Below are 144,179 nucleotides of genomic sequence, written 5' to 3' on the forward strand. Positions count from 1 at the left end.
TTAATGAATACTTTGCTTCAGTGTTCGCCAGTGACAGGAACCTTGAGGAGTACAAGGAGATTGTAAAACAGGCTGATATGCTGAAACATTTCAAGGTTAAATAAGATATACTGGAACTATTGAAAACCTTAGGATAAATGAATCCCCAGGGCTGGATAGTTCCAGTTTAGTATGGAAAGCAAGGGAAGAGATTGCAGAGCTTTTGGCGATGATCTTTGCATCCTCTCTGGCCACAGAAGCTGCACCAGGTGATTGGAGAATGGCAAATGTTACTCCTTTGTCTAAGAACACAGAAAATTACAGTATAATAAAGGACCTTTCGTCCTGTGATGTTGTACCGATCTTTCAACCTACTCTAAAATCAATCTAACACTTCCCTCCTACAGAACCCGCCATTTTTCTATCTATGTGTTATCAAAGAGTTTCTTAAATGCCCCTAAAGTATCTGCCTCTACCACTGCCCCATTCCACCCACTCACCTAGTGGTAGGGATAATCCTGGGAATTGTAGACCAGTGAGTCTTACATCAGTGGTGGGCAAACTATTGGAGAGGATTCTTAGAGACAAGATTTCCAAGCATTTGGAGAAGCATAGTCTGATTAGGGATAGTCAGAATGGCTTTGTGAGGGGCTGGTGCCTCAGGAGCCCAAATTATTTCTTTGAGGAAGTGACAAAACAAGCTGATGAAGGTAGAGCAGTAGATTCCGGAAGGTGCTTGACAAGGTTCCCCAAGGTAGGCTCATTCAAAAAGTCAGGAAGCATGAGATTCGGCGAAAGTTGGATGCATGGTTTCAGAACTGGCTTGCCCACAGAAGGCAGAAGGTGGAAGGAGATGGAATGTATTCTGTTCGTTACCAGTGATATTCTACCGTGATCTGCTCTTTGTGACTTGGATAAGGAAATGTAACAGTGGATTAGTAAGTTTGCAGATGAAGATTGGTGTTGTGAATATTACAGAAAGTTGTCATAGGTTACAACGGAACATTTGCAGAAGCAGAGGTGGGCTCAAAAGTAGCAAATGGAGTTCAAACCAGAAAACTATGAAGTGAGACACTTTGGAAGGTCAAACCTGACGGTAGACTACACGGAGTATTATGAGCAGTTTTGGGTCCGCTGTCTAAGAAAGGACGGGCTGGCATTGGAGAGGGTCCAGAGCAGGAGGATCACGAAAATGATTCTGGGAATGAAAGGGTTAACATATAAGGAACGTTTGAGGGCTCTGGGCTTGTACTTGCTGGAGTTTAGAAGAATGGTGGGGGATGGGGGAATCTCATTGAAATCTATTGAATATTGAAAGGCCTAGAAGGAGTAGATGTGGAGAGGATGTTTTCCATGGTGGGAGAGTCTAGGACCAGAGAGCACAGCCTCAGATTAACGGAATGTCCTTTTAGAACAGAGATGAGAAGGAATTTCTTTAGCCAGAGGGTGGTGAATCCGTGGAAGTCATTGTCCTGGACAGCTGTGTAGGCCTAGTCATTGAGTATATTGAAAACGGAGGTTGATAGGTTCTTGATTAGTCAGGGTATCATAGGTTACAGGGAGAAGACAGGATAATGGGGTTGAGAGGGATAATTTATCAGCCATGATGGAATGGCAGGGAGGACTTGATGGACCGAATAACATAATTCTGATCCTATGTCTTATATCAGGATTTTTAGCAGTGTGAAGGAAGAGAGGGAACTTGGGGTCCATGTCCCAAAATCCCTCAAAATACTTTGCAGATGCTGGGGTCAAGCAACATCACAACACGCTGGAGGAACTCAGCAGGTCGGGCAGCATCCGTGGAAAAGATCGGTCGATGTTTCGGGCCGGAACCCTTCCTCAGGACTGTAGAGGGAAGGGACAGAGGCCTATAAAGAAGGTGTGGGGAGGGTGGGAAGGAGAAGGCTGGTAGGCGCCAGGTGAAAAACCAGTAAGGGGAAAGATAAAGGGGTCGGGGAGGGGGAGCAGGGAGGTGACAGGCAGGAAAGGTGAAGAAAGAATAGGGGAAAACACAATGGGTAGTAGAAGGAGGCGGAACCATGAGGGAGGTGATAGGCAGCTGGGGGAGGGGCAGAGTGAAACTGGGATAGGGGAAGGGAGGGGGAGGGAATTACCGGAAGTTGGAGAATTCTATGTTCATACCAAGGGGCTGGAGACTACCTAGACGGTATATGAGGTGTTGCTCCTCCAACCTGAGTTTGGCCTCATCATGGCAGTAGAGGAGGCCATGTATGGACATATCTGAATGGGAATGGGAAGCAGAGTTGAAGTGGGTGGCTACTGGGAGATCCTGTCTGTTTTGGCGGACGGAGCGTTCCAGGACATCTCAAATGTCTTCCTTCTTTAACAATCGTGGTTTCCCTTCTGCTGTTGCCCTCACCCGCATCTCCTCCATTTCCCACACTTTGGTCCTCACCTCATCTTCCCGTCACCACAACAGGGACAGAGTTCCCCTTGTCCTCACCTACCACCCCACTAGCCTCCAGATCCAGCACATTATCCTTCGCAACTTCCGCCACCTTCAACAGGACCCCACCACTAAGCACATCTTTCCCTCTCCACCCCTCTCCACCCCTCTCCGCTTTCCCTCCGCGACTCCCTGGTCCACGCGTCTCTCCCCACGGATCTCCCACCTGGCACTTATCCCTGTAAGCGCAAGTGCCACACCTGTCCCTACATCTCCTCTCTTGCCACCATTCAGGGCCCCAAACAGTCCTTCCAAGTGAGGCAACACTTCACTTGTGAGTCTGTTGGGGTCATCTATAGCATCTGGTGCTCCCGGTGCAGCCTCCTCTACATCGGTGAAACCCGACGCAGATTGGGGGACCGCTTCGTCGAGCACCTCCGCTCCGTCCGCCATAACAGACAGGATCTCCTGGTTGCCACCCACTTCAACTCTGCTTCCCACTCCCATTCAGATATGTCCATACATGGCCTCCTCTACTGCCATGATGAGGCTAAACTCAGGTTGGAGGAGCAACACCTCATATATTGTCTAGGTAGTCTCCAGTCCCTTGGTATAAACGTAGAGTTCTCCAACTTCCAGTAATTCCCTCCCCCTCCCTTCCCCTATCCCTATGTCACTCTGCCCCCTTCCCCAGCTGCCTATCACCTCCCTCTTGGTTCCGCCTCCTTCTACTACCCATTGTGTTTTCCCCTATTCTTTCTTCACCTTTCCTGCCTATCACCTCCCTATTTCCCCTCCCCCACCCCTTTATCTTTCCCCTTACTGGTTTTTCACCTGGAACCTACCAGCCTTCTCCTTCCCACCCTCCCCCCACCTTCTGTATAGGGCCTCTGCCCCTTCTCTCTACAGTCCAGACGAAGGGTTCCGGCCCGAAACATCGACCGATCTTTTCCACGGATGCTGCCCGACCTGCTGAGTTCCTCCAGCGTGTTGTGAGTGTTGAAAATCCCTCAAAGTTGCCCGAAGTTGATCGGGTGGTTAGGAAGTGTTGGTCTTCATTAATTGTGGGATTGAGTTGAAGAGGAATGGAGTAATGTTCTAGCTCTGTAAGGCTCTGGTTTGACCACACTTTGACTTCTTTTTTCAATGCAGCATTGAATTTGATCATACACGGACAATAGAGAGAGAGGGCCCATCTGAGATACCAAAGTGTTGGGATGGACTGCAGTTTTTGATGGACTCTAGGTCACGGTCTCTTTGGGGGCTTTGCTATTGCTTGTATGATAGGGTAGGGGGATTTGGTGCTTTTGCTGGTGCAAGTGGGGAGAGGGGAGGGGAAGGGCCGATGCTTTTGCCGCTGCTTGTGCATGGGAGGAGGGAGGGGGTCTTTGGGGTTCTGACGTTGCTGTCATTCATTCTTTGGGGATTTTTCTATTTTGCAGATGTCTGTGAAGAGTAAGAATTTCAGGTTGTATATGCTATACGTTCTCTGATATTGAATTGAACCAATGAACCATTGAATTGACCTGAGGTGCTGTCGTAGACAGTGAAGGTGGTTATCACGATTTATAGAGGAATATTGATCAGTTGGGTAAGTGGACTGAGGAATGGCCAAGGGTGTTTAATTTGCATAAGTGCTAGGTGTTGGAGTTTGGAAAGGCAAATCAGAGCATGACATTCACTGTCAACAGTAGGGCCTGAGGAGTTTTGTAGAAGAATGGGAGCGAGGGGCATAAGTACATAGGAGGCTTTAGAGAGGGTGCAGAGGGGATTTACCAGGAACAAGCCTTACGTATGCGGAGAGGTTGACTGAACTAGGGCTTTTCTCTTTGGAGCAAAGAAGGATGAGATGTGTATAAGATGATAAGAGGCACAGAACGGACAACTGAGCAACACACATAAAATGCTGGAGGAACTTAGTATCTGCAGATTTTCTCTTGTTTTAGAGCGGGGAGCCAAGGTGGTTATGGTTAATAGAAGGGGGCATGATTTTAAGGTGATTGGAGGAAAGTATAGGGGTGATGTTAGAGACCGGAGTTTTAGAAAGAGTGGTGAGTAAGTGCAACATGCTGCCGGAGTGGATATATTAAGGACATTAGCCACTTGGGCATATGGATGAAAGAAAAATAGAGGGCAATGTGGGAGGAAAGGGTTTAAATTGATCTTAAAGTAGGTTAAAAACATGGTAAACATTGTGGGCCAAAGGCCTGTACTGTGCTTTACTGTTCTATATTCTACACGGTTCCCTGAAATTGGCATCTGGTGTTCAGACAGTGAAGGAGATGTTAACCGCCCAGGGCACTGACTGAGTATAGAGATTGGATTGGTGTGTTGTCTTTGCACAGTTGTGTTCAGATTTGGACACCCTGCTATAGGAAAGCTGCATTAAGTTGTAAAGATTGAAGAGGAGATTTACAAGGATGTTGCCTGGTCTCGAGGGATTGTGTTATGAAGAGTGATTGAGCAGGTTGGATCAGAGGAGAGTGAGAGGTAATCTTTTTCAGGTGCATAAGATCATGAAGAGCACAGATGGGGGTGAATGCACACAGTCTTTTCCCCAGTGTTTGGGAATTCAGATAGCAGTCATAGGTTTAGGGTGAGAGGGTAAAGATTTATCAGGAATCTGAAGGGTAACATCTTCACACAGAGAGTGATCCGTATATGGATGGAGGTGCCAGAAAAAGTGGTTGAGGTAGGTACATTAACAACATTTAACAATGTTGTTTTGACAGGTAAATGGATGGGAAAGGTTGAGGGGGATGTGGGCCAAACACAGGCAAATGGACTGGTTTAGGTGGAGGCTTGGTCAGTATGCACCAGTTGGGCCATAGGACCTGCTTCCCTGTGGTACGGGATAAAACAACTCAATCTCATTCTCATCTACTTGTTCCAGATACTTCTATCCATTCTAGTACTAGTGAAAGCGACAGTCCTTGTGAAGAATAAGTAGAGACTTTACACAGAGGGCATCTTTCTTTGTAATGACAAGAGAAAGACAGGTCAGACCCAACAAATCAGGATGAAGTTCCCTGAGACGCTGAATCTACTAAAGCAAAAGACACATGCAACCAACATAATCTATGACTTCAAAATCCACATCTGTCTCATTTCAAAGTTCAAAGTAACTTTATTACCAAAGTACATTTATGTCTGAGATTCACTTTCTTGTGAGCATACCCAATACACCTACAGAATAATATCAGAACCAGTGAAAGACCACTCAACAGCCACGCAACCAGAGTGCAGAAGACAGTAAACTCTGCAACTACAAAAAGAAAGAAGAAATAATAATAATAAATAAATAAGCAATAAATATTGAGAACATGAGATGAAGAATCCTTGAAAGTAAGTCCATTGGCTGTGGGAATATCTCAACAATGGGGCAAGTGAAGTTGAGTGAGGTTATCCCCTTTGGCGCAAGGACCCGATGGCTAGGGTTAATAACTGTTCCCAAACCTGGTGGTGTGAGTCCTGAGGCTCTGGCAGCAGTGAGAAGAGAGTATGTCCTGACTGGTGGGGGTCCCTGATGACTGATGCTGCTTTCATGGGACAGCATTTCATGAGGATGTGCTCAGTGGTGGGGAGAGCTTTATCCATGCTGGACCATTACAACCAAGCCAGAGGATCGATCCTGGTTCAATGAGGAGAGCAGATGGCAATGCTAGACGCTGTATGATGGATGGCACAGTAGTAAATATAATAGAGCTTTTAATTCCAGCTCCAGGATATCACTGCAGGAGTTCCTCAGGGCAGTATACTTGACCCAGTTACCTTCAGCATCTTCTTTCCATTGTGAAGGAGTTCTTCAATTGTCATGGCACGATGTAAACCTCACTTCCAATATCTTAAGACATGAAGTACCCATGTGTACATGTGGTAAGACTGAGGTAACTTCAGAACAACGATTAGTAAATGGCAATTAATATCCATAGAACAAACATACCCGGCAATGGCCCGCTCCATCAAGAGACTCAAGTCACCTTTCCTAAAAACTGCCATTGCTGAGTTCCCCAAGCTACGCAAACATTGTGGCTACATGATCATTTCTTGGCAAACCAACACCTTTCCACCTGCAAAGTACAAATCTGTGTATGTTTGGATGAGGAAGCTTCTACAACAGTCATCAGTATGAGGTAAAAGTTGCCTGTTTGATCGCCATTCAATTCATCATATTGAACATTTACTGCCTCCAACACCAAAGCAACATGTACTACCCATAAAATACACATCATTTACTCAGCACCTGCCAAAACAGCAATTTCTTTCACTTGTATGCCTCCCTCCAGCTGCACACCCTTGCAACTTGAAAATTAATTTCCTTCTCTTCATTTTCACTTGGGCTTCACCCTGGAACCCTCAGCAGATGGAACACCACTCTTCACAAAAGTACTCTCACCACCATCTTCTCAAAGGTAACTCGGAATAAATTCTGCCTCGCTAGCAACACCCAAGTTCCCAAAACTAAAGAATAACATTAGTGAATCTAGATTTGACTTTGATTTTGTAGAAGTCAGCAAAGGGGCAGACCCTTTGACGCACTGAATTGGTATGACTATTAAGCACCCTGCTGGGTGTTGGTTTAGCAGATGTTGTAAGGGTAGCAGTTTTAACAATGCCTGTTGTGTTGTTCTCCCCACATCCTTCAACTCACATCACATTTCTTTCCCTCACCTACACACCTGGGACAATTTACAGCAGCCAATTAACCTACTAACTTGCACATCTTTGGAACATGGGAGAAAAATGGCGCACCTGGAGGAAATCCACATGGCTACAGTAAATTTATTCAAACTTGACACAGTCAGTAACGGATGTCGGGGTTGAACTGAGTCAGTGCAGTTGCAATGCAGGGGCTCTACCTGCTACATCACTGGGCCACCCTAAAAGGCACAGGAAGAGTGTGAGTCCGTAATATTTTTCAGGGATACGTGGAATGTGACCTTCTCAGAATCAAGTTTAACATCACGGTCATTCATGGTATGAATTGTGTTGCTTTGTGGCAGCAGTTTGGTGCAAAGACATAACATTACCAAATTACCAAATAAATAGAAAGCTCATGGACTGTTCAAAAATCTGATGGCAGAGGGGAAGAATCTGTTCCAGGATCATTGTGTGTGGGCTTTCAGGCTCCTGTACTGTTCGTAACTCCAAAGCATAAAGCTAATTGCAAGAAAAGGACGGGAGCTCAGGAGAGCTGGTCTTAATTTTGTTTTTACTTTAAATGAGTGCTGGCTGACAATGTATGCCATTCTTGTACTATTACATATAACCATAATGAATTATTTCATAAAAAAATTGTTAATCAAACAATGTATTTACAATATTACTCAAATCTAACTGAAATATTAAATACACAATACTCTCTGCTCAGCTATAAACTCCAACTCAATATAGAATGCATCTCAACTTATATACATAAATAATGAATATACGGAATACTATATAACTACAACATGAACATCCACAGTAGAGTAAAGTTTAAATTGTCCCATTCAGGCCTAAAGATTTAATCACTGTAGAAGATTTCTTACTCTTGTAGGATGACATCTTTCCTGACAACGTGGTGGTGGCTGGTGTCACTCTGCTTGGCGGGAGAGACTTGTTGTGGAACGATCTCAGGTTCTGGGGCCTCCTCCGTGATGGTTGTCGGTCCTGGAACTACAGGAGGTGGTTCTGACACATCTGGCCACCTTTATTCTCTAACAATTGATTCTGCTCTCCTCAGCTGATCAATGTGTTGTCTCCAGGTGATATCAGACTCAATCACTGTTCAGAAGACTGGCCCTGTTCTGTCATAATTTTTCCAAGTACTCACTTTTGATCACCTCTGTAATTCCTTGACAGAACTGCTTGTCCAGGAGCGACACATTGAACCTCCTCATTTGAGGAGCCCTCAATTTGGTTCAGCATACTCCTCCTGAGATTGGGTTTGAGGAGATCCAAGCATGAGTGCAGGGACGGCCTAGAAATAGCTTAGTGGTGAGTTGTTGGTTGTGGAGTGTGCTGCATTGCGATATTCAGGGAAGACATTGACGAGCTTCTGATTCAGTGTCAGTGTAGTGTGTTCTGCTGACATTGTTTGCCGTATGTTCTTTAGACTCTGGACAAAACTTGCTGCCAAGCCATTTGTAGCTGGGTGGTACAGTGCAGATATAATATGTCTTATTCCATTCATTTTCAGGAATGATTGAACCTGTTCCACAACAAACTGTGGTCCATTGTCACTGACTAAGTGTGTTGGAACACTGTCCTTCAGAAGAGGCTCCTCAACACATCAACAGTGTGCGAGGCTGTAGTGGTGCCTAACGCATCCACTTCTACCAAGAAATTTGTGCCCATGACAGTCTACATGAATCCTCTGCCATGGCAATGCTGGCCATTCCCAGGGATAGAAAGGTACTGCTCTTGGCATCTTCTGGATGTTTTGACATCCTGAACAATACGTAGCAAGCTGATCGATCTGCTGATCTATCCCAGGCCACTAGACAATGCTTTCACTTTGACCACTGGTGTGTGACCACCTCCAACACTTCAGCTCTCAGCTTGGATGGTGCAACAATTTTCAATCCCGTCAAGGGCAAATTTATCCTGGCGCTGGTAAAAATAGGGGGAACTGGGGTTTCTGCTGCACATTCCATCCATTTTGGGTGGCCATGGAGATCTGTGACTGTGTGGGATATTTTCTGGTATCCCTTTGGATCATCTCTGCCATAATAGAAAGACTTACGATTTGCATTCGGGAAAATATGTTAAGAGGGGTGTCCTCTTTTGTAAATTGTACAGGTATTTCTGTTTCCAATGATAAACGAGACAATCCATCAGCATGGACAGGAGGTTGCAGTTCCCGGATGTGGTGCACACAACCCTACTCCTGGACATTGTACTGTGGTCAACCAAAGACAAAAAAATAATTCTGGTTGAGCTGACTGTGCCATGGGAGGAGGGATGGGAAGGGGCCCACCAGAGAAAGGCCTTGAAGTACCAGCTCTTAGTGCAGGAGTGTAAAGACAAGGGATGGCAGGCATGGTTGTTCCCTGTGGAGATCGGCTGCAAGAGGGTTCCCAGCCAAATCAGCATGGTGGTTGTTGTCAGCTCTGGGCCTGGACGAAAGGAGAGAAAACAAGCAGCTCGTAGGATGGAGGAAGAGGCAGAATGAGCCTCTTGTTGGATTTGGAGTAGGCGAGAGGAGGGGAGCTGGAAGCAGGAACAGATGGGCAGTGATTTGTCCACCACTGCCTGCCCACCAACTGGAGAGTGTCGTGGTTAGGGGTCGAAGCACTCAGTGAAGGTTGGGAACCACCTGATGACATCTGCTCCTGGCTGAAGGCTATGGTTACCTTATAAGGTAACTGGAGAATGCACCCTAACAGGAGCATGTAACAAGTACTTTTGAATTTGATGTTGTATTGTGTCCTCCAAGAAAAACAGGCCACTTCGCATCTGTGCTGCTGTTGTTAGTGGAACACCTTTTTGTGGATTGAAATTGGACACTAGTGGTTGATGATCCGTAATGAGGGTAAACTCTCTCCCATACAAGTATTGGTTGAACCATGTTACACCATAAACCAGTCCTCTCTGTCAATCTGTGTGTACTTCTTCTCTGCAGTGGTAAGGGAATGTGATGTGAAGGGTATGGGGTGTTCACTTCCATCACTCATAACCTGTGACATGACTGCACCTAGACCATAAGGCGAGGTGACAGAGGAAAGCTTCACTGAATGACGTGGATCATAATATGTGAGTAGTGTCTGACATTACCATTTCCTTTACCTTTTTGAAAGCCACCTCACACGGCTTTGTCCATTGCCATTTCTTCCTGATCTATAGTAATAGATTCAAAGGGTGGAGCACAGTATCAAAGTTTGGCAGGAACCTGTTAGAGTAATTGACACATCCTTTGTCTTTGGGCATCCGTCACTGCTTGAATTTTCTCAGCCCACTTGTGTAATCATTGTGCATCGATGGTGTGACCATAGCAGGTGACTTCTAGTTTAAAGAATTCACACTTGTCATGTCATACTCTGAGCCCATAGTCTTCTAATCTTTTTAACATTGTCTTCAGATATTGGAGATGTTCCTTGTCAGAATCAGAATCAGGTTTATTATCACTGGCATGTGACGTGAAATTTGTTAACTTAGCAGCAGCAGTTCAATGCAATACATAATCGAGCAGAAGAGAAAAAGTAATAAACAAGTAAATCAATTAAAGTACATGCATTTGAATAGATTAAAAATGTGCAAAAACATAAATTCTGTATATTAAAAGAAAAGTGAGGTGGTGTCCGAAGATTCAATGTCTATTTAGGAATCGGATGGCAGAGGGGAAGAAGCTGTTCCTGAATCGCTGAGTGTGTGCCTTCAGGCTTCTGTACCTCCTACCTGATGGTAACAGTGAGAAAAGGGCGTGCCCTGGGTGCTGGAGGACCTTAATAATGGACGCTGCCTTTCCGAGACACCACTCCCTGAAGATATCCTGGGTACTTTGTAGGCGAGTACCCAAGATGGAGCTGACTAGATTTACAACCTTCTGCAGCTTCTTTCAGTCCTGTGCAGTAGCCCCTCCATATCAGACAGTAATGTAACCTGTTAGAATGCTCTTCACAGTACAACCATAGAAGTTTCTGATGTATTTGTTGACATGCCAAATCTCTTCAAACTCCTGATAAAGTATAGCCACTGTCTTGCCTTCTTTATAACTACATCGATATGTTGTGGCCAGGTTAGATCCTCAGAGATCTTGGCACCCAGGAACTTGAAACTGCTCACTCTCTTCACTTGTGATCCCTCTATGTGGATCGGTATGTGTTCCTTTGACTTACCCTTCCTGAAGTCCACAATCAGCACTTTTGTCTTACTGATGTTGAGTGCCAGGTTATTGCTGCAGCACCATTCCACTAGTTGGCATATCTCACTCCTGTACGCCCTCTCATCACCACCTGAGATTCTACCAACAATGGTTGTATCGTCGGCAAATTTGTAGATGGTATTTGAGCTATGTTTAGCCACACAGTCATGTGTATATAGACAGTAGAGCAGTGGGCTAAGCACACATCCCTGAGGTACGCCAGTGTTGATCATCGTCCCCACCTTTATCAATAATGTCATCCAGGTAACACCGAGTGCCTGGGCAGCCTTGCAGCACTGGGTCTGTAGTTTTCTGCCAGAGTGCAGGTGCAGATAATACTACAAAAACAAGCCTATTCTGGTGATTGCGCCCTTTGTGAGAAACACTTTGGAAAACAGGTCTTCGTTTCAGTTTTACTTTAAGTGGAGTGTGCATGTATGATGGGGTGGTGTATGACGTATGCCATAAATGCACTATTACACACAACCTGTAGTTAAACAAACAATGAATGATTAAGCAAACGCGAAGAAATCTGCAAATGCTGGAAATTCAAGCAACACACACACAAAATGCTGGTGAACGCAGCAGGCTAGGCAGCATCTATAGGAAGACGTACAGTCGACGTTTCGGGTCGAGACCTTTCGTCAGGACTAACTGAAAGAAGAAATAGTAGGAGATTTGACAGTGGGGGGGGGGAGGGAGATCCAAAATGATAGAAGACAGGAGCGGGAGGGATGGAGCTAAGAGCTGGAAATTTGATTGGCAAAAGGGATACGAAGCTGGAGAAGGGAGAGGATCATGGGACCAGAGGCCTAGGGCAATGTATTTACACTATTACTCAAATATTAAATACACAATGTGTACTTCCTCCCTGATGGTAGAAATGAGAAGAGGGCATATCTCAGATAGCGATGGTCCTTAATAATGGGTGCCACCTACTTGTGGCATCATCTGTTGACGAGGTCTTTGATGGTGGGGAGGGTTGTCCCCATCATGGAGTTGTATGTGTCTGCAACCTTGTGCAGCTTCTTGTCATCCTGTGCATTGAAGAATCCACACCAGGCTGTGATGCAACCAGTCAGAATGCTCTCTGCTGTATATCTATAAAAATTTGTAAGACTTTGGTGGCGTACCAAATCTCATCAAATTCCTAACAAAGTAAAACTACTGGTGTACCTTCTTTGTGATTCCATCAATGTGTTGGGCCCAGGACAGTTACTTGACACCCAGGAACTTAACTCTGTTCACCCTTTCCACCACGGACACCTCAATGAGGACTGGTGCGCGTTCTGACTTCCTTTCCTGAGGTCCATAATTATTGCTGATGTTGAGTGAGGTTGTTGTTGCAATAAAACTTAACCAGCTGATTATCTCACACCTGTGTGCCTCCTTGTTGCCATCTGAAATTTTACCAATATCAGTTCTGTTATTTCTGAACTTACAAATGGCATTTGAGCAGTGTTCAGTCCCAGTCACGATAGTAAGAGTAGATCAGTGGGTTAAGCACATGTTCTTGAGGTGTACCTGTGTTGACTGTCAGTGAGGAGACATCATCACTGATCTATACTGATTGCGGTGTCCTGATGAGGAAGGATCCTGTTGCAGAGGGAGGTACAGAGGCCCAGGCTTTGAAGCTTGTTGACTTGTACTGAGGGGATATGGATTGAATGCTGAATGGTAATCAATAAACAGCAGTGTGATGCACTGTATGTATTGCTGTTTTCTAGGTGCTCCAAAGCTGAGTGGAGAGCCAGTGGGACCTGTCATTGTAGACCTGTTGCCATAGTTGGCGAATTCCAGGTCCTTGCTCATACAGTTGTTAAGTTCTAACTATAACCACCTGTTCAAAGCACTTTGTTATGGTAGATGCGAGTGCTACCGGTTGATAAGAAGTAATAACATTCAAATTCTGTCACAACTGTCATACATCTGATTATGACTATTTCCACAAAGAATTACCTATTCACTCGTGATTGTTTTTCTGTAGGTTGTACCTGAACCTCTTGTTGGATTCTGGATCACTAGTCTTGATTGCCACCGATCTATCCCTCAGCAGACTGCGAATCTCCTGGTTTATCCAGGGCTACTGATTTAGAAAAATTCAGCACACACACTTATCCACGCAGGTCTTGATGAAGTTGGTGATAGTTGTGGCATATTCATTCAGATCCAAAGAGGAAACCATGAACTAGTTCACTGATTCAAAGCAGTTCTCTAAATGCTCCTCTACCTCCCTTCACAGTGTATTCACCATCCTCACCACTAGCACTATTGTCCTCAAGTCTCTGCGAATATGCTGGGGAGTAGAAGTACAGCCAGGTGACTGGACTTGCCAAATTGCGAGCGTGGGATGACACAGTAATCATTCTTGTTGGAGAAAGAGTACGTTGCCTTCTCTGGTTCCACAGCTGGTCACAGATTTCTTCAAGCTGGCCTGGTTGAAGTCCCCACAATTATTGGGAAGGCATCAGGGTGCATTGTCTCATGACCACTGATCACAATACCAGTCTGCCAAGGGTGGAATGTACATCACTACCAGGATGACAGCAGAGAATTATCTCAGCAGGTAGATCAGATGACACTATTCCAGGTAAAGGGAGAGGGACTGAGACAGAACTGCTGTCTGTGCACCATGAGTTAATCACGAAGCAAATGCTGCTGTCTGTCTTTACCTGATGCCGCAATCCAGTACGTGTGATGGATGGTGAAGCCTTTGAGCTATAGTACCATGTCTGAACGTTGGGGGGGGGGGTGAGCCAGGTCTCCAAAGCACAGTACATAACAGTCCCTGATACTGCAGTCTTGTTCTGAGTTTTTCAATTGTATTTCCCAGAGACTGTACACTAGCCAGGATTATTGGGGTAGCCTTAGGGCCCTAAGTTTTACCTGTAGTCCTCCTCAGCAGCCAAAATTCTAAATTCCTCAATTCAAAAGGACAACTGAATACACCTTATTGACTCAAAGCAAATGACCATCACCCAGTGGCGTCATGATCCTTTCCTTAAAATCACCCAGCCATCTGGATATGCTATTAGATTTCTGTGGATACTCCCATACATTTCTGCCTTCTGTTAATCATGGGAATGAAATGGATATGTTGCCTGCTTTGATTTCATTCCGACCTAGGCGCTAAGTCTTGGCAATGCACTCAAAATGTTAATTTTTTTTAGTGGCTACAAAATCACATTAAAACAATTTGATCATTTCCAAGTGATTCAACCAAAGAGAAAATTACCTTGAAAACAAAACCTAGAGATTGCAAGTCTCCTTTTGATTGGAATGGCAAAGTCAAAAACATGGGTCCCTAAACTGGAAGAAATGCTGTGTGGAAATTGGGACAAATCAAGTTTTGATTGCCATAGAGAAAATTAATGACCACAGGATTGGTAATTGATAACAGAGACCCAACTACATTCTCAAGAGATACACAGAATACCTTTAACCGAATTGTTCACTAAACCAGTTGGAATGATACGTGCTTTTCCAACATAGAACAGGGACTGTGTACAGGCAATGCAAGCTTTGATTAGGAACAATATGCAGGCTCTTTTGCTTCAAGAATGTCTGACCCATTTCCATATATATAGCTTGCTCCTTAATTTATGTTTGCTTGACAGATTTTAGTTTATCTTAAATACAGAAATATTGTCTCAGCATCTGTTTCTCATGCGGTATCCACACCTTTTCTCCAACCTGCTGTTGCATGGAAGTGTATACTTATTTGGGCCTGGCTCAGATTAACAGACCACAAAGTCTTAGTTTTAGACTCCTAGACTAGTGGAAATAATGTCTGAATCAGTTCCTCTTTTGATCTACAGATATTTAACTTATCACCTGAATCTCCTACTGGCTGGTTGCAGTGATACAAGGTCAAAGAATGAAAGATTTAAGAGGACAGGACAGTTAATGCAAAAGACTTGTGAAGCAGAGAACATAAGTAATTTTAAATTGGAGACTGAAAAGGGAGCTAAAAGGATTTGGAACCAAGGTCATTCATTACATGGGATTAAGATCACTGCTCATGAAAAGTTTGAGGTTTACCACAAAGTTATAATTTCTGGATGTAGTTAGGAGACACATTAAACAGCAACACAGTATCAGCCGAGGGGTCAAATAAACTATGGAGAGGCCAATGCTGCCTATGCCTAAACATGCAAATTCTCTCAAACTCGAGTGGTTGTATTTGGTAAAAGCAGATAAAAACCCTAAAGAGCCCTGTATAATGGATAATAATGGGATTAATTTGGCAGCTCCAAAGTGCAACCACTTGAACAATTAACTTAAAAAGAAACATCCTGTGTTGTTCAATTGAAATTTCAGATATAATGTGGCAATTTCCAAAGTGCCAACACACTGTATCTAGAGCAGTCCACAGGATTTCTCTTTCTTTGGTTCAGAACAGAGAAAATACATGTTTTCCAGTCTCCACACATGCAGCTGATATGGTAGAGGGCATTTTTGGGTTACTCCATGCATGGCTAACCTTTAGAGAAGGGAGAGGTATTTTGGCAGAAGTTATGTACCAATATGAATCAGCAAGGCCTTGCTCCGTATATCACAGCCAGCACAAATAACTGAATAGAGTAAAATTCAAGATATTGACTATTAAAAGACTTTATTAAGTTTGGTCAGTACAGGTGAGGGATTTCTGGGGATTTCACAGAATACGCATTACAGAGGAAACAACTCTTGCCTAGAAACTGGGTAACAATATACACTATTTTTTTTAAAGCACAGCCATGTCACTGGGGAAAATGCAACACATATGGATGGTGTAAAATGTCACTGTAGTTAACAAACTACACAAGACTTCCCAAACTTGAATATGCCAAGTACAACATCCAAACTTCCTTTGGAAAAGTAACTACTGCATTTGGCAAGCTAACATAATCATCACACATGTTTGTGGTGCAACCTTTTCTTGTTACAGGACTGTATAATGGTTTGGGGTAAAAAGCCAATAACATTCCACTGGACTTCTAGATGAACCAGGCCCAATTTTACACAATGTCTCCCATGTTAAAGTTGTTATAATACATTTTATTCAGATTAAATCATATAAAAAAATAACTTGGGTCTACATGTATCAACATCGTTTCAGCAACAGCCAATGGAATTATGATGCTTTTTTAAAAAAAATCTGAACAGTAGCAACAGTTTTACAAGAAAGCAAAACACAAAAGGCTGAAGTTTTTAACAGAAGTTACACACTACCTTTATCAGTCACTGGACAGCCGTCAGCCAAATAAAATGACAATATATAAAAAAGACTGCAGACAAAGCCCGTTAAACGTTACAAAACTGACCCCTGTGTGCTGACTGAGTCCAACCCATTTTGAACATGGCGGGAACCCATAGTTCTAGTACCTTTCACAAGAAGTGGTTTATCTTCCTGAGGGTCATTGATAGAGTCTGTGTCATTTGAGTGCTGAGTAAGAGAGTTCTCACTACCAGTAGGGGAGTCTACACTCTCATATCCAGGACCTAGCTGATATATGCTACCGCTGCCTGCTCGGTCCAGCTTTTCTTCACTGTGGTTCGAAAGTTTATTCCCACTCCCAGGAGATGATGGGAAATCATCCTCTGTGCTGCTTCCTTCCCTGTAGAGATTAGTCTTGTCTTGATAAGCAGCTGCTGCTCTCCCTTGCGGCGAAGAATCACCATTAGTTGGTCCGTTGACTATTCGGCTGCAGTCTTTACTAATGGTCTCCACTTGGGCAGAAGGCTCAAGGACTGGAGTCCTACAGGTGCCAGAGGGTAGCACCTGGTGATGCTGCTGTTGTCCTTGAAGCTGAGCCAACTGCTGGCGTGCCTCTTTCAACTGCTGCTGCAAAACCATGATCGTACTTTGCATCCCTTCCACCTCCTCATCCAACTGGATAATGAAATCATTCAGCTCTGCACAGAAGAGAAATCCAATTGAGTAAGGAAGACTGAAAATCATTTCAAAATATAAAACATTTTAATCAGACCACCATACCTCCTACAGAAACAGTCTGGAGCTCAGAACAGTATTATGCAGATAATCTCAAACTTGCTATTGAATCTGAACTTAAAAATTCATATCCAGATATTTTTCATGTATGTAACAGTACATGTACAAATCTTCTAAGCTGCCTATTAATATCTTTCTTCAAAAGAATTACATACGTCAGGGTTAGTGGAAGCAGGAATATTTCTACATGTCTCTCTATTAGTCATTAACAGAACAATGCATCATAATACATGACTCTCTGTCCTCTGCCCTAACAGATGTTCATCACAGTATGAAAAGGAAATGTTTAGGTCTCACTGTAAAATGAAAGTTCTCCAGTTGTACTAATGAACAAAGGGTGACATACTGTGTTCAGGCTTCCAGTACTTTACAGGGATGTTAGAAATAGGACTGATCAAACAGGGCTGAAGCAAGTGCCCTCCTAAAAATTAGATCAATAAGGAAAGCCATTTGTGAAAAACCTGAAACACATCTGAGTAATCTGATCTAGATTCTTAGTGCTTTGGGCCTTGTATTTCCCATTGTCTGTTCTTTCCAAGATTCACGAAAACTGCAGGTTTCAATATTGCATGGAAGTGAGGTCATATGTAGTGATATGAAGTCCACCTAATAACTGAGCTTACAGAAACATCATCAAATGAATTTAACACCAGAAACAGGCAATGCCCCTAAATCTGTTAATTAAGGTTCAAATTATTTTTATTGACTTTTTCTTGAATGTTCTTTATTCAAGACTTAATAATTTTTTTCTTGCCTATGTTATTTGTCCCAATTTTCTTCTAAATATCTCCAGAAAAGTTTGAATAAAATTTCAATAAAATAACTAAACATAAATTTGACCATATATGTAGATTGTTTGTGCAGTATCATCTTTTGATGTCTCATTCAATTAATAGAAACAAGAGATTCAAACAGGCCCTAAATTCTGGACTAAACGTGACAAGTACTCAAGTAAAGTTGTGACCAACAGTGGCAAAAAAAAAGTTATTTTCACTAGTGATACAAAGCTATGGAGGAGGTAGCAAAAATTTGATCTGAAATATTGGCAGGAAGTGGTGCTGATAAGATTGGTGACATTTAAAATAGAAAGTCACTTGATCCAAGCTGCTGAGGGAAATAAGGGTCAAAATGGCCTAAACTTTGACAAAAGATATCTGCCTGCAGCTCAGCAATTTTTAAATTTATCTTTATATAAATGAGTTCTGAACCCACCTTAGCTTCCCTATCAGCTACCTTTTGATCACAGGCTCTTCAGTCCACAATGTCTGCACTGAACATGATGCTGAAATAAGCTAAACATTTTCTGCCTGGTTATAATCTGTATCCCTCAATTCACTGCACATTTATGTGTGTATCTAACTGCTTCTTAAACATCACTATGGTAGCTGCTTCCATTACTAGCCCTGGCACCACATTCCAGACACCTCTGTGTAAAAACATTCCTCTACCTTCCTCCTTTCATCTTAAAATACGCATCCTCTAGTATTATACATCTCTGGGGAAAAATAATTTGATCTATTCGTCTCTTTATTCTAAAATTTCTATCAGGTCTCCCCTCAGCTTCCAACACTCCAGAGAAAACAACAACTCTGTCCAGCCTCTCCTTAATGGCATGTATCTTCTAACACAGACAGCATCCTAGTAACCCTCTTCTGCACCCTTCCTAAAGGCTCCACATCCTTCCTGCAAGAGGGTGACCAGAACTGCACACAATACCTTTAGTGCAGCCAAACTAGTTTTATAGAGCTGCAACATGACTTTTTGACTTGTATACTAAATGCTGCAACCAATGAAGGCCAGCACATCATATACGTTCTTTATCACCCTATCTACTTGTATGGTTTCTTTCAGTGAGCCAATGACTTGGACTGCAAGATCCTCCAGTACATCAATGCTGTTAAGGGTCCTGCCATTTCCCCTTACATTAGACCTTCCAAACAGCACTTTCCTTATTAGTGCGGAAACTTATCAAAACGATTCAGCAGGACATTGACCAGTTGCAGATGTACGTAGAGAAGTGAAGTTCAATCCAGACAAGTGTGGGGTGCTACATTTTAAGAAGTCAAATGTAAAAGGGAAGTATACAGCGGGATCTTGGGGTGTGAGTCCATAGGTCCCTGAAAACGACCACACAGTAAACTGGGTAGTAAAAAAGATGTATGGCATACATCTTCAAGACAATCTTCATCAATCAAAACAATGAATATAAAACTCAGGAAGACCTGTTGCACTTATATAGGCCACATTTCGAGTTTTACATACAGTTCTGGCCAATGCATTACAGAAGAGACGTAGTGGCTTTGGACAGGGTGCAGAAGTGTTTCATCAGGACAAGTTGAACAAATGATTGTTTTCTCCAGAGCATCAGAATCTGAGGGGAGACTTGAGAGAAGTATATAAGATAATGAGAAGCAGAGAGGGGTTAATAAGGTCTTCTTTTTTCCCTAGGGTAGAAATATCCATTACTTCAGTTAGATGAACTTTAAGGTGACAAGGCGCAAAGTTTAAAGGAGATGAGGCAGGTTTTCTATACAGAATAGAATGTGCTGTCAGGGGAAGAAATGGAAGCAGATACAAGAGCTATTTTAACATTCAAGAACAGGCATGGAATGGTGCAATGTAAACCACTTTCAGGTAGATGGGATTGGTTAAAATTTGCATGGTGAGCAGAGACATCATGGGCTGAAGGGCCCATTCTTGTGTTGTACTTTCCCATGTTTATGCACCACTTTTTCCTCTAGGACACTCCATTCTGGTTACTCTGGTCAAGTCAGATTTATAGTAATTTTGTACTAAGCCTTGCAACGTAAATCATTAATCAAGTATAATTAACACACTGAATGATTTTTAAAACAGATGATCAAAGAACAGGACATTTATGTAATTCACTCCAGACTTTGAATTCAAGTACATTGTAATGGGAATATCCACATCTTTCCCTCCATCCTCTCGTTTTCTCTACATCTTAAATCTGCTTGCTCTTTGACCATAGATTGAGAGACACATTTATCTCAATAACCTACTCCTGTCCCACTTAGATGTGCAATCAATCAATTTCTTAGAAGGGATCAATGGAAATTAGATTAGAACTGTGGCTGCTGCATGCCTTATTGTACAAACTTCACAGGCCAATGAAGTGTTAAGACCTGATGAAGGGTCTTGACCCAGAATACCGACTGATAATTCCCCTCTGTAGCCTGACCTGCTGAGTTCCTCCAGCATTTTATCACTCAATCACTAGCACACCTTGTCTGGAAAAAGAAACACCCACAAAGAGCATTGTAGGGGCTCAGCAATATTATTTTAACAACCTCAACCACCAAGGATAAGGGTGGCAGGCACGTGAGGACACCACCACCTACAGGCTCCCCCTTATGTCATATACATTTGGAAACGTACTGCAGTTTCATTATTGGTTCTAAATCCTGGAACTTCACTGATTATTCATAATTAGACCACAACTTTAAGCGTCTGTAATTTCATTCTACTTCCGAAGTTGGGATCAAACTGCAAGACTGGGGATGGGGCAGGGTCCCTCGCCTATTAAGACCATATGCAAACAGCAATAAGTCAGCCTGATTGGGTATGTTGATGCATGTGCCATTGGGGGAGTATGGCTTGGCAAGAAATACACTGTTGCAATGTTTTGTTACAGAAGCTTAATGGCAATAATAGGTGCAATAAAAGTTTTTAAAAAATAACCCTAACATGCCTGCTATGCAACATTTTTCTGCTACAGTAAAAGATGATGATCCTTCCTAGTTCTAGAAGAATGCTGTACTTCTTAACAGTTTGTCTGACAACTTACCAAATGAGGAACATAAGCTGCAGAAGACAGATCTAGTGGCTAAATGTGTCAAGCTCTACAAACCGAATAAGGCATTTACAGTTATTAAACAAGATAGTCCTCTCTTTTTTTTTTAAAACAGAGTCACATGATCTTTCCCTGAAATACTAGAAACTTTTTTACTTATGACTCAAGGAGCCACCCTTTGATAATGCATTCAAAACTACACAAAAATGTCACCCTTGAAGATGTGCTCATCCTGAAATCAGCTTGAACTCCAACAGTCTCACCCAGTGGAAAGTGATATTTTAGAAATCTGAGCAAAACTCATGATGGAAAAATCTTTGAATAATATAAAAACTGCAAAAGCACATATACTTAATACTACACAAGCCTGTCAAATTAGTTGATATAAAAAAAAAACACTCATGGAGCAAAAAGGAGTATTTCTGTAAGAACACCCAGCCAGCTGACCACAATAAAAACAGTCACAAACCCAGCACTGAACTCCACTCACCATCCTGGCTGCTCTTGAGCTCTTCACTGTATTTCTTCTGAAGAGCCAACTCAGCTTCCAGTTGTGCAATACGCCCCTGGGATAGCTGCCTTCCCAGTTCCTGGTTTTCCTGAATTAACATCCGACACTTGGCCATCAGCTTTTTCCCCGTTTGGCTGTAAAGAGAGACACTTACCATCACAGAGGGAATCAACAGTTCTTCATAAACTGGAGTTCACAAAACATAATCACATTCTATTAAAGACCAAACATTCTAACCACATTGGTTAGGGTCCCATTTTCAAATCCAGGATCAGAAATAACTGTTTATATGTTTTCCAGATTTATTTTTATAAAAAAAAATGTGGAAGTAAACATCAGCCAGCTCCTGCAGGATATTTGATTGCAATATTGAGACTATTTGGAATTCACATATTTAGAGATCTTATAACAACTTGTATAATGTCATGATTAAGTAACAAAAATCACAAGTTTACTGCATTGAAATCTAACCATGGAAAGAAAACCAAAGCATTAATGTATACAGGTAATTAACAGTAAACTCACACCAGCTGGAATTCAAATCAGGATTTCTCAGCCTTGTTCATGGATTCTGGTGACTTTACTCAGGATGACAGAGGCTATTATAGTGACTGTATTTTGGGAAGTGGGCATGGGATGAAGGCAGAAATTAGCTGGGATTCAAGTCAGATTAGTGATCCTTGGTAAAATGTGTAGGTGTAAACAGCATGTTTGGATTGAATTAATGAGGCCCAGTGGCCTAATCAACATACAACAACAGTTCGGGCTTGAACCTTTAGTGTATGTGGATCTGCACAAGGTCTTCAAAAGGCCTAATGTACATTCTAAAAGTTAAAACAAAAATGCTTCTATAGTGGACTTAATATAAAAAAAGCATTGGAAATACACTCCATCCACCCCAAATTATTAAGTTAATAACAAAGTAATAATCTAAACCAGAGTTCTTCTGTGTTACAAAACAGTGGGGTAACAAACTCTGCACTTTAGACACTTACATTTATTTTGAATGAATGAAATTAATGTTCCTCAAAAGCACCAATATTAATTAGGAGCCAGGAACAACAACCAGAATGACCGGCATTAGTACTACAAGTACAGGAATCAGACTGAAGTCACAGGAACCTGCAGATGGAATTTTAGGAACAAAAAGCACACCTCTACATTTCTGTTCTCTCCTTTCCAACCCCACTCCCTCACACCACCTCCAAGAAAAATAAGCCCCACTCACTAAAGATGATATAGATCAAAGCGTGGGCTTCAGTAGCTTACAACATTAATCCCGTTATAAGATGCCCAGTGCTCGATTCTTACAAAACTCAAAAGTAAGAATCAAACAAGACATTGCAATGGTAAATAGGACCTCTGACAAGATGTGATTCTAATCCTTCAGGTCGCTCACAAGTTTGGTTTTTAAGAAAATGAACATATTGTTGAAGAATATTCATCATCACAAGCTGCCCTTTTGAAATATTTTGATACAAAAGATATTGCATTGTGACCCAAACTTGCTCTCAGGCCATGTATCATGTTGTCTGATGCTGTTTCACTGTAGTATTTAAAATTCACAATCAATACATATTGACAAACAGCCACACATACCTACATGATTATTTTACAAGACACAGCTGGATTGTGACGTAGACGCAATTAATGAAAATAAATTTTACAGATTTATAAATCCCTATTTTGCTGATATACCTTTAAGGCACAGCCATCACTGCAAGACCTGGATGAAATTTTCCACAAAGTCAATTATCATAATAATTTGAGAATGGGGTCAAAAATGGACAAATGTTGTGGTCTTTGGGAACATGTAGGTAAATAGACATGTGATCATAAACTTTTTTTTAAAGCAACAGCATGGCATGTGCAATCAGAAGGAATCTAAAATGAACTAGATTAATAAGTTCATTTCACTATTCTGAATGAATCTTCATCAGCTTGATCTTCTGCTTTACTGGTACAGAGGTTAGCAGCAGTGGTGAACCCTGATGCAATACAAAACATTTTATGAAACATGAAAATTAGTTTTGTAGTTTTAAAAGTACATTCTTTTGTTGAGACAGGCCATCTTGCAGTATTAAAAGAAACTAAACATAATATGGTACAATAACGGAAAAGACCCACATGGAAATGGGAAAATAGGGTTAGACTTTTATCAGCAAATTGTACTCTGACCTTTACAATCAACACTTGGAAAGACAGCAAGATAAAAATCATTTGTGTACTTTGATATATATTTCCTCCCTGCCAGTCAGGTAAATAAAATGGATTAATTACATAGACAGGTGGTAAAGTCCCCCCTCAGTCATATGATATAACAACTGAACTCAAATTTTGAAAATACCTGCCACCCAAAAATTTGTTTCAGAAGCAAATCTGGATTTAGTGCAGCTGAGGCTTTTTTTTTGAACTGATATCCTCCCAATCTGGTTCAGGAGAATCTGCAAGTGATGTGGTGTCCATTTCCCCAAGTGCCACCAACTTGGCACCCTCAACTCAGAGAAATGGAATCAGTGGGATTAGGATGAGGTGCACATGAGATGTGACACTGCAATACTGGATCTGATTTTCATGTGTTACCCAAATAGCTTGCTTAGATCATAGCAGTGAAGTAACCGGAACATTTGGAAATCACCAGTTTGATAAAGCACTGTATAAAGAACCAACAAATCTTGTGTAATACCTCAAATCTGAAATAACACCTAAACCAGTTAGAAACATGTAGCTACAGACAAAGATTTTCTGACATGATTATGAACGATGTCAATTAAGCCGTGTCTCATTGAACTGTAAAAGGGTACATTATCTATTACCTCAAACATTTATATAATTTCCCACCAACGACAAAGTTTTCCCAAAGTGACATTAAATGTCAAGTTTATCTGATTAAACCTTTTAAATGTACAGTAATCACTTGCAATTCCTAGAATATAACTAAATTCATTACACTTGGGCACAATTGTGTTTCCAGACAAGTCACCAAAGGCAACGTTTCAGAAATCAAAATCCCAGTACAAAAATGGCACATGTTTTGTAAAACAACATTCCCTCTAACAGAGCGCCAGTGAAAGGGGTTTGAATCTCACCACTGAGAAAACTAACCATAGATAGATTTCAAGTTATGTGCTTACATTTGTAAGACTGCTCATCGATTGGCACATACGTTTGTTAGTAAATGATGTTAAAGGTACCATATTCACAATAGAGGGAAGGTTGCTGCAGAATGAATCAATACGAAAAGATGGCTTGCAAGTTCAGCTCTACAAGAGTGGTGGCCAGTTCAAAAAATTATTCAAATCTTTGACTGTGCTCTAAAGTCACTTCAATGTTTTTTTCAACTCTTGACAGTTCACCGTGAACAAGCAGGAAGTCTTCAGTCTTACACCAAACTGACTTCCAGTGTCTATTGGTCACTAGCGTAACATTTGGAGTGCAGGGCATTCCACTACTTTAAACGAATTTACACGAACTTAATTCAGGCTCAGTGAGACGAGAAAATCTATGTTCTCTCCTCCAAACTCAGTCTGCAAACATAGCCACCAGAACAGTGTGTAACAAACAGACTTTACACTCCCCTTTTTTTTGCAGAAAAGTGACTTCTTTTCCTCCCTTTATTTTCTTCTATAAAAACCAAATTTCAAGTGTCTAAACTGGGCAACAATTTTTTTTAAGTTGGAGGCAGGCCACCTCTTCGGAACAGTCCGACTCCTTCAGGCCTCTGAAGTAGAAGGGGGGAAAAGCTGAAACAGAATGTTCATCTGATAACGATTTACATTAAGGATAACAAGCTGAGCAGTAAATGAATCGGATTTTTTTTTGCTCATAGGCTGAGGCTGTCTTGCTCTGATAAGAGAGTACTTGGCCATCCCACCATAGCATTCTTGCAGTGGGATTGTCAGGGAAGTCTTGACTGGGGAGTATTTTGTTTGTTTACCTATCAGGTGTAAACTTCCAGGCACTCAGTTCATTTTGGGCTTGTTCCAGTTTGTCTTTAGTCTGTTCCAGTTCAGTCTTCATTTTAAGGAAAAACAAGTTAATGGAAGGATCAACCAAGGTGCTTCGGAGCTGTGCAGCACTGGGCAGTTGGACTTGCTTGAGGTACTGAATCTGGTTCTGTTGGAAACAAAAATCACTGTCAAAGAGGCACCATTTTATGAATACAAGAGAAAGCTAACGTTTAAATGAATAAAGTATTCGGGCGCCTCCTTGAAATTTCCAATACCATCTGTATAAATTACAAGTGTGCCTGCTTAATAGATTTATTGCCCACAGCAATGTCTTCACAATTTATATTGCAAATAAACAAAAATCAATGATTTAAAAAATATATTTGTAGCTGACTCTTTGGTATTACATGTCCCAATCCTTTTAACTTCCTAATCAGCAGAGCAGTGGGAACACCTTCACCAGAACTATAGAGGTTTATGACAGTGGTTCATCCAATACCATCTTAAGAGCAATTGGGAATGCACAATGAATGCTGGCCTTGTCAGTGTTGGCTGTGTACTGTGAATGAAATGGGGGAAGAATTGTAGCCACAAAGCTCTATCAATCTTACAAGCAGACATGTGGTTTCCTTTAAGAAACCTGGGCTATTAATCAATCATGTAACTTTAAGAGCAGCAAAGATTAGCACGAGAGGCACCTGACAGAACAGACAAGCTCAGGACTATCCATAAACAACAGGAATTCTGCAGATGCTGAAAATTCAAGCAACACACATAAAAGTTGCTGGTGAACGCAGCAGGCCAGGCAGCATCTCTAGGAAGAGGTGCAGTCGACGTTTCAGGTTGAGACCCTTCGTCAGGACTCGGCCTGAAACGTCGACTGCACCTCTTCCTAGAGATGCTGCCTGGCCTGCTGCGTTCACCAGCAACTTTTATGTGTGTTACAGGACTATTCATTATGGATTTTTGCCATCAACATCATTTACAGCTTGGAAATGAAAGAAAACCGTTGAATTTTGATCTTTTGATGGTCTTTGGCAAAGTTTCAATTGTACTTGTTGGTAATTATTTTCATAAAATCAGTGAATACAAGGTCTCACATAAAATTTCATTCTCGGTTCACAAATAAGTGAACAGAACAATTACAAGTCCAGTTCAGTTGGTCCATTTCACCAGGGGCATTCAAGTGATGTACCCACTTGCCACCTGCCTAAAATAGATTTACATGTCCATGCACAATTTCTGTAATAGTTGTTTTCCTTAGCTCTATACCAGTAAATATAGAAGATATCCATATTTAGCCTCCAACTCAATGGTCACCTTCCCAAACCATCTTCTTCTAAGAGAATTTCTGTGAACCAAGACCTCCACTTGTGGCTGAAGATAGTTGTACCTGTGTGCTTTCCCCCATATTAATTTGAGACAATTTTTTGCTTTTACTGTGGTCTTGTGGGCTTCATCTGAACTAGTTTAAAGAGAACAATCATTTGGTTGGACACAATTGTGAGTGAAGTTTGGTAGAAACCTCTAGGCCAGACTGGTTCTAAAAATTCAACCAATTCAAAGATCTCATCTTGCAGTAATTCCGGTTGATCTACAGGTACATTGATGGAAAAAGACAATTGCCTCTAAAATAAAAATTCCAGTTACATATAGCAAACCAAATGCTACTACAATCTATTTTTGTTTTTAAAGAATTTTTCTTGGATTATAAATAATCCTGTTGGCAATAGGCAGTTGTATTAGCTTTAAATAATCACCTTCAAAATAGTATGTCAGACTTTGGATTGTGGATCCCTTATAGTACAGTGCCATTGATTCACTAAACAAACTTGTCTTTAGTGATGATTGCTGGATTTTTCAGCAGCAGCTTTCAGAATTCCCTGGAGATTGTCATACACAAGGCTAGCCCAAACGTGTTGAAAGAGGCCCCATGCAACACAGGACACTCTAGTTGCAAACATCTTAGAATGATATCTGAATAACCCCACCCTAAAGAAATGCCTTGAGAGTAAACCCTGCACCCTTTCCCTTCCCCCTCCATCTTAACTGGCTATCTGAACTTTTAAGCAAAGGACATGTTTATAAACACTAACATTTAAATATTCAAAAATATATAAAAAGCAGAAGAAAATTAACATAGAAAACTGAAATACATTCAAGTTACATCAAAAATTGTAAATCTGTTGCAGCTATTCCTCTCCATGGAAATGAAGGGTGTTGCTGAACTTTGAACAGCATTAAACTTGCTCGGGTCCAGAACTTGAAGCCTAAGCAACAGGAAACCTCAAAAAATTCACAGTTCACTACTTTACTCCATGAAGACTGCAACTGAGAAATCAACAGCATACACCTCGTAGGGGTTCAGGATTTCTTCATTCATGCATATTTATGCTGGAGTCACCTACTTCCTGGCAAGTTACTTAATTTCAGGCTAAACTGCCCCCCACTGTGTATTAATTATATCCGAGTCTTAATTTAAAGTCCCAAATATAATCCTTATAATGTGAATACTTCGTAAGAATAAACCTATGTATGGAAACTAAAGTGAACAACATAACTGTTGTAATTAAAAATGAAGATCACAACCCCTATAGCTAACTATCTGTGATGCAAGTCTCACTTCTCAGGGGTTTCCAACCTTTTTTATGCCATGGACCAATACCATTAAGCCAATGGTCAGCAAACTCCAGGTTGGGAACATTTTCTGAAAACTTTCATTGAATCCACATACCGGATTTAAAGAACATTACCGCCCTATCATTAATTCAATGAAACTTAGTGAACAACACTCCAGTTCCTGACCAGGCTTTTCAGGTTAGTGAAAGATCTAGGTTTCTTGCTACTCTCAGTTATAACCTTATCTGTCTCAGTACCATCTCACTGGCATTTAACCTTTGTCTTTCACCCTTTTTTGTACTGCTTCATTCTTTACTAGCCTACACACTCTCTTAACTGCACCCTTATACTTGTTTTGGCAACATTCTCCAGATAAAAGGTCATTGGCCTGAAATGATAGTACTATTTTTCTCCTCAAACATGTTGCCTGGCCTGAGTACTTCCAGCATTTGTTGTTTTTAATCATCCATTGTATTCTGTTTTTAACTTCTGTGCTAATTTTTTGAGGTTTTTATATTGTTTTGAAATACCGAAGATAGTAACAAATATTAGGAAGTAGTCAGACTGAAATGGGCATATACAGCAGTTGATATTAATATAAAACTGTGAAAATATGTATATTGGAAGGAAAGAGATGGAGATTGAGTTTGAGGTATGTAGAAACACACAAATCTTTGAAGATGGTATAACTGCTATTCCACATCAATAAGTACATGGGACTATAATGAGAAAGTGTACAATTCCAAGAGGGCTTTGCTATATGTCTCTAGATCATTCCTCCACTTCAATTGCAGTTTATTAAAACTTCACAGAGCGAGCTCACCAGACTTCAGATATGTGGTGAGAGTAAAGAAAATTGAAACTGTTATTCTTAAGTGTGGAGAAAGGCAAAGTATTCAAAAATTATTCAAAATGTATTGATGACAACTTCCACCAGCAAGACAGTCATAGTAACCAAAAGTGAGAGAGACAGACATAGAAACAGGCTCTTCAGCCCACCAAGTCCCTGTTGACAAGATATTCATTTACATCAATTTATTTTATTAGTCATATAGCAAATCAGCATAGATGGATACAAGTCCATTCTGAGCTAGTCCCAATTTCTTGTATTGAGCCCACACCCTCAAAAACCCTCCCCCCTCTACATATCTATCCAAGTGCCTTTAAGACCAGAAGACCATAAGACAAAGGAGCAGAAGTAGGCCATTTGGCCCATCGAGTCTGCTCCGCCATTTTATCACGAGCTGATCCATTTTCTCCTATTTAGTCCCACTCCCCTGCCTTCTCACCATAACCTTTGATAAGACCATAAGACAAAGGAGCAGAAGTAGGCCAATACTAGTAGGTAAATACTACTACTGCACCTATCTCAACCACCTTCTCTGGTAGCTTGTTCTGCATATTGACCACCATTGGCATGGAAAATTTGCCACTCAGGACCCTTTTTCAAATCTTTCCCCTCTCACTCGAAATCTCTGCCTCCTGGCTTTGAACTCCCTTACCCAGCAGAAAAGACAGTTACCATTCACCTTATTTATGCTTCTCATAATTTCAGACATTTCTATAAGGTCACCCCTCATTCTCCTAGGTTCCAAGGAATCCAGACCTAGCCTGGCCAGCCCCTAGTCCCGGCAACATCCACGTAAATCTTATCTGCATTCTTCCAGTTTAACCACATCTTTCCTACAACAGGACGACCAAAACTGACATTATTCCAAGTGTAGCCTTCCAATGACATATACAGCTGCAACATAATGTCCCAACTCTTATATTCAATGCCCTATTCTCCCCAGATTCTATCATTCACCTACCTACGAAAGGTAAATTACAGTAGCCAGTTACATAAACAAGTACAGCTTTGGGATATAGAAGGAAACCCACACAATATGCAACCTCCATGTGGAAGCTTTGGAGGTGAGCATTGGCCCTGGATCGGTGGAGTTGCAAGGCAACAGTTTTTCTGTCTGAGTTCCTGTGCCACCCTATGGACAGATTTAAGAAAATGGGCAAAAGAGTAAATGACATTGGACTTCTCCCCCCCAACAGATTACGATGTGGAACATACTGCCTGAAAGAGCAGAATTGATTATAACTTTCTAAAGAGAAATGGATATATACAGTCAAAAAAGACAGGTAGGTAGGGTAATGGGGAAACTTTTGGACAATGGGATTAATAAATTTGGCAGTTCAAAGGCAAAAGTAAAAACCACCAGACTGTAGAAACCCACTACTCCAAACATATTTAAAAAATACAAAAACAGTGATGTTATGTATTTGAAAGAGCAGAATAGTTGGAAGGCAGTAATCCCCATTGCCCTTCTATCTCCCACTTTTCACAAAAAGTGTACAATATTGGGGCGCCATGTAGCCTAGTGATGTAATTACAGTTCTGTGCACTAATAGGTTATGTTAATAGGTTCTAGATAATGCTTAATATAGACCATAAGATATAGGAGCAGAATTAGGCCATTTGGTCTATCAAGGTAGCAGTCAAGCTTTATTGCAATCTTTGCCTTCAAATTTATGTGTACATGTTTGTGTTCTATCTTTAAGCACCGAAGAGTATAAAAATAAAATGATCCTTTAAAAATATGTAATAACAAACCTCAATTTTGCAGAGATTATCTCAAGGTGAAATTCATTCACAGAACGTGAATATTGCCTGCATTTAACACCATCCTTAATTGGCTAAGAATAGGACCACTGCAGCTCATTTGATATAAAGGTGCTTCCACAGTTCCATTATTTTTAACTGCTGGAGAAGTAACCATGAGGTTTCCAAGTCAGTAGGTCTGAGACACAGAAGGGGACCTTTCTATGGTGCTACACTGATTATGCTGCTGATCCAAATTATTCCTGGATATTGATCATAGTGATGATATAAAAGGAGGTAAAGGAAAGAAGGATTTTGTTACATTAATGTAGCTGAACAGTGGGCTTTGTGATATTCCATTATTACATCATGTAAAAATTTAGCATGGGGAAAATATCCTGTTAGCTTTTCACTAACTTGTTTTTAGTGGTGGAAGTAAGAAGTTAAAGAAAGAAATTCTGCAGGAATTGAAAAAACCTTGAATACATCCAAGAAGAAAGCATATTTTTTTCGAAGTGCTAAGGAGATCAAGAAATATGGAGATGGGAAGGGGAATGAAGTGGATAGTCACCACGACCATGTTGAATGATAGAGCAGCTCCCAGTGATCCACCTGACTTCACTGTTCTTATTTTCCATACTTCTATTTCACTGGTAAGGCTCCTTGCTGCCATCAATAGATTATGGAAAATAAAGAAAAGCTAACCCCATTACACACTGAAAGTACTCAACTTTATTTTAGTTTTGGAAGAACAAATTTACATATGCAGGCTCAATCTAACTTCTGCAAGACAATCTATGAAAGATACTTATCTATCTTATCCAGCCCCAAATTATCACACAGGGGGCAAATTGTCCTTAACTGCAGTACTCAAGTGGCCTTTCCCCTTCTGTGAATTTAGACAGCAAGTATTTACAGCCTTGAATTGGCAAACCAACACCACTGAAGCAGAATATAACTTGTAGTTGTGAACTTCCCATGATTCAGGACATTTATAAGGTTAGGTGTATAAAAAGGGCCTGTAGGATCATTGGGGTCCCAAGTCATCCCAACCACAATCTATTCCAGCTGCTACCATCCGGGTAGCGGTGTACCGACATAGAACATAGAATAGTACAGCACAGTACAGGCCCTTCAGCCCACAATGTTGTGCCGACCCTCAAACCCTCCTCCCATATAAGCCCCCACCAACAGGCTCTGGGATAGCTTCTTCCACCAGGCCATCACATTGATGAACTCATGCTGATTTGAGTGTACTGAATACTACACTGACTGTTCTATTTACTATAAATTACTATGATTGCACATTACGTCTCTGTCTAAATGTGCAAAGATTTTTTAACTCCTCGTGTATGTGAAGGATGTAAGAAATAAAGTCAACTCCTTGTAGGGGTGGTGGTGAAAGGGGTTTATGCATGGATTACCGAGTAACCATATTTCTCATGTAGTGCCAGAAGACTGCATTACCAATACTGTTATCCAGCTAAAGGGAACAAACTTTATGGAGTCCTTACCATTCTACTGCCCATCAATCTTGAGCTTATTAATTAAAAAGGAATTGGCTAAATAAAGTTAAAATAATCATGACATACAAGAACTGGTGCATGATGCGCTATGTACTTTCAACATGGAAGGAAATAAAAGATTGTTGAACAGCTGGAGTGCTGGGGAAGGGCAAATAAAATTGAAGGGAAGCGTACCTACTGAAAAACTAAGAACCTCTGCTCATAAATATGCTATTTTTAAGCACACTGGGCTAAAGTATTAATAGTGTCCTGAATTAAGGAAAAAATACACATCAAACTGTATCATCTAAGTGTAAACACTTCTTAAAGCCAAACTTGGTTCCGTGTTGATAGGAATAATTATATGGGACATTTCTGCACAATTATCAAAAGGAACCTTTGAAAGCATTAGTCAAGTATTCATTTAGTGACAGATGTATTTGAGTTCAGGTGAGTTTAAATGGACAAATTTTCAAAAAGATCTGAGGGTGTGGCAACAGCTCAAATTTCTCAGGTGAGACAATTAATGCTGGGTTTCAAATATTTCTTCTAACCCACTCCCAAGTGGGCAAAAGAAGCTGAAGAAATATTAAGATGTTATTCTTTACCTAGGTGTTTACATGGTGATTTCATTTCCTTGCAACTGTGAATATATTAGAGCTATACTTGTTGAAATAGAATATTTCAATGTCCAGACATTATAGCAACATATCCGGCTATTTGCATCTTCTGTTGATGCAATTTTTGCATCACTTCTATATTGTGGAAAAAAGGACAAGGACTGCAAGGAACTGTAAATGTAAGGACACGACAAACAATAGAAAAGGGGAGTTTTTAAAGGAGTATCAAAATTTAAAATTTAGATATAGATGCCTTAAAAAAGAAAAATTGTAATTTCCTTTGCATTTGATGTGCTATAAGGAGTGGGAATATGCTATAATGACGGACTGGACAAACTTGGGTTGTTTTCGCTAGAGCAGTAATAGCCGAGGGGAGATCAGATAGAAGATTAGGAGAGACAAATTTAATGTGAGAGAGGATTAAGTTCAAAGTATACGTGCAGGGCAAGTGTTTTTTTTTAAAAACAGAGAAGGTAGAGTGTCTGGAATGCACTGCCATGATGGTAGTGGAGGCAAATATGACCAGGTTTTCAAGAGACTCTTACATAGAGATACGAATATGTAGGAAATGGAAAAATGGAAATTGTGTAGGCAAAAAGGGATTAGATGGACATAGTTGAGTATTCCATTACTAACTTAATTAGTTCAGCACAACACTGTAGGCCGAAAGGCCTGATCCTGTACTGTTCTATGTATATTGCCAGCTCTATTCCATTTTTATTCAAGAACTGGAATCCAGTACAAGAGACACCTAAGTTTAAAATGATTCACATGCAATAGAAAGTACTCACCGTACACTCCTGCATTTCATGCTCCTTGGTGGCTAGCCGCATAAGCAGAATGTTCTCCCTTCGGGCTGACTCATGTTGCTGCTGTTTAAGCTTCTCTTCTGACTCTCTTAATCCACTTACATCATTTGCTGTTGATGGATAGAGTGCACACAAATATACACGATCAAATCTTTGTTCAAAATATTGCTTTAAATATGTTTTCAGGAATACATTTCTTACATTGCTTTTGGTTATAAAATATATCACTGCAAATTCTGAAGCAGGTTTTGTATGTATTAATACAAGTTTTAATACCTTTTACTCTAAAGATTACTGCACACAGCAACATTTCATGCTGGCTTTATGCCAGTGAGATCTCAAGAACTTTAACCTTGTACAGAATTTGCAGGTTAGACAATGTTTAAGATTATTTTCTTTAATAAAGAAAACACATCAACTTTCTGATTGTAGGCAACATACTTCACACAAAACTAACCTTCCATAGTCTCGGGAGCCACTCTTCAACAAAAACAGAGATCAGTGATGAAATCCCCCATCACCTTCTGTCTACCATCATTCCTATCAAGATGATTGAAGATCAAGACTTCATATGTTGCACAAAGCTCACAGTCTACGAAACGAAAGTAATCCCTGCCGTCCTATAAGCTCTTAACATTTGGACACTACACCTCAACGCAATGCACTGGTACCACCAATGTAGTTTTTAGTCATGGAATCATAGAGCACTACAAGCACTGAAACAGGTCCTACAGCCTGTCTAGTCTGTGCTGAACCATTAGCTTACCTGGTCCTACTGACCTGCACCTGGAGCATAGCCCTCCACACCCCTCCATTTTTGTACTGATCCATATTTCTCTTAAATGCTGAAATCAAACCTGCATTAACCACTTCCACTGGCAGCTCGTTCCACAGTTTGAGGTTCCCCTTAGATATTTCACCTTTAACCGTTTCACACAAACACAGTGGAAAATGCCTGCTTGCATTTACCTTGCATAATTTTGTAGGTTCTACCTCCTATGCTCCAGAGAATTAAGTCCTAACCTATTCAACCTAAAGGATGAGCTTTAGGGAAAGTCCTTGTCTTGGCAACATTCCTGTAAATTTTCTATGTACTCGTTCATCCTATTGACATCTTTGCTGCAGGCAGATAGCCAGAACTGCATAAAACACTCCAAATTGGATCTCACCAACGTTTTATACAACTTCAACATAACATTAACTCCTGAACCCAATACTCTGATTTACAAAGGCAAAAATGCAAAAAAGAACTCCCTTTACTTATCTGCCTGTCACTCCACTTCCAAGGAATTATGTTTCTATTTCCTCAGATCCCATTGTTCTACCACATTCAATACCCTACTGTTCACTGTGCAAGCCCTACCCTGGTTTGTCCTCCCAAAATGTAACAACTCACACTTGTCTAGATTAAATCCCATCTGTGATTTTTCAGCCCCTTTTTCCAGCTAGTCTGATTCCTGCTGCAAGCTTTGACAGCCTTCCTTGCTGTCCACCACCTCCCCAAATTGGTGCCATTTGCAAATTTGCTGATCCAATTTATCACATTATCATCCAGATTGATACAGATGATCAATCTAAACCTTCCTTCCAATATAACCCTCTATTTTTTTCACCCATGTGCCTATCTAAGAGCTCTTAAAATGTTCCTAACATACCTAACTCTACCAGCACCTTGGCAGTACATTCTACACAGACACACACCACTCTCTGTGTAAATGAATTACTTTTGTCATTCACCCGCTATATTTTCCTCCAATATCTGAAAATTTTGCCCATTCACATTAGCCATTATGCCCTGGGGAGAAAAGTTTCTGGCTGTCCATTCTACCTATGCTTATCACTTTGTACACTTCTATCAAGTCCACCTCTTATCCTCCTTTGCTCTGTTCCTTCACACTGTTAAGAATCTTGTCCTTAATCCTATAATCTGTCTTCAAGTTTGACCTTCAAAAGTGTATCACTTCATACTTTTCTGTATTGAACTCCATCTGCACAGCCCTTTGTAACCTACAACAACATGCTACACTATCCACATCACCACTCCTTGGTGTTATCTGCAAACTTACTAACCTACCCTTCCCACTTGGACGACTTCTTCATCCAAGCCATTTATAAAAATCACATAGAACAGGGGTTCCAAAACAGATACCCATGGAACACCACTGGTCACCAACCTCCAGAGAGAATACACTCCATCTACTACACCATCTGTCTTCTATGGGCAAAATAATTTTGTATCCATACAACTAGGTTTCCTGAATCCCATGCCTTCCAACTTTCTGAATGACCCTACCATGGAGAATCTTGTCAAACATCTCACTAAAATCCACATCCCACTGCTCTACCTTCACAAATCTGTTTTTTTTCCACCACTTCCTCAAAGAACTCAATCAGGGTTGTGAGGCATGACCTGCCCCTCACAAAACCATGCTATCCTTATTAAGACTATACTTCTCCAAATGCTCATGAATTCGGTCTCTTAGAATCCCATCCTTTACTTTGCCCACCACTGACATAAGACTCACTGCTCTTTTATTCCCAGAATATCCCTAATACCTGTTTTTTTAAAAAAGCAAATGAACAACATTTGCCAGCTCCAATCTTATGGTACTACTGCAATGGCCAGTGGGGATGCAAAGATCATCGCCAAAAGCCCAGCAATCTTTTCCCCACTACTGTAGTAACCTACGGTATAGACTGTCCAGCCCAGGATCGCATCTATCACATTTTTTTCTAAAGCTCTAGTACATCTTCTTTCTCAACACTGACATATTTGAGGATATCAGCCAGTTTTATGCTGTCCTTACATTTGTCGATGTTCCTCACTGGTGAATACTGAAGCAAGGTATTTATTAAGAACCTCTCCTACCTTCTCCAACCCCAGGCATATTTCCTTTTTAAAAATCTCTGATCAGTCCTACCCTCACTCCAGTTTTCCACTTGCTCTTCACATATTAGGTTTTCCTTAATCCTACTCACCAAGGCCTTTTCATGTCACATTCTAGCCCTCCAAAGTCCATTCTTAAGCTCCCCCCTGACTAACTTGTATCTTTCGAGACCCCTGTCCCATCCTTGCTTTCTAAACCTTAAGTCTGCTCCCCGTGCAAGACTATGGTAAACATCAGGAAGTTGCAATCAATCTTCAAAATGCTCACCCACCAAGTGTCTGTCACCTGACCAGATTCATTGCCTAGTATCTGATCCACTGTGGCTTCTCCGAGTCGGGCTGCCTATGTGTGTCCAGGAATTCTTCCTAGACACACCTAACAAATTCTGCCTCATCAATATTAGGGAAGTTGAAGAAACTCATAACAACAACCCTTTTATTTTTGCACTTTTCCAATATCTGCCTCCAAATCTGTTCTTCGGTACCATGGCATCTACAGAATGCTCACAATTGTTCCCTTCCTGACTGCCAACCATACAGACTCAACAGACGATCCCTCCATGACATCTTCCCTTTCTATAGCAGTAACATTATCCCTGATTGGCAATGCCATTCTATCACCTCTTTTAGCTTCCTCCCGGTCCCCTTTGAAACATCTAAACCCCCAGCATCCAGTTGAAATTCATATGTCATTCCTCAACCCATCCCTAACTGATCAAGATCTCTTTGCAATTCATCGTACCCTGCTTCACTATTAACAAGACCCCCTAATTTAGTATCATCAGCAAACTTGCTAATCGTACCACACACATTTACATCCAAATTATTTACATAAATAATGAATAACACTAATCCCTTCACACCCCACTAGTTAAGCCAATTCTGAATCCACCTTGTTACAAGCAAGATAGATAAAGGGGATGAGTGGATGTTGTATATTTGGACTTTCACAAGGCCTTTGACAAGGTGCCACACCTGAGGCTGCTTACTAAGTTAAGAGCCCGTGGTATTACAGAAAAGTTACTAACATGGTTAGAGCATTGGCTGATTGGTAGGAGGCAGTGACTGAGAATAAAAGGATCCTTTTCTGGTTGGCTGCCAGTGGTGTTCCGCAGGGGGTCGGTGTTGGGACCACTTCTGTTTATGCTGATATAAATGATTTAGATGATGGAATAGATGGCTTTGTTGCCAAGTTTGCAGATGATACGAAGATTGGTGGAGGGGCAGAGGGACTGAGGTAGATTAGGAGAACGGGCAAGAAAGTGGCAAATAAAATACAATGTTGGAAAATGCATAGTCATGCACTTTGGTAGTAGAAATAAATGTGCAGACTATTTTCTAACTGGGGAGAAAATCCAAAATTCTGAGATGCAAAAGGAATTGGGAGTCCTTGTGCAGAACACCCTAAAGGTTAACTTGCAGGTCGAATCGGTGGTGAGGAAGGCAAATGTCATGTTAGCATTCATTTCAAGAAATCTAGAATACAACAGCAAGGATGCGAAGCTGAGGCTTTATAAGGCACTGCTGAGGCCTCACCTTGAGTATTGTGAACAGTTTCGAGCCCTTCATCTTAGAAAAGATATGCTGGATGGGCCGGTTGGTGGTGCAACGACATCGGTACTGGACTCGGGAGCGGAGGTTCCCGGGTTTGAAACTAGTCGGGTCCGCTCCCGAGTACACTTTCCATCCGTGCCGGGTTGATTGTCGAGATCGCAACTCACCTCGTAAAAATAAAAGGCAAAATACTGCAAAAATGTCTGTGTGAGGAGTGGCGCACCACACAGTCTCTCTCTCGCTCCGCGCCTCGTAAAAAGCCATGAAAAAGACATCATCACAGACGCACACAGATGCACACGCAGGCACACGCCGAAAAAGAAAAAAAAAGAAAAAAGAAAAGATATGCTGGCTTTGGAGAGGGTCCAGAGGAGGTTCACAAGGATGATTCCAGGAATGAAAGGGTTATCATACAAGGAAGGTTTGATGGCTCTGGGTCTGTAGTCACTGGAATTCAGAAGGAAAAGGGAGGATCTCATTGAAACCTTTCAAATGTTGAAAGGCCTAGATGGAGCAGATGTAGAAAGGATGTTTCCCATGGTGGGAGAGTCTAGGACAAGAGGACAGAGCCTCAAGATAGAGGAGCGCCCTTTCAAAACAGAGATGCACAGTAATTCCTTTAGCCAAAGGGTGGTGAATTTGTAGAATTTGTTGCCATATGCAGCTGTGGAGGCCAGGTCGCTGGGTGTATTTAAGGCAGAGATTGATAGGTTCTTGATTTGACATGGCATCAAAGGTTATGGGGAGAAGCCTGTGAACTGGGGTTGAGGAGGAGAAAAAGGGAAGGCTCAATCATTCCTGATTGAATGGAAGAACAGACTCGATGGGCCAGATGGCTTAATTCTGCTACTATGTCTTATGGTTAGCTCTCTGTTATCTAACCTTCCAGGGCAGCTTGTCAGGAGGGACCTTGTCAAAGGCCATACTAAAGTTCATATAGACAAAATCCACGCTCTACCTTTATCTACCCTCTTAGTTACCTCTGCAAAAACTCCAAAAGACTTGTCAGACATGACCACCCATGCGCAAAACCACACAGACTATTCCTGATCTGGCCTTGACAGTAGTGATCGTAGATTATTAAAAATATTTCCTCCGCAATCTTCATCAGCACAGGAGCGCCACACTGCTGTGTGCTTAATCCCTGCTCTACTTGCTTTACATCCATGACTGTGGCTAAGAACAGTTCCAACATCATATATAAGTCTGCTGATGACAATACTGTTGTGGGATGTATCAAAGGTGATGATGAATCAGCATACAGGAGGGACAGTGGTGTAATTTGGCTGAGTGGTGTAATAACAACAACCTCTCACTCAATGTCAACAAGACCAAGGAACTAATTGTAGACTTCAGGGGAGGGAAACCACCCATGAGCCAGTACTCATCAGAGGTGGAGAAGGTCAGTAACTTTATATTCCTGGGTGTCACTATCTCAAAGGACCTGTCCTGGACTATTGCAAAGAAAGCACAACAGCGCCTCTACTTCCTCGAACCTGCGGTGGTTTGGCATATCATCAAAGACCATGGCAAACTTCTATTGATACGTGGTGGAAACTGTGCTGACTGGCTGAATTATGCCTCTGGTATGGGAACACCAATGCCTTGAGCGGAAAATCCTACAAAAGATAGTGGATTCGGCCCAGTACACCATGGGTAACACCCTCCCAACCATTGACCACATCTACATGAAACATTGTCATAGAAAAGCAGCACCCATCATCAAAGATCCTCACCACACACGTAATGCTCTTTTCTTGCTGCTGCCATCATGTAGAAGTTATAAGTGCCTCAGAACTCACACCACCAGGTTCAAGAACAGTTACTGCCCCTCAATCATCAGGCTTGCGAACAAAAGGGGACAACTACTCTCATTCTATTTCTGGTGCTCCCACAACAGATGGCCTCACTTTAAGGACTCTTTATCTTGCTATTTCATACTGGTTATTTATTGCTATTTATTTTTATTTGCATTTGCACAGTTTGCATTCATTGGTCCTGTTTAACAGTTACTGTTCTATAGATGTGCTGGGTATACCCGTAGGATAAAGAATCTCAGGGTTGTATATAGTGAGACGTACGTAGCCTGATAATAAATTTTACTTTAACTTTGGTAGCGTTTGACTTGAGTGTGGCACTTGTTGCTATTGGAGATGAATTTCCCCAACATCAGCACATTACTACAGAAATCCTCAGTGTTCTGGACCCACCCATCTTGACATGCATGGTTTGGTTGCATTCATTTGGTTGCTTTGCTCCTGCTACAGCTACTGAATTCATTCCTAGACTGTCAACAATTGTCTGTCATGACTTTTAGTGAAGCCTTCCATCTACCACAACCTTTTCATACCTTAATAATCTTGTTTAAGTTTAGGAACGCAGCTTCAAAATGAATTACTTATTTTGGGTTTTGTTCTACCTCCCTTTTTGCAAAGTATACTAATCTTCTGTCACTGATCCTTGCTTGCTTTAGTTTGCCAATTATTTTCTTTTTGAAGGTAATTTTGTAGTAAATGCCAAGTTGAGGATTTATTCTCACAACACTCCTGCTAATGTTCTCAGTACCTGAGCTCAATTTGCTCATACAATCATATTTTAAACATTCCATGATAATTTGACACAGTAATTTCTTTGCCTGAGGTTTTGTTTTAAAATAATTCGGTCTCAGCCTTTTCACATTGTGCACTGTCCTACTCGCCTACAGCAGTGAACTATTTGCATCTATTTCTGTTATTTTGGTTTTTAGTGCTAAGATGCACTTCTACTTTTATATCCTGGATTGAAAGATCCAGAAGTGAGTCTTTGTAGTTGTTAAGTACTCAGTGAAAAGGAGCTTACATCCTTTGTGCTGATACAGTTCATAATCTGCATTACTAGTTTCCTGCTTTTTCCTCCACCAAAATCATGTTGCCTTAATTTCTTTATAATATCATCTTCATTTTTCCCTTTCTGGGTTCTTTTGAAGACCTTGACCTGGAGATACACACTGACTACGGTTCTTTGCGTGTATGGGACCTGCTCTCGGGGTTTCATAACCGGCCTAAGTATTCGGCTCGGCTTTGAAAGCCTAGGATCTTGGGGCTCTGGAGACGGGCAGATTGAGTGTCGGAGTCATGACAGGAGACCCATGTGTTGTTGGGGGAGTCTGAACATCTGTGGCTGTGTGCCCAGAGACTTGTGATCGTGATCTTTTGGCACAGAGCTCGAAAAAAGCGACCTGGCAGACTTTTAACATTGTAAACCAGCAGGTTGTTTTTTATGTCTCCCTGCTCGCTGTGAAGATGGAGACACCTCTTTCTCCCTTATTAAGGAGAGAGAGAACCTGTGGTATGTCGAATGCCGGGTGAACAATGTAGTCTTTGGGGTAACTGCAAGTCCGCATCTTTACCGTTGCTTTGCTCACGCTTGAGTGCTTGGTGGCGGTGTCAATGCTTTTTTTTGCCGGTGGGGGGGAGGGGGGATTGTTGCTTGCTGCTGCTTATGCGTGGGAGGGGGGAGCTGGGTACTTTGGGGCTCTAACATTTGACCATTGTTCATTCTTTGGGGCACTCCTCTGTTTTCGTGGATGGTTGCGAAGAAAAAGCATTTCAGGATGTATATTATATACATTTCTCTGACATTAAATTGTACCTTTGAACCTTTTACCATAAAACCAGGACGAACCAAAAGGGTCAGACCAGTTACGCTCACAGATCTCGATTTTGCAGATGACATAGTCCTGCTCTCTGACCAGCCAGAGGAAGCACAGCAGCTACCGACAAAAGTGGAAGTTGAGTGCAATAAAGTTGGACTTCACCTCGATGCTAAAAAGACAGAGTACGTGGTGTTTAACTGCTACGAAGGTACTCTCAAGAAGGTAAAGAATGATACCATTAAGAAAGTCTTTGACTTCAAGTACCTCGAGTCACGAATGATGAGTTCGCAGAGGGACATAAAGATATGGAAGGCGCTGGCGTGCAGGGCTATGAACGACATGAAGGAAACCTGGAAGTCGAACCTGACCAGAGGGCTTAAAAAGAGGATCTTCGTAGCAGTCATAGAGTCCATTCTCACGTATGGATTTGAGACGTGGACACTCACCAAGACCATGTGAAAGTCTCTAGACCACGAATACTCCGGATGGCTCTTGACGTGAGTTGGCAACAGCACATGACGAGCGTTGAGCTCTATGACGACCTACCGATGCTCACCACTAAACCGAGGCGAGAAGACTGCAACTAGCGGGGCACTGTCTACGCCACCCCGAGCTACCTGCCAGCCTAGTCATCATATGGGAGCCCAAGCATGGGAGGATGAACCCTGGGCGCCCTCCCAAGACTATGGTCAACACGCTCCTAGAAGACAGCGGCGCGGCTAATGTGGATGAACTGAACACACTGATGAGGGACAGGAAGAAGTGGAGAGTCCATCATTGTGCCCGACGCCAGCCCCCTAGGCCTAAGTCGGTGTAGTAGTAGTAGTTTGAACCTTTAAATTTTCACTTTTAGAATTGCTAGATTTACATCTGTACAGAGGTAAAGGTGATAAACAAAGCAGAACTCACTCACTATTTTACTAAAAGGTAAAATCGCTCAAGATTTGCTGCTCCATACCCAAAAACACAAGCACAGTGGCACATTCATTCATACATAGGAATACACAATATCTTAACTCCACAGGGTTAAATTGCAAAAACTCGACTTGGGAATTCCTCCCATCAAAGATCTTTTGAAAGTGAAGGTATATTACAGCTACTAAACTTAACTCAGTATCTATCATGTATGGTTTTCCTTTGAAATTTTTTGTCAAATATTACGTGCCAAGGTGTAACTCGGTAGGAAATACTAAAAGAAATGGAGAAATTTAAAACACTGAATTAATTAGGTGCAAACAATTGTGTTGGGGGGTTGGCATAATACGGCTGTAACATATCTGAACGCAACAGTCAGATAAGTGACTGTTACAGATAGCCACATGAAAAGATCAGAGTTGGTTCTTTCACATTCTTTGCTAAAAAGATTTCAGGAAAGGTAAGGGGGAAATAAATAAGGGTAGGAATTTTAAATATTACACTAATAAGAGAGAATTCCCACAGAATCAAAAAAAATCTCTTTGGAGCTGCACACAGAAACACTACAGTAATTTATAATTTTTTAAATTAGGTATTGAAATGTACTGGTGCTGCAAAACAACGAATTTCCTGACATATGCTAGTGATACTAAACCCAAATCTGATTCAGAATCTATCTGGTTTTGGATCTGTGATGAAGTATGGAGCTGCCAGGTGTATTTTGTATGTTTCAAACATTTTTGAGAGATACTGAAACTGAAGCGCAAGAATAGTGTTAAAGGTGGTCATTGCTGAAGGGGCTATGATTATGTGAAGAGCCAGGGTTCACTTTATCAAGTACAGTGAGAACAGCCTTTTCAATAATCTACAGCCATTGGAAGTGTAAAAACAATGCACCTGAAACCAGAGGTCCCTAAAGGACAAAGGATTTGCTGAGTAATTTTTAAATCCACTTTTTTTCTTAGCAATTATTGTCTATTACAAAAGAAGGTAAGAAATAAGAAATAGGAGTAGAAGTAGGCCTCCTGCACATCCTGCCTGCTCCGCCATTCAATAAGATCATGGCTGATCTGGCCATGGACTCATCTCCACCTACCTGCCTTTTCCCCATAGCCCTTACTTCCCCTATGATGCAAAAATCCATCCAACCTTGTCTTAAATATATTTATTAAATCCACTGCTTCATTGGGCAGATAATTCTACAGATTCACCACTCTCTGGGAAAAGCAGTTCCTCCTCATCCCTGTCCCAAATCTACTCCCCTAAATCTTGAGGCAATGTTGTCTAGTTCTAGTCTCACCTACCAGTGGAAACACCTCAATACCCAGAGCCTGGACTGACAGCAACCTACTGCCCTCTACTGTGCCTATTGTCTTGTTTATTATTTATTATAATGCCTGCACTGTTTTGTGCACTTTAGCAGTCCTGGGTAGGTCTACAGTCTAGTGTAGTTTTTGTATTGTTCACGTAGCACCATGATTCTGAAAAATGTTGACTCATTTTTACTGTGTACTGTACCAGCAGTTATGGTCAAAATGACAATAAAAAGTGACGACTTGACAACTTTCCTGCCTCTATCTTATCTATCCCCTTCATAATTCCATGTATGTTTCTATAAGATCTCCTCTCATTCTTCTGAATTCCAGCAAGTACAATCCCAGGCAACTCAATCTCTCCTCATCTCTGGAATCAACCTGGTGAATCTCCTTTGCACCGCCTCCAAAGCCAGTGCATCCTTCAAGTAAGGAGACTAGAACTGCATGCAATACTCCAGGTGCAGCCTCACCAGTATCCTGTACAGCTGTAACATAACCTCCCTGCTCTTAAATTCACTCCCTCTAACAATGAAGACCAACATTCCATTTGCCTTCTTGACAGCTTACTGTACCCGCAAACCAACCTTTTGTGATTCATGACAAGCACTTCTAAGTCCCTCTGCACAGCAGCATGCTGCAATTTTTTGCCATTTAAGTAATAACCTGTTCTTTCATTTTTCCTTCTGAAGTGGATGACCTCACATTTACCAACATTGTACTCCATCTGCCAGACCCTTACCCACTCACTAAACCTATCTATATCTCTCTACAGACTCTCTGTATCTTCCGCACAATTTGTTTTTCCAGCCAACTTAGATACATTACACTTGGTCCCACCTTCCAGATCGTTAATGTACATTGTGAACAATTGGGGCCCAGCACTGACCCCTGTGGCACACCGCTCACCACACTGATTGCTAACCACAGTAACACCTGTGTATCCCAACTCTCTGCTTTCTATTAGTTAACCAATCCTCTATCCATGCTAATACATCACCCCCAACTCTACGCATCCTTATCTTATGAATTACTAATTGCTTAACATAGGTGGTGATGTTGCTCAGCAATTTCAAAGGGGCACCTATCAATCACATTGCTCTAGGTGGTTAGAATATATAATTTGTCCGCAAGGACATAAATGAACCAGAAGGGTTTTGTGAAAATCTGAGCATTTCAAGGTAACCACTAGTAAGATTAAATTTTAATATAAAAACATATCACTTAATTAACCCAATTTAAAATTTAGATCTGCAAAGGCAAGATCTGTAAACACACCTCTGAATAATGGGCCATTAATTCAGGCTCTTGATTAATGGTCCAGAAACTTAAGAGTGAAGAAGAAAAAGAACTAAAAAGTAGTGATATCAGATTACTTTGAATCATTGTTTTTCCAAGAGAATTTTACCAAACCTATGGTAATGGAAGGTAAAGTGGAGAATGCAGGAAAGACTGGCAGAATTTACAAGTACTTAAATGACTCCAGACAGATAGGATGTACCCTAGATTACCATAACGTATGTGGTTACAGAAATACTACCTACAAATTTCCCAATTCACAATGATGCCACAAAATTTTCAAAAATATAAATGTAACAACTGGATAAACCTAGTGCTTATGGAAACATGGTTTAAAAATAAGATTACTGGAGAAAATTAAGATAGCTTTATAGGTGTAGAGCAATAAGAGAAAGCCAGCAATGACTGAACATTTTTGAGGTAACCATGCAGATGAGGACATGGTTAAAACATGGTTTTAAAACTATCTATTTGTAAAATATAATGCCCAATTTGGAAGGCATGACGAGCACAGTATCCAAGTTGGTAAGCCACGACAAGTGAAATTCAATGCAAAAAGTGAAAGATAGAAAGACAATACAGCGGATTCCAATTAATTGGACCACTGATTAATTGGGACAGTCGTTTTACACAAATCTTAAGAACCAAAACAAATTTTAAAAGAAGAGCTGGGATTCTTTTTGTTTACTTGGGACACTATGCTGCTTAATAGGGGCAAGGTTCTCTTGCAGAATAGTTTCCAAGAAGTGTCAATCACACGAACTTGTTAAGACACTACACGCTTAGAGTGAAGTTTTTAAATAGTGCCAGTTGTGCACGCTTGTGTTATATTATCCATTCAGGCCAATGGACACTGATTCAAAATGCAGCAATTTTTAATAATTTTGTTTTTGAGACACCACTTCCTAAAGGTGTCCCGGGTACTTTGCAGGCTAGTACCCAAGATGGAGCAGACTAAATTTACAACCCTCTGAAGCTTTCTTTCGGTCCTGTGCAGCAGCGACCCCCCCCCCCCCCCCCCCAATTAGCAGACAGTGATGCAGCCTGTCAGAATGCTCTCCACGGTACAACTAAAGAAGTTTTCAAGTGTATTTGTTACACACCAAATCTCTTCAAATTCCGAGTGAAGTATAGTCATTGTCGTCTGCATTGATATGTTGGGACCAGGTTAGATCCTCAGAGATCTTGACACCTATGAACTTGAAACTGCTCGCTCTCTCCATTTCTGATCCCTTTATGAGGATTGGTATGTGTTTCTTTGTCTTACCCTTCCTGAAGTCCACAATCAGTTCTTTTGTCTTACTGACGTTGAGTGCCAGGTTGTTGCTGGAACACCACTCCACTAGTTGGCATATTTCACTCTGTCCGCCCTCTCGTCACCATCTGATAATAGTTGTATCATCATCAAATTTATAGATGGTATTTGAGCTATGCCTAGCTACACAGTCATGGGTACAGAGAGGGTAGAGCAGTGGGCTAAGCACATATCCCTGAGGTGCACCATTGTCAATCGTCAGCGAGGAGGAGATGTTATCACTAAGGTGCAGAGATTATGGTCCTCCAGTTAGGAAGTCGAGGATCCAATTGCAGAGGGAGGTACAGAGGTCCAGATTCTGCAACTTCTCAGTCAGGATTGTGGGAATGATCTGTAGTCGATAGCTGAGCTATAGTTGATGAACAGCATCCTGACATAGGTGATTGTGTTGTCCAGGTGGTCCACAGCCGTGTGAGGAGCCATTAAGATTGAGCCATTATGATCATCCAAACTTTTGTCACCTGCTGTTTCATTCCCTAATAGCTGTATCTAGCTGGGACCTCTATACATTGACTGAGGAAACTTTCCTAAACACATTTGACAAACCTTTTCCCATCTTTACAGTTTGGGATTCCTAGTCAATATGTAGAAAGTTAAAATCACCTATCACAATCTTATGTTACTTGCCACAGTCTGCCATCTCTCTGCAAATTTGCTCCACTAAATCGCGTGGTCTGTAATATAATTGCATTAACATGGTCATACCTTTCTTATTCCTCAGTTGTACCCATAAAGCCTCACTAAACGACCCTTCATCCTGACTGAGCATTGTACAAATAATGCCATCCAACCAACACACACAAATGCTGGAGGAATTCAGCAGCCCAGGCAGCATCTATGGAAAAGTCTACATTCGGCGTTTTGGGCCGAGACCCTTCATCAGGACTTGATCAGAGTCTTGATGAAGTGTCTCTGCCCAAAATTTCAACTGTAGACTTTTTCCATAGATGCTATCTGGCCTGCTGAGTTCCTCCAGCATTTTGTGTGTGTTGCTTGGATTTCCAGCATCTGCAGATTTTCTTGTGTAAGTAATGTCACCCCTTCTCTTTTAATCCCTCCTGCTCTGTCATGTCTAAAGTGGAACCCCGGAATATTGAGCTGCCAGTCCTGCTCCTCCTATCAAGTTTCACTACTGGCTATAATGTCATAATTCTACATGCTGATCCATGCCCCAAGCTCATCCATCTACAATACTTCCTGCATTGCAATATATGCAACTCAGAACATTAGTCCCATCATGCTCTTCCTTTTGATTCCTGACTTTGTATGTAGGCTTAACAACATCTTTCTCCACAACCATTTCACTATTTGTAGCACTCTGGTTCCCATCCCCCTGCAACTCGAGCTTATCACCTGTATAACACTAGCAAACCATTCCCCCTGTATAGGTCCCACCTTCTCCGGAAGAGAGCCCAATGATCCAAAAACCTGAAGCCTTCCTAGCTGCACTATCTCCTTAGCCACATATTTAACCTTCCAGTTTCTAGCTTCATTGGCATGTGGCACAGGTAGCAATTCTGAGATCACAACCCTGGAGTTCCTGTCCTTTAACTTAGCTCCTACCTCCCTGAACTGATTTTACAGGATTTCATCATCCCCTCCTATCTATGTCAGTAGTACCAATGTGGACCATGACTTCTGGCTGCTCACTCTCCCACTTAAGAATGCTGTTGACTCCATCTGAGACGTCCATGACCCTGGCACCAAAGGCAACAAACCATCCTGGAATCTTGTTCTTGTCCACAGAACCTCTTTTCTACTCCCCTAAACAACAAATCTATTATTACTACAGCTCACCTCTTCTCCCCCACTTTCCTTCTGAGCCACAAACCAGAATCAATGCCAGAGACCTGACAAACTGTGGCAGTATACTGGTTGTTGAAGGGAACAGCCACAGGAGTACCCTGTGCTATCTGTGTATCCCCTTTTCCCCTCCTGTGGTCACCCAAATATCCATGTCCGCACCTTGAGTATATGTCTTGTCTGTCAACCCCTCAGCCTTGATCAAGAGTACATCTAGTTCCAGCTCCAAACCCCTAACATAGTCTGCTAGAAACTGCAGCTGGATGCACTTCTTGCAGATGTAGTAATCAAGGATACTGGAGGTCTCCCTACCTAATCCACATCCCACAGAGGTGTATTCCAGTATTCTGTCTGGCATCCTCACTGCTCAAAATGTGCACTAAGAAAGAAAGGAAGAATGAATAACGGAAAAAATAATCTACCTAGGTCTGATGCTTTTCCTCGTTGAAACTTCAACTCCCCACTCCAACAATGGCCCACTCACAGAAGGTGCAAACTTCTTTTTATTGGTTGTTGCCAAATGCCTAGTAATGCAAAATCCAATGTCTCCTTGGGACTGTGGCATGCAAAATATGCTGACTGCCCCATCAATAATTATCAGGAACTAATAGTTTTACAGTCCTGTAGTAGTATTGGTAGTGTCCAAATTTGTTCTGTATTTCATTTAAACACGTAATTTGTTAACTTAGTTACACTGAAGTTTGTCTTATTTTATCTTCTTAACCATTTTCATGAAACTTCAGCTATTTGGGACAGCTGCTTAATTGGGCCTATATGTACTGGTAACTGTGTTCCAATTACCCGGAATCCACTGTACATGCAAGATTGTACAATTTCAAAACAGTTAAGGAAATTTTTCTTCAATATGTGCAACAGTTAAATAAACAGGGATGTTATGCAAGGAGAATTATATCCAGTTCAGGGGACAAGAACATGAAGAGTTCAGTGAAGGTGCAAGAGATTTTTAAAAATATATTAATTTTTCAAGATACCAGCACTGGCAAAGGGAGGACTATTATCCATCCATAATCGTCCTGCCAAACAGTGACTTGCCAGGCCATTTTGAAGCCAAACACACAGTAAACAGAAATCATCAACACCCAGACAGATCACATAATGGCAAATTAGGCAAGCAGATTTTCTCCCCTGAAGGAAATCAGTGAACCATAAGAGTTTTCTGTAATGTCTCATCCAGTAGTTATGTGGCAGTAGATGTAATTTTAAACATATTCCATGCTAGTAAGTGAATTAAGATCCCACGGTGGGATTTAAATTTGCATCTCTGGATTGTTAATCCACTCCTCTAGGCTCTAAAATATTAGTACAGCAAACTACTCACAGCACTACTGCATAGCAGAATGGTTCCAGGAGAGGTGTGCAGATAGAATACAGAAATTTGTTCTGCTTAAAACTGGAGAATATATAGAACTCATAGTTTTTTAAACCATGCAAACATCAGAGAGAATAACACAAAGAAAATCTGCTTCTAATGGCTGAAGGAAGCCAGAAGATTGACCCTAGGTGACTTGCAAAAGAATCGTAAGTGTCGGATTTGAAATACAGTTCAAGCTAGGAAGGTACCGTATACGAAGATTCAATAGCTAGTTGAACAACACTCAAAAGAAACATTAGATTTTAATAATTTTATGAAAGAGGGAAGTGGAACAAACAAACTGGATGATTTCAATGCTCTCTTCAGGATAGTAATATTCTGCCCACTGGGCATGATGTATGAGAATTAAAAAGAAACCCAGTTCAGAGGATACTCATTCAGTCCAACAATTCTTTTTATTCATTTTGCTTTGCACAGTAAACAAGGCCTTCTGCGCAATGCAGCTGGCCCTGTGATAAAAAATGTAAAATTAACTTTATGCTATTCCACCGTATTAGAAAAAAAATCATAAAATTGGAAAATGCATTTGAAACATTTAATATTTTATCCACATATAGTCTAGCATATCTGACTGCTTTTCCAGTAACACGGGGCAGCACAAATCATTCAGGTTATACCTCAGGAGCACTGGAACCATTATACATGCAAGGGAGTCTGCTAGTGCTTTTGTGGAGGCTATAAATTAACCATTGCAAGCGTACAGTAACCAACAGGAGAGAAGTATATTTAACAAGTGTTGGAAATAAAGGTAAATGGTAAATAGGACAAGAGGATAGAAAATTATTAAAAGGTGAAGTTTAAAAGCATGGTATCTAACAATGCAGCGGTAGCAAGATGGATAAATTAATGGACAACTGCTTTTGAAATAATGTGACTGCAGACTAACTAAAACCAAGTTCTCAAGATTCGAGGCTAAACAAGTTAGGCAAGACAGACAAAAGCGCGTTCTCAGCCCAGTCCAGTTAATTCTTATGTTTCTACTTCATGCACTTAATAACATTCCAAGGATGAAAATGAAATGAAAATCATAAGTGATTAACAATATTTAAAAACTCAGAAAGAAAGGCATTCTCCAGTCAGCTAGATCTACCACCCTCCAGTGCAATGACTCAACTTAGGTCTGCGGAAGTCAAGCTTTATTAATGCGGGTGATGATGAAAGGCATAATTCAGAAAAAAAGATTTTCAAGAATCTTCCCATAGCTCTCTCCAGCTAAATACAGCTGTTAAAATTATGCTCAATTAGGTAAAATTGTCTATTTCATTAAGGTTAAATATTTGCGAGGGGCCAAAAAAATCTGCTGCAACACCAGTTTCAGCGCTCTTTGCTAAGTGTGGAATGTGATATGAAAAAGAACATTTTCTTAATTGATCTCAATAAACCAACACAACAAGGTAACAACGCTAAAATACATTATAGCATATTTAAATATTCTTTAAGCAACCAGTGTTTATTTAAAAATTTGGTTTCCTGATGTGTTTGTTGGTTTGGCTGCTGTGCCAGTTTCTGAGACATCAAAAAACTACCTTTTTCAAGATGTTCTGAAAGTGAAAGCTTGTATTTGATCCAAGAGATTCGCAGTGTTAAGACAAATGTTAAGTTGATGCAACCAGGGAGCACAACCTAACTGGCAATGATAGGACCTTTATAGCATTATAGGACCTCTGTACTTTAAAAATAAACAATCTTTTCCAGCTGTTCTGATTAACCAGAAAAACAAAAGAAACTCAAACAACTTACAGTTGAGCTCTGAGCACTTAGTCTCCAATGCATGTACATAGACCTCCTGTTGTTTCCACCTGGAGGAAAATAGAATTGATCAGGCATTAAATCACAAATACAATCAAGAAAAAGTTGTTTTGCTTCATTCTCACAAACTGTTCATTAAAAAAAAGGAACACGAGTAAACCAATTGACTTTGGCTAATTTACTCTGACAGCCAAGCTCTATTTTGACTTCTTTTAGCTAGTACAGCATTTTCAGCTAACCTGAATAAATCAGATCTCCAGTAACATTTTTGCAAAGCGATCACACCTTAACAGGGTGCCTGTAAATTTATTATAACCGTGCTTCAGTACCTGGCCCGAAACAGGAAACAGCTTCTTGCCATCTCTCAATTATATTAATCACCACATCACCTCTTACCGTTTTATATTCAGGTCTTGTCAGTAGTGTTTACATACTTTGATATCATTTTCATGAACCTTTTTTACAGCTCTAGTGGCCATACACTATAACCAGGAATAAAATTGGGACTCAGTGAGGGTAAACCAGAGCTCCTCAGACCTTAACCTTAATGTTTGTGGCCCAATTATGTCCTATTCACAAAACAAAAGGACGTCCAATCTGTCAATCTAAAGCAAAATAATGGAAGGTATTATTGACACTGGCATCAAGCAATGAATGCCCATCAATAACCTACTTACAGGTCCCAGATTGGATTTCAAAGTCTTAGTCCAACCATGGACTAAGGAACTGAATTCTAGGTATGCTTAGTAACTATCCTTTACCATCAAAGCTGCATTTGACAGGGTGTGGCATCAAACAATCCAGGTAAAACTAAAATCAAATGGCACCAGTGGTGGACAAAAGAAAGATGGTTATAGTAGGTGAAAGGCCCCACCAGTACATCATTGCACAAGTTCCTCAGGGCAGTTTGTAACTTTGCCCAATCATCTTCAGCAGAAATGTTCACTGATGATTGCAGAGTGTTCAATTCCATTTGCATCTCCTGAGCAAGAGTGCATGTTTCTACAGTGTAACAACAAGACACGTTTAGGCATGGTGGGTAAGTGGCAAACTTTCATACTACATGAGTCCAGGCAATGACCATCTCCAACAAGGAAGCCTGATGTCTGGTGCCAGGTAAATAACCTCTTCGTTAATGTCAACAACACAAAGGAGTTGGTTATCGGCTTCAAGAGAACTCACATCCTCCTTTACATCAGCAGTATAGCAGTGGAAACTGTAACAGTTTCAAACTCCTGGGACTGCACATCACACACAACCTTTCATGGTCCCAGAACACATCTTACGCAGTCAAGAAAGCTGGACCTTGCACATCCATACTCAGAAACCATTCTATGGATGTGCAGTAGAATGCATCCTAACAAGCTGAATCATTGCTTGGTACAGAAACTACATGCTGGTGGACAGTAAGGCTCTACAACGGACTGTAAAAACTGTCCAATGCATCACTGGCACCAGCCTACCCACTGTCAAGGACACATACACAGAAAGGTGCTGGAAAAGGGCCAGTACCCTCATGAAGGATCCCACACACCCTGCTCATGGACTGTTTATCCCACTCACATCAGGGAGGAGGCTACATAGTATCCACAACAGGACTACTAGACTCAAAAACAGTAAGTGATCAACACCTCCACCCACTAACTTCACCACTACTTTATTATTTCCTACCTGTCACCTTAAATACAGCTTAGTGCCACTTTATGGACATACAATCAATGTATAGAAGCTATCTTATGTATTTATATCTATTACATTTTTTTAACAATCATTATTGTTATCTTTTCAGTTTTTTTTTGTGCTGCATCAGATCCAGAGTAACAATTATTCCTTTCTCTTAACATTTGTGTACAGGAAATGACATTAAATAGTCTTGAATCATAGTCCATCTTTGATATTCAGTGCAATTATCATCGCCACTTGTACCATTTACCAGAAATTTTTTTTCTAGATCAGTCACATAAGTACCCTGACTACATCATGGTAGGCAAGTTACTGGAAGGGGTATTGAGAGACAGGAAATAACTGCATTTGGAAAGGCAAAGACAGATGAGGGATAGTATGGCTTTTTGCATGGCAAATCATTTCACAAATTTGGGTTTTGTTTTGCAGAGATGATCAATATTTTGTTCACATGTACTTTAGCAAGGCTTTTGAGAAGGTCCAGCATGGGAAACTGGCCCAAAAGATGAGATCACATAGGACCCAGGGGAGCAAGACAATTCGATACAAAACTAATTTGGAGGTTTTTGACTGGAGGTATGTGCAGGGACTGGTGTTGGGCCAGTTATATAAAACACTAGGAGCAAACTGTTACAAGTTGAGCAAAGCTAGACAATTTCATTGTCTGTAATATGGGAATTTAACATCAGTCTATCAGTCTGAATTGAACGGAAGATACTCATTACAGATTATCATGACAAACAATTTCAGCAAAAAGTCATAATATACTTTAATACCATTAGACATCACTTTCCTGCCTTCTCCACAATATCCTTTCAGTAAAAGACTGCACAGCATATAATCGTAGTGAGAAATACTAACAAAAAAACAATTCTTCTCCCCAGATCAGACAAAATTGGTAATGACCCTAGGTTCTGATCAATTATTGGATAAAATCTTCCAAAGCAATTAAAATACTTCACGCTAAAATAAAGACATGCACGTTCACTGGTTAATCTCAGTTTCCAACTTCATTCCATTAATCATTACCTGGAACATAAGTCATCTCGGGATAGAGACTTGAAGTCTGATTCACTTAGGCGAACCTATACACAAAATAAAACAAGACATTATTATTTGTTACAAGTGACGAAGTGATCACCTTATAAAGTTTTATAGAATATATAAATTTATTCCTACTTACCTTCTTTGGTAGAGGTTCTTCATTAGTCATTCTGATTCCTGAAAAAAATGTTGGTAATTTACATTAATAATCCAAATAGCAAAACACTATCTCCTTGCAGTTAATTGGTACTTACAGTACATTATAGCCAATTCTGGAATCAGTCTTAGTCCATACAGACAGCAGTTGAGTTCAGGATTGAACTTGCATCACTGACAGTATGAAACTTAACCATGCCATGCCATCTGTAATTTCTGTCAATATACAACCTTGAATGCCTCACAATAACAAATCTTACTATCAATATGGTCCCACTCTAAATATTCACATCTCAAAATAGTGCGGGCTAAATCAAAGTACATATACGTTACGATATACTACACTGAGATCAATTTTCTTGAAGGCATTTACAGGAAAACAAAGAAATACAATAAAATTTATGAAAAACTATACACAAAGACTAACAAAGAACCAAAATGCAAAAGAAGACAAATGGTACAAGTAAAACAATATTGAGAATATGAGTTCAGGAGGCCTTGCAAGTGAGTCTGTGGGTTGTGGAATCAGTTCAGTTGAGGTGTATGAAGTTATTCACACTGGTTCAGAAGACTGATGGTTGTAGGGTAATAGCTGTTCCCGAACCTGGTGATGTGAGACCTAAGGTACCTGCCCAGTGGTAGTAGTGAGAAGAGAGCATGGCCTGGATGGTGGGGTTCTTGGTGATCGATGCTGCTTTCTTGCGGTAGCGCTCCAGATAAATTTGCTCTGTTGTGGGGAGTACTTTGTGATGGACTGGGCTGTATCCGCCACTTTTTGTAGGCTTTTCTGTTCCTGGGCATAGGTGTTTTCACATCAGGCTGTTAGGCAACCACTCAGGCCGAATCTGTACAAATGTAATATAAAGCCGTTCGATTTGGCAGTAGTAAGGAATCAAACAATCTGTTGCCCTTTATTGCACAAGGCTTGGGGTACAACATGGAGGAATCCTTCATTTCCGCAACTAGAAATCCTTTCTACACACCTTGCTAATGGTCAACTAATCAATTTATGAATATACTATTAATTTCATAGCAAAGGCTTTGTCTGTATCAGTCATTAATTTTACCATCTTAATATCTGATCCAATGTCATCATTCAATTCTTTGCCTTACAGCGGCATAACTCTAAATGGAGAAATTCAGGATATACAATTCCTTAACAAACACGAAAAAATCTGCAGATGCTGGAAATCCAAGCGACACACATACAAATTGCTGGAACTCAACAGGCCAGGCAGTATCTACAGAAAAGAGTAAACGATGTTTCGGGCCAAGACCCTTCATCAGGACCGTCTTGGCCGGAAAGTTCGTTTATGTACTCTTTTCCAAAGATGCTACCTGGCCTGCTAAGTTCCTCCAGCATTTTGTGTGGAGGATTTCTTAAACCTGATCTTGACATGAATGCCATTTTCTTTCCCTGTTCCTATAACCTCCATATTTTTGGTCAAACATTCTCACTATACTTAATAATGCTGCCAGAACTTGAAGGATTAAGTTAGAGTTTGTTCTCTCCCTCCACCTCATTTGGACCATAGAAGAATGAAAGGTGATATTATAGGTGTATAACATCATGAAGGGTATAGATAAGGAGAATGTACACAGTCTTTTCCCCAGGGTTGGGGAATCAAGAACTAGAGGACAGAGGTTTAAGTTTTACAAAATCTGTCAGGGGCATCTCTTGGAAGGAAGCAGTTGGAGGTAAGTGCTTCAAAATTTAATGGGTACTTGGACAGGGTGGTCAGTATTTGGCACAAGATGCCAGAGGAAGTGGTTGAAGCAGGTACATTACCAACATTTAAATTATACATAGATAGGAAGGATTTAGAGGGATATAGGCTAAACGTGGGCAAATTGAACAAGGTTAGAAAGGAATCTTGTCCGGCACGTACCAGTTGGGTTCAACAGCCTGTTTTCATGGTGTATAATTCCATGATTAACTCAGCATTCGCTGCTCTCTGGAGGAGAACCCCCCGAGAAGATTTCAAGGAAACACAGAGAATGTTAGAAGCACAAAGTGTGCTGACCCATGAGTCCTTAAAACTCCGTGATGTTATCTCAAATTTAAGACTGTAATTTATTTAGGTATAGAAATGCTTGGTCAGGTGACTGCAAATTGCTAGGTGCAAGAGTTGCAATGACAATTCTCAAAGGACATCTGGAACCATGGTACGTGGAAATTGTAACCCACCAATTATTTCCATTCTCCTGAATTTGCCCACCAGCCACACCCAGATTCCCCTGACACTCAACTACACTGCACCAGGGATAATTTACATTACAAATTATCCTACCAACCAGCATAAGTGGGAGGATAGTAAGGTATAAAGGCTCAAAGGATGCTTTCATTTATCAGGTGGAGTTATAGAACAGAAGTAATAATAAAAACCTACACAATACTATTTATATCACTGTTTGGGTGATGCATGCAGTTGTCACATTGCACAGAAGATACAGGACGTTGCCAGGATTAGAATATTGTTACCATCAGGAAGAGTTTGAGGCCATTCTTTTGTAGTAGAGAAAAGGCACAGGGAAGGTCTGAAATTAAGTATATAATTAGAAAGGACCCAAACAGAGCATACGGGAAGAAAATTAAATAAAGTGCTTTTTCCCCCCCACCCAGAGGACAAGAAAGTTTATAAAAGCAAAAGTGCATACTTGAAGAGCTACAAAGCTGTAGAGCTAATTATTGGAGGGCAAGATTAAAAACTGGAAAAAAATAAAACGTCATAAATTGGCATAACTTTACTCTTCTTTCCAAAACCAGTGCCTGACCTGCTGACTATTTCCATCTTTGCTAATGTCTTCATGAATTGCTAAACATGAATTTTATTTTTTGAAGCGTATCACTTCAAATAACTCAACCATTTTATTTTACATGAACAAAAAATCAATGCATTGAAACGTGAAAAGGGAATAACTACAGTTGGAATGTAAATAAAAACAAAACGTGTACAGCCAGCTTTGTCAAGAGGTTTCAAAACATCTAATTAATGAAAATTCAATGGTCTGTAAGGTTAACTCCTCTTCAACAAGCGATCTGAGGATTTACAGCATTTTACTTCCACTACAGTATTCCAACAGAGTAATCCGAGGATGGAAACTCATGCTCCCGCCCAATGCTAAGACTGTCAACAAAAGAATCACCACACTCACCCCATCTAGTGAAAAAATGCTTATTTCAGCAAATCGCCACCATCTCAAGTCAGGCCCATATATAGTTCGCAACAAGGGAACAGCTTTATTACACCAACCCATAAACAACTAGCCATTTAAGAGAAAATGTTGTTTTTAAAATTAAAGAAAATAACTTCCACAGCGGGGCATGGAGCGGCCAACAGGCTCCCTCGAAGGTGTCAGGGCAAAAAAAAAATACATCCCTCTTCAGGTAACTACGAAACCCAGCCCGAGGAACAGGTCACACCAGCGTCTTCTCCGGGATGGCGGCTGCAGGTCGTTCAGCACAGCGATGCGTCCGAGCAACCGCCTGGGCCTGCAGCCCCAACAGTTCCGGAAACACATGAAGGAGTTCGGTACAAGCGGTGCCGAGCCGCACAGCCGCGGGCAGTAGGGTAACTCCCGGTCCCGGTCCCGCTCCCCGGGATGGCGGGAAGACCCGGGCCCCGCACCCCGGGATGGGCCCGATCTTTAGCAGCGACACAAAATGGCGCCGGCCGGCCATCAGCGGCCCCGCCCGAACCCTCGCCCACCCTCCCCCTGCCCCCACCCCCCGCCCCGAGCTCCGGGATATCGCCAACAACGGCACTTAACACACCGCGTCTAACGCCGCCCTCCGCGGTGCTCTTCAGCGAGGCGCAGGGCGGGCACCAAGAGAACGATTCAGCCGAACGGGGCGCCAGCAGCCGACACCGCCCGCCGTCACAGCCGCCATATGCAAGAGGGAAGCGGCGCCTGCCCGCGCGCGCCCCCGCCGGAAGGGGCGTGAACGCGGGCACGGGCAGGGGGGGCCGCGAGGCCGCGCAATGGGAGCCTCAGACTGGAGAGAGGGGGATGCCACCGCAGCCGACAGAGGGTCCATAGGCACTGTCGGCGAGAAGCTATTGAGAACAGTTAGTCCCATCACGACCTCTCGCCGCCCCCACCGCCATGAGGCGGGCGCGGGCGCGTGCGCGCTGCGGTTCCTGTCCGGGTGAAGGGTGAAAGGGTGGAGCCAGCTAGGAGCCTGGAGTGAGGAGCTGCATCTCCCTCTCTGTGTCCTTGACTGGCGCCCGGGCCCTGCAACATGTTCCGCGGAATCTGCCAGCTCCGCAGGTTAGTCTCAACACCTCATGCAACGGTGGCCAGTGCCCGAGCCCCTAACCTCGTACTACACGGTGCAGTTCTCCCCGAGGCCTCGCTATCCTTGTCCCTTTGCTCGCCCTCAGCCTGACCCCATTCACCGCCCCTCGCCAGTTCTGTCCTGCTCCGCTATCCCCTTTACTCTCTCAGCCTGCCTTGTATTCGGCCCTTATGTTGTACCAAACAAATTAAACTAATCGTTTCTGCCATATCCCTTATTCTCTAGAAAGTCATATGCTTGTACATCTTATCCCTCAGAAACCCACTATAATGTACCTGTTATATATATTAGGCTTTCTGCTCTATAATTCCTAGGTTTTTCTTTGCAGTTCTATTTTTAAAAATAACTCAAATAGTTTGTTGGTTTTTAAAGCTAGAGGATTTGAGTTCAGATGTCTGCCTATAATTATATAGGTTGTTAGCAAAACTTTATTAGATTTGCACCTGTCGTTCGTTTCTATTAGCATTAACATTACTAATCAAGAATTTAGCAACTTTCACTTTAAATGACTTGACCTCCACAGCTGTCTGTGGCAATGGATTGGAGGTTCACCCCCCTCTGGCTAAAGAAATTCCTCCTCATCTCTGTTCTAAAGGGGCATTCTTGTATTCTGTGGCTGTGCCCTCTGGTCATAGACCCTCCCACTGTTGGAAACTTCCATTGCAGGTCCATTTTATCTAGGCCTTTTTATATTCAGTTGGTTTCAATGAAATTCCCCTCCAGTGAGTACAGGCCCAGCACTTTCAAGTGGTCCTAATATATTAACCCTTTCATTCTTGCAAACCTTCTCCAATGCTACAACAAACTTTCTTAGACGTATGTTGAATAAGGTATTTGGAATGCTTACCTTCAGTCAGGACATTAAGTGCAGGAGCTGAGGCATCATATTGCAAACATGTCTGTATAAGACATTAGTGGAACCACATTTGAAATAATGTATGCAATTCTGGTGGCCCACCCATAGAAAAGATGTTATGCTGGTAGAAGTACAGAAAAGATTCACAAAGAGGTTTTATAAACTTACCAACCGTTTAAAAAAAAAACTGCCATTCACTTTTCTCAGTTCCTTTGCCTTTGCCTCATCCGTCGTCTTTTCTGAAAGAATGGTGTTTCCTGTCCCTTCCTCCCACTAATCTTCCTGACAAGTGGCCAAAGTGCTACACCTGCCTGTTCAGGACCCCAAACAGTCCTTCCAGGTGAGACAACACTTTACCTGCGAATCTGTTGGGGTCATCTATTGTTTCCAGTGGTCCTGATGGTACCTCCTCTACATTGGTGAGACGTGGAATAGATTGGGGGATTGCTTTGTCAAGCACCTTTGCTCCATCTGCAGAAAGCAGGTGGCCAACTATTTTAATTCCAATCCTCATTCCCACTCTGGCATGTCAGTCCATGGCCTGCTCTACTGCCACAACAAGGCCAGGTGGTGGAGGAGCAACACCTCAGGGTAGCCTCCAACCTGATGGTATGAACATTGAGTTCTTTATCTTATGGTAATTTTTCCTCCTCCCCCTTCTCTCTTAGTTCCTCACTCTGGCCACCCCCTTGCCTGTTCTGCCAATCACTTCCCCCGGGTCCCTCCAGCCCTTCCCTTTCTCCCATGGTCCACTCTCCTTTCTTATGAGATTCCATCTTCTCCAGTTCTTTACTTTTTCCACCTATCACCTCCTCCCCCCACCTTATTCTTGCTTCTTTCCCCTTCCTTTCCAGCCCTAATGAAGGGTTTTGGCCTGAAATGTCGACTGCTTATTCATTTCCATAGATGCTGCCTGACCTGAGTTCCTCCAGAATTTTGTGTGTATTGCTCACAAGGATGTTACCAGGACCCGGGTGGAGTGGGCCTGGGTTCCAAGGAGAGATTGCATAGGCTGGGGTGTTTCTCCCCGGATCATGGAAGACCTGATTGGTAACTTTGTGGAGGTGTATGACACAAAGGGCATAGGTTACAGTATTTTTCTAGGCTGGTGGAGTCTAAAGTCTACAGAGTAAACAGTAGGTTTAGTTTGTTTTATTTAGCAATACGGCACAGAGTTGGCACTTCAAGTCCTGCCATGCCATCCCAGCAACCCCACAGCGGTAATTAACCCTGACCTAATCACAGGACAATTAACCTACCCGGTACCACTTTGGCCAGTGGCAGGAAACCGGAGTGTCCAGGGAAAACCGACGCATTCCACGGGGTGGACGTATAGAGATTCCTTACGGAACGGCGCTGGACAAACTCCAGCACACCCGAGCTGTAATAGTGAGCATGATGCTATGTTACCATGCTGCCCATGTGAGAGTGGAAAGATTTATTTATCGAGAACGTGAGGAGTGAGCCACGCCGCCCACCACCTGCGATTTAACCCTAGCCTGATCATGGGACAATTAACAATGACCAATTAACCCACCGATCTTTACGTGTTTGGATTGTGGGAGGAAACCAGAGAACTCAGAGGAAAGCCATGTGTTTACAGGGACTCTTTACAGACAGCAGCAGTCAATGAACACGGGTTGCTGGTGCTATAATAGTATTACGCTAACACTGTGTTACTGCGCTTCTCCAAATTCACCCCCTTGTCCCATTGAACACTTGAATATTTAACATCATGGCTTCCACTGCCCTCTGTGACAGAGAATTGAACTGGGGATGCAGGTACTGTAAAGCGTTGTGCTAACCACTCTGCTACCGTGCTGGCCAAAGGGGACGGATGGGATATTGATGAGGTGGTCAGTATATGATATGAGCTTTCAGAGGAAGTGGTAGAGGTGTGAACAGTCACAGTGTCGAAAAGGCAGTTTTATGGATAGGAGATTTGAGGATGTGGCAAACGGAACTTGCTCAGGTTGCACATCTGGTCAGCATGGATAGTTGTTACGATTTTGCCATCTTTCGTACAGTGTGGTGCTCACAGTACTGGTTGTCTCACAACCTCCGTGTACTGTAAACTAGCCCATGAAGGAAGGTCTCCCATTTATTTTCTCAACCACCTTCGGTCATTCTTAAGGCTGATTTATACTTGTGAGTCAAATGGACACCTTAACCTACACAAGTGGCCTATGCGCGTTGTGAGCATTTATACTTGTGCGTTGGTGTGTCTGCATCGCTCTGCAATTCGGGCACGTCGCGCATGCCCGTGCAAGGCTTCATGGTCATGGTAGTCTTTCTTGGGGTAAACAAGTTTAAAGTGAGCGTCTTTTTTCGTGAAAGTGAAATGTGTCCTCCATAATTTTGGAGGCCTGTAAAGCTTTATGGAAAGCATTGCAGCCAGAGTTCCTTCACTGCCCTTCAGTCGCCCAATGGGAAGCCATTGCAGTGTAGGAGGAAATGCAATGCTACCAAGCGGACCAATCGCAGTTGTTGTAGTCTGCGTTGCCGTGATGCGTAGTTACATTTTAGGAGAAGTTTGCGTCAGGCTACGGCGTAGAGATCTGCATAGGCTCCGTGTAGGGTTCGCGGTGACGCCATATGTACAGCGTCGATTTGACGCAGGAGTATAAATCAGCCTTTAGACGTGACATGCAAAAGTCTTCTTTAGTACTTCCCAGGTTCCTATCATGGGTTTTAGTCTCATTTCCCCGAAGATGCCATGCCTCACATATTTCGGGATTTCACTAATGAAAGTAAGTATACCATACTATCAACACCAAAGTCCGGTGAACCTCATTGTGGTTCTTGGCGACCATAACTGCAGCAAATGTTGGTTGCGCCATGAACTCTGGCTCAAAGTTGATGACAGGCAACACACAAAACGCTGGAGGAGCTCAGCAGGCCAGGCAGCATCTATGGAAAAGAGTAAACAGTTGACAGTTCAGGCCAAGACCCTTCATCAGGACTGGAAAGGAAGAGAAGTCGGAGTAAGAAGGTGGGGGGAGGGGAGGAAGAAGTAAGAGGTTGTAGGTGATGGGTGAAACTGGGGGGTGGGTGGTGAAGGAAAGAGCTGGGAAGTTGTGCACACAAAATGCTGGAGGAACTCAGCAGGTGAGGCAGCATCTATGGAAAAGAAGAGCTCTTCCAGAGATGTTGCCTGGCCTGCTGAATTCCTCCAGCACTGTGTGGTTTGGATTTCCAGCATCTGCAGATTTTCTCGATTTCTGTGCTCAGGAATCTGAGCTTCAAGCACTGAGATACATTAAGGAGTGCTTTCAGAAAGTAGTCACACCCATTAGATTAAATATTTCAAAATTGGTCTATGGCCATGTTCGGCACAACTCTGTGGGCTGAAGGGCCTGTATTGTGCTGTAGGTTTTCCATGTTTCTATCTCATCTGACCTGCAGAGGAATTCAGAGTGAGGGGAAAGATCCAGCTGAGGTCCACATGGGTACCAACAATGAGGAAATTGGTTCTGCTGAGGGAATTTGAGTAGGCAGGGGCTAAATTAAAACAGGAACAAAATGGTAATAATCCCTGGATTGTAATTTGAGTCATGCAAGCTATCACAAGATTAACGAGATCAAAGGGCTAAATACATGGTTGAAAGATTGATGTGGGAGAAGTGGGTTTGAACTTCTGGGACATTGGCACTAGTAGTGGGAAAGGAGAGAGCTGTTCGAATGGGATTGGCTCCAGCTGTACCATGCTGGGATCAGAGTTCTGACAAATTGCATAACTAGGGCTGTGTGTAGGGCTTTATACTAAATAGTATGGGGGCTGTAAACTTAAATTTGCCAGACCAAATAACCACAGCACGAAAAGATCATTACTTACCTTTTCACCAGTTTATTTCTTCGAGCTCAGCAGGCAAGGGAACTTGGTCCCGACATCACGGGGAGAAGCATTCTCATCTCTCTGGTAGTTCAAACAAGTTCACTGCTCAACTTTCAGAATTGTTACAATTTATAAGGCCACTGATATAAAAGAAAAATCAGTTCGATAGACATTCCAGCTACTCAAATAGAGCAAAACTTAATAGTTTGGATAAGAGGCTCCACCAAATTTAAGCTTTAATTAAGAAAGGAATGTCCTGTCTTATCTCCATCAGCAACCGCCTTTTGTTGAAACCAAAAGGTGTGAAAAAGTAGGAGGCATCTTTTGTGGATCTGTGTGAGCTTTAATCTTTATCTTGCTCCAAAGAAGCAGCTGTGAAACATCATCTTATACATGCTGTAGCCATTCACAAACCAGAATACACAGACACAGTCGGTATTCAACCTTAACCTATTACTTACAGGAATCTCAGAATCCCCCAATTCCCCCTAAAACTTTATCAGGGCGGGAGTGGAGCCGACAGTTTAGAAATGTCAGAATAAAGTAAAACGGAAGGAGAGTGCAGGAATGGTTATAAAGGTCCCCAAAATCAAAAAAAATTGACTCTATACATATATTGGATAGATTAAAAATCTTGCAAAAACAGAAATACTATATATTAAAAAAAATTACTGTTTAATATTTTTCAGTATGAATAATTGCTCCTGTTTGATAAACCTGTCTAAGCTTTTTTTACTGTATGTTATTTAGTCTTAGTTGGAATAGTAAATAACTTTGAATTCTTTGGAGCAGTTCCAACAGGCTTTCTAAGGGGATGTTTTCAGTGGGAGTAGGTAGCGGTTGTTCTTTTACTGATTTTCTCTCGGTGGGGGGGGGATGGGGAGTTCTTGAAGCTGATTTGGGAATCTAGTCAGTTCTGTTGCTTGGCTAATATATCTCAAGGTTTATTATTTGGGTTTAATATACATCTCTCTGATTGCTACTTTAACCTTATAAAATAGTTTTAAAATGGATCAAAGTATTAATTTACTTAGCTTTAATGTGAAAGGGCTAAATCACCCTGTGAAAAGAAATAAGATTTTTGCCTATATTAAAAAACTTAAGGTACCGATTGTTTTTCTTCAAGAAACCCATGTACATAAGTGTGACAATTCATGCCTTTTTAGGGGATGTCATTTCCATTCCTAGTCTCAGGCCAAAGCCAGAGGGGTTTTTATCCTTATAGATAATGAAGTTCCCTTTGTTCAACATAAAGTAATTTCTGATGGGCTTTTTGTTATAGTATCGGGGAACCTAAATAACAAACTAATGGTATTTGCCAATGTGTATGCTCCGAATATAAATGACCCAGGTTTCTTTGAGCTTTTTTCTTTTTTGCCAGATCTAAGTCTGTACCCATTGGTGATGGGTGGAAACTCTAATTGTTGCTTAGATCCAGCTTTAGATCGTTCATCTTCTAAACAAATAAATCAGCTGTGTTTATTAAATCTTTTTTTAATGAAATGTGGTATTGTTGATGCTTGGCATTTTTTTCATCCAGTAGACAAGGAATATCCATTTTTCTCTCATGTCCGTCGTACGTATTCCAGGATTGATTTTATTTTATTGATAGCCAAATGATTCTATCAGTTCGATCTTGTGAATATAAAGAGATTACTGTCTCAGGTCACGCTCCTGTGCTCCCATCTTTAAATCTCCCTGGTCTTGTTCAAACAAATAGGTTTTGGTGATGTAATTTAACTTTGTTATCTGATAAAGATTTTTTTTTAAAGTTTATGGAGAGACAAATTATTCTTTTTTTTGAAGAGAATACGTTAGAGGAGACTTCTAGTCTTATCAGATGGGATGCCTTTAAGGCATATATTAGAGAACAAATTATTTCTTATACTGCAAGTATTAAGAAAAAAGCCTATAAAGAGAGAAGTGGTTTAGCTAATCAGCTAATTAGACCAAGAGTATGCCTTGGCTCCAGAACCTGCCTTATATAAAAGACGTGTTGAAACTAAAACTAAATATGATCTCCTTTTAACCTATCCAATTGAAACCCAACTCCTTAAAAAAAAGTCAATGTTAATTGACTTTAAAAGTCATGGAGATTAAACAGGTAAATTATTGGCTGATCAAATTAAAACCTTTATAGCTAAACAGCAGATTAAATAAGAATGCAAAGCTAATGGTGATAGGACAACTGATTATTTAGAAATAAATGATACTTTTAGAGAATTTTATCCTAAACTCTATAGTTCTGAATCTTTTAAGGATAATACTGTAATGAACAATTTTTTATACCAACTAAACATTCCTACAATTTCTGCTGACAATAGAAAGTTGTTGGAGCAACCTATTTCTTTTGAGGAAACTGTTGAGGCTGTGCATTCATTACATTTGAGGAAAGCTCCGGGTCCAGATGGATTTTCTGGAGAGTTTTACAAGATCATTTCCTCATTGCTTATATCTCATTTATGTTCAGTTTTTTTTAGATTCATTCAAGTAGGGCAGACTCCCTCAATCTTTTTATGAGGCTTCCATTTTGCTTATCCTTAAAAAGAATAAGGATCCAACTGAATGCTCTTCTTATAGACCAATTTCTTTACTTAATGTTGATACTAAGATCCTATCTAAAGTTTTGGCCCATAGGATTGAAAATATTTTACCATCTGTCATTTCCGATAATCAAACTGAATTTATCAAAAATCGATATTCTCACTTTAATATTCGTTGGTTATTAAATGTTATTTACAGGCTTCCCCCGCCATCCGAAGGTAGAGCGTTCCTATGAAACGGTTCGTAAGCCGAAATGTCGTAAAGCGAAGAAGCAATTACGATTTATTTATACGGGAAAATTTTGTGTGCTTTCGCAGACCCAAAAATAATCTACCAAATTATGCCAAATAACACATAAAACCTAAAATAACAGTAACATATAGTAAAAGCAGGAATGATATGATAAATACACAGCCTATATGAAGTAGAAATACTTTTCCACAATCATTACTGTACTGTTCTCTGTAGCGAAAATCTCACGCAAGCGCCATCAGCAGAAAATCTCACGCAAGCGCTGTTGGCAAAAACACGGCACAAGCGCTCTCCAGTAACCTTTAAGCTATGAAGCTGCCAAATCATACCAAATAGCACCTAAAAATACACAGCCTATATAAAGTAGAAATAATGTATGTACTGTGTAGTATCACCGGAATCGGGACAGCGCCGAGCGCACTGATGATGGTGTGTTAGACTGAGTCTTACCCTATTGAATCATGTAAAAAAGATACTATCAAATTGGTCGCCTCTTTCGTTATTGCTGATTGGCTGAATTAACTTTATCAAAATGAATATTTTGCCTAAATTTATATACCTTTTTCAGGCATTGCCTGTTTTTATTCCTAAATCTTTTTTTGATTCTCTTGACTCTATTATATCTTGTATATGGAAGAATAAGCGTTCTAGATTAAATAAAATTCATCTTCAGAAAGGTAAAACGATTGGAGGATTAGCCTTAACCAAACTAGATTTTATTACTGGGCAGTTAATGTAAGAAATCTTGCATTTTGGTTATATTACGTTAATCGTGAGGATTGCCCGATGTGGGTTTTTTTAGAAGCTAACTCTGTTAATACATTTTCTACTATTTCTCTTCTATTTTTCTACTCACTTCCTTTGTCTCTGAGTAAGTTAACTGATAATCTGGTAGTTAAACATACTATGAGAACTTGGATACAATTCTGAAAATACTTTGGCTTATTGAGATTTTCTCTTTCGAGTCCCATTTTTTCTAATTTTTTTTAAACCCTCTGATGTGGCTTTTAAAGAATGGGATAGATTAGGTATTGAATGCTTTCAGGACTTGTTTGTAGCGGGAAGTCTCTTTTCGTTTGAACAACTGCCAACTATATATAGTTTACCCAAAACTCATTTTTTCGATACCTACAAATAGGAGACTTTTTACGGTCTCAAATAAGTACATTTCCTAAAAGTCCTGATAAGAATCTACTAGATGTAATTTTTAATTGGAAACCTTTTTATAATGGATATATATCTAATATTTATAATATGCTGTTGGGAATGAGAAGTGTTCCTTTTGATAAAATTAAAAATCTTTGGGAACAAGGTTTACAGACTTCAATTTCTGAGGAAGCTTGGAATCATATTTTTCAATTGGTTAACACTTCATTGTTATGTGCCCGCCACTCTCTCCTACAATTTAAAGTGGTCCATAGGGCCCGTATGACCAAGGATAAGTTGTCTCGATTTTATTTGGATATATCTCCGTATTGTGATAAATGTAACAATGGAGAAGCTTCACTCATCCATATGTTTTGGACATGTCCGAGTCTGGAAAAATATTGGAAAGAAGTATTTCAAGCTTTCTCAATACTTTTCAAAGTAAACTTTAAGCCTAATCCTTTGACTGTTTTATTTGGTATTGTTGGAGGAAAGGATATTATTTTGGAGTCATCTGACTTGTACATTTTGGCTTTTATTTCTGTTATGGCCAGAAGGATGCTCTTGCTTAAATGGAAAGATGCGGCCCCTCCTATTCATGTTCAATGGTTATGTGATGTGATGCCATGTTTAGATTTAGAGAAGATTCGATGTTCAATCTCTGAATCTAGCCAAGACTTTCAAACATTGTGGGGGCCTTTTTTGAATTATTTTCAAAACCTTTGATTTGCTGTTAAAGCGCAGATGATGACTAATAATTTTTTTTCTTTTTTTCTTTAATAATCAGCTTTGGTCTTGGTAGTGGGTTAGATTTTTTTAATATAAAATTACTAGATTTCAATGTTACTAATTAATCTGTATGAATATAGGGTAAGGAGTTTTTATATGCGATTTAGTGTAATATGTGACAAATATTTTTTCTTGTATTCTGTATTCTTATATGTAAAATTAATAAATATTGGGGAAAAAAAGGACAAAGGTTTAGAAAGGGATAAGAATTTAATTTGTAACAGGGAGACAACTTTAAAAAAGGTGATGGATACAAAGCTTGAAGGTGTTATATTTGAATGTGAAATAAGGTAGATGAACATGTAGTGCAGTTGGAGATTAGCAGGTATGACCTGAGCATCACAGAGATGTGTCTGGAAAGAAGATAACAATTGGAAGCTTAACATCCAAGGATACACATGTATCGAAAGGGCAGGCAGTTAGGCAGAGGGGGTGGGTGGCTCTGTTGGTTTAAAAATAAAATAAAATTGAGATCAAATCCTTAGAAAGAAGTGACATAGGATTAGAGGATGTAGAATTCTTGTGGGACCCTTTTGGGAGTTACATACAGGCCTCTGAACAGTAGCCAGGATGTGGGGCACAAAGTATAAAGGGTGATAGAAAGGGGATGTAAAAAAGGGCAATGTTGCGATAGTTATGGGGGATTTCAATCTACGGGTAGATTGGTGTAGGATCCCAAGAGAAGGTATTTGTAAAATGTCTGAGTGGCTTTTTAGAGCAGCTGGTGGTTGAGCCCTCTAGGGAAAAGGCAATTTGGGATTGCCCTCACCCTGCCCCCAATAAGTTGTTTACTCCTCCTCTACCCACCCCAGTTAGTTGTAGCCCTTTTCTCTTAAGCAGATCACTCCTGCCCCCAAAGGAGTCCTAATGATTCTGAAACACCAGCTTCTCAACTACACATTCATCTGCCTTAAATTTCTGTTCCTAGCCTCACTAGCATGTGGAATGATCCAAAGATTACTGCTCTTCCATGCCCTCTTTAATTTCTTTCCTATCTCTATATTCACTGTATCTCCTCCCTCTTTCTACTTGTGTTGTTGGCACCAACATGTACTATGACGTCTGCTGCACACCTTCCCCTTGAAAGTATTCTGTAGGCTGCTCTGAGACATCGCTGATCCTGGCACCCAGAAGATAGCGCAACATTGTGGTATCTTTTGTTGCTGCAAAATTACCTATCTGCGCCATAACTATTGAATCCCCTATCACTAATGAACTGCTTAACTTCTCCCTTATCTACCGAGCCTCCGAGCCATTCTCCCAGCCACTGACTTGACTGCTGATCCTTTGCCCATACAGGTCATTCCCCGCTACACCCCCAGCAGTATCCAAAGGGGCATATTTGTTGCTGAGGGGCATTGCTACAGGGGAACCCTGCACTGTCTATTGCCTGTGCCTCTCCTGGTGGTCACCTCACTCTCTGCTGCCTGTACCTTAAGAGGGGCCATCTCACCAAAACTGTGATCAATAATATTTCCAGCATCCCATGAGGACCTCAAGCATGCCCACCTCCACATTCATCTCCAGTTCTTTAACATGGGCAATGAGGACCTGGAGCTGAGTACACTTCCCGCAGGTGCAGTTGTCAGTGACACTGGAAGCCTCTCTGATCTCCGACATTCTTCATCTTCATGGTGAGCATGCCAATGCCCTAACTGACTCTCCACAGCACTAATATTTTTGCTCATCTTACCAAATGATTGATGTAGTTCTGCAACCAAAGACTACATTCCTTATTGTCAGCAATTTCACCAATCCTTGTGTCATGATTACATTTTATAACTATTAACTCACTTGTAGCAATTTGATCCCTGAGACTAGGACTAGAGATCATAGATTAAGGGTGCAAGGTGAAATTTATTAGAACCTGAAGGGGAACTTATATTTACTCAGGGTGGTGTGGGTATGGATGGGGTTCGATTGCAACACTTCAGAGAAGTTTGGATAAGTACATGATTGGGAGGGGTATGGAGGGTTTTGATCAGGTGCAGGTCGATGGGACTTGGCAGAATAAGTTTTGGATCGTCTAGATGGGCTAAGGGGCCTGTTTCTGTATTGTCGTGCTGTGCAACTTGCACCTTGGTAGGTGGGATTTAAAGGGACTGCAGTGTTAAGGGCTGATCTGTGCTGATGAGCAGAGGGATCTTGGAGTCCAAGTTCGCAGCTCCCTGAAGGTGCCTTCCCAGGTTGACGGGGTGGTTAAGAACACAAGAAATAGGAGCGGGAGTCAGCCATTCGGCCCATTGAGCCTGCCCCACCATTCAATAACATCATGGCTGATCTGTCCGTAAACTCAGCCCCATCTACCTGCCTTTTCCCCATAATCCTTAATTCCCCTGCTATGTAAAAATCTATCTAACTGTATCTTAAGTATATTTAGTGAAAAATCCTCAACTGCTTCCCTGGGCAGAGAGTTCCACAGATTCTCCACTCTCTGGGAAAAACAATTTCTCTTGAGGCAATGTCCCCTAGTTCTAGTCTTACCTACCAATGGTTAAGAAGGCATATAGCATGCTTGCTTTTATTAGTTGAGGCATTGAATTCAAAAGTCAGCAAGTTATGTTGCAGCTTTATAAAACTAGTTGTATTGCATACAGTTCTGCTCGCACCATTATAGGACGGAAGCTGTCTGGATTAGAGGGTATGTGTCATAATGAGGTTGGACAAACCTGGGTTATTTTCTCTGGAGCTGAGGAGGCAGAAGGGAAATCTAATAGTGGTTTATAAGATTGAGAAGCATAGATAGAGTAGACAGACAGTATCTTTTTCCCAGGGTTTAATACCAGAGAGCATGCATTTAAGGTGGTGGTGGTGGGGGGGGGAATTTCAAAGTAGATGTGAGGGGCAAGTGTTGGATGCCTGGAATGCACTGCCTGGGGTGGTGGTAAACACAGATAGAACGGAGATTTTTAAGAAGTGTTTAGATAGGCACATGAGTATGAGGGAAATGGAACAATGTGGACATAGTGTAGGCAGAAGTGATTAGTTGTCCATTTGATTACTAATTGGTTTATCACAACATTGTGGGCTGAAGGGCCTGTTCCTGTACGGTACTGTTCTATGACTGGTACACAAGTCAGACTTCCAATTACAAAATTAACTCTTGACTATCACTTACAGAGGATTCCTCTTGTACTCACCTACCACCCCACCAGCCTCTGTGTCCAGTACATAATTCTCCGAAACTTCCACCACCTCCAACTGGATCCCACCTCCAAACACATCTTTCCCTCTTCCCCTACCACTTTCTGCAGGGATCGCTCGCGACATGATTCCCTTGTCCATTCATCCCTGCCCACTGATCTCCCTCTTGGCACTTATCCTTGCAAGCGGAACAAGTGTTGCACCTGGCCCTACACCACCTCCCTCACTACCAGTCCTTCCAGGTGAGGCGACACTTCACCTATGAGTCTGTTGGGGTCATATACTGTGTTCGTTGCTCCCAGTGTGGCCTCGTATATTGGTGAGACCCGGTATATTGGGAAACTGCTTCGCCAGAACAAGTGGGATCTCCCAGTGGCCACCCATTTTAATTCCACTTCCAATTCCAATCCCGATATGCCCATCCATGACCACCTCCACTATCGGGATAAGGCGACATTTGGGTTGGAGGAACAACACCTTGTATTCCATTTCGGTAGCTTCCAACCTGATGGCCTGAACATGGATTTCTCAAACTTAAAGAAATGCCTCCACCACCACCCCTTCACCATTTCCCATCCTCTTGTCCCTCTCTCATGTCATCTCTTTGCCTGCCCATCACCTCCCTCTGCTGCTCCTCCCCCCCTTTTTTCTTTCTCCCATGGCCTCTGTCTCTTTCACCAGCCAACTTCCTAGCTCTTTGCTTCATCCCTGCCCCTCCAAGTTTCACCTATTGCTTGTGTGTTTCTTTCTCTCTTCCTCCCACCTTTCAAATCTATTCCTCAGCTTTTTTTCTCCAGTCCTGCTGAAGGATTTCAGCCCAAAACGTTCACTGTGCTTTTTTCTCTAGATGCTGCCTGGCCTGCTGAGTTCCTCCAGCATTTTGTGCATGTTGCTCAGATTTCCAGCATCTTCAGATTTTCTCTTGTTTGTCTCGATTATCTCTGCCTCTTATCACCAAGTCAGTTTTGGAACCAATTTATTACATTTGAATGTACATAGGTATTACATTTACTGTCCTCTAGTCATCTGGCACCTCACCTGTGAAATTATCCAGCAGTCTCCTTTCTTGCTTCCATAGCTTGATGCATCTCATCAGGGTATTTAGCCTGCTAACTCTTCCTTAATGATAGAATTTCACACCCACCCTCTGAATTCCCCAGCTACAATGTTCTCCACCTGCATCCTCTGCTTCCACATGCAGATGGTCATTTTGGCCTCTAATGGGCTCTGCTCTTTCACTAGTTCCCCTCATGCCCTTAATATACATGAAGCATTTTGCTTTTGCCTTAATCTTTGCTGCCAGTCATATATTCTCATTCTCCACATCCTTCAAGATACTGATTTATGTACCCCATTTCCCCCAGTTTTACACTCCTGTGAGGACACCCTCACTTTCAGTTTGCTGAAGCTGCAGTTAGCCATCTGTAGCAACACACAAAGATTGCTGCTGGAACTCAGTAGGTCAGGTAGTATGTTTGGAGGGAAATAAATAGTTGCTATTTTGGGCCAAGACCCTTCATCAGGACCGAGGTTGTTGAAGGAGTCAAGGGAGAAGATTGCTGGGGTCTCGATGAAGATCTTTGTCCTCATCGACAATAGGCAAGGTTCCAGAGGATTGGAGAGCACCCTGTGTTCTTTGTTCAAGAAAGGAAATGGGAATAGACCATAAAATTGTGACTTTCACATTAGTCGTAGTGGAACTATGGATGGAATTTATCCTCTTTTGTCCTTGTTAGGGACAATCAACATGGCTTTGTGCAGGGCAAGTCATATTTTACTAACTTGATAGAGTTTTTGAGGAGGCAGTGAAAGTGTTTGAGGGTACTGTAGTGGATGTTGCCTGAATGGGTTTTGGACAAGATCCATCATGACAGGTTGGTCTGAAAGGATAAGGTACATGGGGACAATGGTGACTTGGTAGTTTGGATTCAAAATTGGCTTGCCTATAGAAGATAGGGCTGTATGGGAAGGCTGTTACTTTGGCTGGACATCTGTGACCTGTGGTGTTCCACAGGGCTTGGTGCTGAGGCCTTTTTTTTTAATATAATAATTATTGAGTTTTCAAAAAGAATACATGAAAAGATAATATCTACCCTCTCCTCCCCCACCATATAAAGTCCTACCTAAAAAAGAAAAGAAGAAAAAAGAGAAGTGCTGCTTGGGTATTGGAAGGTTTCCACATGCTCCATGGAATTCAAAATAAATTTGGTATACTTATTTGTTACTTTCCCCAAGGGACCAAGATCTTTATCGGAGCACTTAAATATGCCATCCTATCTTTTGTAAATAAGGGCGCCAAATATTCAAAAATGTTACATATTTATCTCTTAAATTATAAGTAATTTTTTCGAGTGGAATAGTACTAGCCATTTCATTATTCCAACGATTCATACTTAAATACGAATCAGATTTCCAAGTCTGCTATAGTCTTCTTAGCTACTGCCAGTGCAATTTTTATAAATGCTTTCTGATATTTATTCAATTTAAGTTTCGGCTTTATTCCTTCAATATCACCTAATAGAAATAATACAGGGTTATGTGGAAGTTGAGTTCCAGTAATTTGTTCCAATAAGACTCTTAAATTTATCCAAAAGCGTTGAATTTTAAAACAAGACCAAGTGGAATGTAAGAAAGTACCAATTTCTTGATTACACCGAAAGCATTTATTGGATAGATTTGAATTTAATCTACTTATTTTTTGTGGTGTAATATATAATTGGTGTAAAAAATTATATTGTACTAATCTAAGTCGAACATTTATTGTATTTGTCAATTTGCTTCATCAATATTAATATTCAGATCTGTTTCCCATTTTTGTTTTGACTTATGGATTCCTTGTTTAATTGTCTGTTTTTGAGTCAAATTATACATACAAGAAATAATTTTTTAAATTTTCCCTTTTTGAATTAAAGTTTCAATTTCATTAGGTTTTGGCAAAAACATTGTTTGACCCAACTTACCTTTTAAGTAAACCCTTAATTGAAGGTAACAAAAGAAAGTGTTATTTGATATTTTATATTTATCCTTTAGTTCTTCAAATGACATCAATATACCTCGTTCATAACAATCTCCTATAAATTTAATCCCTTTTTGGTACCAATTATATAAAAGTTGATTGTCCATTGTAAAAGGAATAAGTCTGTTTTGGAACAGAGGTCTCCTTGCTAATAAAGATTTCTGTATTTTATTATCAACATTTATCTTATTCCATAGATCAATCAAATGTATTAATATAGGAGATTCTTTCTTTTCCCGTATCCATTTAGATTCCCATTTATATATAACATCTTCAGGTCTATTTTCTCCTATCTTGTCTAACTCTATTTTAATCCATGCTGGTTTTTGATCATCGAAGAAAGATGCAATAAATCTAAGTTGATTTGCTTTATAATTCTTAAAGTTTGGAAGTTGTAACCCTCCTAACTCAAATTTACATGTCAATTTTTCCAATGATATTCTTGACATTTTACCTTTCCAAAGAAATTTTCTCACACATTTATTTAACTCTTGAAAAAATTTCTGTGGCAATTGTATTGGTAATGTTTGAAACAAATACTGTAATCTAGGAAATATGTTCATTTTTACAACATTGACTCTACCTACTAATGTTATTGGTAGTATCATCCATTTGTCAAGATCTTCTTGAATTTTTTTCAATAGTGGTAAATAATTAAATTTATATAAATTCTTTACATCATTATCAAGTCTTATACCTAAATACTTTATACCATTTACCGGCCATCTAAATTGGGTTGCTAACCGACATTGACTATAGTCTCCTTTAGTAAGAGGTAAAATTTCACTTTTATCCCAATTTATTTTATAACCTGATACCTTCCCATATTCGTCCAATCTAGAAGATAATTTATGTAACGAATGTTGTGGGTTTGTTAAGTAAATCAAAACATCATCGGCAAAAAGATTAATTTAATATTCCTCCTGATTAACTCTAAAACCCATAATATCTGGATCAATTCTGATTAGTTCTGCTAATGGCTCTATCGCCAGTACAAATAAAGCAGTGATAATGGACAACCTTCTGTAGTTGACCTTTTTAACTGGAATGGTGTTGAAATTTGAGAGTTTGTCGCTACTTTAGCCTTAGGGTTAGAATTTAAAGTTTTAATCCAATTTATAAAAGATGTTCCTAACCCATATTTTTCTAATACTTTAAATAAAAAATCTCATTCTAATCTATCAAATGCTTTTTCTGCATCCAAGGCTACTACTATACTCTTCTCCTCCCTTTTTTGTGCCAAATGAATTATACTGAGTAGCCGAGTTACATTATCTGCCAATTGTCTATTTTTAATAAATCCTGTTTGATCCATATGTGTTAATTTTGGTAAGTATTTAGATAATCTATTCGATAAAATTTTTGCTATTATTTTATAATCAGTATTCAATAAAGAAATAGGCCTGTATGATGTTGGTTTCATAGGGTCTCTGTCTTTTTTTGGCAATACTATTACAATCGCTGTTGAAAAAGATTCTGGGAGTTTGTGTTTTTTCTGCTTGACGTATTAACTCCATAAAGAGAGGAAATAATAAATCTTTAAACTTTTTATAAAATTCAGGTGGAAAACCATCTTCTCCTGGAGATTTATTACTTTGAAGCGATCCTAAAGCTTCTTCAACTTCTTTTAATGTAAAAGGCATATCTAATCCCTTCTGTTCTTCCGAGTTCAATTTTGGAAGAGTTACTTGTGATAAAAACCTTTCTATCTCATTAACATCATTTTGTGATTCTGATTGATATAATTGAGAATAGAAACTTTTAAAGTGTTCATTTATTTCAAGAGGTTTATAAGATATTTTATTTGCACTTGTTCTAATTGCATTTATTGTTTTGGAAGCTTGTTCTGTCTTCAACTGCCAGGCAAGAATTTTATGTGCTCTCTCACCTAACTCATAATACCTTTGCTTAGTTCTTATAATTGCTTTTTCCATTCTATATGTCTGAAGCGTATTATATTGTAACTTCTTATTGACAAGTTGCCTTCGTTTTTCTTCCGACATATATCTTTGAGATTCTTTTTCTAATTTTGTAATCTCTTTTTCAAATTGATCTAGTTCTGCCATATATACTTCCTTAATTTTAGACGTATAACTTATTATCTGGCCCCTCAGATATGCTTTCATCACATCTCATAATATAAATTTATCATCCACTGAATGAAAATTTGTTTCCAAAAAAAAATGGATCTGCTTTTTCATAAAATCACAAAAATCTTGACGTTTTAATAATGTTGAATTAAATCTCCATCTATAAGCCACTTCTTCCTTATCAGTCATTATTATTGTTGTTAATAAAGGAGAATGATCTGATAATATTCTTGCTTTATATTCCATAATTTTCACTCTGTGTTGAGTATGCATTGATAATAGGAAAAGATCTATCCTCGAATAAGTTTTATGTCTATGAGAATAGAACGAATAGTCTCTTTCTTTAGGATTGATTCTTCTCCATATATCAATCAAATTTAAATCTTTCATCAATGATAAAGTTAGATTTACTACCTTCGATTTTATAACAGCCTTAGTTGATCTATCTAAGATTGGGTCTAAGCAAAAATTAAAGTCTCCTCCAATTAATATTTTTTCATGTGCATCCGCCAAATTCAAAAAAGCTTCTTGTATGAATTTTGCATCGTTTTCATTTGGTGCATAAATATTCATAAATGTCCATAATTCAGAGAAAAGTTGACAATGTATAATCACATATCTCCTGGCAAAATAGGTTATTACATTTTGTAATCTAATTGGTAACGTTTTATTGATCAAAATTGCTACTCCCCTCGCTTTTGAATTAAATGAAGCTGCAACAACACTACTCACCCAATCTCTCTTTAATTTCTGATGTTCTGTTTCTGTTAAATGCGTTTCCTGTAAAAAGGCTAAATCTATCTTCATTTTCTTAATATGTGTTAAGATTCTTTTTCTTTTCACTGGTCCATTAAGCCCATTAACATTAAAACTCAAAAAATTCAATAAATTAGTCATTATTCTTAACAAAGTTACTCCAATCTAAAACATTACTTATCTTCTCAACTCTCATACTTCCTTGGGGAATCTCTTTGAACTTCATGTTGCTACGTGTTCCCCTCCCAACCCTCCAGGCAAAAAGAAAGAAAAAGATAGAAAAGATACAGAAAAAGAAAAAACAAAACCCCCCCCCCCACTAATGTTGTGAATGAAAAGATACACAACACTACCCCCCTCATTTTGCAGGTCGTGGCTAAAGCCACGCTTGCACACATGATTAGCGTAGCAATTGGTCAGTGCTTCTTCCAGCTCCCCCACAACAAAAAAAATTATATATATAAACAAAATTAATGTTACTATTCCCTAGTATTCCAAATTTTAATCTTTCTTCCCCCCCTCATATAATTAATTGTATTATTTATATATTCATCTGCCCAAAAATCCAACAAGACCATTCTTGACCCAGTCTTCATCTTCAATCTATCTCGCCCCCTGGATTTGTTCTTGTACCTGGTGAATATTCAGAGAATCTCACACAAACTGCTCCGCTTTCCGGTAGTCATCAAAAAATCTTTTTTCTCCACCAGGCAAAATAATCTTCAAGGTTGCAGGATAACACAATATAAATTGATAACCGTGATTCCATAGGATTTTTTTCACTGGATTAAATTTCTTCCTTCTCTTCAAAAGTTCATAACTTATATCAGGGTAGAAAAATACTTTGTTCCCTTGAATCATCAATGGCCCTTTTCTATTCTTGGCAGCTTGGGCAGCTGCCTGTAGAATCCTTTCTTTGTCTTGAAATCGTAAGAATTTTATTAAAATCGATCATGGATATTGGTCATCTTGTGATTTTGGTCTTAGAGCTCTATGTGCCCGCTCAATTTCAATTGATCGAACCTCCTCTTTCATTTGCAAAACTTCCGGGATCCATCTTTGAAAAAATTCTATTGGATTTTCTCCCTCCATACCTTTAAGACCAACAATTTTGATATTATTACGTCTACTGAAATTTTCCAACATGTCCACTTTCTCCAAGAGTCGATTTCTTTCCGAGTTCCAGACAAGCAGATCATTTTCTGTTTTTTCCACTCTATCATTCATATGCCCCATTGCTTTTTCCATCTTCTGAAGCTTCTTATCCATTTTATCCTGTCTTTTCATAGCTTTATTATAGCACATCTTCATATCTTTAAGCTCTGCTCTTACTTTTCTTAGTTCAGCTGCTAGTTGCAATAAAGCCTCTTTTATGTCTCCATCATCTCCTTTACTTCCAATCTCTTCCAATTCTTGCTCCTCCTCTTCATCTGTATTCTCTGCGGAATCCAATTCTGACTCTGAGTCACTTTCATTTGCAGAGACCGTCGGTTCTTGTAGTTTGAGTTGTGTCGATTTGTGCATGCGCATTTCCGGCATCTTCTTCCTAGAGACCGCTACCGCCGCCATTGCTCCCTGTTCTATGCCGGAGATAGAATACATCTCCTCCGAAGGAGATCCAACCTGAGTCCGAGGCTCCATTGTTGCAGTAGGCCCTTTTTTCTTCCCATCTCGCGGTGGCTTCGCAACAACAGATTTCTTCTGTTGTGGTTTACGAGGCATATCGTAAAGTAGTCTTGCAAAGTTTATAAATAGTTTTCGGAAAGTATTTATTAACTTTGTTTTGTTTAACCGGTACTACTTGATTTTTTACGGGAGAGCTGGATTTACACGTCTCAATCCCATGTCATCTCCCACGTCATCACATGACGCCTCCCCCCCCCCCCCCCCCAGGCCTCTGTTTTATAGATGTAGAGATAGTGGAATATGAGCCACATTGCCCAGCAATCCCACGATTTAATCCTAACCTGCTCGTGGGACAATTTACAATGACCTTTCAATTGGTACGTCTTTGGACTGTGGGAGGAAACCGGAGCATATGGAGGAAACCTACACAGTCACGGGGAGAATGTACAAACTTTTGACAAGCAGCAGTGGGACTTGAACCTGGGCCTCTGGACTGTAGAGCATTGTGCTAACTATTATACTACTGTACCTCCCTGAAACGCAGATCAGTTCATTGGCTATATTTAAGAGGGAGTTAGATATGGCCCTTGTGGCTACGGGGGTCAGGGGGTATGGAGGGAAGGCTGGGGCGGGGTTCTGAGTTGGATGATCAGCCATGATCATAATAAATGGCGGTGCAGGCTCGAAGGGCCGAATGGCCTACTCCTGCACCTATTTTCTATGTTTCTATGTGGGCATATGAATAGAATTTATTACTGGAATGATGTGGAACCTTTGGAAAGGGTTCAGATGAAGTTTACCATCATGCTAGCTGGATTAGAGATTGAGTTATAAAGTGAGTTTAGAGAAGCGTGTTGTTTTCTCTGGAATGTTGAAGGCTTGGAGAGTCCTGATAGAGGTTTATAAGATTGAGAGGCAGACAGGGTAGATGGAATATTTTTTCTCAGGATAGAAATTTCAAGGACCAGAAGACTTGCGTTTAAGGTGAAGAGGGGGGAAAAGTTGAAAGGAGATGTGCTTGAATAAGTTTGTTTACACAGAAGTTATAGGGACCTAGAACCAACTACAGTGGGGAATGGTGGAGTTAGGTAAGATAGTGGCATTTAAAAGGCTGCATGATTATGCAGGAATTGGAAGGATAAAGATCACGTACAGGCAGAAGTGAATTAGTTTACTTCAACATTGTTGTTAGTGCATTATACAGTGGCATGCAAAAGTTTGGGCACCCCTGGTCAAAATTTCTGTTACTGTGAATAGCTAAGCGAGTAAAAGATGAACTGATTTCCAAAAGGCATAAAGTTAAAGATGACACATTTCTTTAATATTTTAAGCAAGAAAACTTTATTTCCATCCTTTACAGTTTCAAAATAACAAAAAAGGAGAAAGGCCTGAAGCAAAAGTTTGAGTGCCCTGCATGGTCAGTACTTAGTAACACTCCCTTTGGCAAGTATCACAGCTTGTAAACACTTTTTGTAGCCAGCTAAGAGTCTTTCAATTCTTGTTTGGGGGACTTTTACCCATTCTTCCTTACAAAAGGCTTCTAGTTCTGTGAGATTCTTGGGTCGTCTTGCATGCACTGTTCTTTTGAGGTCTATCCACAGATTCTCGATGATGTTTAAGTCAGGGGACTGTGAGGGCCATGGCAAAACCTTCAGCGTGCGCCTCTTGAGGTAGTCCATTGTGGATTTTGAGGTGTGTTTAGGTTCATTATCCTGTTGTAGAAGCCATCCCCTTTTCATCTTCGGCTTTTTTTTACATTCAGTGTGATGTTTGCTTCCAGAATTTGGTATTTAATTGAATTTATTCTTCCTTCTGCCAGTAAATGTTCCCCGTGCCACTGGCTGCAACACAAGCCCAAAGCATGATCGATCCACCCCCGTGCTTAACGGTGGGAGAGGGGTTCTTTTCATGAAATTTTGCACCCTTCTTTCTCCAAATATATCTTTGCTCATTGCGGCCAAAAGGTTCAAAGGAACATCTGAATAAGCCTGATGCATTTTGGAAACAAGTCCTGTGGACTGATGAAGTTAAAATAGAACTTTTTGGCTGCAATGAGCAAAGGTATGTTTGGAGAAAAAAGGGTGCAGAATTTCATGTAAAGAACACCTTTCCAACTGTTAAGCACGGGGGTGGATCGATCATGCTTTGGGCTTGTGTTGCAGCCAGTGGCATGGAGAACATTTACTGGTAGAGGGCAGAATGAATTCAATTAAATACCAAATTTTGGAAGCAAACATCACACCGTCTGTAAAAAAAAAGCCGAAGATGAAAAGAGGATGGCTTCTACAACAGGATAATGACCCTAAACACACCTCAAGATCCACAATGGACTACCTCAAGAGGCGCAAGCTGAAGGTTTTGCCATGGCCCTCACAGTCCTGACTTAAACATCATCGAGAATCTGTGGATAGACCTCAAAAGAGCAGTGCATGCAAGACAGCCCAAGAATCTCACAGAACTAGAAGCCTTTTGTAAGGAAGAATGGGCGAAAATCCCCCAAACAAGAATTGAAAGACTCTTAGCTGGCTACAAAAGGTGTTTACAAGCTGTGATACTTGCCAAAGGGAGTGTTACTAAGTACTGACCATGCAGGGCACTCAAACGTTTGCTTCGGGCCTTTCTCCTTCTTTGTTATTTTGAAACTGTAAAGGATGGAAATAAAGTTTTCTTGCTTAAAATATTAAAGAAATGTGTCATCTTTAACTTTATCCCTTTTGGAAATCAGTTCATCTTTTACTCACTTAGCTATTCACTGTAACAGAAATTTTGACCAGGGGTGCCCAAACTTTTGCATGTCGCTGTAGGTTAATGGACCTGTTTCTAATCTGTACTGTTCTGTGTTTTCCATCAGTACCATTAAAACTTGGATATATTGCCAATCATTCTAAAGTATCCTCTCTGACAACCCCTCTGCTTGCCTTACTACATTCCCCAAGATTTGAATGGGTACCTTCCTTGTACTGTTTCATTCACTCAACAATTCCAACTTCTCTAAGCTTTTCAACCTAAGGCAGTGCCAGTTAATGCTGATGAAATTGAAATGTCTCATTGCTATTACCCTATCATTTACTGTTGGCTTGATAAAGTTTAAGGGAATGGGGGATTCTCAGATCCCTGTAAACTAGGGGTCGCCAACCCATCGATCACGATCAACTGGTCGATCTTTGAGACTTTCCCAGTAGATCCCGAAGAAAAATCAAAAATAAGTACACAAATACTGTTGTAATGTGAGCATTATAAAAGTAGGTAATACTAGTTAGGATAATGGTAATATAGCAATATTTTCACTAAAAAGCTGTTTGTAAACAGAGGTTGTTTCCGGGTTGCGGGGGTTTAGTTCTGTTCCTTCTGCCCAGTGCGCGTGTGTGTAGTTCCCCCGCCATGCAGCGCGTTTTCAGTGTAGCCTGTGCTGCATCAAAGTGACCAATTAGATTAGGTAACAGTACAGACTGTCGCAAACATCAATATACGGCAGTGTCCCCAAACTCCGGGCTGCAAAGCATGCAGGGGTACAACGGTAGTCGGGATGCACACAGCACATCTTTAAGAAAAAAAGCCGAAATAAACAAGCTAATTAATTAGGTGAATGTCGGCTCAGATCAGAGGCGACACAACTGGCACTCACTCGTGATACCCTGATAGCCTGGCGGAGGCTCCACGAAAGAAGGCGAAACGTACAAGTTCCATCCAGAATAGGAAGAGGAATTTCGATTTACCTTTGTGAAAGACAAGTGTGTATGTATGTTGTGCCACCAAACACAAGCACTGACTGAAAGAGGGAAAGTGGGACCGCAACACCAACCACCAGGAATTTAAAGACACCTACCCACCAAAGAGCACAATTTGTGCCTGGAAAGTTGAGCTGAAATTGAGGTTGAAGGCCCAGCAATTGTTTTTCACAAAACATGTTGTTCAAAATAAGGCTACTATTGAAACATCATTTCGTGTAAGTCACCTTTTGGCTGAACACAAGAAGCCTTTTACAGGTGGTGATTTGTTCAAGGAAGCAATGGCCATTACTGCAGAGACTGTTTTTAATGACTTTAAAAACAAAAATGGCATCACAACTGCAATACATAATATACCGTTTGGCCCTGCAACAGTGACAAGGAGGGTAGAGTCACCGTCAGAGGACGTGAATATTTTTCACTATAGTTCGATGAATCCCTGGATGTAATGCAAACAGCTCAGCTTGTTGTATTTGTCAGAATGGCTTTCCAGGATTTTACAACAAAGGAGGACTTTACAATGAGTTTAAAAAATATGTCGTGAAAATGACGCCCCTAATCATAAACTGGTGGCAGTTACTACTGATGGGGCCGAGCAATGCGCGGTGTGTGCGTTAGTTTTATAGCACTGAAAGTCAGTGCCTACTTCGGGTCAACTTATCTATGTGAAATTGCATTTTCACAGATGAAAATTATTAAACCTAAGTACAGGAGCTGACTTACTGACAGACACCTCACTGGGGTTGCCAACTTTCTCACTCCCAAATAAGGGACAAAAGTAGCAGTCAAATCCCAGGACGCTTGTGTTTATCCCAAAAAGACTACAATGACCGTGAAGCCTTGCGCGGGCACCTGTGTGCGCATGTGCGTATGTGCCAATTTTTTTTTTACCCCACGAATCAGTTTTGGCTTAATTTTCATTATTTTTACTTTATATAGGCTGTGTATTTATCATATCATTCCTGCTTTTACTATATGTTAGTGTTATTTTAGGTTTTGTGGGTTATTTAGTATGATTTGGTAGGTTAGTTTTTTGGATCTGGGAACGCTCAAAATTTTTCCCATATAAATTTATGGTAATTGCTGGTTTGGCGTAAAGCATTTCGGCACGAAAGGTTTCATAGGAACGCTCTACCTTAGCAGGGGAAATACGGGACAGTTGGCAACCCTACACCTCACAGGCTGTCTCAGACTGGCTGTAGTTATGAGCCAAATTTCAGGGAACTAGCAGAAAGTATTCAGCCCCAGTCATCACATTGAGTGCAAAAATTAATTTTTATTCCTTTATTTTTTGTGTTAAAATAAAATTAAATAATGAAACTTAGAATTAAAGGTGTGAAGTATTGTAATGTTCTTAAAGAAAGACAGCTATGACCTGTTTGATATGCTAGTTACAGTGTTTTCTTGTTTGAATTAATTTGAAAGTTTGACAAAAGTATTTTGTGTAATTCAAATACAATTCACCCAAATAAAAGGCCTCAAATTGGAAGTATAATCTGAGCTGTTTTTTCTCTAAACGATTTAGTAGGTAGATCTTGCCTTTCACTGAGGTCGAGGTAGGGGATCTTGGGCTTAAAAAGGTTGGTGACCACTACTGTAAACAATGAATTAAGTACTGACTATGTCTGTGACTGCAGTGTGTTTGAATAATGTCTCACAGCTGCCTTCTTTGGAGCAAGATGATTAAAGTTCGCCCAGATCCACATAAGATGTCTCTGGGCTTTTCACACCTTTTGATTTTGACAAAAAGCAGTACCTGATGGAAATTAGACAGGACATTCCTTTCTTAATTAAAGCATAAATTTGACGGATGTTCTTATCTTTGTCATTAAGTAGTGGCTCCAGCAAACCAGGTAGGACATTTTTTTTATATTTAAGGTGGCTGGAGTGTCTGACAAATTGATTGCACTTTTGTATCATTGACTTGACCGGAATAGTTATTAAACTGATTGTTCTCTGTATCATTAGCCCATTGACTTGTCTGGAATGGTTATCAAACTGATTGTTCTTTTGTATTGGTTTTATAACTTCTGACAATTCTGACATCGGGCAGTGAACTCGTAGAACCGCCGGGAAGATGAGAAAGGGTCTCTCCCTGATGTCGGGTCCAAGTTCACTTGCCGGCTGAGCTCGAAGAAATAAATGGGTGAAAAGATCAGTAACAATCTTTTTGTGCTGTTGTTATTTGATCCAGCAAAGTTGCATTTATAGACTTGCCTGTACGTTAGCTCTTCTATCTCCTGTTGACTGTTTGGGAGATCCATAATTCACTCCCAGCGAATTCTTGCTTGTTGGAAAACTCCACCCGTACAGTCTCGTTCGCAGTGCTTTCTGTGACATCACACGCATTTCACTGTATGTTTTGACGTACATCATTTGTTTCAAATCAAATCAGTGAGGATCGTGCTAGTCAGTCCGCAGATGTCGCTGGGCTTCTGGCGCCAGCATGGCATGCCTGCAACTCAGTAACCCTAACGTGAATGTCTTTTGGAAGATGTGGGAGGAAACCGGAGTGCCCTGGGGAGTCCCGCATTTGTCATGGGGAGGGTGCACAAACTCCTTGCAGACAGCAGTTGCAGTTGAACCCCAATCTTATGGATGGTGTTGTAAAGTGTTACGCCTACTGCTACAGTGCTGCTAGGGAGATTTTTTTTAACAAGCTGCTTAGTAGGTTAATTGGTCATTGCAACTTGTCATGTGATTAGGCTTGGGTTTAATAACTGGTTTGCAGCTTGTTGGGCTGGAAGAACCAGTTTCATATTGTATCTCTAAATAAATTTGTTTTAAATACATGCTATGTTGGCCTTCTATCCAGGCTATTTTTTTTCCCCAGTATACCTAACCTTGTTTTGTTTTCGTCTGCATCCTTGCCCAACAAAAATCTTCTCATCACAGTCCTGAACGATCCAATAAATTCCCTCACAGAACTTATCACTGGAATCTCGCTGAAACCTATGGAATATTGAAAGGTCTAGATAGAGTGGATGTGGAGAGGATGTCTCTTATATAGCGGGGGAGTTTTGGAGCAGAGGGCACACCCCCGGATCAGAAGGATGTCTCTTTAGAACTGACTTTCTTCAGCTAGAGGGAGATGAAACTGTACAGTTCATTACCACAGATGACAGTGGAGGCCAAGTATTTAAAGTGAAAGTTGATAGGTTCTTGATTAGTAAGGACATCAAGGGTTACGGGAGAAGGCAGGAGAATGGGATTGAGAAGGCTAATAAATCAGCCATGAAGGACTTGATGGGCCAAATGACCTAATTCTGTTCCTATGTCTTATGGTCTTGTTCTTCCCCTGAATGAAATGTCACTACCACTTCAACATTACCCACTCAGCCCACACCTCCTTACGTACCCTACCTATGCTTCACATAATATGATCCTCTATCAGGCATCCCCACAAACTCCGACATACTAGAGAAAACTGTCTGTCTAAGCATTCCTCATATCACAAACTCTCTAATCCAGGCTGTATGTTGGCAAACCTCTTCTGCCCCTTCTCCAATGCTTCCAAATCCTTCCTGTAATTGGGCACACAAAGCTACAGATGTGGCCTAATCTAAGCTTTGTACAACTGCATCATGACTTCCTGACTCTTGCCCTTTATGTACCTAGTGATGAAGACAAGCATCTTGTTTATTCTGTACACTATCCACCTTCAGTGAACTATGGACTTGGACCCCAAGATCCCTCTGTACATCAATGCTTTTAATAGTCCTGCAGACTTTCCTCAGATTCCAATTCAGAGTTATTTATTACACGTACACGGAAACATACAGTGAAGTGTGACATTTATGTAAACACACCAAAGGATGTACCGGATGCAAGTTGTAAGTGTCATCACACATTCCGGCCCACAGTGCTCGGCAGAACAACAAGTAACATTAGAAGGAACAAAAACCACTGAAAAACCAGCCTCTTTCCTCCCTCCCACTCACCTGTACACACGGACAGTTCTCCAACTTCAGGATGGGTCTCCAGGACATGGCCACCAAGCTTCGATGCCCAGACTTCCTAATGACTTTCTGGCTTTGATCTTCAGTATTGACCGACTAGCCGATGATGGGACTCTGAACATCAGGCTTGATCTCCAGGCTCACTGACTGACTGACGCTCAAACCTCCCCTTCAGATGATCATCTGATCCTAGGACCCTCCAACCAGGGACAGCCTACATCTACATATGTTTTTCATCACCCATCCACATCACTGGACTTCAAGCGCCTGGACTCTGGATGTCCTTTGTCCCCATGTCCACATTGTTGGACTTCAAGTACAGAGTGGAGGCCTGACCTGTTAACTTCACCACATCTCTGTCCCTAAGCCATAATTTGATATCTGTCACTCCTCTCTGTCCCCAAAACCATCCCTGCAGATTATTAAAAATAATACAACTAAGTATGAGCCATGATCTCAATGGAGGCCACTGCTTGGAGCCATCTTAATTGGCAACTTTACTCTTGTATTTGATCTCCCAAAGTGCAGCTCCTCCATCTGTCATTTCTGCACTCATATATCCTGCTGTATTCCTCAATAACCTTCTTTTCTGTCTGCAACTACAACACAATGTCGTACAACTTGATTGAGGTTTATTTTGAGGAGGTGATTGGTAAGGGTAACTTGCTTATCTATATTTTCTTCTAAGTAATTTACTTACTGTATATCACAAACATCAGAGGTCTCAACACCAATCTCTGCCAACCTCCATCCGGAATAACACCCTACCACCTCTGCTCTTTGTCTTCTATAGGTAAGACCATTCTGAATCCAAATTATCTCAGGTCACCCTGGAATCCCATTTTCTTAATCTTCCTGATTAACTTATCATTAGGGACCTTATCAAATGCAGTACTAAAGTCCATGTAGACAACATCCACTGCCCTACCCTCATCAACCACATAGTCACCTCTTTTAAAACACTCAATTCAAGTTCGTAAGACAGTGTTGTCAAAAGATTTATCAAACTTGAATTCCATCTGCCAATGCTTGTTCCAACTTTTCGACTAGTCTATATCCTGCTGTAGCTTTAGACATCACCTTCCTCACTTTCCACAACGCCAACTACTTTTGTGTCACCTATAAACTTACTGATCATACCTTCTACATTCACAGCCAAAGCATTAATTTTGAAACAATAACGGTCCCGGTACTGATCCCTGTAATATAACACTGGTCATAGATGTCCTACCAGAGAAGTATCACCCTCTGCTTCCTATCAAGCCAATTTTAAATCCACTTAACCAGCTCACCTTGGATCCTATTGTCTTAACCTTCTGGACCAGCCTACCATGAGGTCCATGTAATCCTAATCTACTTTAAACTCCTGAGTCATAAGGCTTTAACAGATTCTGATGTATTTTAATAGTAAAAGCTTTAGATGCTGAAGAATATTTGTTTTCACCATTGATGGCCAATTAATTGGGGTTTTTTTTTTGAATAGATGTGTGTCCAAAACTACTTCAACTTGGAGTTATCTAACAATCAAGCAAAAGCACACACTGCCTGATCTGCCATATGATTATGGTGCATTGGAGCCACACATTAGTGCGGAGATAATGCAGCTGCACCACAGCAAGCATCATGCCACCTATGTCAACAACTTAAATGTTGCAGAGGAGAAATATGCAGAGTCCCTGACAAAAGGTAAGTAAGTATAAGATTTACAATGCAATGAATAACATTTAATGCCCTTTTTTTTAAAAAAGAAAATCTGCAACCCTAACCCCTACACCAGTTCTTGTGCCACACATTCAACCTCCCAAATCATCTTGTTCTTGCCTTCACTGAGGCGTGGCACAGGCAGCAATCCAGAGATCCAGTGCCCCCTCCTACCCCCCCCCGAGGTCCTGCTTTCAACCTCCTACCTAGCTCCTTGTATTCTCTTTTCAGCACTTCATCCCTTTTCCTACCTGTGTCAGTGGTAACCCGACAAGAAAATCTGCAGATGCTGAAAATCCAAGCAACACACAAAATGCTGGAGAAACTCAGCAGGCCAGGCAGCATCTATGTAAAAGTTGACATCTTGGGCTGAAACCCTTCATCAGGACTTGGAAAGAAAGATGAGAAGTTAGAGCAAGAAGCTGGGGGGGGGGGAGGAAGAAGTACAAAGTGGTAGGTGATAGGTGAGACTAGGAGAGAGAAGTAAAGAGCTGGGAAGCTGTCAAGTGAAAGAGATACAGGGCTGGAGAAGGGAGCATCTGATTGGAGAGGGTCTGTAAGAAGCTGTACCCACATGTATTTCTTGTAGATACAGCAATCAGGAAACTGGAGGGCTCCCTGATCTCTCACATCTTGTATGAGGAGCATACCACAGACCCCCGATCCATTCTCACTACTCTAGCTGGGCACTAATAGATGAATCACAGCCCAGCTTCTGCCTTTTGCCAATGCCATGTTACCCATTTTAACCGTGTCCCACAATGGCAACAGGTTATTAAGAAGGCAAATGGAATGTTGGCCTTCATTGCTAGAGGGATTGAATTCAAGAGCAGGGAGGTCCTGCTGCAACTATACAGGGTACTAGTGAGGCCGGACCTGGGAATACAGTGTGCAGTTCTGGTTTCCATACTTGAGGAAGGATATACTGGCTTTGGAGACCGTGCAGAGGAGGTTCACCAAGTTGATTCCAGGGATGAAGGGGTTAACTTATGAGGAGAGATTGAGTTGCCTGGGACTACTCTGGAGTTCAGAAGAATGAAAGGGGATCTTATAGAAACATACAAAATTTTGAAAGGGATAGCTAAGATAGAAGCAGGAAAGTTGTTTCCATTGGTGATGAGACTAGAACTAGGGGACATTGCCTCAAGATTCAGGGGAGAAGATTTAGGCTGGAGATGAGGAGAAACTGTTTTTCCCAGAGAGTGGGGAATCTGTGGAATTCTCTGCCCAAGGAGGAAGTTGAGGTTTCCTTATTGAATATACTTAAGAAACAGTTAGATAGGTTTCTACATAGTAAGGGAATTAAGGGCTATGGGGAAAAGGCAGGTAGATGGAGCTGAGTTTATGGACAGATCAGCCATAATCTTATTGAATGGTGGGGCAGGCTCGATGGGCCAGATGGCCTATTCCTGCTCCTGTTTCTTATGTTCTCTGCTTAAAACTAGCTTCAATCTCTGCAGGGAGTCCGGACAGGCTCCACTTGCTTTTTAAATCTGGCACTTAAATTCCACAAGCAATTGTTGCTGTGATTTCACTATCTGCGGAAAGCCCTGCAAGACTCCACTTTTCAGTAGTGGGGATTGCCCCCTTTTCCAACTTTCATAATCAGATTTATGATGTGAAATTACTTCGTTGCAGTGCAAAGGCAAAAAAAAAATCATTGAATTACAGAAATAAATGAATAGTGATTGTAATGCTATTAGTTTTAAGATGATTATGGAAAAGCATAGGCTGGTCCTTGGTTTGAGATTCTAAATTGTAGAAAGGCCAATTTTGAGGGTATCAGACAGGACCTGTCAAGTATGTTTGGAACTGTCTGTTTTGTCGAGATAGTGCCACTGTACATAAGCAACTCTCTGCGGACTGCAAGGATTTGTACCAGTTTTCCTCTTAAATATACTCCTTTTGAACTGCTTTCGCTGCAACCTGCACTTAAATGTCCTCTTAACAGACTACAAAATCAAATCAATGATCTTCAGCTCTCACATTAGATGGTTAAATGCAGAGCAGTTAAATGCGGAACCTGAAAACACTGTGCCTTTAGGGGTCAGTGCCAAGGTCAAGGCCGAAAACATGGCAGGAGAGGCAGAATTCAAACCAGGTTGAAGCACAGAAGGATGAGGCCTCTCTGCCTACCATCTTGTTAGCAAATGTAGTCCCTTGAAAATAAGAATTGATCTCAGGGCAAGGCTGCTGTATCAGAGGTAGATGAGACAGATCTCAATTTTTTTGTTACATTGAGACTTGGTTAATAGCGAACTGGCCGTATGCGGCTATCCGACCAGAAGGCTTTATGATTTTCAGAATGGATCAAGACTGGAATTCTGGTGAGGAAAGAAGTGGCGGCATTTGCTTATTAGGCAATTCTTGTTGCTGTTATGTCAACTTCTTGTGCCCTGACTTAGAACCACTAACGATTTAATGTAGACCATTCTATTTGCCTCGAGAGTTCTCATCCGTGGTCCTGACCTCAGTTTACGTGCAGCCAGCAGTCCATTATAAGCAAGCAAAACTGCACAGTGCTGTCTGTAAACAAGCTTCACTTCTGAATGAGCTCAATGCCTTCTATGCTTGCTTTGACCACCAGTGTAGGGAGGAACCACTGCACGCCACCATGTCTGCCCTAGAACATTGGGACAGCAAAGACGTATACATCAGGATGCTCTTTATCAATTACAGCTCAGCATTTAACACCATCATGCTCTTGAAACTAATCAGTAAACTTGAAGACCTGGGCCTCAGTACCCCCTTGTGCAATTAGATCCTGGATTTCCTCACTTGTAGACCCCAGTCTGTTTGGATTGGCAAAAACATCTCCTCTACAATCTCCATCAGCACAGGAGCATCACAGGGAGGTGTACTTAGCCCTCTGCTTTACTCGCTTTACACCTCTGACTGTGTGGCTAAGTACAGCTCCAACACCATATACAAGTTTGTTGATTGTACCACTGTTGTGGGCTGTATCAAAGAGGGTGATGAATCAGCATACAGAAGGGAGATTGAAAATTTGGCTGAGTGGTGTAATGAGAACAACCTCTCACTCAATGTCAATAAGACCAAGGAACTGATTATAGACTTCAGGAAAGGGAAAACAGCGGTCCATGAGCCAGTAATCATCAGAGGATCAGTAACTTTAAATTCCTAGATATCATTATCTCAGAGGACCAATCCTGGACCCATATAAATATTATTGCAATGAAACCACGACAGCACCTCTGCTTCCTCAGGAGTCTGTGGTAATTCAGCATGTCATCGAAAACCTTGGCAAACTTCTATAGATGTGAGGTGGAAAGTGTGCTGACTGGTTGTATTATGGCCTGGTATGGGAACACCAATCCCTTTGGGTGGAAAATCCTACAAAAAGTAGTGGATTCAGCCCAGTACATCATGGGTAAATCCCTCCCAACATTGAGCACATTTACATGAAATGTTGCCATAGAAAAGCAGCATCAGTTATCAGATCCTCACCACACAGACAATGCTCTTTTCTCACTATCGGCATCAGGTAGAAGGTGCAAGTGCCTCAGGACTTGCACCACCAGGTTCAAGAACAGTTACTACCCCTCAAACATCAGACTCTTGAACAAAAGGGATAGCTACACATATAGGGACTCTTATATTGTTGCTTATTATTTATTGCTATTTATTTATATCTGAATTTGCACAGTTTGTTTACAGTTAACAGTTCCAGATGGTTATAGTTTACAGTTATTGTTCTCTAGGTTTGCTAAGTATGCCTGCATACAAAGAATCTCAGGGTTGTATGTAACTTGCATGTAATCTGATAATAAATTTCATTTTGAACTTTGAACATTTCTGGCAAAGGTGTACTTGATAAGTGGGAGCCTTTGAAAGTGAAATCTTGAGAATACAGAACTTCTAAGTTCCTGTCGGTATTAAAGGCAAGGATAACAGGTTTAGGGAACCTTGGTTTTCGAGAGATATTGAGGCCATAGTTGAGAAAGGAGGAGGTGCTTAGCAGGTAGGAACAAATGAGGTACTTGAGTATAACAAATGCAAGAGGACACTTAACAAAATCAGGAGGGCTAAAAGAAGGGATGCAGTTGGTTTGACAAGGTGAAGGAGAATCCCAAGGGATTCTGCAGATATTTTAAGAGCAAAAGGATAGCAAAGGCCAAAGCTGGTCGCCTGGAAGATCAGTGTGACCATCTATGCATGGAGCTTAAATCTTTTTCACCTGTATTTACTGAGAAGTTGGGCACAGTTTATAGGAGTGAGACAAACAGCAGTGAAGTCTTGGATTCTATACAAATTACAGAGGAGGAGTTTGCTGCATTGAGACAAGTTAGGGTGGATAAATCCCCAAGGCCTGACAATATGACCCCTCAGACCCTGTGAGGCTATTGCAGAAACTGCAGGGGCCCTAGCAGAAATATTTAAAACATCCTTACCACGGGTGACTTGCCGGAGGATTGGAGGATGACTAAAGTTGCTCCATTGTTTAAGAAAGGCTCGAAGAATAAGCCAGGAAATTATAGGCCGGTAAGCCTGACATCAGTAGTGGGCAATTTATTGGAAGGTATTCTAAGGAACCAAATATATAAGTAATTGGATAGCCAGGGCCTGAATAGGGGTAGTCAACATGGCTTTGTGTGTGGTAGGTCGTGTCTAATAAATCTTTTTCAAGGTAATTACCAGGAAAGTTGAAGGCAAGGTGGTGGAAGGCACTTCTCTCTGTAACTGGATCCTGGACTATTTGATAGAAAGGCCACAGTCAGTCTGTGTTGGAAGAAACATCTCTAGTTTCATCATGCTGACGCTGGCGCTCCCCAGAACTGCATGCTCAGCTCGCTGCTGTGCATGACTGATTGTTAGGTCCAGTTCAATTGAATCATCAAGTTCGCTGATGACGCAGCAGTGGTTCGCCTCATCAACAACAATGAGACGGCGTACTAAGAGGAGATAGAGAGGCTGGTAGAATGCTGTGAGTACAAAACTTGAGACTCAGTGTGGGCAAGACCAAAGATAGAGGCTGACCACTCCTCACTACATATACACAGCTCCCCCTTGGAGAGGGTTAGGAGCACCAGATTTCTGAGAGTGCACATAGTGGACTATCTTACCAGGTCACTCAACACCACCTCTTTCATCAGGAAATCAGTGGTGCAGGAGCATTATCGGGAGTGTCCTGACCAACTGCATCACCATCTGGTACGGGAATTGCAAGGCATCTGACCGCAAGTTCCTTCAAAGGATTGCGAGGTCTGCCAAGGGGATTATCAGGGTCTTTCTTCCACCCTTTAAAAATATTTAACATGAGTCCTGCTTATACAGGGCCTTAACCTTGTCAGTGATTCCTGCCACATGTCCAACAATCTCTTGCCATCCAACAGGAGGTACCATAGCATTAGGACAAGAACCAATTGGAAAACAATTGGGAAACAACTTCTTCCCCCAGGTCACAAGGCTACTGAACTCCCTGCCACCACCCAGGTCGCATCACGTATGAAGCACCAGTAGAGTTATACTGTTTACTTTTTAACTTGTATTATATATGCGCTTTATTATTCATTTAGTTGTGGTAATATGACTGTGTTATGTGTGTGAATTATATGTATTGTGCTGTGCACTTTGGTCCAGAGAAACGTTGTGTCTTTTGTCAAGATACATGTGTATGGTTGAATGACAATGAACTTGAACTTAGATGCAGCGTACGTGAAACTTAGCAAGGTCTTTGACATGGTCCTGCATGGGAGATTGGTTATGAAGGTTCAATCACTTGACTTTCAAGTTGAGGTGGTATATTGGATTAGACATTGGCTTCACAGAAAAAGCCAGAGAGTGGTAGGAGATGGTTGCCTCTCTGACTGGAGTGCGATAACTAGTGTTGTGCCGCAGGGATCGGTGCTGGGTTCATTGTTGTTTGTTATCTTTACCAACAATCTGGATGATATTGTGGTAAACTGGATTAGCAAATCTCGGATGACATCAAGAATGGGGGTGTAATGGACAGTGAGGAAGACTATGAAAACTTGCAGCAAGATCTGGATGAGCTGGAAAAATGTGCTGAAAAATGGCAGGTGGAATTTAATGCAGACAAGTAAGAGGTATTGCATTTTGGGAGGACAAACCAGGATAGGACTACATGATGAGTGGTAGGCACTGAGGAGTGCAGTAGAACAGAGGGATCTGGGAATACATATCCATAATTCCTTGAAGGTGGCATCACAGGTATATAGGGCTGGAAAGAAAGCTTTTGGCACATTGGCCTTCATAAATCGATATATTGAGCACAGAAGATGGGATGTTGTGTTGAAGTTGTATAAGATGTTGGCGAGGCCTAATTTGGAGTATTGTGGGTAATTTTGGTAATCTGCGTTCAAAAAAGATGTCAGTAAGATTGAAAGAGTACAGAGAAAAGTTACAAGAATGTTATCAGGACTTGAGCTGAGTAATGGGGAAAGATTGAATTAGTTAAGGCTTTATTCCCTGGGGCATAGAAGAATGAGGGGAGATTTGATAGAGGTGTACAAAATCATGAGTTTAGATAGGGTAAGTACAAGTAGGCTTTTTCCACTGAGGTTAGGTGAGCCTAAACTAGAGGTCATGGGTTAAGGGCTAAGGGTGAACTGCTTAAGGGTGAGGACTTTCACTCAGAGGGTTGTGAGACTGTGGAATAAGCTGCTTGAGCAAGTGGTGGATGTAGGTTCGATTACAACATTTAAGAGAACTTTGTATAGGTACATTGATGGGAGGCTGTATGGAGGGCTATGGTCCAGGTACAGGTTGATGGGACTAGGTAGATCACTAGTTCAGCACAGACTAGATGGACCGAAGGGCCTGTTTCTTTACTGTAGTACTCCATGACTAAATACGCACTAAGAAGGAAAAATGAGGTAATGTCTGTGGACCATTCAAAAATCTAATGGTGGAGGAAAAGAACTGTTTCTGAATCGTTGAGTTTGGTTCTTCAAATTCTTGTACCTTCTCCCTGATGGTAGTCGCAAGAAGAGAGCACATCCCAGATGGTGAGGGTAATCAGTGATAGATGTGGCCTTGTCGAGCTACAGCCAGTTGAGATGTCCTTGAGGGTTGTGCTTGTGATAGAGCAAGCTGAGTCTATGAGCCTCTACAGCCTTTTTCAATTCTGCATTGGAGTCTCCATACCAGGCTCTTTTGCAACCAGTCAGAATGTCCTCACCATACATCATAGACATATGCCTTTGAAATAAAATTCATCAATTCTCTTCAAATTCCTAATAAAGTATAGCCGTTGGCATGCCTTCTTCATGTTTGCACCAATATATTGGACCTAGGATAGGTCCTCTGAGATATAGATGCCCAGGAACTTGATGCAGTTGACTCTCTCCGCTGCTGGCACTCGATGACGATTGATGTGTGTCCCCTCACCTCCCCTTCCTGGTCCACAATCAATATTTTGGTCTTAAAAACATTGGGTGTGACATGGTTGTTGCAACACTATTCAACCAGCCACCATATCTCACACCTGTAAGCCTCTTTATCACTTTCTGAAATTCTACCAACAGCAGTGATGTTATCTGTGAGTTTCAGGTAGCTTTTGAGCTGAACTTAGCTAAACAGTCATGAATGTAGGAAGAGTAGAGCTGTGAGCTAAACACACATTCTTGAGATTCTCCTGTGTTGATTATCAGTGAGCAGGAGCTGTTATTACTTATCTGCACGGTATGTAGTCTCCCGATGAGGAAATTGAGGATCTAATTGCAGAGGGAGGTATAGAGGCCCAGGTTTTGAAGCTTGGTTAATAGCACTTAGGGAATGGTAGTGTTAAATGCTGAGCTGAAGTAGATAAACAGTAGCCTGACATAGGCATTGTGGTTCTCTAGGAGTTCCAAAGCAGAGTGGAGAGTCAGTGAGATTGCATCCACTGTTGTGATAGGCAAATTGTAGCAGGGCCAGGTCCTTGATCAGCCTGGAGTTAACTCTAATCATAACAAACAGGTAGACTGGTCAGGGAGGAGATGTGTCCACAAGAGGGAGAGTCCAGGACCAGCCTCAGAATAGAAGGATGTCTGCTCAGTTAGAGGGTAGTGTATCTGTGGAATTCATTGTCACAGGCAGCTGTGGAGTCTTAAGTTATTGAGCATATTTAAAGTAGAAGTTGATAGGTCCTTGACTAATAAAGGCATCAAAGGTTATGGGGAAAAGGCAAGAGATTGGGGCCGAGAGGGAAAATAAATCAGCCATCATGGAATAGCAGAAGACTCGATGAGCTGAATGGCCTAATTCTGCTCCTGTGTCTTGTGGTCTTATACCCAATCTTTCAGTACACCTCATCATGGTAGATATGATGCTATGCCTTTGGTCATGGAGGAGGCTCTTGCATACTAGAGTGATTGCTGCCCTTTTGAAGCAGTTGTGAACCTCAGACCACAGTAGTGAGAAAACAGGCTCGAATACCCCAGTCGGTGTACATGGAAGCTTGATTTTTAAAAAAAAAAATTATTTTGAGTTATGGGCTGGAACAGGCCTTTCCAGCCCAACGAACTGCACTGCCCAGCAACCCACCTATTTAATCCTGGTCTAATCACAAGATAATTTAGAATGATCAATTAACATACTAACCATTAAGTCTTCTCAAGTTCTCATGTCAGCATGTTTTCCTCGAGGGAATATCTTGCCTGACAAATCTATTGGAATTCTTCGAAGAAATAACAAGCAGGATAGACAAAGGAGAATCAGTTCATACTGTATATTTGGATTTTCACAAGGCCTTTGACAAAGTAACACACATGAGGCTGCTTAAGAAGCTACAAGCCCATGGTATTACAGGGAAGATTCTAGCATGGAAAAAGCAGTGGCTGACTGGCAGGAAGCAAAGATTGGAATAAAGGGAGCCTTTTCTGGTTAGCTGCTGCTGACTAGTAATGGTCCAGAAGGGTCTGTGTTAGGATCGATTCATTTTATGTTATGTTAGTGACTTGGATGATGGAATTGATGGCTTGTTGCAAAGTTTGCAGACAATATGAAGATAGGTGATGGGGCAAGTAGTTTTGAGGGAGTACAGAGACTACAGAAAGCCTTAAATTAGGAGAATAGGCAAAGAAGTGGCAGATGGAATACAGTATCAGGAAGTGTATGGTCATGCACTTTGGTAGAAGAAATGAAAGGGTTAACTTTTTTGAATGAAGAGACTGAGATGCAAAGGGACTAAGGAAAGATGTGCCAGTGCTTTTATTGAATACATTTTTACAAGTGAATAGTTGTTTGTAAAATAAGTTGATCTAAATAACTTGTTTAATATATTTTAGGTGATGTCACAGCCCAGATTGCTTTACAACCTGCATTGCGATTTAATGGTGGCGGTCATATTAATCACTCTATCTTCTGGACCAATCTGTCTCCAAGTGGAGGAGGGGAGCCTGCTGGTAGGTATGATTTGTGGAAATGTTATAAGCACTTTCACATAACTTAAAGTGTTTGTGTTCAAATAGCTAAGCACATTTAGCTTTTAAAATAATGAATTAATAAGTACATTGTTAATTATATTACAAATCCATTTATAGAATATGTACTGTATGTAGTGCAATTTTTCCCTTTGATATATTTACCGTCTGAAAGTACTATATATCAGGGGTCCCCAACCTTTTTTTGCACCGCGGACCGGTTTAATATTGACATACTCCTGCGGACCGGCCGACCCGGGGGCGGGGGGGGGGGCGGTGGGTTGGTGTTCAAGTAGGGTTAAACTCACCTCTGCATGTCTTTTACAGTTAGGGTTGTCAACTTTCTCACTCCTAAATAAGGGACAAGAGTAGCAGTCAAATCCCAGGACACTTTACCCCAGGAAAGACTACCATGACCATGAAGCCTTGTGCGGGCACCTGTGTGTGCATGTGTGATGTGTGCATGCGCGTATGTGCCAATTTTTTTTCCCCACAAATCGGTTTTGCCTTCATCTTCCTGACTATACTGTACATACATTATTTCTACTTTATATAGGCTGTGTATTTATCATATCATTCCTGCTTTTACTATACGTTAGTGTTATTTTCAGTTTTATGTGTTATTTGGTATGATTTGGTAGGTTATTTTTTGGGTCTGGGAACGCTCCAAAATTTTCCCATATAAATTAATGGTAATTGCTTCACTTCACGCCATTTCAGCAGGAAAGGTTTCATAGGAACGCTGTACCTTAGGGGGAATACGGGACAAGGGTGGTCCCGTATGGGACAAACCAATTTAGCCCAATATACAGGATGTCCCAGCAAATACGGGACAGTTGGCAACCCTGTGTTCAAGTTCAACAGTGCGTGACAGGGAATGAGGAAAGGTGCAGCTGACTCATATCGTTTCCTCGTGGCCTGGTAGTTGGGGACCGCTGCTATATATGACCTGGAACATTTTGGGCAAGAGAACCACTAATGTACCCAAGCTGATGATCTGTAAACCAAAGCTTTGTCCTGTGGTTTAGTCATGTTTTTGGTCACATTGATCTTTTCTTGATGTTAAGAGCTTTCCTGATCCTAAATAGGAGAGTTGCCTGTATTTTGTCACCCCACTAAAAGTGTGAGTTTACTGTAGTCCCAGAAACATGGATCAGAGTGTTAGTTTAATGCCTAAAACCACTTCCTTTTCAGCTTAAGGTAGAGTACGGAATTAATTCTCTTCCAGGCATTTATCTCTGCAACTCTGCTAAGTGTTACACTTGCGTTTACTCCATCTCCTTGTTTACCATTTAGGGCCCTAAACTGTCCTTTCAGGTGAGGCAGCCCTTCACATGGAATGCATTGCTATCACTTGATTGTACAGTCTACTCTAGGAGTCCTCAATCTTTTTTGCAGTGCGGACCGGTTTAATATTGACAATATTCTTGCGGACCGGCCGACCCAGGTGGGGGGGGAGTAGGGTTGCCAACAGACAAGAGTAGTAGTCAAATACGTTGTGTTTACCCAGAGAAAGACTACAATGACCATGAAGCCTAGCGCGGGCACCAGTGCGCTTGCGTGACCTGTGCATGCGTGTACTTGCCGATTATTTTTTTTTCTCTCTGCAAATCGTTTTTGGTGATTCTGTTCGGGGGGAGTGGGGGTGTTAATCACGACTGGAATATAGGTGATGCTTAGCTAGTACACTCAATTTCGTTTCTAAAAGGGTTTATCTCACAAATTTAATATTAAACACACAGCGCATATTTTCCTTGCATGAATATAGTGATAAGTCAATTATCAGGGGAGGACGGGGAGCTTGAAGTAAGTGTTGAACGAACTTTCAGTAGAAGTGGTAGAGACAGGTTCGATATTATCATTTAAAGAAAAATTGGATAGGTATATGGACAGGAAAGGAATGGAGGGTTATGGGCTGAGTGCAGGTCGGTGGGACTAGGTGAGAGTAGCATTCGGCATGGACTAGAAGGGCAGAGATGGCCTGTTTCCGTGCTGTAATTGTTATGTGGTTTTATAAGTCAATAGCATCATAATATTTTAAGTAACATTTGGATATTAAACACACAGCACATATTTTCCCCGTATGAACATATAAAATCATTGCAACACACCAATATCGCTGAATCAGTGGGAGCCCTGGGCTTGTTTTTCTGCAACAACACGGTCCCATCGAGGGGTGATGGGAGACAGCGATACTCGAAGGGGATTCCTTATGTCCAGTCTATTCTACAATTTAGTTTTCGTTGCATTCATTGCAGAGATATGTTGGAAATGGAAGCAACGTTTTCAGTGCTTTCGTGGCTATCTCAGGATATTTAGCCTTGACTTTGATCCAGAATGTCCTCAGAGGTGTTATGTCAAACATACTTTTCAGCCCACCGTCATTTGAAAGCTCGAGGAGTTGATCTCATTCCCGCGCTGACATGGATGACGCGCCGGTAATGACTTCGCATGTGTAATGGCTCAACAGTGGGTGTGACAGGGAATGAGGAAAGGTGAAGCTGACTCATATCGCCAAATCATATCGTTTCCTCGCGGCCCGGTAGCACATGCTTTGCGGCCCGGTACCGGTCCGCGGCCCGGTGGTTGGGGACTGCTGGCCTACTCTACATCAGTGAAACCTGATGCCAGTTGGGGAATGTTTTTTTTCCAGAGCACTTTCACACCATCACTGTCATAGCCAGGATCGCCTGGTTGCTGGCAATTTTAATTCCCATTCCCTCACTGATATGTCTCCTCACAGCTTCCTCTCCAGCCGAGTTGAGGCTAGATGCAGATTAAAGGAGCAGCACCTCATTTTCTGTGTTGGTAGTCCCAAATCTGATGGCATGAGCTTCAATTTCTCTACCTTCCCGTAGCCACTCCTCTTTGTCTTGATGTATATGTTACAAGTATAGCTAATCTTTTTTTTCACATCACCCCTTTTTCCCCTCCCCATTATTACACCTCCCTTTATTCCATGGCCAAGTGAAATAGGAATTGATATGGGAGGTGAGGGGAGTAATGAATTAAAAATATTGTATATGGATGCACGGAGTATAAGAAATAAAGTGGATGAGCTTGAGGCACAGTTGGAAATTGGTAAGTATGATGTTGTGGGAATAACAGAGACATGGCTTCAAGTGGACAGGGCCTGGGAAATGAATATTCAAGGATATATGTCCTATGGAAAGGACAGACTGATGGGCAGAGGGGGTGGGGTGGCTCTGTTGGTGAGGAATGATATTCAGTCCCTTGCGATGGGGGACATAGAATCAGGAGACGTAGAGTCAGTATGGATAGAGCTGAGAAATTCTAAGGGTAGAAAGACCCTAATGGGAGTTATCTACAGGCCCCCAAACAGTAGTTTGGATGGAGGGTGTAAGTTAAATCAAGAGTTAAAATTGGCATGTCGCAAAGGTAATGCTACAGTTGTTACGGGGGACTTCAACATGCAGGTAGACTGGAGGAATCGGGTTGGTACTGGACCCCAAGAAAGGGAGTTTGTGGAGTCCCTCCGAGATAGATTCTTAGAACAGCTTGTACTGGAGCCTACCAGAGAGAACGCAATTCTAGATTTAGTGTTGTGCAGTGAACTGGATTCGATCAGGGACCTCGAGGTAAAGGAGCCATTAGGAGGTAGTGACCAGAGTATGGTAAGTTTTAATCTACAATTTGAGAGGGAGGAGGGAAACTCAGAAGTGTCAGTATTACAGTTGAACAAAGGGGACTATGGAGCTATGAGGGAGGAGCTGGCCAAAGTTCAATGGAACAATACCCTAGCAGGGATGACAGTGGAATAGCAATGGCAAATGTTTCTGGGAATAATGCGGAAGGTGCAGGATCAGTTCATTCCAAAGAGGAAGAAAGATCCTAAGGGGAGTAAGGGGAGGCCGTGACTGACAAGGGAAGTAATGGACAGTATAAAAATAAAAGAGAAGAAGTATAACATAGCAAAGACGAGTGGGAAGCCGGAGGATTGGGAGACTTTTAAAGAGCAACAGAAGGTAACTAAAGAGGCAATACGCGGAGAAAAAATGAGGTACGAAGGTAAACTAGCCAAGAATATAAAGGAGGATAGTAAAAGCTGCTTTAGGTATGTGAAAAGGAAAAAAATAGTTAAGACCAAAATTGGGCCCTTGAAGACAGAAGCGGGTGAATTTATTATGGGGAACAAGGAAATGGCAGATGAGTTGAACAGGTACTTTGGATCTGTCTTCACTAAGGAAGACACAAACAATCTCCCAGATATAATAGTGGCCAAAGGACCTAGGGTAATGGATGAACTGAAGGAAGTTTATATTAGGCAGGAAATGGTGTTGGATAGGCTGTTGGGTCTGAAGGCTGATAAGTCCCCGGGACCTGATGGTCTGCATCCCAGGGTACTTAAGGAGGTGGCTTTAGAAATCGTCGACGCATTGGTAATCATTTTCCAATATTCTATAGATTCAGGATCAGTTCCTGTGGATTGGAGGGTGGCTAATGTTGTCTCTCTCTTCAAGAAGGGAGGAAGAGAAAAAACAGGGAATTATAGACTGGTTAGCCTGACGTCGGTGGTGGGAAATATGCTGGAGTCAATTATAAAAGATGAAATTACGACACATCTGGGTAGCAGTAACAGGATTGGTCCGAGTCTAGGAACGGGAAATCATGCTTGATTAATCTTCTGGAATTTTTTGTGGATGTAACTATGAAAATGGACAAGGGAGAGGCAGTGGATATACTGTACCTGGACTTTCAGAAAGCCTTTGATAAATTCCCACATAGGAGATTAGTGGGCACAATTAGGGCACATGGTATTGGGCGCAGAGTACTGACATGAATTGAAAATTGGCTGGCTGACAGAAAGTAGTGATTAACGGGTCCCCTTCGGAATGGCAGGCGGTGACCAGTGGGGTACCGCAGGGTTCAGTGCTGGGACCGCAGCTGTTTACAATATATGTTAATAATTTAGATGAGGGAATTAAAAGTAACATTAGCATATTTGCCAATGACACAAAGCTGGGTGGCAGTGTGAAATGTGAAGAGGATGTTATGAGAATGCAGGCTGACTTGGACAGGCTGGGTGAGTGGGCAGATGCATGGCAGATGCAGTTTAGTGTGGATAAATGTGAGGTTATCCACTTTGGTGGTAAGAACAGGAAGGCAGATTATTATCTAAATGGAGTCAAGTTAGGAAAAGGGGAAGTACAACGAGATCTAGGTGTTCTTGTACATCAGTCACTGAAAGCAAGCATGCAAGTACAGCAGGCAGTGAAGAAAGCTAATGGCATGCTGGCCTTCATAACAAGGGGAATTGAGTATAAGAGCAAAGAGGTCCTTCTGCAGCTGTACAGGGCCCTGGTGAGACCACACCTGGAGTACTGTGCAAACACGAGGAATTCTGCAGATGCTGGAAATTCAAGCAACACACATTGAAGTTGCTGGTGAACGCAGCAGGCCAGGCAGCATCTCTAGGAAGAGGTACAGTCGATGTTTCAGGCTGAGACCCTTCGTCAGGACAGGGTCTCGGCCTGAAACGTCGACTGTACCTCTTCCTAGAGATGCTGCCTGGCCTGCTGCATTCAACTGGAGTACTGTGTGCAGTTTTGGTCTCCAAATTTGAGGGAGGACATTCTTGCTATTGAGGGAGTACAGCGTAGGTTCACAAGGTTAATTCCTGGGATGGCAGGACTGTCATATGTCGAAAGATTGGAGCGACTGGGCTTGTATACTCTGGAATTTAGAAGGCTGAGAGGGGATCTTATTGAAACATATAAGATTATTAAGGGATTGGACACGCTGGAGGCAGGAAGCATGTTCCCGCTGATGGGTGAGTCCAGAACCAGAGGCCACAGTCTAAGAATTAGGGGTAGGCCATTTAGAGCGGAGTTGAGGAAAAACTTTTTCTCTCAGAGAGTGGTGGATATATGGAATGCTCTGCCCCAGAAGGCTGTGAAGCCAAGTTTCTGGATACTTTCAAGAAAGAGATGGATAGAGCTCTTAAAGATAGCGGAATCAAAGGTTATGGGGATAAGGCAAGAACTGGATACTGATTGTGGATGATCAGCCATGATCACAGTGAATGGCGGTGCTGGCTCGAAGGGCCGACTGGCCTACACCTGCACATATTGTCTATTATCTTTTGCTCTCTTTAGCACTTTGTCACTTCCGCCAACCATCTGTCTGCTTCTTGCATCATTCCTACTCTCTCCCTCTCCCGTATGTCCGTCATCCTCCTCACCTGGATTCACCTATCTCCTGCCAGCTCTTGCTCCACCCCCTGCTCCTACCTTTTACATGACCCTTTTTCTTTCCAGTCCTGATAAAGTATCTCAAGGTGAAACATTGACTGTCCATTTCCCTCCATAGATCTTGCCTGTGTTGCTGTGTTCCTCTAGCATTTTCTGTATTCCTATTGAGATTATCCTAAGACCTCCAGTTCATAATAAGACCATAAGACGTAGGAGCAGCATTAGGTCATTCGGCCCATCGAGAGTGCTCAGCCATTCCATCATGGCTGATTTATTGTCCCTCTCAACCCCATTCTCCTGCCTTACTTCTGTAAACTTTGATGCCCTTACTAATCAAGAACCTTGCTAACTCCACTTCAACTTTATTTATTTATTGAGATATAGCGCGGATTAGGCCCTTACAGCCCTTTGAGCCACGCCACCCAACAATCCCCCAATTTAATCCTGCCGAATCACGGGACAATTGATAGTAACCAATTAACCTACTAACCGGTATGTCTTCGGACTGTGGGAAGAGACCGGAACATCCAGAGGAAGCCCACGCAGTCACGGGGAGAACATACAAACTCCTTTCAGACGGTGGTGGGAATTGAACCCAGGTTGCCTGTACTGTAAAGCATTGTGCTAATCACTATGCTACCATGCAGCCCAATGACTTTGCCTCTACAGACACCTGTGACACAGACTCCCCACCCTCTGGCTAAAGAAATTCCTCCCCAACTCTGTTCTAAAGGGATGTCGTTCTATTCTGAGGATGTGCCCTCTGGTCCTAGACTCCCCCACTATTGGAAACATCCTCTCCACATCCACTCTATCTAAGCCTTTCAATACTTGATAGGTTTCAGTGAGATCCCGCTCATTTGTCTAAATTCCAGCATGTACAGGCCCTGAAATACTCCTCATCCATTAACCCTTTCATTCTTGGAATCATTCCCAAGAACCTCTTCTGGACCCTCTCCAATGCCAGCACATTCTCTGACGGTGCTGTCTGAAAAGAGGATGCTGTCCAAGTTGCATGCCATCTTGGACAATGTCTCCCATCCAGTACATTATGTACTGGTTGGGCACAGGAGTACATTCAGCCAGAGACTAATTCCACCGAGATGCAACACAGAGCGTCATAGGAGTCTTTCCTGCCTGTGGCCATCAAACTTTACAGCTCCTCCCTTGCAGGGTCAGACACCCTGAGCCAATAGGCTTGTCCTGGACTTATTTCCTGGCATAATTTACATATTACTATTTAACTATTTATGGTTTTATTACTATTTAATTATTTATGGTGCAACTGTAACGAAAACCAATTTCACCCGGGATCAATAAAGTATGACTATGACTTTGTCAAGTAATGGGCCCAAAACTGTTCACAATGCTCCCAAGTGAGGCCTGACCAGTGCCTTATAAAGCCTCAGCATTATACCCTTGCTTTTATATTCTAGTGTGTTGGCCTGTGACCAAATAGTTAAGACGTTGGCCTAGAGATCTGAAGGTCGCTAGTTCGAGCCTCCGCTGAGGCAGCGTGTTGTGTCCTTGAGCAAGGCACTTAACCACACATTGCTCTGCGATGACACCGGTGCTAAGCTGTATCGGTCCTAGTGCCCTTCCCTTGGACAACATCGGTGGTGTGGAGAGGGGAAACTTGCAGCATGGGCAACTGCTGGTCTTCCATACAACCTTGCCCAGGCCTGTGCCCTGGAAACCTTCCAAGGCACAAATCCATGGTCTCACGAGAGTAACGGATGCCTATAAAACTACATTCTAGTCCTCTCGAAATTAATGCTAACATTGCATTTGCCTACTTTACCACCAACCTGGCCTACAAGTTAATGTTTAGGGAATCCTGCATGAGCACTCTCAAGTCTCTTAGCCCCTCCTATTTCTGGCTTTTGAAAATTGTCTGCGCCTTTACTCCTTCTACCAAAGTGCATGACCATATACTTTCCTGAAATCTGAAATCCTGTGTTTGCTGTCTTACATATTCAACCATTCCCCAAAGATCAATCCCAATTTCTGTAGAAATGAACTTCCCCATGTACACATATAATCCACATAAAAGAAGGCATGTGTTGATTACTTGAAATTCAAAAATGCAGGCAGTGAAATGTAATTTGTTATGCACTGCGATGAATTAGCAAGGGATGATCACGTATCATGATCGCATCTGTATTTGAAAGTCAGCAATTTGCTTATAAGAGTGAAGAAGTCATGATGCAACTGTAGAAACTTTAGTTGGATTGCTCTTGGAATATTGTATGCAGTTTTGGTCGCTCCATTATAGGAAGGGTGTGGAGACAGTAGAAAGGGTGCGAAGTTCAAAGCAAAATTTATATCAGAGTACATACACATCACACAACTTCGAAATTCTTTTTCCTATGGGCAGACTTCTCAAATCTGTCGAACAGTAACTGTAAACAGGATCAGTGAACAACAATCTGTGCAAATGCAAATATAAATAAATAGCAATAAATAATGAGAGCATGAAATAACAAGATCAAGAGCCCTTAAGGTGAGACAATAGAGTGAGTGTAGTTTTCCCCTTTTATTCAAGAGCCTGATGGTTGAGGGGTAGTAGCTGTTCTTGAACCTGGTGGTGAGAGTCTTGGGGCTCCTGTACCTTCTACCTGATGGCAGCAGCAAGAAAAGAGCATGGCCTGGGTGGTGAGCATCTGTGGATGCTGCTTTTCAGGGGAGGTTGACTGGGGTGCTGTCCGGATTTGAGGATGTGAGCTATTAGCAAAGGTTGGACAAACTTGTGTTGTTCTCTAGAGAGTTTGGAGGCCAAGGGAAGATCTGATAGAGGTTTATAAGATTATGAGAGACAGACAGAGACGATGGTCAGAATGTTTTCTCCAGAGTTTTAATGTCCAACTTCAGGGGATATGCTTTTAAGGTTGGGGGCAAATATTTTTATTCAGCGTGTAGGTGTCTGGAAGGAATGGATTATCATAGTGGAATCAGGCATTTTGTGGAGTTCAAGAGACTTTTAGATAGACATATATGGAGGGATATGGATAATACAGAGGAAGATGTCATTTAGTATAAATTGGCATTAAGATTGGCACTTTGTGGGCCAGATGGCCTGTTGAGTTCTGTTCTGTTCTAGGTTTATCAAAATTAATTATGCAGGTTATTTTATCACTTATGTACATTTTGTATTTTGAAGCTGTAGTTGTGCCCTCTTTCTCTGAGGTTGGGTTCATTGGGAAGAAATAGTGAAAACTACAGGTGATGTTAATCAAATATGAAACATTCTTATTCAATCTTCTAAAATGCCCAAGACATTTGAAATACTAACGTTCCTTAATGTGGCCTTGTAAATTCTTTTGTGAGAAACAACGTTGGTGTTAGTGGTTCTTAACTCCAGAACTTTGTTATACAGGACAGCTAATGGAAATCATCAAACGAGACTTTGGCTCCTTTGAGAAATTTAAGGAGATGATGTCCACAATTTCACTGGGGGTTCAAGGCTCAGGATGGGGATGGCTGGGATACAACAAGAGTTCGGGAAGGTTACAGCTTGCAGCATGTCCCAATCAAGACCCACTGCAAGGAACAACAGGTTAGTCAAAACATATCGCAGATATATGATGTGAAATGTTTTGTTTTGTGGCAACAGTACGGGAAGAAACCGTTTCTACATCATTGATAGTGGCTCTTCAGGCTCCTGGACAGCCTCCCTGAATACAGTAATAAGAAGAGGGCACATCTTGGATGATGAGGGTCCATAATGATGTACTCTGCCTTCTTGAGGCGCCACCTCTCGAGGATGTCCCTGATGGTGGGGAGGGTTGTGCCCGGGATAGAGCTAGTTGAGTCCATAACCCTCTGCACCCTCTAGCAATTTTGTACATTGAAGACTCCATACCAGTCAGTATGCTCTCCATTGTACATATATAGAAATTTATTAAGAAATTCATTTTCGTCTCTGTTTTTAAATAGACATCCTTGTATTCTAAGGCTGTACCCTCTGGTCTTAGACTCCCCTACTATAGAAAACATTCTCTCCATGTCCACTCTATCTGGGCCTTTCAATATTTGATAGATGTCACTGACTTGCAGAACACCACTAGTTACCAACGGTCCCCTTTGTTCCCAGTCTTTGCCTCCTGCCAGCCAGCCAATCTGCTATCCATGTTAGTATCTTTCCCATAATACCATGGGCTCTTATCTTGTTCCACAGTCTCATGTTTGGCACCTTGTCAAAGCCCTTCTGAAAATTCAAGTAACCAACATCCACTGACTTTCCTTTATGCTGCCTGTTATTTCCTCAAAGGATTACAACATATTTTAACAGCAATATTTTTTCATTAGAACACTTTGCTGATGGACTCCAACATCTTCCCAACACTGAAGTCAAGCTAACTGGCCTGTAGTTTCCTGTCTTTTGCTTCCCTCCCTTCTTGAAGAGTGAAGTGACATTTGCAATTTTCCAGCCCTCCAGAACCATTCCAAAACTTAGTGGTTTTTGAAAGATTACTATTGCCTCTACAACCTCTTCAGCCACCTCCTTCAGAACCCTGGACCATCTGGACTAGTTGACTTCAACATTTCAGCTTCCCAAGCACCTTCTCCTTAGTAATAGAAACTGCACTCACTTCTGCCCCCCTGAACCTTCTCAAATTTCTGGCATTCTGCTGTTGTCTTCCACAGGAAAGACTGATGCAAAATGCATACTTGTTGAGTTTGCCTGTCATTTCTTTGCCAACCCCACTGACCCCCTCCCCCCCCTTTTCCAGTGGTCCGATATCTTTAAGAGACCCAGAGACCCAAACCGTGATCACAATCAAGATATGAACTTTACACCTCTATGGTCTTGCTCTCCTCCATCTGCTTATTGAATATCAATGAAAACTCAGTTAGTAACTCTTCCACTTTGGTTGGTTCCAGGCATAAACTCCTTCCTTTGACCTTCAGTGGTCCTACCTTCTCCCTGGCTAGACTCAATGAAACATATCTAGCCAATGTTTTTTCATCAGAACTCTTCACAGGTATTGCCTGGCCTGCTGAGTGTTTGCAGTGTGATAGGTTAGTCACTGCTTATCTATTTTTCATCATTACTTGCCCCTGCACAGTTTAAATTGAGAATGCCTAAATGATTGTCCAAGGCATTATTTGCTGTACAGCAATTCACTGATTTTCTGTTTGAAGTGCCTGAGTAAATTCTGATTTTCTCTATTGCAGAACGCCGAGTATGACAAAGGAAAGAATGTATTAATTATGTAGATCATAGATAGGAAGGCAGAAGGAAGTGATTTAAAGGAAAAATGTACACCTGGCATTAAGGCAGCGGGTGCTGGGGCCTGCAAGGGAGGGGAGAATGGGGTGAGAGGAAAGTGAAAGGGTATGCGCACATGCCCATGTGCATATTCCCACACAAATGAGGGAGGGAGGGCATGTGGAGAAGAGGGAAGAGGAGTTTGCAGAACAAGGGGAGGAGAAATAGTTGGAAGCAAGATGAAAAAGGCATATTTGTAGGAAAGGCCTTGCATGATTTCAAAGAGAAGTCTGCATGTCAGAGGGATTGGACAAAGGTGAAAGGAGGGGCATGCTAAAGTGAAAGGAGAGGGTAATACTGTATAGGAAAGAGGTAGGTAACAGGGTGGCGGGAAGTTGGTGAGGATACAGAGCTGGTTGCTGGGGGTAGTGCAGTCAGGGACCTACTGGATGTTTGTAGGGTGTGACAGTACAGGCTGGGTTAGGGGTAGCTGTGAGGGGGCGATGGAGAAGTAAAAACAGGGAAAAAAGACCACTGGGCTCAGTTTACCATCTAAGCAACTATCTAGTTTATATTCCTGCATTAAAAAAAAATTAAGAGAAGTGTAACATGAGGGAAAGGGATTGACTCATGTTTGTGTTTCAGGTCTATGCCCTCTACTTGGAATAGATGTGTGGGAGCATGCATACTATCTGCAGTACAAGAATGTCAGGGGTGACTATCTAAAAGCTATCTGGAATGTTATCAACTGGGAGAATGTTGGAGAGAGACTCAAAGCTGCCATGAAATGAATGGTCCTCAATGGAGTCAACACAGCGAGGAGTCCTGCCATTGCTTGATCGGAAGGTTGTTACTAAACACAGTTTGCACTGTTAAGGATAATGTTTAAATCATTAAAATATTTTAAAAATTCAGTAAGTGTGCTTTAAAGTAAATGACTGTAAAGTAAAATATTGTTTGCACATATGATTAACACTCACTTAAAATGATTAAGTCTGTAAGGTTCATTAAGGTGTGTAAAGTTGCCTGTTTCACTGACAGAGGATCGAGCTATTGTGTAGTGGGCATTATGGGGCCCAGAATCTATATCTGCTTCCCTTACTGCAGTCAGTCAATCCCATTCTTCTGCTGTCTCTGAAAACTGAAGAATTATTTTCCTGCCCTGCCTAGATCATTCTGTTTGGAAAGTTGGGATATGTTTCGAATCTGGAACGTGATGTAAAGCAAACAAGAAAATCTGCAGATGCTGAAAATCGAATTAACACACAAAATGCTGGAGGAACTTAGCAGGTCAGGCAGTTTCTATGGAAAAGAGTACAGTCGATGTTTTGGGCCAAGACCCTCCAGCAGGATTGAAAAATTAAGATGAGGAATCAGAGTAAGAAAGTGGGGGGAGGGGAGGAAGAAACAAGGTGATAGGTGAAACCTGGAGGGGGGAGGAATGAAGGAAAGAGCAGGGAATGTGATTGATGAAAGAGATACAGGGCTAGAGAAGAGGGAATCTCTCAAACTTCTAGTAATGTCCCCCCCTTCATCACTCCCCATTCCCTCTCTCATCTCCTTACCTGCCTATCACCTCCCTCTGGTGTTCCTCCCCATTTTTCTTCTGTGGCCTTTTGTCCTCTCCTATCAGATTTCCCCTTCTCCCACCCTGTATCTCTTTCACCAATCAACTTCCCAGCTCTTTACTTCACTCGTCCAGCTTTCACTTATCACTTATTATGTGGTTCTTCCCCCCCCCCCCACCTTTCTTGCTGTGACTCGGCTTTTTCTCCCATCCGGCTGAAGGTTCTCAGCCCAGAACGCCAGCTGTACTCTTTTCCATAGATACTACCTGACCTGCTGAGTTCCTCCGGCATTTTGTGAGATGTAAAGCAACTCTTAGCGATAGCTTCCCATGTCATTTTGTCCATCGCTTTGAATTTCTGTCCCCTTTTCCACAGATATTTGTTAGTGAGTTTTCAGTAATTTCCGTTTCCATTGTTGGATGCTTTGAGGTGTTGCCTCTTCATCAGAACTGTAAAAGAAAGAAAACAAATAGTTTTTTTCAATTGCAGAGAGGACTAGGGAGGGATACGAAAGATAATGGGAATATTTTTGATAGAGGATGAGACCAAATGGGTAATGTGACAAGTAGAGTGTGACTGTGCTTCATTATGTTACGTGTTGTGAATAGTCTGGCTGTACTAACAGTCAGGTTACCTTAACAAAAACCAAGGCTAAATCATAAGTGGATAATGGGTAAAGATGGCCTGTTCAGATACAGAATAAAAAGAAGAAATTATTAAAGTTAAGGAATTCAGTATCAGCTTTAATCTGTCCAAATAGAAGATGAGGTGTTGTTCCTTGAGCTTGCATTGGGCCTTGCTGTAACAGTGCAGGAGACCACAGATTGGTAAGAATGTGATGGAGAATTAAAGGAGGCAGCTATGTGCGGGTGCTCCACAAAGTGATCCCCAAATTGATGTTTCTCCTCCCCACTGTAGAGCTGCAAACACCTAACGCTGTTCCCTTGATCAGAAGTGTAAATGAAAAGCTGGTTCACCTGGAACATGTGTTTAGACCTTCGGATGCTGGAAAGGGAAGAGTCCTGATGGTTGAAGTGCCGACTGTTTATTCATTTCCATAGGTGATGCCTGACGTCCTGAGTTCCTCCAACATCTTGTGTGTGTTACTGAGGTGAAAGGACAGATGTCCCACCTCTTGTGGGACAGAGAATAATTGATGGGGTCTGTTATAAGTTCAGTGCAGCACATGCTAAAACAAGACAGTGACTATCTGATGGTGATGATGCATCTTTATTTATCACAAGGCATTCAAGCAACTCCAACATTCACTACATAGTTCAAAAATTACTTAACTCTTTTACTTAATATCTCTTCTAGTTACAGAACTCACAACCTGTGTACATCAGTAAAAGTAAAAGAGAAGGCATGCAATATGGCAAAGACTTATGGGAACCTGAGAATCAGCAAGCATTTCAAAGCCAACAGAGGACACCTTTTAAGAAAGTTATAAGCAGGAAAAAGGAAAAATACGAGGATAAATTAGCCAATAATACCTTGATGTAGTTTTCGATGCATAAAGGGTAAGAGAGAGGTTAGAGTGGACATTGCATTGTTGGAAAATGACACTGGAGAAATAATAATGGGGAACAGGGAAAAGACAGAATGGCTAAATAAGCACTTTGCCTCAGTCTTCACAGTGGAGGATGCCAGCAATGTGTTAGAAATTCATGAAAGGGGAAGAGCTGAGTGTAAATACTAAGGTGAAAGCGCTGGGGAAACTGAAAGGCCTAAATCACCTGCTACACTCCAGAGTTATGAAAGAGGTCACTGAAGAGATTATGGAGGCATAAGTAATAACCTTACTGGAGTTGGAGAGGATCCCAGAGTACTGCAAAATTGCTAATGCGACACACCCATTTAATAAAGGAGGGAAATAAAAGTCAAAATTATAGGCTGGTTATCTTGGCCCTTGCGGCTGATGAGATTTTAGAATTGATTTTGGAGTACTTAGAAATGTATGACGAAATCGGGAAAAGTCAGCATGGCCGTATTAAGGGTTCAAAGGTTCATTTATTATCAAGGCATGTATCCATATACAACTCTGAAATTTGTCTTTTCCAGATAACCACGAAACAAAGTAAGAACATGAAAGTTGTTCAGAGAGAAACATCAAACCCACCCCCCCTAAAAAAAATGGCATCCACATCATCAACCCCCAAAACTCCCCTCCCCCCACACAAAATGGAACACAGACAATCCCCAAAAAACAACCCCTCCCCTGACAAACAGAACATCAACACTCAAGCACTTGCCCCTCAAACAACAGAACGGAAAAGGAATTAGTGATTTTAAAAAAAAAAGCACAATATAAAAACCATAAGTCTGAAAAAAAATCCACAGTTCATAAACGCGATAGTCCAATCCATAAATGCAGAACCACTGTACCATCCTACAATATCACCAACATTCATTGAAGGCGAGGGTCACCACATGAGGCAGAGAGGCCTACCCACCTGCCACAGTGAGTCATACAGCAATAGGCCACTCACAGATTCCTTCTCCGGCAGCAATCAAAAGGGAGATCTTTCCAGACAAATCTGTTGGAATTCTTTGAGAAGTAACAAGCAAATTAGACAAAGGCGAGTCAGTGGATGCCATTAACATGGATCTTCAGAAGGCTTTGACAAGGTGCTGTATACAAGGTTGCTAAACAAGATAAGGGCCCATGGTGCTAGAGACAAGGTACTAGCTTGGATAGAAGATTCACACTTCACACCTGGCAGAAGCCAGAGAGTGGAGATAATGGGGTTCTTTTCAGGATGGCTGCTAGTGACTAGTGAAATTCAGGGGTTGGTGTCAGGACTACAACTTGTCACTTTAATGATCTGGATGAAGAAGTAATTACATGGCCAAGTCTACAAATTATATCAAGGTAGGTAGAGAAATGGGTCATGTTGCAGATGCAGGGAGCCTGCAGAAGGACTAGAATACAGAATCTGGGAGCGTGTGCTTATGCAGTTTGGTAGGAAGTGCACTTTGTGGAGCACACAGTGACCACAGTCTATTAGCTTTAGAATATTTATGGAAAAAGACAGAACCGGTCCACAGCTTAAAGTTCTGAACTGGAACTGTGCCAACTTTGAGGGCATTGGGCAGGATCTAGCTGGGGTTGACTGGGCAACTCTATTTAAAGGCAAACAAACATTTGGCAAGTAAGAGGCTTTTTTTTAAAGAGTTATAGCAACAGTCGAGAGGCAGCATATTCCTGTTAGGGTGAAGGGTGGATATAACAAGCTCAGTGAACCGCAGCTGACAAAAGGTATCTGGTGAGGCTCTGCTGAGGAAAGAGAAGAAGCATGCATTGCACTTAGGCAGCTGAGTCCAAATGAATCCCTCAACGAATATAGAAAACTTAAGAGCAAGCTTCAGACAGAAATCAGGAGAGCAAAATGAGAGTATGAATTGAATATAGCAGGCAAGGTTAAAGATTATCATAAGAGAACCTCCCAAGAGGTTCTTCAGTTAACAGTAAAAGGGTGACTAGGGAGAGAGCAGGTCATCTTAAAGATCCTCAGGGCTGCCTATGTGTAGAGTGGCAGGAGATGGCTGAGATTTTTACTGTCTTGGTGTTTATCAAGGTGACTATCAAGATGCTAAAGAAATAAGGTAGTAAATGGTGAGGTCTTGTAATATGTGCATATTATGAGGAAAGTGATATTTGTGGTCTTGAAGTACATTAAGGTAGGTAAATCCCCAGGAGCTGCCCAAGCACTGGGACTGGAGGACCTGAGTTACAAGGAAACATTGAATAGGTTAGAACTGTATTCCCCAGAATGCAGAAGATTGAGGGGAGATTTGATAAAGGTATACAAAATTATGAGGGGTATAGATAGTGGAAAAAAGCCTGCTTGCATTTACCCTGAGGTTTGGTAAGAGAACGACTAGAAGTCATTGGTTAAGAGTGAAAGATGAAATGTTTAATGGGAACATGAGGGGAAACTTCCTCACTTAGAGGATAGTGAGTGGGAATGAGCTTCCAGCGCAAGTGTTGATGTGTTTTTGATTTCAACGTTTAAGAGAAGTTTGCATCGGTATATATATGGGAGGGATCCAGTGCAGGTCAATGGAACTAGATAGTTTAAATGGTTTGGCAGAGAGTAGATGGGCCAAACCAAACCAGCAGATGGCCAAAAGGCCTGTTCTGTGCTGTAGTTTTCTATGGCTCTTAAGTGCACTCCCCCCTGCCCCCCCCTGCACCTTTATGGGAGGCCAGAGAAGAAATGTTAGCCTCTGGCAAAATTCCATAAGACTGGAGGGTGACCAATGTTCTGTTGTTCAAGAAGGGTAGCAAGGATGTACGAGGGAACCAAGACCTGACTTCAGTTGTAGGGAAGTCACTAGAGAGGATTCTGAGGAACAAGATCTACCAACACTTGGTTAGTCAAGGCCTGATTGGGAATAGCATGGTTTTATGCTGGGGAAGTCACTTCTGATGAATCTTTGGGAGTTAACTGAGGTGATAAATGAAGGGATGGCAGTGGATGTTGTCTACATGTATGAACTTTATTAAGGCCTTTGACAAAGTCCCACTTGGAAGGTTAGGTCACATAAGATTCAGGGACAGTAAGCGAGGTGGATTCAGAATTCAGAATTGGCTCAATGATAGCAAGCAGAGGGTGACGGTTGAAGTTTGATTCTCTGATTGGAAGCCTGGATGATTGTGACCTGTTATTCATTATTTATGTAAATGACTTGGATGTGAAAGTACATAACATGATTAGCAAGTTTGCTGATGATATTAAATTGATAGTGAAGCTGGTTGCAGTGAATTGTAAAGAGATCTTGATCTATTAAGGAGATGGATTGAAGAATGGCAAATGGAATTCAACTTGGGTAAGGGTAAGATAATACATTTTGGACTTTCAAACCTGGATAGGATTTGTACATTGAATGGCAGGGCATGGACAAGTGTTGTGGAACAGAGGGGCTCAGTTCACTGAAAGCCACCATGTAATTAGACAGGGTGGTGAAGAAGGCATTTTAGTTTGCTGGCCTTTGTCAGTCAGGGCATCATATTTAAAAGTAGGGGCATTATGCAATTAAACAGTCCTTGGTGAGCTGTACTTGGAGTATCATGTTCAATTTTGGTCACCCTGTTATGGGAAAGACATTGTCAAGCTGGAGAGAGTATAGGAGAGATTTTTGAGGATGCTACCTGTACTAGAGGGCCTGAGTTATAAGGAGAGGTTGCCACGCCAGATCTTTATTCCTTGGAGCATAAGAGAATGAGGAATGGCTTCACAGAAGTTTAGAAAACCATTAAGATATAGAGAAAGTAGGTGGTCAAAGTCTTCCCCCAAGGTTGGGAATCTAAAACTAGAGGAACAGCTACAAGATAAGAGGGGAGACATTTAAAAGAGACCCGAGAGGTAATTTCTTTACTCAGAGGGTAGAGGGTACCTGGAATGAGCTGCCAGACGAAGTGATGAGGTGAATACAATTGCAACATCTAAGAGGCATTTGGATAGTTAAGTGGACGGGAGCAGTTTGCAGAGTTATGGGCCAAACATGGACAACTGAGACTAGCAGAAAGGATGTTGGGCTGAATGGCCTGTTTCTGTACTGCAGTTGCCCCCAATTGTTTTTAACCCCACACTTCCCACCAATGTATTTTCATACTTGCCAGTGCCCCCCAAAGGGTGAGTATCTGGTTCACTGCACCGAAGCCTCTTTCAACAAGGTAGGAGGATGGAAAGGCAATGAAGAACAGTTTGGCTCTTCTCCAAAGACCAGGAAACTTCGTATGACAATGTAGCCACGTACCAATAAAGCTGACTTTTTTTGAAAAGCATTTTTGCATCTTCATCATTCTGAATTTCGATAATTTCTACTTGTAAGGTCTCTTCCTGTTCTTCCACCTTGCAAAGAAATGGGTTAATTACCCAGTCTGGAATTTCCAGATCGTTCACGTCCTTAAATTGATTGTGAAAAATCTTAATTGACTGCAGGTGTAAGCAGTACTCTTGCAAATCACTATCTGTGAAAGAGAGTGCCGTACTTCCTGTACAGGGAAGCTGTGAGAACATTCTTCTCCCAATGTTTTGCTTATATATTTGAAATTTTCCAATAAAAGTAGACTGTACACTTTTTGCCTGGATTAAATTGAAATTCTCACCCTGCAGTTTCATATTTAGAATGTTCATTTTATCATACAGATCAGCTAGGTATGCCGCATCTCCACATCTTGTTTCCCAAGCTCTTGTTGACTTTGAGCAAAAATTCAACCACAGTGTGAAAAAGATCAAAGAAACATTTTAAAGAGCAGCCTTTTGACACACTACACACTTCAATGTGGAGAAACAAGTGTTCAAACTCTCCATCGCTATGTTGGCATAACTGGCAAAATATTTGCTATTTAATGGATGAGCTTTAATTTTGTTGATAGCAGATATTAATAGAGTCATGCTTGGAAAAAGTCATTGGCTGAGGTTTTTGGCTGCGAGATGTTGATGATGAATTACACAATGGATAGCAAACAGGCTTGAAATTTCTTTTTTCATAAATGCCACTAAACCACTGACCTGTCATATATGGCGTTCTGTCTACTGCACAAGAAATCATGTTGCTAATCGGAATATCTTATCCTCAAGCATTTTGAGCTTCATGTAGATTGATCCTCTGTCGATACTTGTTTTTAACTTCTTTCAAAAGAGAATTTCTTCATAAACTTTGTTGCTAGCAATGCCTCGTTGTCTCGCACAGTTGATAATCCAGTTGTCTCCCAAATTCTGTTTTTTGTAACTCTGTGTGTAGTTGATACTCTGGTGTTCACTCATTTTGTCAATACCACAAGATATTGGAGCAGAAATAGGCCATTTGGCCCATCACATCTGTTCTGCCATTTCATCATGGCAGATACAATTTTCCTCCCAGCCTCAATCTCCTGCCTTCTCCCAATACCCCCTTCATGCCCTGACCAATCAAGAATCTATGAACCTCCACCTCTATTCTGAGGCTGTGTCCTCAGGTCTTAGACTTAGACTCTTCCACCAGCATGACGGAAACCCATGAATAGCATGCTAAAGCTTGATGGTAATGGTACTGTGTAATGAAGGCTGGTTGCTGAAAGTAGATGATTAGTTTAATAGCGTAGAACAGAAAAGTTATTGGGGCAAAATAGATGGGGAGGAATTTAAATTAAAGCAGAGTCAGTAAGCTCCACAACTTCGATGGCATTTCAAACTGAGAAAGATTGCATACAGCATCTGAAGGCAGTCAGCCCCAGTTTGGATGGGGAGTGGATACAAATGAGCTGGGTCCTTTCAGCAGTCGGGCCTTTGATCGACTGGACGCTTTGGAAGGGGGTGCCACTGAGGAGAGGCTCCTGCAGTTACTGAAATGGAGACCTCCTCAACCCCTTCCTGTACAGTGATGAGAGGGCCTGTGAGCCTGGTGCACATACTTTGTTGGAGCCCCTGGAGAAAGTTTTAGCCACCAGAGAATGAAAGAGTAAAGATGAGGAACATGTTTAAGCTGCAACTGGCCAGCAGGTATACAAATGAAGCTGCATTTCTACAGAATGTTGTTCAAATTTCAGGAACAATTTCTCTGCTTAGCATTTGTAGGTAGATGGAGATGCACATAAAATAATTGGGTGGTGGTGGAGAATGCCAAGGCCGAGCATTTTTGCTGCCCTATTTGAATAGATTCTCCTTAAGGTTGGCCTTCCCTGGTACAAATTTATTTTTGTTTAGGAGGGCCAAGAGGAGGGACTGTTAGAGCAATTTTTGGGTTTAGGATGTATACATTTAGCAATTTATTTTGGCTACCAGTCTTCACATCTGAGTAAGTATTGTGGATTTACTTTGGGGTGCTGCTCTGAACAATGGATTCCTAAAAGCAGTGATTTCCACTCCTGACACCAAATGTTGTTATGTGAATGAAGTCACAGGATAAAACTACTGTTAGATACAAAGCAGCAAAACAAGGTACAGCAGGCATCATATGCAGACGCCTTTGGTGGAAAGGTCTGCTGGCCCAATGTGGGGCTTGATATTTTATGTGCCAAACATCAAAGGACAACTCCACATTTACAATGTATGGACAATGCTTTCTTTGAAACTACATACAATCTTCGTACCTCCTGATTCGCATCCACACTACAGACATCCAAATGAATTTTAATAAGCATTGTCTGGACTGGGAATCACCGCTTTTTGGAATCCATTGTTCAGAGCTGCACTCCAAATTAAATCCACAATACATATTCGGATCTGAAGACTGGTAGCCAAAGTCAGTTGTTAAATGTATATGTCCTAAGTCTAACAATGTATCTGAAGAGACTTCTGGTATCCTCTAATATTATTGGCTAGCTTACTTTTATGTTCTACTTTTACCTTCTTAATGTCTTCTTAGTTGCCTTCTGTTGGTACTTGAAAGCTTCCCAATCTTCGAAGTTCCCACTAATTTTTCCTTTATTATATGCTCTCTCTTTGGCTTTTATGCTGGCTTTGACTTCTCTTGTTAGCCAAAGTTGCATCATCTTTCCTTTAGAATACTCTTTCCTCTTTGGAATGTATATACCCTGTGCCTTACAAATTGCTTCCAGAAATTCCAGCCATTGCTGCTCTGCCGTCATACCTGTCAGTGTTCTTTTCCAATCAATTCTGACCAACTTCTCTATCATAGCTCTGTAATTCCCTTTACTCCATTGTAATACTGATATATCTGACTCCTCCTCAAATTGCAGGATGAATTCAATCATGTGACCACTTTCCCCTAAGGATTCTTTACCTTAAGCTCTCTAATCAGTTCTGGTTCATTGCACAACACCCAGTCCAGAATAGCTGATCCTCCAGTGGGCTCAACCAGGAGCTGCTCTAAAAAGCCATTTTGTAGGCACTGTAGAAACTTCCCCACTTGGAATCCAGCACCAATCTACCTGCATATTGGAATCCCCATGACTATTGTAACATTGCCCTTTTGGCATGCATTTTCTGTCTCCCATTGTAATTTGTAGGTCACATCCTTGCTATTGTTGGGGGTCTGTATACAATTCCCATCAGGGTCCTTTTACCCTTGCAGTTACTTAGATCTATCCACAATGATTCAACTCCTTCCAACTCTATGTCACCGCTTTATAATGATTTGATTTCATTTTTTAGCAACAGAGCAACACTGCCCTCTCTGCCTTCCTGCCTATCCTTCCAGTACAATGTATATCCTTGGACAGTCAGCTCCAGCTATAATCTTTCAGCCATGATTCAGTGATGTCTAAAATGTCATACCTGGCAATCTGCAACTGTGCAGCAAGTTCATCAACCTTATTCCATATACTGCATGCATTCAGATACAACACCTTCAGTCCTGTATTCACTCTTTTCGATTGAGTCCACTTTTACATTGCAACTCATTCTGTTGACTGCAATTTTGCCCCATCAACAGCCTCTCTACCTATTGCCTCTGTTTGTAAACCAGCTACCTCTTCTTCAGCACTATTATCCACCTTTCCTACGATACCGCTTGTATTTTAATATAGGCAGCTTTAGATACCAGTCTCACCATGCTCAACTTTTTGATTCCTAACTTTGTCAGAGGTCTTACCAGTGTCTGCCTCCAGAACCTCTCCAATAACTGTTCTGGCACTCTGGTTCCCAGCCCCCTGCAACTCTAGTTTAAACCCCACCGTGCAGCATTAACAAACCTCCCTGCTAGGATATTAGGCCCCTCCAGTTGAGGTGCAAACTGTCCCTTTTGTACAAGTCCCACCTTTGCTGGAAGAGAGCCCAACAATCCAAAAATCTTCTGCCCTCCAATCCAAAAATCTTCTGCCCTCCTCCTACACTAACTCCTTAGCCACATATTAAACTGTGCAACTTTCCTAGTTCTCACCTCACTAGCACGTGGCACAGGTAGTAATCCTGAGATCACAACCCTGGAGGTAGACAGCTACAGAGTTATTACTCAGAGGAATTGATTTCAAAATACTGTTATCCATTTTGAGAACAGTAGTAAGCACTTCAGATACAGCAGGCATTGTTAATCTTTCACCAGTTGTATGAAATTTTCCACACTTTGCCATCATTTTAGAAAGAGGCAATGGGACCACTATCACGGCCATTTTTAGCTTTCTTGGCAATGACTCGAGCGTGCAATGCTTTTCAAATGCTTCCTTCATCTTCTGGAGCAGAGTAATACCACAAGTAGCCTTTTCAGGGTGTATTTTATGGAATGTTCCTGCGATCTTGATGGTCTCCTGGATTCATTAGACAGTACAGTGTTACAAGTAAAACACATGGGACATCACTGATCTGATGGGAACGGAATGAATCCGTACTGCAGGTATGTAACATCGTATTGGAACACTTTCTGTAGTTTCTGTTTCTTAGCAGGATTAGAATTCAAGGCTTCACCATCTTCAGACTCGCGCGATTGCACCGTGTGTATTTATCCATTATTAATGGGGATAAATTAAACTAAAAAATGATCACAAACTGGGAATGCCTATCAGATGTTGACGATAGCAGCAAGTTGACCAAGGATGGAATGATGGTACCGGTATGCAAAGGAACAGCAAGGCAAAGATGACAATCACAACAGCGAAGGATTCAGATTGGAATCTGAATGTTAGTTGGGATGGAGCTGGTGTTCGGCAAGCTACCTTTATACTATTCCAGTTAGCGCGATTGACCAATCAAGTCCCCATAATCCCCAAAGATGGTTCTTGACCGTACATATGAAGCTGAGGTTGCTTTGAACACCTCAAGAGGAATGCTCAGGGTTGGCAGGTTTACTGGCTGTATTTACTGTTTGGTTCTGGCCAGCGCTGTGTCGTTAGTCGACCTGTTTTTGGTAGATCTGTAGAGAAAGCTGAGACGGTATACTTGACTTACCAACTGTTAAATTGCATGAACTCATTCTGTGCCAAGCGTCAAGGGGCACTGTTGTGCACCCTGGTTGCTAATTTGCTAATTTATCTATCCTCAATGATGTCCGTTTGGTTGGTAAGGTTGGATGCGATTATGGAGTTTCAGACATGTGACGAGTGCTCACTGCCTGCAGAACTATAGTTCTTCCTGTGTTCCAGTGCCTCATCCTTTTTTTTTAAAGAAGCGTCTGCTCTACTAACGGTGGGTCAGGTCTCGTGCCTCAAGTTAGGGTGTCGTTTACTGCCCCCCCCCCCAAAGAATGTTGGACGCTTCCTTAGGACACCTAACCGCCCCGTTGGGAATCACTGATGTACTGTATTACTGTATGCATCTATGCTTAAGGATAAAGGTAGGGACTATTTTCAAAATGGGGAGCAAATTAAAAAATTGGAGGTACTAAAAGACTTCAGGATTCCATAAGTCATAGGAGCAGAATTGGGCCATTTAGTCCATCGAGTCTGGTCTGCCGTTCAATCATGGCTGATTTATTTTCCCTCTCAGTCCATTCTCTTGCTTTCTCCCCTTCAAGGTTAACTTGCAAGCTGAGTTGGTAGTAAAGAAGCAAAGGCAATGCTAGCATTGATTTAAAGCTGACCAGAACAAAAATTCAAGGGAGTACTGTCGAGGCTTTATAAAGTGCTGTTTCACAACATTTGGAATAGTGTAACGAATGTCTGAGGAAGGATGTGCTGGACAAACAGATTTTCTAGAGGAGGTTCAAAAGATTGACCCCAGGTATGAAAGAATTAAAATACAAGGAGTGTTTACTGCTTTCATGTCTACTTGATGGAGTTCGGAGGATGGTGGGGGGGGGGGGGGCGCGGGGTCTCAGTGAAACCGAATACTGAAGCAAGACCTTTGATAGGGTCCTGCATGGGAGGTTTGTCAAGAAGGTTCAGTCACTTGGTATTCAGGATGAGTTAGTAAATTGGATTCAACATTGGTTCTGTGGGATAAGCCAGAGTGTGGTAGTAGATGGTTGCCTCTCTTACTGGAGTTCTTTACCTTGATCTGTGCTGCAGCCATCGGTGCTGGGTCTGATGATAAAGTAGTAAACTGGATCAGCAAATCTGTGGATGACACCAAGATTGGGGGTGTAGTGGACAGCGAGGAAGACTAAAAGAAGCTTCAGCAGGATCTAGACCAGCTGGAAAAATGGGCTGAAAAATGGCAGATGGAATTTAATGCAGTTAAGTGTGAGGTGTTGCACTTTGGGAGGGCAAACCATAGGATTTATACAGTGAACGGTGGGGCACTGGAGAGTGCAGTAGAACTGGGAATAGAGATCCATAAATCCATAAGACAAAAGGAGCAGAAATTGGCCATTCGGCCCATCGAGTCTGCTCCACCATTTTATCATGAGCTGATCCATTCTCCCATTTAGTCCCACTCCCCCACCTTCTCACCATAACCTTTGATGCCCTGGCTACTCAGATACCTATCAATCTCTGCCTTAAATACACCCAATGACTTGGCCTCCACTGCTGCCCGTGGCAACAAATTCCATAGATTCACCACCCTCTGACTAAAAAAAATTCTTCGCATTTCTGTTCTGAATGGGCGCTCTTCAATCCTTAAGTCATGCCCTCTCGTACTAGACTCCCCCATCATGGGAAACAACTTTGCCACATCCACTCAGTCCATGCCTTTCAACATTCGAAATGTTTCTATGAGGTCTCCCCTCATTCTTCTAAACTCCAAGGAATACAGTCCAAGAGCGGACAAACGTTCCTCATATGTTAACCCTCTCATTCCCAGAATCATTCCAGTGAATCTTCTCTGTACCCTCTCCAACGTCAGCACATCCTTTCTTAAATAAGGAGACCAAAACTGCCCACAGTACTCCAAGTGAGGTCTCACCAGTGCCTTATAGAGCCTCAACATCACATCCCTGCTCCTATACTCTATTCCTCTAGAAATGAATGCCAACATTGCATTCGCCTTCTTCACTACTGTTTCAACCTGGAGGTTAACTTTAAGGGTATCCTGTACGAGGACTCCCAAGTCCTGTTGCATCTCCGAACTTTGAATTCTTTCCCCATTTAAATAATAGTCTGCCTGTTTATTTTTTCTGCCAAAGTGCATAACCATACACTTTAAATAATTACTTTGGTTCTGTCTTCACTAAGGAATACATAAATAATCTTCCAGAAATAGTAGGGGACAGAGGGTCCAGTGAGATGGAGGAACTGAGTGAAATACATGTTAGTAGGGAAGGGGTGTTAGGTAAATTGAAGGGATTGAAGGCAGATAAATCCCCAGGGCCAGATGGTCTGCATCCCAGAGTGCTTAAGGAAGTAGCCCAAGAAATAGTGGATGCATTAGTGATAATTTTTCAAAACTCGTTAGATTCTGGACTAGTTCCTGAGGATTGGAGGGTGGCTAATGTAACTCCACTTTTTAAAAAAGGAGGGAGAGAGAAACTGGGGAATTATAGACCGGTTAGCCTAACGTCGGTGGTGGGGAAACTGCTGGAGTCAGTTATCAAGGATGTGATAACAGCACATTTGGAAAGCGGTGAAATGATCGGACAAAGTCAGCATGGATTTGTGAAAGGAAAATCATGTCTGACGAATCTCATAGAATTTTTTGAGGATGTAACTAGTAGAGTGGATAGGGGAGAACCAGTGGATGTGGTATATTTGGATTTTCAGAAGGCTTTTGACAAGGTCCCACACAGGAGATTAGTGTGCAAACTTAAAGCACATGGTATTGGGGGTAAGGTATTGGTGTGGGTGGAGAGTTGGTTAGCAGACAGGAAGCAAAGAGTGGGAATAAACGGGACCTTTTCAGAATGGCAGGCGGTGACTAGTGGGGTACCGCAAGGCTCAGTGCTGGGACCCCAGTTGTTTACAATATATATTAATGACTTGGATGAGGGAATTAAATGCAGCATCTCCAAGTTTGCGGATGACACGAAGCTGGGTGGCAGTGTTAGCTGTGAGGAGGATGCTAAGAGGATGCAAGGTGACTTGGATAGGTTGGGTGAGTGGGCAAATTCATGGCAGATGCAATTTAATGTGGATAAATGTGAAGATATCCACTTTGGTGGCAAAAATAGGAAAACAGATTATTATCTGAATGGTGGCCGATTAGGAAAAGGGGAGGTGCAACGAGACCTGGGTGTCATTATACACCAGTCATTGAAAGTGGGCATGCAGGTACAGCAGGCGGTGAAAAAGGCAAATGGTATGCTGGCATTTATAGCGAGAGGATTCGAGTATAGGAGCAGGGAGGTACTACTGCAGTTGTACAAGGCCTTGGTGAGACCACACCTGGAGTATTGTGTGCAGTTTTGGTCCCCTAATCTGAGGAAAAACATCCTTGCCATAGAGGGAGTACAAAGAAGGTTCACCAGATTGATTCCTGCGATGGCAGGACTTTCATATGAAGAAAGACTGGATGAACTGGGCTTGTACTCATTGGAATTTAGAAGATTGAGGGGGGATCTGATTGAAACGTATAAGATCCTAAAGGGATTGGACAGGCTAGATGCAGGAAGATTGTTCCCGATGTTGGGGAAGTCCAGAACGAGGGACCACAGTTTGAGGATAGAGGGGAAGCCTTTTAGGACCGAGATTAGGAAAAACTTCTTCACACAGAGAGTGGTGAATCTGTGGAATTCTCTGCCACAGAGAACAGTTGAGGCCAGTTCATTGGCTATATTTAAGAGAGAGTTAGATATGGCCCTTGTGGCTACGGGGATCAGGGCGTATGGAGAGAAGGCTGGTACAGGGTTCTGAGTTGGATGATCAGCCATAATCATAATAAATGGCGGTGCAGGCTCGAAGGGCCGAATGGCCTACTCCTGCACCTATTTTCTATGTTTCTATGTTTCCAACATTGTACTTCATTTGCCACTTCTCTGCCCATTCTTCCAATCTATCCAAGTCTCTCTGCAGACTCTCCATTTCCTCAGCACTACCAGCCCCTCCACCTATCTTCGTATCGCAGCAAACTTAGCCACAAAGCCATCTATTCCATAATCCAAATCGTTGATGTACAATGTAAAAGAAGCGGCCCCAACACGGACCCCTGTGGAACACCACTGGTAACCAGCAGCCAACCAGAATAGGATCCCTTTATTCCCACTCTCTGTTCCCTGCCAATCAGCCAATGCCCTATCCATGTATGTAACTTTCCCATAATTCCATGGGCTCTTATCTTGTTAAGTAGCCTCATGTGTGGCACCTTGTCAAAGGCCTTCTGAAAATCCAAATATACAACATCCACTGCATCTCCCTTGTCTAGCCTACTGGTAATTTCCTCAAATAATTGTAATAGGTTTGTCAGGCAGGATTTTCCTTTAAGGAATCCATGCTGAGTTCTGCCTATCTTGTCATGTGCCTCCAGGTACTCTGTAACCTCATCCTTGACAATCGACTCCCAACAACTTCCCAACCACTGATGTCAAGCTAACAGGTCTATAATTTCCTTTTTGCTTCCTTGCCCCCTTCTTAAATAGCGGAGTGACATATGCAATCTTCCAGTTCTCCGGAACCATGCCAGAATCTATCGACTTTTGAAAGATCATCGCTAATGCCTCCGCAATCTCCACAGCTACTTCCTTCAGAACACGTGGGTGCATTCCATCTGGTCCGGGAGATTTATCTACCTTTAGACTATTTAGCTTCCTGAGTACTTTCCCTGTCGTAATTGTGACTGCGCACACTTCTCTTCCCTGCCACCCTTGAGTGTCCGGTATACTGCTGATGTCTTCCTCAGTGAAGACTGATGCAAAATACTCGTTCAGTTCCTCTGCCATCTCCTTATCTCCCATTACAATTTCTCCAGCATCATTTTCTATCGGTCCTATATCTACTCTCACCTGTCTTTTACTCTTTATATACTTGAAAAAGCTTTTAGTATCCTCTTTGATATTATTTGCTAGCTTCCTTTCATAGTTAATCTTTTCCCTCTTAATGACCTTCTTGGTTTCCTTTTGTAAGGTTTTAAAAACTTCCCAATCCTCTCTCTTCCCAGTAATTTTTGCTTCCTTGCATGCCCCCTCCTTTGCTTTAACTTTGGCTTTGACTTCTCTTGTCAACCACAGTTGCATCCTTTTTCCACTCGAAAATTTCTTCTTTTTTGGAATATACCTGTCTTGCACCTTCCTCACTTCTCGCATAAACTCCAGCCACTGCTGCTCTGCTGTCTTTCCCGCCAGTGTCCCTTTCCAGTCAACTTTGGCCAGTTCCTCTCTCATGCCACTGTAATTTCCTTTACTCCACTGAAATACCGACACATCAGATTTTGGCTTCTCTTTTTCAAATTTCACAGTGAACTCAATCATGTTATGATCACTGCCTCCTAAGGGTTCCTTCACCTCAATCTCTCTAATCACCTCTGGTTCATTACACAATACCCAATCCAGTACAGCCGATCCCCTAGAGGGCTCAACAACAAGCTGTTCTAAAAAGCCATCTCGCAGACATTCTACAAATTCTCTCTCTTGAGATCCAGTGCCAACCTGATTTTCCCAATCCACCCACATGTTAAAATCCTCCACAATTATCATAACACTGCCCTTCTGACAAGCCTTTTCTGTTTCCAGTTGTAATTTGTAGTCCACATCCCTGCAGCTGTTTGGAGGCCTATAAATAACTGCCATCAGGGTCCTTTTACCCTTGCTATTTCTTAGCTCAACCCATAAGGATTCTGCACCTCCGATCCTATATCACCTCTTTCTAATGATTTAATATCATTTCTTACCAATAAAGCCACGCCTCCTGCTCTGCCTACCTTCCTATCCTTCCGATACACCGTGTATCCTTGGACGTTCAGCTCCCAGAGACATGCATCCTTTAGCCAGGTCTCAGTGATGGCCACAATATCATACCTGCCAATCTGTAGCTGTACGACAAGATCATCCACCTTATTCCTTATGCTGCGTGCATTTAAGTACAACACCTTAAGACCAGTATTTGATACTTTTCGCTTTGATTTCACTGCAACTTTATTGCACTGAAGCTCATTCCAATGGCTACAAATTTGCCCCATCACCTGCCTGTCTTTCCTGACATCTTTACTGCTCACTATCTTAGATTTGTTTCTGTTATCCCCTTCCTCCGCTCTGTCATTCCGGTTCCCGTACCCCTGCCAAATTAATTTAAACCCACCCTAACAGCTCTATTAAACTTTCCCGCTGGGATATTGGTCCCCTTCGGGTTCAGGTGTAACCTGTCCTTTTTGAACAGGTCATACCTCCCCCAGAAGAGATCCCAATTATCCAAGAATCTGAAGCCCTGCCCCCTACACCAGTCTCTCAGCCACGCATTCATCTGCCTGATCCTACTATTCTTGCCCTTGCTAGCACGTGGCACAGGTAGCAATCCCAAGATTACTACCCCGGAGGTCCTGCTTCTCAGCTTCCTTCCTAACTCCTGGAAATCTCTCTTCAGGACGACCTCCTTTGTCCTATCTATGTCATTGGTACCACATGTACCAAGACAACTGGCTGCTCACCCTTCCCCTTCAGAATATTCAGGACCTGATCTGATACATCCTGTACCCTGGCACTTGGGAGGCAACACACCATGTGGGTATCTCTATCAGGCTCACAGAATCTCCTGTCCATTCCCCTGACTATGGAATCCCCCACGACTACCGCATTTCTCTTCTCCCTCCTTCTCTCCTGCACAACAGCGCCAGGCTCAGTGCCAGAGACCCGGTCACTGTGGGCGTCCCCTGTCAGGTCATCCCCCTCAACAGCATTCAGAACAAGATATTTGTTGCTGAGGGGGACAGCCACAGGTGTGATCTCCACTATCCAGGAATTTCCCTTCCCTCTCTTGACAGTGACCCAGTGTTCTGACTCCTGTAGCCTAGGGACGACTACCTCCCTGTAGCTCCTGTCTATCACCTCTTCACTTTCCCTGATAAGCAGTAGGTCATCAAGCTGCAGCTCCAGATTCCTAACATGGTCTCTGAGGAGCTGCATCTCGGTGCACCTGGCGCAGATGTGGCCATCAGGGAGGCTGGAGGTCTCCCAAGATTCCCACATCTGACACCCTGCAGGCCTGCTATCTAATTCTACAGGAATGAAACTGGAAAAATAAGTCTACTCACCCACTTACCTCGCCAAACGAATGAAACTTTTTAAACCGTTAGCTCGTACTGTTAGCTGTGTGAGACCTGCTGTACTTGTCTGTCCGGGCCAATTAGCGAATGGGGGGGGGGAGGAGAAAAAAAAAGAGTTGGTGCTTCACTCTTGCCTCTTCCCGTTTACCGCCGAAACCTGTTGAAGCCAAAGCCCTACACTCTGCTCCCACTCACTCTGCTGCCCGCTCCGACAGCTGCCCGCTGTATAGGGTGGTCTCCTTTTTAAACTCTCCGCGTGGTCCTGGAAGTGAGGGCACAAGTAGATAGGGATTAAAAGCTTTTGGCACATTGGCCTATATAAATCAAGGTATTGAATACAGGAGTTGGGATTCTATGTTGAAGCTGTATAAGATGTTGATGAGGTCTAATTTGAAGAATTATGTGCAGTTCTGGTCACCTGACTACAGAGAAGATGTCAATAAGACTGGAAGGGTACAAACAAAATCTACAAGGATCTTCCTGGGATTTGAGGACCTAAATTATAGAGAAAGGTCAAATAGGTTTGGACTTTATTTCCCTGCAGAGTAGGAGAATGACGGGGGGATTTGATAGAGGAGGTATACAAAGTTATGAAGGATATAGATAAGGTAAATGCAAGCAGGATTTTTTCCCCACTGAGGTTGGGTGAGAATAGAACTGCAAGTCGTTGGTTAAAGGTGAAATGTTTAAGGGGAACATGAGGGGGAACTTCACTCGGATGGTGGTGAGAGTGTGGAGAGAGGTGCCAGCAGAAGTGGTGGGTGTGGGTTGGATTTCAACACTGAAGAGAAGTTTGGGTAAGTATTTGGATGGGAGGGCTTTACTCTTGGTGCAGGTAGATGGGACTAGGCAGGGTAAAAGTTTGGCATGGGCTGAAGGGTCTGTAATACTCTATGATTATTACTTCATGGGTTGAAGGGCCTGTAATACTCTGATTATTACTCCATGTCTGAAGGGTCTTGATGGAGTGGATATGCAGATGATGTTTCTAATAGTAAGAGTGGCTAGCATCTGAGGGCACAACTTCAGAATAAAAGGATATTACTTTGAAATTGAAGAGAAAAGGAATTTCTTCAGCCAGAGGGTCATGAATCTGGAATTCATCGTCTCTTAGTCCAAGTCATTTAGGGCAGAGTTTGCTAAAGGAGGGTTGGGAGAGAGGGGTAAGGATTTCAGGGAGAAGGGGGAGAATGGGTTTGAAAAACAAATCAGTTACAGCTGAATGGTGGAGCAGACTAGATGTCTAATTCAGCTCCTGTATCTTGGTGCTTTGTGAACAATGGGCTCAGCTTCACACCATGAGGCACATTACTAGTTACAGGTATCCAGTCCAAGATACAACTGTCCACCATTAAGCTAAATGAGTATCCAATTAGCCAGTGCTCCTCAGATTCCATGCAATCTAACCTTTTAGAGTTGTCTACCATGTGGGACCTTACCAAAGGCCTGGCTGAAGTCCATACAGACCACATCTACCACCTCGCCCTAATCGGCACTCTTGGTCACTTCATCAACACAGGGCACTGGGGATGGGAACAAAGTCTACATGGGACACTGGGGATGGGAACAAAGTCTACATGGGACACTGGGGATGGGAACAAAGCATACACGGGACACTGGGGATGGGAACAAAGTTTGCACGGGACACTGGGATTGGCAGACAGCGTATACACAGGAAGCTGAGACTGGGAGACCATGTACACAGGTCATAGGGACTGGGAAATACACAGAACACTGGCACTGGGGGAATATCTTTTACACAGGAATCTGGTTTGGAAAACAATGTTCACAGTACACTGGGGCCAGGAGACACTATGTTGAAGACCCTGAGACTGGGGACAGATGGCATCTGTGGGACAATGCGACCAGGAGACACTGTGTACAAAGTTCAAATTAAATTTATTATCTAAGTACATGCAGTATATGTTGCCATACACAACCCTGAGATACATTTTCTTGTGAGCATTCTCAGTAAATCCAATATCCATGATAGAATCAGTGAAAGACCACTCCCAACAGGGCAGACAGCCAGTGTGCAAAAGACTGCAAACTACAAATACAAAAGAAAAGAATAATAATAAATAAATAAGCAATAAATATCAAGACGACAATGAAGAGTCACTGAAAGTGAGTCCATAGGTTGTGGGAACAGTTCAGTGATGGGGCAAGTGAAGTTATTCCCTTTGGTTCAAAAGCCTGATGGCTGAGGGGTAGTAACTTTCTGAACCTGGCAGTGTGAATTCTGAGGCTCCTGTACCATCTTCCTGATGGCAGCAGTGAGAAGAAAGCATGTCCTGGGTGGTGGTGATCCCTGATGATGGATGCTGCTCTCCTGTGATAACTCCCTGTGTAGATGACGACATCTGAACGCACTTGAAAAGTTCCATCAACGCTGTCTTTGAAACATCTTAAGTATCAGCTGGAAAGCTAGAAGAACCAATGTCGGTGTGCTAAATGAAGCAAAAACAACAAGCATTGAAGCCTACGTCATCAAGAACCAACTAAGATGGAGCGGTCATGTTGTTCAGATGAAAGATGAACGTCTGCCGAAACAAATCTTCCACTCCCAGCTTAAAGAAGGCAAACGTAAAAGAGGCAGACAACAGAAGAGATTCAAAGACGTCTTAAAAGCCAACATGAAGAAATGTAACATTGACACCAACAATTGGGAAACCAATGCCAAGGACAGGAAACTTTGGCAAGCCATCATCCGAGAAGGAACAGCAACTTTTGAAGCCAACAGATGAGCAGAATTAGAAGAAAAGAGAAGAAAATGGAAAGAGAGGCAGCAAAAACCAAAGCCTGATCTGCTGTCTGGACCTACCTGTCCTGAATGTGGAAGAACTTTCAGAGCCAAGATTGGACTCATAAGCCACTTGAGAGCCCATAAGTAGATCAACAGAATGAAGACCATCATCCTCGACCTCGAGGGATCGCCATGACGACGAGATGTGCTCAGTGGTGGGGAGGGCTTTACTCATGATGGACTGGCCCATATCCACTACTATTTATAAGGTTTCCCATTCAAGGGCATTGGTGTTTGTATTCCAGACTGTAATGCAGCCAGTCAATATATTCTTCACCACACATCTACAGAAGTTTGTACAGGGCACACCATGTACACAGTACACTGGGACTGGGGGATTCCTACTCAGGGGACACTGTGGCTGAGGTAGAAGTGGATAAAGGACCTTGTAAACATTATACTGGGGCTGTGAGACACGGTGTACACATAGTATTGGGGATGTCACCATGAACACAGGACACTGGGAATAGGATACGCTTGTAAACAGGGAACTGGGAGAAATGGTCTGCACAGGACACCAGAACTGGTGGGCACCTGTACACAGCCTACTGGGACTGGGAGACACTGTGCACAAGACACTGCAAACAGGGACACCATGTGCGCAGGCCAGGGGACACCGTGTAAAAGCACACTGGGACTGGGAGAGATGGTGTATATGGGGCACTGTAACTGGAAGGCGCTGTGTACACAAGACACTGGGACTAGGTCACACTGTTGTGACAGGGTCCTGAATTACCCCTATAAACTGTGCTCGGTTACCCCTATGAACTGTGCTTTTGAAAAGAGAGAGTGTTATTTAACACAAGCACCTTGTTTAAGAGAGAGAGATGAAGACTGCTCACAGTTGTTTATACTTTCCCAAGGACATGGCCTGCTTGTACATTCTTAAACAGACAGCAAAGGGAGGAGCTGTTTAAATGACAGTTGGTACTCAGTATGGGGAGATAAGTAGAAGGTCAGATGATAGACCTCAGACACATGATTTTGGACACCAAATGTGCTTTGTGGTGTCCACAGAAAAGGTGGGGTTTGGAGGATCAATCAGTGGCTGTCGCGGTGTGGAGGAGGTGTGACTGGTGGGGAGTTATTTGTGTGTCCAACCCTCGCCTAGGTTGATAGCTCCACCACAGAAGAATGGTCCCTTTTGTTGTGGTCACAGTTGGTGACTTCTAAAAGATTTCAGAGGACAACGGGAAGATTGACAGCGTTAGCTCACCTGAAGACTCAAATCTCTCTCTCTCTCCATCACGACTCAACTCAATACCACAAACTGAACTGAACTTTACTCTTCATCGTAAGACTATCTATTTACCCCTAGACTTGAAGAAGCTTGGTTTTCATATACTTCCACACTTACTGATATACTTATGTAAGGGAGTTTCGTTTTTTATGTTACTGCAGAGGCTAATTAAAATGGCTTCTTTGTTATGTTATAATCGGGAATGCTTCTTTGTTATGTTAAACGCTGAGAAAGCTTTGTGCTAGCAGCTTGTTGTGGGTTAGGGGGTGATAAGAGGATGTTACGAACCAATTAGGATAGTTGTTATGGCTTTGGTGTATCTGGAAGATTTGTATGCGCGGGGTTTTGAGGCAGAAGGCGGGAGAGAGAGACAGAGAATGGACCAGGTGCTGTGAGTCCGCTAACGGGGTCGGACCCCGAGCGAGGCATTCGGCGGGGAGAGGAGACAGAGACGGACTTGTGTGGAGCGTCCGGTCGACCACCATTGTTGGTCCCAGGTGGCCGGTTGAGGTGGTCCGAGGGGTTGCAGGGTGAAGAAGAAGGGTCTTGAGCTCCAACTGTTTGTGCACGAAGAGTTTGAACTTTGATAAGTGTGGTGCCTTTTATCTTCCTTTTATATTTTATTCTCTATTAATTATATAGTTCCAGTAATATCTATAAACTGTAAATCATTTAATCGTATCTGGTGTATTGTCTGTTATTTGGTGGGGGGGGGGTGCATCACACAGCATCCACACAAACTAATTACCCAGTTTGGTGGGGTTGAGGGCCGTTTCCCTAGATGACAGTGAGCCGAGCGACCCTGAGGGTGGCCGGGGGGCTACACTTACTTATATATAATCACTGCTAATCTGTTTGATTTATCTGCATTTATATTACTGTATTGCATAGTTACTAATAAATACCATTAGTTAGTAGCAATACTGAAATTCAAAGTGTTTTCCATTTCTGCTGGTACTTTAACCCATCACAGGTTACGTGACACTGTGTGCAGAGGAAACTGGGACTATAGTCATAATGCACATAGGACACTGGAGTTGGGAGACACTGTTTACACAGGACACTGAGAACACAGGAGAATGGGTACCATGTGTGCAGGACATGAGTCTGAGGACAGTGGTTCAGGAGTACGCCATTTACGCAGGATGCTGTACAGAGAAACCATGTACACAGGCCAGTTGGACTGGGGTCTGGCAGACAGTGTACACTGGACCCCGGGACTGGGTAACACACTGTATCCAGGACACTGTGTACCAGGACAATGCGGGGGACACCGTGTACACAGGACACTGGGACTGAGTACACCGTATGTACAGGACACTAGGACTGGGAGACACTGTGTACCAGGACAATGTGGGGGATACCGTGTACACAAGACTGTGGGGAGGGGGGAGAGACACTGTGCGTTGGACACAGCGACTAGTGTACATCATGAGAAAAGGACACTGGGTATGTGGCAGAATGTGTGCTCAGGACACTGGGATTGTGGAACACAATGTATACAGGACATGGGCTGGGAAGCACCTTGTACACAACGGATTGAGAATGGGTCAGATGATGTGCACAGGATTCTGGGACTGTGGGATATAATGTAGACAAGGCACCAGGGCTAGGAGACAATCAGCACACAGGACACTGGGACTGGGGGGGGGGGGGTTGGTGGTGGGTACCACGTACACTGGAGACTGAGTATGTGGGACACTGAGTGTACACGGGATCATAGAGGACACTGTGTTCTCAGGGCCCTGAGACTGGGGGACTGTGTGGTCAATACACATACACAACAGCTGGGAGTAAAATGCACTAGGGTGAGGGACACCTTATTCACATGACTCTGGGGCTGGCAGGCAACTTGTCACAGTCCACCTGCTAAATCATTCTCTAACAAAAGAGAGACATCATTCACAGGTAAACTGGATTGTAGTCCTACTTTAACAACCTCTGTAACTAATCCTGACCTTAAATTTACTCTATGCAAATGTACTGGCATAAGGGCACTCCCAACGCCTCTTATATAATTTACCTCACCAATGTCAGACTCATCACTAAACTTTAGCACACTGTCTAATATTAGTGATTGAGAAGCTCCAGTATCTCTAAGTATTCTTGTTGGTACTGAATTGGATCCTTCTTTCAAGGATACAAATCCTTCTGTTATAAAAGTTTCATACCCCTTCTCAACTTGGTCAGACTCTGATACATCTTCATTAGTATTTTCTAAACCCTGTGAATTTACAGGTGTTTCAAGATGCTGCACACAAGCATCTGGGGCCACTTCTTTCTCTTTCCTTTTCAATCAGAAGCAATTAGCTACTACATGTCCAGGTTTCTTACAATAATTACAAATAATACCAAAATGTCTTTCCTTCACACGTCTCTCTTCATCCTTACTTTTCTCACTAACTTCAGGTTTAATTTCTGATTTACCTTGACTCTCTGTGCTATTTTTCCTTTTAAAAATTCTACCTGGAGAAAATTTATTCTTATGAATTAAAGCATATTCATCAGCTAATTTAGCAAACTCCTGCAATGTAGCAGTGTCCCTCTCATTTAAGTATGTCCTCACTTCAACAGGAATGCTTCTTTTAAATTCCTCCAGTAAAATCAACTCTTTTAATTTATTATACTCTCATTCACATTTTTAGAGGAAACCCATCTCTCAAAACACACAGATTTCTCATAGGCAAATTCTACATAAGTTTTTTCCACCGATTTTTTCAAATTTCTGAATCTTTCTCTATACGCTTCCGGAACCAACTCATGTGCCTTTAATATATGCTGTTTAACCATATCATAATCCAGTGCTTGCTGAGCATTTAAAGCTGTATAAACTTGTTGTGCTTTGCCTTTAATTACACTTTGTAACATCACTGGCCATTGCTCTTTTGGCCACTTTAAACTCAGAGCAACAGTTTCGAAATGCTAGAGATATTTGTCCACTTCAGCTTCATTAAATGGAGGAGCCAAAATAACCTCACGACTAGCAATAAACTGTTTCGTAGACCCAGAAGACGGATTTCCCCTTCTTAATTTCTCCATCTCAAACTCAAATTTCCTCTGGCTTTCAGCTTCTCTTTCTTTAAATTCTCTTGGTTTACTTTCCTCTCTTTCTTTAAATTCCCTTAATTGATTTGTCTCTCTTTCATCAAATTCTCTTTTTTTATTAGCCTCTCTTTCGGCCATTTCCGCTTTAAATCTTTCAAACTTTAACTGTTCAAGATGTAACTGCATTTCCAGATTACTCATTGGAAACCTATCTAACACCTCATCCTCAAACATTTTCAAAGTAATATAATGCTCAGCCATTTTTCTTTGTATTAAAGCCTTTGTGGTATACTTCGTAATTCCTTTAATATCCAACCTCCTAGCAATCTCCAATACCTCAGGTTTTCTCACATTCACTAAAGACACCGGATCAGGCATGTCCATAAACTCGTCAATATTTATTGTTGCAGAATACCACTCACACACCAATCAAACTTAAAAAAATCTGGTATTCTCCTTTTCCAACTCAGAATGGCAATTACTAGCACTTAAACTCAAAATCGGAACATATCCCGGACCAGCCCCTACAAATTATGTTACGTAACGGGCAACAATGAATATCAATCGAGACAGGTTATATAAAAACAACCAAACATTTATTAAACATGGATAAACAATAAAATAAACAAATGAAAACCTTAACCAGAAGTTAACCACTATGCAGCCATTCAACAAACTGTCACTTGCCACTGGTTCTTAAAGCGTTAAATGCGAAAACAGTTCTCAAAGCGGTAAAGTCAAATATAGTTCTTAAAATGGTAAATTTGAAAGTCCAACAGATTTATACATTCAATTGGGAGAGACTTCTCTGGAGAAGGATTTCTTCATAGACGTGTCTTTCCTGTTGGTTCTGTCCAAAGGATTCACCATGCAGGAAATAAACAGTTTAAAACAACTGACCTTAAATTCTAGAGAGCACCTTGCATGAACTACCTTGCTCTTTTCGCAAGAGTTATCTTCGATCACTACTCCTTCAACGAAGACTCAATAAGGTCAATCCTTTGTTGAACTACTGAACGATACCAACTTCTCTTAAACCTTCGGGTCCTATACTTCGATAAAGTCTTCACTCTCCAGTACTGCTAAAAAAAGGTACATCAACACATCTAGCAAAAGTTGCCAGTCCAGCACTAATGTATCTTGTGACAGAACGTAACACTCCGTTTTAAAAATGAAACTGCGTCATAAAAACAAATACGCAACAGAAATGGAGACACAGCTGCACGTTCTAGCTGGAAAACTAAAAACTAACTGCGTCATCTGAGGTCTTCCCTTATATACCCGTGGTGAACATGTCATCATGTGACCTCACATCGGTGGGAAAATTACATCAGGTGACCTCCAAAAGACCATTACATCATTCTCACAAAAAAAATCACAGATCTCCTTGAGGTATGTAACATTTGTAAATTTTCCAGATCGGTTTCAGACCAAGATATTATGCCAAAACAATACGTTAACGTATGTATAGTGAAAGTATTTATTGCTTTTGTTATATTTTTGCTGTTGAGCTCTGCCTGGCAGATTTTCTTAAGTCTTGAAGTAAATTCTGTCAAAAGTTTTTTCTTTGTATTACTTACTCTGCTTGTTGATATCCCATATACACACACGTTTCATATTCACCCATCGGTTGTATTGTATCCTGCGGCTCTGTTTTGTATTCTATTAGCTCTATTCCACATTTTTTTCTGTTTATTATAATAATATTAATACAATAATATCATTATTATTAGTAGTTTTTGTTTTATTTGTATTTGCATAGTTTGTTTTCTTTTGCACATTGGTTGTCTGTCTTCATGTCTAGTTTTCCATTGATTGTATTGTGTTTCTTTGTTCTACTCTGAATGCCCGCCTGAAAATAAATCTCAGGGTTGTGTACGGCGACATATATGTACTTTGATAATAAATTTACTTTTAACTTTGAGTTTTGAACTATCATTATATTTTAAGTGACAACTTTCAGGGGAGAACTGCTGTAGATGGTTGTTTCTCTGACTGGAGGCTTGTGACTAGTGGGTGTGCTGCAGAGTTCAGTGTTGTTTGTCATCTATATCAACGATCTGGATCAATAACTTGGTTTCATCAGCAACTTTGCAGATGAAACCAAGATTGGGTGCGTGGTGAATAGTAAGGAAGACTATCATGGGTTGTAGCAGGAAAAATGGTCTGAAAGATGGCAGATGGAATTTAATGCAGACAAGTGCGAGGTTTTAAACTTTGGGAGGACAAATTCAGTAATTACACAGTGAGTGGTAGGACGCTGAGAAGTGCAGTAGAACAAAGGAATCTGGGAATACAGGTCCATAATTCCTTGAAAATGGTGTCACAGGTAGATAGGGTTGTAAAGGGAGTTTTGGCACATTGGCCTTCACAAATCAGAATATTGAGTACTGGAGTTGAGATGTTATGTTGAAGTTGTATAAGATGTTGGTGAGGCCTCATTTGGAGTATTATGTAAAGTTCTGGTCACCCAGATCTATAGGAAAGCCATGAATAAGATTGAAAGAGTTGTAGATAAAATTTTCAAGGATGTTGTCAATATTGAGGATCTGAGTTATAGGGAAAGGTTGAAAACATTAGGACTTTAATCCCTGGTGCGTAGGAGAATGAGGGGAGGTTTGAATGAGGTGTACAGATAAGGTAAATGTAAGCAGGATTGCTTCCCACTGAGGCTGAGTGAGAATGGAAAACGCAGGTCATGGGTTAAGGTGAAAGGTGAAATATTTAAGGGGAACATGAGGAGGACCGTTTTTACGAAGAGTGTGGTGAGAGTGTGGAATGAGTTGCCTGTGGAAGTAGTGGGTGTGGGTTTGATTACAGCACCTAAGAGAAATTTGGTTGAGTGCATGGATGGGAGGAATATAGTTTTTTGCACTTAATGCATTTTGATGTAGGAACACCTAATAAAATATCCTGCAACAAATTTGGAATGTTTCCTCTCCCTCATTGATCTGAGTCCTAGAAACCTGCATACCATTCCCTTACATCGATCCAAGTGCATTGTAAAGTTTCCAGATTGGATAAGACAGCATACAATTGTCATTTTCTATTTTATGTGTTGCAAGGTGCTGCCTTGTTTGGCAAGATATATTTTGATTGTACAACTTATGCTTGAGAAGATAGAGCCAAATGCATTGTCAAATTTCAGGATAAGCTAAATCAGTGTTTTAGAGAAAACAACCTTATGGTATGCAGTTTCTGGTGCTGAGGTGTTTGATATCATTTATTTCATTGTATAAATTACACTTGAGAATTCAGAGCCAAATGTATAACATTTGCAGATTGGCTGAATAAAAGATATGGAAGAAAGAGTATACGATTGCCACTATCCATGATAAAATCATGTTGTAACTTATTGCAAACAACTTTATTTTATATACAGGTTTCCCCCGCCATCCGAAGGTAGAGCGTTCCTATGAAACGGTTCATAAGCCGAAATGTCGTAAAGTGAAGAAGCAATTACCATTTATTTATATGGGAAAATTTTGTGAGCATTCGCAGACCCAAAAATAACCTACCAAATCATGCCAAATAACACATAGAACCTAAAATAACAGTAACATATGGTAAAAGCAGGAATAACATGATAAATACGCAGCCTATATAAAGTAGAAATACTTTTCCACAATCATTGCCAGCACTGTTCGCCAAAGTGAAAATCTCACGCAAGCTCCGTTGGCAAAAACACTCTCTCCAGTAACCTTTAAGCTATGAAGCTGCCAAATCATACCAAATAACACGTAAAAATACACAGCCTATATAAAGTAGAAATAATGTACATACAGTGTAGTATCACTTACCGGAATTGGTTCAGCGCAGAGCACACTGATGATAGTGTGTTAGACTGAGTCGTCGCAGGCTGGGGTGGTGCAGTGGCCCCCACCCTCCAGGCCGCCGACCGATACGTTGCCGCGAAGCATGCAGCGGTAGCCGGAAGGCAGACAGCACATCTTTAAGAAAAAGCCGAAATAAACAAGCTAATTAATTAGGTGCTGCCCGACACGTAGTTGTCGGCCCAGATCAGTGCCAATTGCCGATTGCATCACCTCTGATCTGGCCCAACATTTACATGTAGGGCGGGACCGAATTAATATTAACATGTTTATTTTGGCTTTTTTCTTAAAGATGTGCTGTGTGCCTCCCAGCTAATGCTGCATTCTCCGTGAATCGGTATCTGTTCTTGGCCCGGGGGTTGTGGTGATGGGACACTAGTGTGTCACCTCATCGTTGTCTGTTTCCATTAGAGCAGGCAGCTTATCTTCTCCTATGGCTGCCCGCCTCAATGTCGAAGGTCGAGGTTCGTCGTCTGCTGTGGCTGATGTGGAAGGCTTGCTTGACTGCTGAGCCTCGTGCATTTTTCTATCATACAGTTCTTTGTAAGCACTCAAACCATCCTGCAAATATCCCCTAAACCTACGTACCCTTTCAAAATTAAAGTCGTACTTTATCATTGCAGCGAAATCCTCATGCAGTTGCTTCACGTTCATTTCGCTACTGCATTCGGTTTCAATTGTTATCCTTTCCTCTTCCAATTACATCAGCTCTTCATCTATCAGTTCTTGGTCATGGGATGCCAAAACCCCTTCAACATCATCTTCGTCAACTTCCACAAGCCAAACTCACTTTGTCCTTACTTTGTTCACTACGATCGAAACACTTAATTATGTCCAGTTTTATGCTAAGTGTAACACCTTTATGAACTCTTTTAGGCTTTTCCAATACCTCAGAACTCATCTTGCAAATGGCTGCTCACAGGCACGTGTTAAAGCAATGCTGTTCTGAATCCGGGGGAGAGCGGCTGCTCGGGGCACGTGCTACCTTTTATCGTGCGCTGATTTTTTTCGTAACAGTGAAAACACCTTCTGTTAGTGAAAACAGGGTACTAATGTAGGTCTTTCGTAAGAGTGAGGTTTCGTAAAGCGAACGTTCGAAAAGCGGGGGACACCTGTATTTCATGGTGCTGCAGTGCTTGGCAGGATTTGTTTAATTGTACAACTTATGCCAGAGAGCCAAATGCATTGCAAAATTTCCAGATTGGCTCAATCAGTTTTCAGAACACGCAACACACAGTTGCCTCTTTCTATGATATTGCTGTTTAGTAAATTGTGGCAAACAACTTCATTGTCTGTAGTCCCCGGTGCTGAAGTGTTTGATAGCATTTGCTAAATTGCACAAGTTCAAGTTGATTTTCATCCAGCTGTACTAATGTATCCAGCTAAACTAAACAACATTCCTCTGGGACCAAGGTGAAAAATGCAGTACTGTATATGTATCACATACAGCAGATAAAATCTATTAACACAATAATATTAATAGATAAAAAACTGTCGATGTACAAGCTGACATAAAGTGCATTTACAACATATAGTTAAATATACAAGAGCATACTGCTACTGTTGCTGTCATAAATATTGTTCACTGGGTGGTAGCAGTGTGTTCAGGAGTCTCACAGCCTGAGTGAAGAAATTGTTACGGTCCTCATTCAAACACTGCGATACCTTCTGCCTGAAGGTACAAGGTCAAAGCGATTGCGGGACGGATTGGAGGGGTCCTTAACAATGGCGAGGGCGCTGCATGCCCTGGGTGTAGGGGGAGAGACCCCAGATGATTCTCTCAACAGTCCTCACAATCCTTTGCGCATTCTGTTACAGTTGGTCCTAGCAGAACAGTCATGCCTCGGCAGTGTGAACAGCAGCGGGCTGAACACACAACACTAGAGGGCACCAGTGCTCAGCTTGTTGGAGCTAGAGATGTTGTTGGCAGCATGGACTGTCTGAGAGGTTTGAAATTGCTATTTTTGCAATTTCATCTGTGAGTGCATTTCCAAAGCTTTCCATTGTAGTTATTCTGGAGCGAGTTTTACATTTTAATACAGCAATTCAGTTCCTGTGCTAGTTGGCCATTCTTGATTGGGGTTCCTACAGCCATAAGAAATCTCCTTTACCTCTATGAGCTTCCAAAATCACGGACAACTCCAAAAGTATCATCAAGAATCATTGTAGTTGGCTTTCCTTCTGGTTTCAATCAGAGTTTTCAGTCCTGCCTGTTGCACAGAGGTACAGTTCCAGGAGACATGCTTCCTGATATCAGCACTTCAGTTTCCGAAACAGAAGCCCATCCAGCCACTTGAATTCTTCCCTCAATTCTGAGGAGCTACCAGTGTACAGAATCAGATTAGGATTTAAGAGAAGCACGTCTTGTAATAATTTTTAGTTCTTAGCATGTTATTATCCTTGCTGTCATAGCCCTCATAGTCCAAGAGTTCAGCACATTTATTTCTCATCAGTAAGTTAACATAAAAGTCATTTGGTTTTTGCTATATCAAGCAATCAAGAGCTACAGGGAAGGGCTTGTGAAACCTTGTCATCAGATCTGGGTCTCCTGACTGGTGAGGGAAAAGATTGAACTTGCTGTCCATCTTGTTTCCTACGCCAAATTTGAGCCCAATGTCCCTTTTCACCACAAAAGTGACATCTTGTGTTAGGTGATTGGCCTCGGAGGTGTGGCTTAGACTGAGAATGAACACGGTAATTTTCCTGTTGGTTAGTGATTGTTGGTTGTCTCACCTACAGTAGCTGTGGTGGTTGTCCAGCAAGCAATGACTGTCGATTAACAGGTAACTGACCCAAAACCCAAAACCCATTTCATTCTCATTCAAACCATACAGCTGAACAAGACAGTGTTCCTCTGGGGCCAAAGTGAAAAACATTCAAAATAGCAAGCAAGCATTCAAAAGTAGTGAGTAACATAATTCAAAATATTGAGCAAAAAGCACAATTCACTTGAATAAAAAAAACATATATTGTCGAAGACCATGAGCAACAATGTCCAGCAATGGATGGTACTGTCTCCCGGCAGTGTACAGACGCACGTAATCCAGCCTGTTGTTCCACTGCATGATCGTGCAAGAGCAACACCAACAGGAGAGGCCAAACTCCAGCTGAGCTCAACCACACTGTAGTGCTTCTGTGTCTCGCACCGGTCTGCAGCAGCAGGCAAGCCCGTGGCTTGAGGCCTAGTTCTTGCTACAACTGAGACCACACGGCTCCCACGTCGACTATCCCACCATCAGGCAGGGGTAACAGGCCTGCGGAAACTTACGTTATCACTGTCCAACAGAGCATTGTGATTGCAAGTGGAATGTCCAAGACAATCTCTCACAGTTTTACAGCACCAGCTCTGATGCTTCCCAGTAGCAGGCAACAACATGGTTTGCAGCTAGCTTGGCTCCTCCATACCCAAACTGACACACGAGCGCGCTCCCCCAACATCCCAACCGGCTCCCTAGACACTTCGGCTGGCTCTGCTGCCGGCACCACCCAGCAACTCCAATCAACGAGCAGCTCACTGCTGCCTGCACCAGCCCAGCAACTCCAATCAACCAGCAGCTCACTGCTGCCGGCTCCAGCCCAGCAACTCCAATCAACCAGCAGCTCACTGATGGAGTGGCCCTGCAGTACCTGATGATCTCGGAGTGGAATTGTCTTGTGATCATAAAAATCTGATTTTACAAAGAAGAAAGCACATTTGGTTATCCCCCTCCCCCCAGAGCCACTGCATTCGCACACGTTACCATCTTACCAGAACTCCAATGATCTTATTCAGATTTTGTTATCTTGTCTGGCGGATTGCTCTAGCTCCACTATATGGAACGGCAACTTCACTCCAATTCAGTTTCGCCAACTTGACAATATCTGGTTTCAAGCCATCCATAGATTTAACTTCAAAGGACCATATGTAGAATCCACCTTGTTATCTTTATTTATTCCAGGACTGATGAGTAAATTAAACATACTGTCTTATAGCTTTCCTGATATTTTCATAGAGCATAGAAATCTATAGCACATTACAGGCCTTTATTCAGAAATACCTTCAGAAACCTTTCCCATTGGCTTGCAACCTAAATGTTATTTTAAAGCACTAGATTACAATTGTAAGGTTTCTTAGGTCAGCACGAATTTAATTTGAGTATGATGTTAATGTAAGTGCAGATCTGAATTTTCCAGAATAGCAAAGTCTAATAGAGTTTTCCTTCACTCCTAAACTTCCACTAGATGGCAGATTGCAGCAAGAAGTAGGCAAATTCTCAGATGATTTGGAAAATAAGGAGTAAGGTCTTACCTTCTGTTCAGATGTGCACAAAAACTTCCCACTTCATCTGGGAATCTTCCAAATCCTTAAATCTTTGGAACCATCCTGCCAACTATGCTAAAATTGTCAGAAGTCAAGACTGAGGCATGAAAATTGTTCCTTACAATTGTTTGTAAAGAATTACAAAAATGAAACAAGGGAAAAGCGGTGGGGGTTGGGGGGTCACGAACTGGCAGGGAGGGAGAGTGAAAGGTGAGGACAAAGAGACAAAGGCACCGAACCCGTGAGGCTTGGTCCTTTTATACCAAGCTGCTGATAACTCACACGTTCCATTCAAATTCCATTGCTTAAATTAAACCCAAAGTGAGACCCCGTTCAAGTAATGAAATACCCGTCACAAAAGTCCAAAGTGACTGCAATCACTAAAGAAGCCCACTGAAAGCACTGCATTATTACATTTATTGATTTATTGAGATAGAGTGTGGAATAGGCCTTTCCTGCCCTTCGAGCTGCACCTCCCAGTGATCCCCCGAA

The 144,179-nt window shown here is 41.8% G+C and overlaps 2 protein-coding genes across 4 annotated transcripts; one reads left to right on the forward strand and one right to left on the reverse strand.

Moving 5' to 3' along the window:
* Positions 1–15,823: 15,823 nt before the first annotated feature.
* On the reverse strand, positions 15,824–58,404 carry wtap (WT1 associated protein). Of its 3 annotated transcripts, none has more exons than XM_072265948.1 (8): positions 58,171–58,404; positions 54,379–54,416; positions 54,225–54,280; positions 51,504–51,562; positions 33,633–33,760; positions 25,492–25,670; positions 21,534–21,688; positions 15,824–17,132 (listed from the first exon to the last, which is right to left on the reverse strand). In XM_072265948.1, the coding sequence occupies exons 2-8, from the start codon at positions 54,406–54,408 to the stop codon at positions 16,528–16,530; spliced, it is 1,212 nt and encodes a 403-aa protein (XP_072122049.1). In that variant the 5' UTR covers positions 54,409–54,416; positions 58,171–58,404; the 3' UTR covers positions 15,824–16,527. The 3 variants fall into 3 exon arrangements, with proteins under 3 accessions (XP_072122049.1, XP_072122050.1, XP_072122051.1); XM_072265949.1 differs by lacking the exon at positions 58,171–58,404 and adding an exon at positions 57,552–58,028; XM_072265950.1 differs by lacking the exons at positions 54,225–54,280; positions 54,379–54,416; positions 58,171–58,404 and adding an exon at positions 48,683–48,749.
* Positions 58,405–58,519: 115 nt separating this feature from the next.
* sod2 (superoxide dismutase 2, mitochondrial) lies at positions 58,520–109,861 on the forward strand. The gene is made up of 5 exons (XM_072265951.1): positions 58,520–58,667; positions 87,920–88,122; positions 97,389–97,505; positions 107,112–107,291; positions 109,593–109,861. Exons 1-5 carry the CDS (start codon positions 58,639–58,641, stop codon positions 109,736–109,738), a joined length of 675 nt encoding a protein of 224 aa, XP_072122052.1. The 5' UTR covers positions 58,520–58,638; the 3' UTR covers positions 109,739–109,861.
* The last annotated feature ends 34,318 nt before the right edge of the window (positions 109,862–144,179 follow it).

The sequence above is a fragment of the Mobula birostris genome, chromosome 8 (assembly GCF_030028105.1).
Source record: "Mobula birostris isolate sMobBir1 chromosome 8, sMobBir1.hap1, whole genome shotgun sequence".
NCBI lineage: Eukaryota > Metazoa > Chordata > Chondrichthyes > Myliobatiformes > Myliobatidae > Mobula > Mobula birostris.

What these genes read in the sequence shown, in the direction of transcription:
- sod2 (XM_072265951.1), top strand. Translation starts at nt 58,639, where the DNA reads ATGTTCCGCGGAATCTGCCAGCTCCGCAG. An exon ending in GGAATCTGCCAGCTCCGCAG is followed by an intron (nt 58,668 to 87,919) that starts GTTAGTCTCAAC and finishes TTTTTTGAATAG; the next exon opens with ATGTGTGTCCAAAACTACTT. An exon ending in TGGAGGAGGGGAGCCTGCTG is followed by an intron (nt 97,506 to 107,111) that starts GTAGGTATGATT and finishes TTTGTTATACAG; the next exon opens with GACAGCTAATGGAAATCATC.
- wtap (XM_072265948.1), bottom strand. Translation starts at nt 54,408, where the DNA reads ATGACTAATGAAGAACCTCTACCAAAGAAG. An exon ending in AAGAACCTCTACCAAAGAAG is followed by an intron (nt 54,281 to 54,378) that starts GTAAGTAGGAAT and finishes TTTTGTGTATAG; the next exon opens with GTTCGCCTAAGTGAATCAGA. An exon ending in TAAGTGCTCAGAGCTCAACT is followed by an intron (nt 33,761 to 51,503) that starts GTAAGTTGTTTG and finishes ATCCATCAACAG; the next exon opens with CAAATGATGTAAGTGGATTA.